Raw genomic sequence first — 141,459 nt, forward strand, 5'->3', positions numbered from 1 at the left:
AGAGAACAAGGCCCTCAACAGCCTCCAGCCCGAGAAAGCCCGGGGCACAGGCCGTGTCCTCACCCTTCGGGGGAGCATACAGGAGCCAGAACTGGATAGCGCTCAAGGAGTCTGTCTGCAGGATCTGACAAAGGAGCTCCAGGATCTGCGGGCAGGACCACAGGCCCCGGGTCAGTGTGTCCGGATGGCACGTCCCAGCCAGCAGCACAGGCCCCTCTCCCACAACGTGGGCTCCCAGAGCCACATGCTTGGCTAAACTGGTCCCCACCATGGCTCCTGCCTGTGACTTTGCACCTTACAGAGCACTTTCTCTGCCACCAGTCCCGGAGGAAGAGTCTTAACCTCCTCACAGGACAGAGGAAGAATCGGAGGCCTTGAAGGAGGAGGACACCCAGCAGGGAGACTGTGGCAGAACGAAGCTTCGGAGTCATGTCTATGGACCCCTCCTCCCTGAACCCCACGTGGGCTGATTGTACCCCAAAGTCCCTCACTGGGAAGGCAAAGTGAGAGTGGGTTGGTCGGCAGCTCAGAGACGCACCGAGTCCCAGATCCCTGGGTCCTTGGCGTGGGGATTTCAGGAACCCCACAGGCCTTCCCACCCTGGAGCTCCCAGGGTCTGGAGACGCTAGCATGGAGGTGGGGTGATCCCAGTGGGCAGGCTGAGGGTCAGGGCTGGCTGCTTCTGCAGACTGCCCAGCCTGGGGCTCCATCTTGCCGAGCAGCGTGCACACTTCTCTCTCGGCCACTTCCTTGGCCGCTTCCTCAGCCTGGGGCATCTCTGCCACTTCCGGGCCCTCTTCTACCTGTGTTCTCCAGTTAAGTGTCATCGGGGGGAGATCCAGCTCTGGGTCGGGTGGGATATGGGGGCTCCCTAGGCGGGGCTGCTGATGGCGGCTGTGGCTACAGTCGGCTGGAGTTGGGGCCCGCGGTATGAGGTGGAGCCCCTGGAGTCCTAGGAAAGTGGGGTCCCCTCAGTGCTTGGCAGTTGGTCTTCCCAGGACCTGATAGGGCCTCTCAGTCCCCAGTAGGTCTGCCTCATCCTTGGCAGAGTGGGAACCGGGCTGAGACTCTTCCCAGGCCTCTGCCTGCTAGGGTGCCCCCTCAGCCCCAGATACCCACCTGTTGCAGTGACCCCCCACCCTGGGTCTGCCCCTGGGCCCTTCTCCGTTCTCCGCGTCCAACTTACCTGCCCTGGGCCCCCTCCCCACAGGACCCGAGAACCTAATTCCAGGCAAGGTGAGGCCGCCCTATGGTGGAGAAAGTACTGTTCTAGTCCCGGCTATGCTGCTCCCTCGCTGGGGACCTGGGCCACAGATTGTCACCTGGCAGGGCCTTAGCCTCCCCGTCTATGGAATGGGGGTTCCAGGCCCTGTCTGATGTAGCCGCTTCACTGGGCTCTTATAAGTCTCCAAAGAGACTGCAGGCTTGAAAGTGCTGGTCACAGGGAGGACGTCAGGATGCTGGTGCAGGGTCTAACCTTTCCTGGAGAACATGTATGCATTTGAAAAGGGACCGTGAGATACAGCCTTAACCCTCTGGCGTTGGTCCCGGACTCATCTCAGGCCTTGACGGGGAAACTTGCACAGGAAAGAGGTGGGTCTGTGCGTCACCGTGGCAGAGACCAAACCCCTCCGAGCGTGGGGAGACCCAGCTGGGGCTGGCCTGGCTGGCTGTCATTCCCCCACTGTAGTTCCCTTAGCCCTTCGCGACAACACGTTCATGCTCTCAGCTTGGGTGGATCATGGAACTAAAGCCCGGAGGGGAGAAGGGTTTCAAAGAGAGGGAGAGCCTCCCGCAGAAACCTGGAAGCAACAGGGGATTGGATCCAGGGGCTTGACTCCCAGGCGGGGAGTTTCTGGGGCTGACAGTTTCAGGTACAAGTATCCCCTGGGAGAGGCCACACAGCCTTTTTTTTTTTTAAGAGAGAGAGAGAGGTGGGAGGAGGGGCAGAGGGAGAGGAAGAGAGGATCTTAAGCAGGCTCCACCTCAGCGTGGAGCCCGAAGCGGGGCTCCGTCTCATGACCCTGAGATCATGACCTGAGCCCAAATCAAGAGTCTGATGCTTAACCGATTGAGCCCCCAGGCGCCCCGAGAGGCCACACTTTAAAGCAGTTTGTAAGCACCCCATTTGGGATTGCTGTGAGCCTGGGAGCAGCACCACCATGTTTGCAGCCCTCAGACCAGGCGTCCATTGGGCCGCAGTTCCCAGCGTTCCCAGGGCCTCACCAGCAGCTCCTGATCCTGCGGAACGATGGTCTGGACTCCTCCATCTTTGCCAGAAGGATAAATCCGTGGGCCCTGGCGGGAGTGGCGGCGACCAACGGCTCGGGTGGAATTGGGGATGAGCCTCCCGGTCTCGGCCGAGTACTTTGCCCCTTGCTCCCGTTGAGGCTCCTCCTTCTGCTGGGATCAAAGTGGCCAGAGACTCCAGGCAGTGAGAGAGAGATTGAGAGAGAGAGAGAGAGAGAGAGGCTCAAGGAAGAAGGCAGAGGGGAAGAGAAGGAGGCCCCGTCACACCTCCAGGGCATCACCTCGCCTCCTGGAATCCTAGCATCACAACGTTGCAGGGAACTGGGAGGATGACCAGGCCGGCCCCACCCTGTTCTATACTCTGGGGCCTCTCTATAGCCAAAGTTCTTCCTTCTGAAACTTCTTGAATTCTGGAGCTCCTCTGAAGTCCTCATATTTCCTCCTAGGGAGACTCTCCTTCCCTCTCACCCCTGTGCCCATCAGAGATCTGAAAGCAGTATCCCAGGCTGAAGGCCCCCACTGCCTACCTTAACTCCCAGCTCAGCTGCCCCCAAGCCTGTCCCCAAGAGCTTGTCATTCTTTCTTTGCTCTGGGAAACCCTCCTGAGCCAGGCTTGCGGGTATGAGGCCTGGGACCTCCTACCCCTGCAACCCCAGTTGAGACTGGTAGTATATGTCTTCTGATTTTATTTATGTATGTATATATGTATGTATTTATTTATATTTTTTATTTTAGAGGGAGCAAGAGAACCCATGTGCATGAGCGGTGGCGGGGGAGGGGGGGCGGTGCGCAGAGGAAAAGGGAGAGAAGCAGACTCCCCGCAGAGCACAGAGCCCGACACCCAACATGGGGCTCTATCCCAGGACCCTGAGGTCAAGAGTTGGACGCTCAACTGACTGAGCCACACAGGAGCCCCTACACTTCTCCCCATTTTAAAGATAAGAAAACTGAGACCCAGAAAGCTTAGCTGAGTTGCCATGATCATTGCAGTGAGTTAGCCGCAAAGCAGGAAGGAGAACTCTGTTGCCCAAGACAAGGGCAGAACCAGACTCTGTCCCAAGGGCCACACCTGTCCTCAGTCCAATTCCAAATACCTCCAAGCTGCCTCCCAGTTGTCTTTACTGGATTACTAACAAACGGCACCCAGGAGGTGCCCCCATCTTGTTTGAAATCCTTCAGGGATTCTCCAGTCCTTATGAGATTCGACACTACAGGAAGTTCAGAAATTAAGAACAAGCTCCTCTTTTTGCCCACATCCAAAGTTGGCCCCTTCTCACCTTCCCTGCGCCGCCCCCCCACCAACATGGCTGCCCACTTATCCCTGCACTTCAGCCGCGGTCTCTAAGGATGTCCTGCATTTCCCAGCTTCTGAGCTTTTGTGCTGCAGGCCTCACTAGGAACGCCTCCCTTGCCCACTTCCAAACATCCCACCTGCGTTATGACCCCTTCTTGGATTTCTCCACCTAGCCACCTTCTCTTCTCCTTGGGGCCCTTGCTGCAACCCTTCTCCTTCAGGTTGGTGTTCTGCGGCCCCTCCTCCCCGTGCCAACAGCCCCCCACTCTTGTGGACACGGGCTCTACTGCCCGTGAGGTGGAACCCACTTGGGAGGGGTTTTGTTACAAAGGGCTAGACCCTTCGGATCTCTTCTCAGGCAGCTCCTTTGTTCTGCACCCACCTTTTTGCTCTTCAGCTCATTCTCCTTGGTGAAGATGGCCACCTGGGAGGCCAGGTCCCTCAACTCCTTCTTCCAGGCCTCTGGGAAGACATTGCCAGCTGATACCTGGGGTCCTCCTCCCTGCCCTCCCTGTGGTACCCGGCATTGGGAGGGCTGTAGGGGGAAGCGCCGAAGAGCCTGCTCACCTCCCCAGCCTTCCGCCTTATATCTTACAGGGAAAGGGGGAGGCGGTAACCTTGAGGGAAGGAGGAAGAATCCACCCCTTGGTGGGTGAGTGTGGTCACTACTGGAGGGGGCCGACGTTGATATCCTAGCCTGTGGCTTCACTGGGAGATGCTAGAGATGCTTGGCTACCTGGACCAAGATGAGTGCAGGTTAATCCAGCTTTGCCTCTCTTAGGCACCTGAGGCCAGCACTGAGACTCAGTTGCTGCGCTGTCCCAGTCACTCAGATATTGACCTGCCCCTGGCGAAGTTGGGGACATGGCACTGCGGTGAGCCTCCCTAGCCTCTCTGCCCTGCACGGCTGTCCTGGATCCTCCCCGGGGCCTCTCCCGGCCCCCATCCCACCAGTGGGCTTCCCCTTGGCCCTCAGGGAAGGGCAAGGAGCAGGGCAGGGCAGTGGCCGCCGGAAAACTGCTACTCCAGCTCCGTCTCCAGCTGACTGCTCCGAATGGCTGGTGCCTGAGCATCCAAGCGACTCAACATTTCCAATATCGTTCCTATCTGTGGCTGTAAGTCACGTGACTGTGGCCCAGATCTGCCTGTCGTCTGATTGTCATTACTCCTCAAACACCTCAAATCGGAGTAGGGGCCACGTTTCTGAGGACCTGGGGGATGCGGAAGTATGCAGATGCTGCTGTCTGAGGAAATGAGGAAAAATCTAGGGTACCCCACAGGACCCCACTGACCTAAGAGCTCTTTCCTTCCCAGGAACCTGGAGAGGGCCTGCTGCCCAAGTACCCACCAGAAGAAAGCCGGGGTTCCCGATTGGACTGCGGGTCTCCGATGGGGACAGAGATGGTGGGCATCCCCATCAGACAGCGGGATAAAAGTGTGGCTTGAGGCAAGGGGGCAAGAGAGAACTCGTCTCTGACGACACACACGGGCTTCCCGGTGAGATCTGTGAAGGGTGAAAGGCCACGGGAAGGAGGTGGGTGGACCCCAGGAACCCCAGGAGGCTGGGAGGAGGCTGGTGGGCAGGGAGAGCACTGAGCCCGCTTCTTCCATAACCACAAGCCCATAGATCGCTGGACCTGGGAGGCCCTTCGGCCACAGAGGCCTTACCCACGGGGACATTAGAGTGGACTGTGACAGGCTGTGCTCAGGGTCACCCAGTGAGTCAGGCGGAGGTGAGATAGGAACCCAGGCTTCCTGGGACCCTAGTCTTGGGGTCCTTCCGATTTTCTAGGACAGAGCAAAGAACTGCAGGTGTGAACACACAGAGGTAGGCAGCTTAAAGAGGAGGACATGGGGCTGGGGCATTAACCCACAGTCTGTGACCAGAGGGGCCTGGGCTCAAATCACAGGGAGTAAGATTTAGCCAGACCCCCTGGATAAAACTCCTTGCTATCTGTCAGCCGTGCAGGGCAGCCTGGAGGAGGTGGTGAGCAGCTTACACACGAGGACCCTTCTGGCTTACAGTCTGTGTGACCGTGTTTTGTCGTCCATCGTGAAGCTTCAAGGACCAGACTGGTTAGGATCTAGCATGGTGGCTCACTCTGTCCTTCCGGAAACACTCTCCTTTTGGTCGGGCGTCCCCTCATTCTCCTGGTCCCTCCTAACTCACAGGCCGCTCCTCACCTCCTCTGCTCCTTCCTTCTCACCTCCTTGCCCCTCGGCCTTGGGGTCCCTGGGCTCTCCTGCATCTACACAGGCTCCGGGCTCACCCATCCAAGCACGCCACTTTCAATGCCATCCCTCCTCGAATGGCCACATCGGCATCTCTCGCCTGAACCCTGGGCCCAGCTGCCTACTCTGCACTTCTACCCCCAAGCCTGAAAGGTATGTGGAGTCTCACATCTCCTGGGTCCCCACCAAATTCCCCATCCCTCCCCCACCCTGCGCTGGTCCTTGCTTCAGGCTTTTTTTGCCTCACAGCCAGTGTGACTCTGGTTTTCTAGTCACTCAGGCCCAGCACCTGGGAATCATCCCTGACTGCTCTCTGCCTTTCCTACTCATTTTTTTTTTTTTAAGATTTTATTTTTTATTTATTTATTTGAGACAGAGAGAATGAGAGAGAGAGCACATGAGAGGGGGGAGGGTCAGAGGGAGAAGCAGACTCCCTGCCGAGCAGGGAGCCCGATGCGGGACTCAATCCCGGGACTCCAGGATCATGACCTGAGCCGAAGGCAGTCGCTTAACCAACTGAGCCACCCAGGCGCCCATTTTCCTACTCATTTTTAACCACTCTGCAAATCCTATTGGCTTCCCCTCCGTGTATCTCCAGAACAGGGCCACTCACTCTTCCACTGCTACCTCCTTGGTCCATGCCACCCTCCAGACAGTGGCCAACACATCACTCCTGTCACTTCTTTGCCTTTACTTTCCAATGGTTCCCGTTGACTCAGTGAGATGGCTCAATGGCAAGTGGGGTGACCTCCAAGGCCCACATGATCAGGACCCTCACCACCTCTCTGGTGCATCTCCTTTCTACCCCTCCTTACTCTGCTCCAGCCACACTGGCTTCCTTGCTGATCCTCCAGCAGAGCCAGTATTCGTGCCTCAGGGCCTTTGCACTTGCTGTTCCCTCTGCCTGGGACATTCTTTCCCCCAATATCCACATGGTTCATGCCCTCTCTCCTTTAGTTCTTTGCTCAAATGCCATGCTATTGATGAGGTCTCCTCCCCTCTAGAGCCTTGGCACTTCCTACACTCTGACACCTTACCTATTTCCTATCATTTCCCACCAGAGTCAGCTCCATGAGGTCAGGGACTCTTACTCACTGTCATATCCCCAGCGCCTAAAATAGTGCCTGACTTCACACTCAATAGATATTTGATGGACAGATGGCTAAGTGAATGAATTGGCCTGAGTTCGAGAACAGAGTGCAGTTCTGGGGTAGAACATTCATCCCTTTCTCTGATTTGTAAAATGGGAAGATTGGCAATGAGGGGCATCGTCTACGGCTACACAGTCTGCCTTGGAGCCTGCCCCCCAGGTCAAGTCTTTGCTCGACTAAGTGCTTGCAAGTGGCCAAGCAGCTCTCTGACCCTGACCAAATCCCCATCCTCTCTGAGTCTCAGCTTGGAAACAGGGGCTGGGTCCTCCCTTTCCAGTTTTTTTTTTTTTTTTTTAAGATTTTATTTTTTTTGACAGAGAGAGACATAGCGAGAGCAGGAACACAAGCAGGGGGAGTGGGAGAGGGAGAAGCAGGCTTCCCGCAGAGCAGGGAGCCCGATGTGGGACTCGATCCCAAGACCCTGGGATCATGACCTGAGCCGAAGGCAGACGCTTAACGACCGAACCACCCAGGCGCCCCCCTCCCTTTCCAGTTTTTAAGACGGCCCTGCCACCTCCAGCCGGGCCCCTACCTACCCCAGGCCTACCTTGGATATGGGTCACGCGTTGTGGGTGGGGGTGGTGTCGTGAGAAGAAGGAGTGGTGGCTGAGGCGGCCAAAGCGGTAGGCACCAGGGGTTTGAGGCTTGGGGGTCTTCAGTGTCGTTTGGATCAGCTGGAAATCCACGATCCCTGGGATCATGAGTTCCTTCTGTGGCCTGCCGTCCCCGTGGCTCCTTGGCCTGTGCTCTGACTTCTTTTCAGGCTTCAGCTCAGCCCTTGGACTGGAAGAGAAGGTCAAGGAGAAGCTAATGGAACCTCCTAGCAGCAGTGCCCACCCGGCTCAGAGCTCGGTGCTTATCTGGAGTCTATTCCCGAGACACTCTGAAATCGGTTTCCAGGATTTCACTTCCACCCCCATGGCACCCAAAGCCGGGCCTCCCCCAGGGTCCTCTCCCAACTGGTACAATCCAGTCCCAGGGAGCCTTCTGTCTTCCTAAGATGCCTTAGCAGGGAGCTAGGATCTATTTGAGAGAACTCAGATGGAATCTCCCAAGACCTCAGTCTTCTCCCAGAAACCCTCTCTCAAGCCAGAAAAAAGAAGCCATAGACCCACCTACTCATCCAAATACCTGGGTTGGAACAAAGGTACCTTATATGCACAGACAGACACAGCAAGGGCCTCTCCCCAAGCTGACTGCTGGCAGCCCAGGAGAAGCCAGCTATAGGCGGTCCCCCTGGCCCCCGGGCCCCCCGGCAGTCTTGGCCCAGATTCAGCGTCCAGAGGCCAAAGCTGGAGCACCGAGACCAGACAGCGCCTTTTCCCGTGGGGGCCCCTCCCAGGAGACGCAGAGCTGATGGGGCTGCATTCAGAGTAGCAACGCTGCAGGGACGCGTCAAGCTCTTGCTCAGCTTCGCTGGAGATAAGCTTCTCGGGTTGTCTGTCCTCCACCCTGCACCCCTGCCCTCTGCTGAGGATGCCGGGCCCTGCCTCTGGAGGGTAGCTCGAAGTCAGTCCAGCAAGGATCCAAAGGTGGGGTCATCTCCGCCTGGGGCCTGGTGGGACCACCTGCCTGTGCGCTGTCTGCATTCCCTTCTCCCGCTGGCCCTGGCTGAAGGGAGGCCCTCTGGAGAAGAGATGGGCTCTGGATATGCTAAGCAAGGTGCTCTGCCCCGGGACCCTCTGAGGATTTCGCTGACCAGGCCCCTGAGTTTTCTGTGCCGTCCTCGACTGGCCTCTAAGGGATCTGGGACTTAAAGAAATAAAGCAAACCTTCTCTGAAAGTTGCAGTTACCTGGCCTCCCCTACCCCAACTGACGGAGGATGTCACCCCTTAAAAACCCCAGGAATTCTAGCACTAGGCACTTCTGCCCCCTGCCACCATGTCCTCTCCTTCCAGGGAAGGACCCAGTTTGTGACCTGTGCTAACTCAGGCCCGAGAACCCACCTGGGGCCTGGCTGAGGGCAGCAGAAGGTGAGACCTCTCCGTCTGTCGGGTTCCCCCCGGCCATCTTCGTCTCCCACCCCACCCTGCCCCCACCACCTCCTTGGTCAGCAGCGGGGGGGCCCACGGGGTGTCTTGCCTCATCCGTGGATGTTCAGCCAACTGGGTCTTCACCTCCGTAGCCATTGTAGACTTTCTAACAGAGTAAAGGCCGGTGAACCTAACACTAGTGTTGAAGATGGATAAGAGGACCTCTCATACACTGGCGGTGGGAGTGTAAACAGGAACAGACACTTGGGGGAGAAAAATTGGCAATGTCTTGTAAAATTGAACATTTGCATGGTGTAGCACTCAGTGGTTCCTCTCCCTAACATACACCCAACGGATGCTCTTGCTCTCGTACCACTGGGGCTGTTTGTGAGAATATTCAGACTAACGTTGTTCAAATTACCCAACACCTGGTGACATCCCAAATGTCCAATGGCGGAAAGAATGGGTAAATGAGCTGTGCTACATGTGGGCAATTGAACATCATATTGCAGTGGAAATGAACCACAGCTACGCAGACCAACATGAATGAATCTTACAAATACAATGTGAGGTCAAGGAAAGCAAATCCCAGAAGACCACATAGCCTGAGATTCCTTTTTAAAAGTTAAGCTCAAAGGCAAGCAAAATGATCATAAACGTGATAAAGTAAGGGGGGAAAATCAAGAAAATTCTAAACACAAAATTCAGCTAGTGGTTACTTCTGAGAGAAGTCAGGGAGGGGGAATAGGATGGGAGGGGAGCAGGTAAGATGTGTTAGTGGTGGTATTCTAGTTCTTGGTTTGAGAGGTGCATTTGCTGGTGCTCATTATAAAATGAAATAAACTAATTCAGTGATGTGGATGAAAGATGATAGGTGTCGAAGTCAAGAATTGTGATTGGTTTAAATCTTTGGACCTGAATATAGCTATAGATCTATAGATATGTATATACACATACATATACACATACACACATACATATACGTAAACACATACATATAAACATACAACACATACATGTACATATACATACACATACGTGTACACATACATGCACACACGTGCATATGCATACACATACATATACATATATAGATCTATGGATCTATCTGTCTATATCTCTCCAAAGTGCAGGGGTTGCAGGTCCTAGGGATAGGCTTGGGACGGGAAGTCAGTGCATTCTGAAAATGAACTCTCAGTCACAAAATCTGCAAAGGGCCCCAGAGATCCGCAGGGCCAGCCACTCAAGCACTGCTTGAGATTGGGGAAGGGGAGACTTGAGGTCACATAGCCAGGACTCCAGGCATCCTGACTCGAAGTCTCCTGATCTCTTCTCTAAAGAGAAAAACAGTTGGCGGAACTTCCTTTGAAGGAAGCTTTGGACATCCTTGATGACAGGGCCTGGGTCTAGAGCACTCACATGCTGCAGGCTTGAGGACAGGCCATTTGGAAGCCCCAACCCATCTGCCTATGGGAAAAAGTACTTGTTAGACCAAAGACTTTCAAATGCTTTTGACTATGATCATACTAAGAAACTCCTTCCTAGATCATGATTCCCACACAGGTGTGCACGCACTTGTGTGTGTGTGAAACCGAAGCAAGAACATCCTAAAGCAATCCTTACCCTTGCCACAAATGATGCACAGTGCGATTTTCATCCCGCTTTTTGTTTTCATTTTGTAAATGTTAGACGTGACCCATGAAATTGATTTTATAAGCTACGAATCGGTCACAACCCACAGCTGCGGTAGAGGTCAACGGGGACTGAGCCAGGCCTGTCTTTTCTGGAGTGGGACAGGTGGGCCCCACTGTGTCTGCCTCCATCCTCACTTCCCTCTCTGCCTGGCCCCCAACAGCTGGACACAAGGGGTCTGAACACTCACACCAATCCTGAGACAGAACTTCGCTTTCCCCATCTCGGCCTCTGGAGGCCCTCCCCTGGCCCCCTGTCTGGCTCTAGTGTCCATTTCCTCCCCAGGAGAGATCCATGGACTCACCGAGGCAAGTGCCTGCTACAGTCTGTGTATGAGAAGTTCCTGCTGCCTGAGCAGAAAGGAGCAAGAGGACACATCAACAGGCAGGCAGGCTCGCTGGATATGTGGGCAAGCCTGTCGGCTTTGTGACCACATGAGCCGGTGGTTGCTAGGTGACCCCTTCCCCACAACTCCAGAACTACTCCCCAGCACCCCTCTCCTCACCACTCCCCCCAGCTCCTCTGACCCACCCCTCCAGGTTCCCTCCAAGGTCCTTCTCCACCTGGCACTCAGCATTTTCAGTAGGGGCCAAGGGAGACAATGAGAGTCTGGGGCCAGTTTCGGCCAGCAAGCGGCAGGCAGAGAGAGAGAACAACTGGCAGGGAAAGAAGGTTGATGGAGCTGGGTCCCACCTTTGTCAGCCCGCCTGGGCCTGATGCCACCATAGAGGGCTCTGCCTCCACAAATCCTGTTCCTGGGGATTGATATCCAGACAGCTGTCTCTTAGCTGGAGAGAAGGAGGCGGCCCAAGTGACCCAGAGCCTCCCTCCAGCCCCACTCTGGGCAGGATAGCTGGGTGGGAAGACCCTGGTTTTCAGTTGGGCAGGGGTTTCCATCTGATTCGGACACTTCCTAGATGTGGCACCTTGGGTAAGTCCCCTGTGCTGCCAGAAACATGAAACAGTGGTAAGAAGGCTCGGTTTGAACACCAGTTCTGCTACTTCCGGGCCGTGCGGCCTTAGACAGATTACCTGATGTCTCTGACCTTCAGTTATCACATCTCGGAAACGGACATGTTACTTACACTTATTCTCCTGGGATTGTTGGGAAGATGGAGCGACCTAATGCACGTTGAAGTGTTTAGAACAGTGCCAGGCACTAAGTATGATCTCCTAACCATTATTGTCTTCTCTGAGCCTGTATGACAGGGCAGCCTCCTCTACCCCTGGTGTCCTTCTGAAGGACAAATGAGCTCAGGGAAGCCAGGTACCTAGTCTTTTACCCGGTACACACGAGATGCTCAAAAATGGTAACGGTAATGCTCATTAATATTGGTGTCTTGATGGAGGTAGGGTTTTATATTATATATAGGTATATAGGTGGGATGAGTCCTTAGTCTGAGAACTCCCTTGGGTAATTCACTTGATTGCCCTAAGGCTCAACTCGGACCCCCATAAAATGAAGTGAGGATATCCCTTAGTCCATGGGGTGAGATGAGATCAGGCACCGTGAGGGTTGAAAACTGGTTCTGTAAACTAAGGGAGAGTGCTTGATGCTGTGTGTTCTGCTAGGAAGGAAGAAAAAGAAGAAGGAAAGCTAGAGGCAAACCCAACTCCTTCACAAGTTCTGCCCATCCCAGCTGAGGGTGGGGATTCAAAGGGCGGTGGTGACCCATTGTGGGGTACTGCCTGATCTTGGCCTGGCCCCAAATGCTTCTCCATTCGGACAGTTCAGAATGGCCTCCACCTAAGTGTAGCTTTTCCTGGGCCTGTCTCTGCAGGAATGAGGTGACCCATCCTCCTTCCATGCTTCTGGGAATTCTGGCTACTATTAACAATACCGTGTTTGAAAGAAGAGAAAGCTTTCTTCCTTCCTGCCCAGTCCCTCCCTGTTGCTTCCAGCACACTTGGGGGGTTTCCCACCTGCGAGCTGATGCGTCTGAAACTAAAGCCCGTCTTTCCCTTCCGACTGTACCTCTTATGCTTCTATTATATTCTTCAGAACCCAACATGGGGTCTGCATGCAGATTGCAGTGGTGGGGTGAAGGGAGTACCTTAAGGAATGCCTTCAACACTGGTTTGTAAGGTTGATAACATAATTGCTAAGCAAACCCTTCTAACATCTTCTTTACGGAATGTCCAAGGCAGGAGGGTCTATATGCCTGGAAATGCTTTGAAGTTTGGTCCTCCTGCTCGGATGCCTCAGTTATAAGAGGAGGAACATAAAATGTTATGGAGCACTGGCTACGTGCCAGGCCCTGTGCTAATCCTTTTAGATATGTTATCTCAAATCCTGAGTCACAGGTGTTGCAATTATTTCTAAAATTTCTAAAATTTCCATTTTGTTCTTTATTGCTAAAACTTTCTATTTTTTTCCCTCACTTATTTCAAATGTGTTTCTAATTGCTCATTGGAACTTTTTTTTTTTTAATCATGGCTGCTATAAAATCTTCCTCAGATAATTCTAACATCATTGTCATTTTGGTATTGGCATCATTGTGTTTTTTGAGGAATTTCTCCAGAACATTGACATTTTCAAGTTTATAGCATAGATTGTATCTTTGTATTGTCTCCGGGAACTATAGTGATACCTGTTGTTTCATTACACATATTGGACTGGATTTGTTCTCTCTCTCTCTCTCTCTCTCTCTCTTCCTCTATCAATCCTGCCAAGGGTTATTTTTTTTTTTTTTTATCAGTTTTTTTCTCAAAGAACCAATGTTTAGGCTTTTGGTCTTCTCTACCTAATTTCTTCCACTCTCTTTGGGTCTAGTTTGTGTTCTTTTTATAATTTCTTTTAAAGACTTTTTTAAAAAAAGATTTTACTTATTTATTTGACAGATAGAGACACACTGAGAGAGGGAACACAAGCAGGGGGAGTGGCAGGCAGAAGGAGAAGCAGACTCCCCGCCGAGCAGGGAGCCCAATGCGGGGCTTGATCCCAGGACCCCGGGATCATGACCTGAGCCGAAGGCAGACGCTTAACGACTGAGCCACCCAGGTGGCCCTTTATAATTTTTTGATAGGGATACTTAAGTCATTGACTTCCCGCTTCCTTCTTTTCAAATGTGTTCTACATGTAAGTCCATCATAGCTGCATCCCACATGTTCTTCAGTTTGTAGGAGATCAGTGCTACCTTAATTTGGCTTTAATTTGCATTTCTTCAGTCAGTCAGATGAGCATCTTTTCCTATGCTTAAGAGCTAGTTGAGTATATTTCTTGCTATTTCTGTTCATACCTTTTATCCACTTTTTCTGTTTGTTTGTTAGTCCTTCTTACATGCATATACGCATTTATATGTTAGAGACGTTATCCCTTTGTAACATGAGTAAGAAGACATTTTTTTCTGGTTCATTATTTTTCTTTGATTTTGCGTATGCTATGAACACAGTTTTAGATCCCTCCCCTGCTCAACTACTACTCTGCTGAGGGCTTGCTCACCTACTTTTGGAGTTCACACAGGAGAGCTCATTTTGACCCATTCTGCATTGTTGGGCTTTCATTTATCCCCATGCAAGGTCAACAGAACAGAGGCCAGAAGCGTAGGCTCTGGAGACCCTAGGGCCTGCCATTCCCTAGCTATGTAATCTCAGATAAGTTTTGACAACTTCTAGGCCTCTTCTAGAGTTTCCTCTTCTGTAAAGTAAGGATAATAATTCTGCCCCTATGGGCCTGTTTGATGCTTAAGTAAGATAATGCATATATAATCACCCAGCACAGTGCCTGGCCCATAGCAAAGGCTTGAGGCATGGTAATTTTCTTTATTATTACTATCGTTTACCCAAAGCATGCAAACATTTCATGAATAGCTGCTGTGTTATCCTAGTGCTGTCCCCCATCAGGACAGGAGGAGGGCCTGTGATCACATGCCTCTTGGCTCACCTGCTATGTCTTTTCTGCTTTGGACACGGAGTTCTGGATTGTGGCCAGTACCACTGGGTACTGTGATGGCTGCTCTGAAAGTGGAGAGTCACCAGGCTCTGAGGGTTCACCCGCCATGGTATTGCCGTGCCTCTCTTGTCCCAAAGTCCATGTGACTAGCCTTCTGGTGGTCTTTTAGAGAAGAGGGAAGGAAAGAAAGGGCATGACTAAAGACCACACATGGCTCCCCTGGGATGATCAGAGTTACCTGGTTACCCGTCAGCTGAGCAGAACTCACAGCTCTGGAACTGACAGGTAGAGACTGGTCTAAGTCAGCCTTCAGGAAGGTCACCCAACTGGAAGAGCAGGTGTCACGGAAGAGAGAAGAAGCCTGAGCTCTCTAGAAAGATCTAAAGGTCATGGAACCACACAAGCTTTCTACATTCATCCTTGCTCAAGTTAAATATCTCTCGGACTCCCACCCCTAGTTGTCCCCTCACACTATCTTTGGATACCCCATAAATTCATACGATTGCATGTATCTCTTCTGCGAACCTATAAGCTCCAACAGGTCAGGAGGCCAAATCTGCCTTGTGCGTTAGCCAGCAGACGCTTTCGCTCTGCATGGTGGTTACGTGGGTGTGTCTGTTATGTGCTAATTCATGAGCTTCTGGGGCAATGCCTGGTGCCCAGTAAATATTCACTGAATGAATGAATGGATGAATCATAGAGTAGAAGGTAGTTATCCAGGCCATTCACCCACTACATGCCTGAATCCTTACCTCAAAATTCCTACCAAGTATATGCTAGTATTTGTCAACAAAACATCCCTAGTGGCAGGGAGCTCTCTACTGTTCAAAGCTGCCTATTGATTTTGTATAGTCCTGTTGGCTAGAAAGTTCTTCTTAATACTGAGCTGAAATATATCTTCTTGAGGCTTCCAGTTAGTATTGTTGTTCTTCCCTTATGGTCTCATAAGTCAAGTCTAGGTGTGATCACAGCTCTTTAGACAGTTGAAGTTAATGGACACCTATCTCTTCTCCAGGCTAATTATAAAATCATTGATTAGACACATGTTGAGTACCTACAAAATGGAATAGACTAGAGAACACAAAGATGAAAAGATATAATACCTGTCCTCAAGAGGTTACAGGTTTTGTGGGGAGCCAGGGAAATGAAGACAGAATGTGGTATGTGCTGGGGACAGTGAAGACACAGGGGAAGGAGAGCCCAAGCCCACCTAGGAGTCTTGGGGAAGGCCCCACAGAAGAGCGGGTTATAGAATGTTTTCCAAGTAGACCAGAAGAGGAGAGCATGTGCAAAAGTCTGGGGATTCAAGAGTCCATGGAATGTTATAGGAACTCTAAGTTGTTCCACATGGCTAAGGAGACTAGAAGTCCCAGATTGGATAAAACAGCCCAGTTTATACCTGTTGTCCCAGGAAACTGAATACATTGTCCATCTCAAAAGAATCTCACATTGGATGATAAACTATATGGTCACTCTATGCCCAGGAAATAAGGTCTCAGTGTGAGGTAGAAATGGGGGAGATGAAGGCAGAGAGAGGCAAAGGTTGATCATAAGGGGCCTTGTGGGCCAAGTTCAAGAAGAGCATTCTGTTAACTGAACTTTGTATGGCGTTTTCCCGTGGAGGTCATCTTTTCCAGATGAAATCTAATTCACAGATAGATCAGTACATCCATTGAAAGATGATTATTGCTATGGGTTACCATTTGTGGAAGACTTACCAGGTAAGTGCTTTCCACATAGCCTGGGGTTTGGCCCAGGCAACCTCTGCTGACCCTTGTTTGTGCATATCCTATAACTGATTCTCTGCCAGTAGGCCTCGGTGTTGACTTGTTTTTATGGTTGTACGGTTGTGTCCTGAGACAACATTGGGCAATCCCCTCAGGGCCTTCTGTTCCCAACTAGGAACTTTGTAAGGCTTCCCTGGAGGGGGATAGCTCAGGTGGGGAGTAGGCCTACTAGCTATAAACAACTTGCTTTAAATGAGGGAAATAATTTGTGTATTAGAGAGACTTACACGAATCTTCAAATGAAATGAGTTTAATTGGGTCTACAGTGATGCAATAACCAGGGAGCCTTGAGTTAGATATTTGAATGGGCAGCCAATGGAAAGAGTTTAAATATTGCAATTCTTGAAATATATGAGAAATGGATAGTAAGGGTGGGCATTTGAACTATGTCTGGATGAGTGGTTTCCTTTGCAGTGGTTGCTGCAATATTCCTAGGTGGCAGGTCTAAAACTAAATGCAGCGGTCACCTCAAGGATTAGCTTCAGGATTAGCCCTAGTCCCCTGGGCTACTGGGGTCTCCCCCACTCCAGTCATTGCTCTGACACCTGACTCAGAGGGAACACGAGGCTACTAGGAATGGACAGTTCACCCTGCACCTCCCATTCCTCCTCTGTCAACCTATTGAAGGTTGGAGTGAGTTTGGGAATCTCAGTTTATGAATTTGCCAGGGCTGCTGTAAGAAAGGACCATAAACTGGGTGGCGTGAACAACAGAGATGTATTGTCTCACAGTTCTGGAGACCAGAAACCTGAGATCAAGCTGTCCGCAGGACTGATTCCTTCCGAGTGCCATGAGGAAGAATCTGTCCCATGCCTCTCCCCTACACTGGTGGTTTGCTGGCCATCTTTGGTGTTCTTTGGCTTGGAAAAGCGTCATCTCAACCTCCGTCTTTTATCGTCTCAGGGCATTCTCCCTGTGTGCATGTCTGTGTGCAAATCTCCCCTCTTTGAAGGACCCCGGTTATATTGGCTTGGGGCCCACCCTACTCCAGAATGACCTCATCTGTCCAGGCACCCGTCTTCTCAGCTGATGCCATTGTTCTTCCCTAGAACCAGTTACCTCCACTCTTCACCTGGATGAATGCAAAAGCCTTGTAACTAGTCTGCTCATTTGGACCTGCATCTAGCCATTCTCCTTAGTAGCAAGGGGATTGTTTGAAGACCCAAATATGATACAATCAGCCCCCTGATTAAAATGACTTCAATGGCTGCTTGTTGATATTTAGATAAAGATCAAAATATTATATCCTATGGGGCCCTGTGGTCTCGGACAGAAAGCTGAACATTTGCAGCCAGCCTCAGTTCATTTTATTAAAAAAAAAAAAAAATTGAATTGGCAATGCTCTTCTTTCTTTCTTTCTTTCTTTCTTTCTTTCTTTCTTTCTTTCTTTCTTTCTTTTTTCCTTCCTTCCTTCCTTCCTTCCTTCCTTCCTTCCTTCCTTCCTTTCCTTTCTTTCTTTCAAAAGATTTTATTTTAAGTAATCTGTATACCCAACTTGGGGCTTCATCTAACAACCCCGAGATCAAGAGTCACATACTCCACCAACTGAGCCGGCCAAGCACCCAGCAATGCTCTGTGTTTTGATATGGGTGCTGAATAATGATGTTCACTCCCTGAAGATTCATCGAACAGTCTTTGATTTGTGGACTTATCTGTACATAGGGCATATTTCAATTAAGAGACAAAACTTCAAAACAATTGAATAAGTTGTCCAAAATTCTGGGAGTTCCTTGGTTATATTTCTCTTTATGACCTTTTCAATCTGTTGGCAATCACTATACAACTCCAGATTTTTTTTTTTTTTTCTCTCTCTCTGGAGGTGAGGCGGGGGAGATGGAATGAACAAACAGGGGCGATTCAGTAAGTTACATCATGGTCACAAGATGAATTATGGAAATTGCGACAAGAAAACAACATAGTCCTATAACATTTTTGAGCTCTTTTTGCCCAGAATTCACGCTGGCTTGCTGTTTCCTGTTGCTAAGAATAAAGAGCGATCTGTGTGTTGCATTTGTCTCCCGGCGCCCAGAGGAGATCCGGAGTGTGTTTGCGTGTCAGCATCACACATCATTCCCCGCTGGAGGGACCGTCTGCTCAACAGAGCTTGGGCAGGAGGTGGGCTGTGGGCAGCTTCTCTGTGTCTGCCCCAAGAAAAAGGGAGTTCAGAATAGCTTGGGCATCTGAAAAAAAGGAAAAGCTTTCCACACATGGCTGAAAGCATCACTGGTAGTCTCTGAATGTTGCGTCTTTGGGGCAGTGACCAGCCCTTTAAGTGGGCCCTGTCTCTTGGGGTGCTGAAACTATTTGCATTGTTTGACATAAAGCACTAAAATAGTCCTGGCAAAGAGAAGAAAGTAATCGCTGATTCTAGCAGGCTTCTAGGACATCACAAAGTTAACATTGAGAGATTTTACCAAAAAGTCTGGATTTATAACTTTCCTTGAAAATTTGAAATATTGGGCCTACTCTACCATTCTATTTGCAATTACAGCACCCATGACACACTGCCCCAAGCCCCACACTTTCTATTTCCCATACTCAGCTTTTTTTCCATAGTCCTTGGCACTTTCTAGACTACCATATAGTTTACTTACTGTGTTTATTTATCTGACTCCTTCCACTAGAGTGCAAGTTGTACTAGGGAAGGGATCTTTGTTTTGTTCAATGATCCATCCCCTGCCCAAGATAGTGCAACCTAGCATTGAACGAATGAATGAATGAATGAATGCATGAATGCATGAATGAAATAATGAACGAGCCTGAGTCAGGCACATCACCTGCTTGGGCCCCTGAAGGCATGTACATCTGTGCACTTGCCCTGTACAACTATCCCTACTGACCTGCACCCCTTTCTGCATCTGCCACTGGGTCTTGGCACATAGAGAGCCCTCAGCCAGAACACTCTGCCTGCCCCTCTCTGTCTGGTTAACTCCTGTTCATCTTCTGTACTCAGCTCAAGCTGTCCTTGATCCCTCAGCCAGGCCAACTCCCATGACTGTGGAGAATGACTGCCCTCAGCTTTTATAAAACCTACTAGAGAAAATTACTTTAACTCCATTTTTAAAGACCAAGGTTTTCAGTTGCTTATGGAGATGGATGCTCTCTCCTCCTCCCCTGACCCCTGAGCTCAGGATACATCTAAAGCTCCTCTGAGTGAGTCAGCCTGGGAACTGGTTCTGCAGGGCCAGGCAAGGAGTAACCATGGGCCAAGATCCATAATTACCCCCTTGGTACTCTGTTTACACAGGACTTATATTACCTGGGCCTCTTCATTGCATCCCATCTGTGTCCAGGCTGGTGGGGGAAGAGAAGAGGGGCCAGGCCTCCCCGGGCATTCTGGCCACACTGCTCACCCTCAGCGCAGGACTGGGACAAACACCCTCTCCAACCAAATAACTGCATGATTGAGGGCCTTTTCTGGGAACCTGGGGACAGAGAAGTGGAGTTTCCTATAATGCAAGTGAGGCATAGAAAGTTCTAGACTGACAGAGTTGGAGAGCTGCTTCCCCTCCCTATCCAATTTTGAGGTGAGAAAATTGAGACCCAGAGAGGGTAAATGGCTTACCCAAGGCCGCACAGCTAAAGCCGGCACAAGAACCCATAGATTTCACTACAATTCCTGAGCCTGGGCTTCTGGAACTGGAATGTCAAGAATTCTAGGTTTCGTCTCCACTAGCTGTGGGACCAAGGCATAGAAACTGATGAGAATGGATAGAACTTAGCAGCTCTTATCTGGGTGTGTCCAAAATACAGATGTCTGGGCCCCACCCCTCATTCACTGGGTCTGCAGGAAAGCCCTGAAATGCAGCTTTTGAAAAGGTCCTTGGAGATCCAGACATGCAATGCTACCTGGGAAGCCTGGGCCTGTTTGGTGCTCAAGTCCCTTCCAGCCTGACAGATACTCAGCTGTAGATCTAAAATGAGGCTCAGGCTCAAGTGCATTCCTGTTATCAATCTACAGTAGCAGGTCTCAGTGGGAGGGCTTGGTGCCCGAGGGGCATCCTGAAAATTTAAAAAGTTTTGGTTGTCACATGATGCGGTTAGTTCCCTGGCATTTGGTGATCTTGCCCTGCAGACATTGCAAGGGTAGCCCCTCACAGTGAAGAATTGTCCAAGTTCTGCACAGCTTTTTAATTAACATCTTGCCGGAACATTCATGTAGGTAAAAAACCAGATCACAGTCACATGAGCCAAAAATTTGACTTTCTTAAAAAAAAAAAAGATTATTTTAGAGGGGGGAGGGGTGGGGCAGAGAGAGCAAGAGAGAGAAAGGAGAGGGGTGGGGCCAAGGGAGAGGGAAAGGGAGAGAAAGTCTAAAGCAGACTCCACACTGAGCGTGGAGCCCACTACTTGGGGTTCGATCTCATGACACTAAGATCACGACCCTGGTCATGACCTGAACCGAAACCAAGAGTCGGATGTTTAACCCATTGTGCCACCCAGGCGCCCCCCAATTTGACTTTCATACAAGAAGTGCATTTCTTTAAAAACATTGTTTTATTACATACGCTTCCTGGAGCGCAACTACCATGTGGAAAGTTGCATGTAAGTTACCTTACCTTGTTTGAAACTTTACAACTCTTAATCCACCATTCTGGAAAAATCACATCACCCAAGACGCTGCTGCTTACGTAGTAACTGAGTCACCAAGACCACACATCCATACTGGTCTGCAGCTGTAACTTCCTAATTCATAACAATTGTACTTAATTACATCAAGATCCAAATTTAGCCTTTTTTCAAATGTCAATTATAAAGGAAAAAGTGACAACCATACTCAAATAATTATTGTTTTCTCTTAAAAACGTAGTCCACCCATTGTAAATTCATGCATTTGCCAACTTCATGTATGATTTTATTACCCTGGCTTTCACTTTTAAAGTTGGGACACTGTGCCGCTTTGTAAGAGAATTACATGTATAGGTAGGTACACCCCCTGTTTATAACAAATAGATTTTGTAACTCGCATAAACCGGCAGTGTTGGGTCTGGCTGGTCTGAAACGTACTAATCTATAAACAACAAAACCTGTAGGAGGACCATAGATCTGAGGCTCTTAGACAAGCCTTGAAAAGGCCTTGGGTTCCCTCTGGGGCAAGGATCATGTTAGAAAGACCGACCAACTGTCAGGATCAGGTCCTGATGGGGAATGAAGCCAGACCAAGAGCAACAAGGTCAGGGGGCGGGCTTGGTTTAGTTGGTCACAGAGCACAGACTGGAATCCTACCTGAACTCCTCCTAGACACGCGTGGAGCGGATTCGACTAATGCTCTGGAGTGTTCCCGTGGGCCTGGCCCACGTGTCCGTCTCCTGAGGTACCACCACCGCCCTCGGGTAGAGGCTATTAACCCTTGTTTTACAACCAAGGAAGCCCAGGCTCAGACCGGGAGACTGACTTGTCTGAGGCCACGCAGTGATCTCTGGGGAGAGGCCGGTGTGCCCACCTTCAAAGCTGTTCTGTCACCACAGGCCCCAGATGGTTGCCTTCTGCCCAAGGAAGGGTGTATTTACTTGGCTTCTGATAAGCAGTCACTCTGGTTTTGAGGCTTTGCGAGCAGTGATCCTGCAGCCCCGACAGCAATGGATGGCTTCCTCCGGAAAAGCGGACTTCCTTGGGAACGGACTTGTTTCTTGGGGTTTTGGGCACTCTGACTTTTGGCTGAATTGGCACCTGGGACATGGACCCCGGTGACCAGGTGCACCTTGTTGTCTATCCCAGGGTGGCAATCTCTGGGCACCTGCTCCCCGCGTCAGGTGCCACCATGTCTGGCTGGGCCTTAGCTCACCTTCTCAAGGCCAGTCCCGTTGTGTCATCCCAACCTGCTGCTGGTGGCTGGTTTCCCGCCTCTCCGCAGGGAGGGCATTTTAGGCTCCATGAACAGAGGTCCTGCAGGGGGCTTTCTTGTGGGCCATTCCTTCCCAGGAGGGGTTCAAAAGCTGCAAGAACATCTGCCCACAGCCCTGTCTTGAGGTGAGCTTCCACAGAAGGTCCCCAGTTGGGTGGGGAGGTGTCAGGGACAGGAATGGAGGTGTGGGCAGTATGTTCCTGCTTTTTAGAGTGGGGCGTGTGTGCTCCTGGATGGGGGGAGGGGTGTCACTAATGTGGCCATGGATGGCTGCCATTTTAAGCAGAACCACATTTGCTGGCATGAATTGTTTTATTTTTTATTTTTTAAAGATTTTATTTATTTATTTGACAGAGAGATAGCGAGAGCAGGAACACAAGCAGGGGGAGTGGGAGAGCGAGAAGCAGGCTTCCTGCCGAGCAGGGAGCCCGATGTGGGACTCGATCCCGGGACTCCAGGATCATGACCTGAGCCGAAGGCAGACGCTTAATGACTGAGCCACCCAGGCGCCCTGGCATGAATTGTTTTAAAAGAAGCCATGTAGGGAAAAAAAAAATCCCAGCCTATATTCCTTCTCATTGTGCCCCCTGCCACCCCAAGCCCTCTGTCATCAGCACAAATTTCAGTCCCTCACTGGTTCCCCGTAGGTATTTCCAATCCCTCCCAGTTTTTTTGTTATCCTGGAAGGCACCATGATGACACTGAAGGCCAACTTGGGGAGCATTAGATCTCCTCACCCCCCAAATAATCATCAATCTCCCTAAACCATCCTAAACAAACACTGTGCTCTCTCTGCAAGCAGGGTGCCCAGGGAAGTACCTCTCAAACTTCATGGTGCATGTATATCACCCGGGGATCTTGTTGAAATGTAGATTCAGAGTCATCACCTGGAGTGGGGCTCGAAGAACCTGCATTTCTAGCAAGCGTCCAGGTGATGCCAGTGGTGCTCCTGGGGAAACCACACTCTGGGTATGGAAGCCCCAGGCAGCCCCACCTCTGCCTCCCCTCAGCCAGCTCAGGCCCTCCTTCTGAAGCTCCTCTCATGGGAGTGTTTGATGGGGGAATAGGGGAAGGAGATTTGCTGTGCCCCTCCTTAGCCAATGCTTTTTGCTTTTTCATATTCCTCTTCCCTCTGCAGTATAATGCTCTCTTTTATCTCTATCTCCTTTGTTCTCCTCTCTAGCTTTCTCCCAAGGCCCACCAGTATAGCTAGGACATGTAAGACCAAGAGGCTGTGGGGATTTTGTTCCATTTTGGTATAATGTGATTCCCCTGTGAAGGCTGAAATTATCTCCCTTAATCCCCATGCATCCTTTATCTCTGGTCACTTTCTACTTGATGCTTCTCGTGTAATCCCTGATGTTATTCTGCAGTTAGGGGGAGAGGGAGTGTGGGGCAGAGGAGCTTCTAGGGGGCCTGAAGTGTCTCTCTGTCTCTGTCTCTCCCCGCCCCCAGCCTCTGGGCTCTGCCAGGAACTGCAGAGAAGAGTCATGTTCCTTTCTGGGCCTTGGTTTCTTCATGCATATACTATGGGATTGAGCTGGCAAATAGTGGAAGACTCCTCCACCTCTAACATTCTTTGAGCTTAATAAATCAACCAGCGTATTTTAGGTTCTCCCTACAAAATCTGAAGCCTTAACTCTCTATCCAAACTCTACCCCATTCTTCTGTGTGTCTTTGGAGTGATCATTCACCTTCTCTGGGCCTTGGTGCCCTGATTTACAAGTTGGGAGGTGATGAGAGTCAGCTGATCTGGGCAAGTTAGGACCTAAAGAGAGCCTTGGATGTAAAGGTACCTAGTGTAGTTCTTGGCAAAATAAGTTTCTTAGTCAGCTCGGGCTGTCATAACAAAATACAAGGTAAATGTGCTGGCAGGTTTGGGTCTTGGTGAGGATCCTCTTTCTGGCCTGCAAACTGGTGCCGCTTCATTGTGTGCTCACATGACTTCCTCTTAGTGTGTGAGTGGAGAGAGAGAGCAAGAGAGGGCTCTGGTCTCTTCCTTTTCTTGTAAGGACACTAATCCTATTATGGGAGCTCTGCGCTCATGATCTCATCAAAACCTAATGACTTTCCAGAGGCCATCACATTGGGGGGTAGGGCTTCAACATAATGAATTTTGGGGGAGGGAGACAAACATTTAGTTCACAACAGTAAGGACTAGTCAATATGGTTGAATTGGTTGGTTCATCTGGGAAGAATGAACGGACTGCCTGCTGCACGTAAGGAGCCCCGAAATTATACTGCAGGAGTAAAGGGAGGGTCAGAGATGCACCCTGTCCTCCAGTCAGCCGGCACAGAGATTTTAGATGAAAGGTTGGGAGGTAGTAGCTAAGAAGGAGATGAGGGAGAGTGGATCCTAGGATCTGAAGAAGAAATAAAGCAGAGTGGTGGAAGTGGGAAGTGGGGAGTGGGGAGATCGTGCCTGGAGTCCCAAAGTGACTCTTGATGAGTAGACATCGGCTGGAGGCCCCAGAACATTTTCTGGCCCTTCAACACTGAGAATGGATGTCTGCTGGGGGACAGCAGCAAGAGGGGTAAGGGTCTGGGGGTGCCAGTGACTGATTCAGGAGCTCTGAACGGCGGAGATGTCTGGGACTTCCGATGGGCTGGGGCTGAGGGCTGAGAAGCCCAGAGGTAACCTGCTTGACCCTTTCAGGGTCTTCACCACTCTGGCTGGGAGGCCGGGAAGTGCTGAGCGGGTGTGCAGAGGAGGGCAGCCGTGCTAACAGGGGATTCGGTCCCGAGAGCACTGCTTGAGGGTACGGATGGTGGTGATGACCCTGTAAGTTAGTGTCCTCACATTTGCAAGGGGATGGAATTGGCTACCCTCATTAGTGTCATTTTTGTTAAGATTTCAAGATTCCATCTAGGTGCCATTTTTAAATCTGTTGAAAAATATACCCCCTGCTGATCACTGGTCAGTTAAGTGTAACCATGCTACCTTCGCCCCTGCTGAATTAATAGTGTCCTGGGCAAAACATGACAAACATATTTGAGATTTAGCTGTTTCATCTGGAAATGAAGGGTGACATTTGTGGTCCCGGTGGGCACTTTCACTTGAGTATTAGATGCCTCCCAACATTGCTCATGAAAATAAAGTAATATTGGTAACATTTTTTGCCCAATACCTGGTCTCTGTTCTCCATATTTGTGGGCGGAGGGAACTATGGGGAGGGCAATTCCATTTAGGGGGTTTTCATGTAGCTTTTCTTCAGGCATTATTGACCTCGAGGAAATCTCCCGGAAAGAGAAGGGGGCAAATCTCTGAGTCACCCATTAAAATCCCAAAGGTCTCTTTGGAGACCCATCTTGAGTGGTTGCTTTGGATCAGTTTGTGCAGTGCTCGACAGGCTGACTCTCTCAAGGGCTCCAAGTGACCAAATGTGACCAGTAAGTTGGTTTTTGTAAAAGGCAGCCTGAAGGAGAAGCTGGTGATGGTTGGGCGCAGGCTGGTTCCACCTTCGCTCGAGGGCCCGCCGGGGTGCCGGTCCCTGCCTGGCCAGCAGGCGGCGCGCACGCGCCGTGGGGCCCGGAGGGGAGGTGGGTCTCGCCCCCCGCCCCGGAGCGTGCGCGCGCCCGATGCCGGGGCCGCGCACGCCGGGGCTGGGGAGCCATTTCCGGGCGGGGAGGGGCGGGTCCGCCGGCGGTCGGACCTCCAATCTCGGTGGCGGCGGCTGCAGGGGGAGCCCGCGCTCCGCCGCCCGCGAGTCGGTCGCGTGGTGAGGAGGAGCCTGGCCGGCGAGAGGGAGAGGCTCAGGGAAGGAGCGGGGAAGCGGACTCGGGGCAGGGGAGTGCAGGAGGGCCGCTGAGGCTCCGGAAAAGGGAGGGTCGGGCTGGGGCGGAGGGCTCCAGGGTGGGCAGGGCAGGGGGGTGGAGGGGAGGGGAGGAAGGAGGGCCCGGCGGACCGAGGGGCGCGGGATGAGTGTGGGCGCGCAGAGCCCCGAGGTTAGAGGGAGCGGGGGGGTACCCGAGAGGGAGCGGGCTCTGAGACCCCACTCCCTCGGAGGTGGGAGCGGAGTGGGGCAGCAGGGATCTGCTGATCCTTCCGAAGAGAGGAAGGGCTCCGGGGTGGAAGCGATGGAGTCGGAGCGAGGCCAGGAGGGCTCTGGAGGCTGGACGCTGGGCTGGGCTGCCCGCGGCGTCCGATCTTCCGCCCTGCTGCGTTGGCGGGCTGGGCTCCGGGGCTCCGGGGCTCCGGGGCTCCGGGGCTCCGGGCCGGGTCGGCGGCGCGCTGGGCGTTTCCGCGGGTGTATACCTGGGGGGCTTGCTTGGTGGGAGGCTGGGTCCGGATTCGTTTGGTCGGCTGTGGGAGGGAAGCACAGTGCCAGCAGGATTCTGATTCGCTGGCTTGGGTGCTGGGGGTGGAGTGTCATATCTGCGAGTGAAATCGGAGCTCTCAAAGGAGCGAGAGAACCATTTCTTGACTGCTCTAGCGACTCTAGGCGGGCCGAGGCGACAATTTAAAGCTTTAGAAGTAAACAGACCTGGTTCCCTCTTGCAGAGGGGAGGCCCCGGGAGGACGGCTGGGGAAGGAAGATGCCGAGTACGGACCTTCTGATGTTGGTGAGTCTTTCCCAAACATCCTCCTTGTTAGAAGGCACTTGTCCCTTAAGTTTTATTTTTAGTCTAAAGGATCTGAGTGTGTGGCTCTCACTTCTGATGCTTGCTTTTGGTAGCTGAGCATTTCTGCCACCTTTTATTTTGGGTTTACTGGTTGGGATGGATAAATGACTGGATTAAATATACGAATATATTTGTATTTAATGAATATGAAGACTCTTTTACAGAATTCTTGCAATTGATTTTAATCTCTCCCTTCCCATACTACCAGAACAGTTTTAAAATTTCTGTTAAATTTTGTCCGTGTCTGCCATGTATTCGTTTATAAGTGTTTGTCTCCCAGACTAGAGTTATGCTTCCTCAAGACAGATAATCATGTCTTACTTGTTTAGAGATGAATAAACAACTGTCATGGTGCTCTGTGTATAGTAAGTGCTTAACAAATGCTTGTTGAGTTAAACTAATTTGAATTTAAGTTCTTTTGTTGGGCTGAGGAATATGCCTGCTTTGGTAGAGTCTGTTTTTTCCTCTCGAGATCTTTCCCTGCCCTTTTTTTTTTTTTTTTTTTTTTTGCTGAGCAGGGAGAACAGCATTGCCAAATGAGTGTTTACCGAAATGAGGTTTTATTCTTGGGACATTTATGATTCCATAGAGGCTCTTTATTGTGAGTATTGTGGGGAGCCCATGGCTTTCCAATAGCTCTCTCGAAAAAGAGCATTTTGTTTTTAATAAGCTACTTCTCTGAGTCTGATGGCTCTTTGTGGGAAAACACAGATTTCAGAACAATTCATTTCCCTCTCTTTATCTCACTATCTCAGAGAGCTGGTAGCTGTCACTGGGAAACTGGCAAAAAAACCTAGCAGTGAAGGTTTTTTTTTTTTATACCCAGTCCTGACTTTCTGAAGTGGCAAAACCTGTAAGATCTGTGGGACGGATAAAGAAGAAAATTAAGTGGTGATTAGTTCCAGTTTGAGGCAGAGAGCAAGGATGGTTTTAGAGACGTGGGTAAATAGTTGGCTTATTCACAGATCCTGATAAGGAGTTCACCTAAAGTAGCTTCTTGCCTCAAATTTCATGATTGTCAGTAGATAATAAATAGCCTTATTTATTATGTGATTTTAAATTCTTATCGCAGGAGCCACATATTAGAAAAATTGGGAGCTATACATAAGCAAAAGGAAGCAATAACCAATAATTATACTACTCAGAAATAAGCACCTTAGAGGGTTAATGCAGAATGATTTGTAACGATTGGCAATTTGTTTTTCCTCTTACAGATCAGTATGTTTATATAAATTAAGATTTCTGGTGTAAGTAGGCTACACCTTCATGCCCAGAGATGCGCTTGTGACTTCTTGGGCCCGTGGGCTCTCTTGAACAGTGTGATCAGTCACTGCTTTTTTTATTCAGGATGTTAACTTGGGCATCGTTTTGTTTTGAAGTATTTCTCTGGCCACCACATTAGTTTTCATTTCCTCATTTGATAATCTAGAGTATTGAGGGTGTTGATTTGCTTGTTGGTGTAAGGAATTAACTCACACGGATAATGACTGGCTCTTGAGAATCCTCACTCTCTGAGGATTCTGTGTGTGTTCCTTGAGGTGCTTTCTCTGGAAGAGTTGTCATTCCTTCTTTGTGTGTGTTGTGCTCTTTGAGGCCAGATGGTAAAGAACCAGTGGCCAGGGCCGGGTTCTCAACGGGGGTAGTAAATGGTCATTATCTGCCTTCTTTAGCTACTTTGTATGAAGCAGAAGACATGTTCTGGGCCCTCTAACTGGCAAGAAAGGACCCCAGTTAATAAAAAATAACCTCCATGCAAGGCAGTGTATTGTAGCACCCCAGAAGTAGAAGCAATCTTGCAGGCCGTGTGATGCAACTTCTTACTTATATTGTATGTGAATCCTTTTTAGAGCATCTCTGATGAATGGATATCCCATCATCCATCCTTTCTGCTGGGGGAATAAGATGGGCGTAAGCTAGGACACAATCCAAGGTGGATCCAGGAATAATAACATAAATCTGGTAGCTAACATTTATTGAGCAGGTATTACATGTTAGGTGCAGAAATAGATACTCTACATATTCATTTAATTTTCGCAAAAACCCTTTGAAAAATATGCTGGCATCCTCCTTTTGTAGGTGAAAAACCAGGCTTAGGGAGGGTACTGCAGCGATGAGGTGGTGGAGCCCCGTTTTAACTACAGTTAGTCTGACTTCAAATCTCTCCTGTTCTGCTTTGTGATGCTGCCTCTGGGCCACATTGCTCATAAGGGACAGAGGTTGCTGAGCTTTGTGACTGATGGGACATGGTTTGTGTAGGGCGGGAGAGCTCTGCCCTCTGAGGGGGCACTTTGGAAGTGTGTGGGGGGGTGCTTTTGTTTTCTAGTATGGTCTTGTCTGAAAACATATATTTTATTATATACAGATCTTCTGATTTATTTTCTCGTACCTTGCAGTTAGGGCATTATATTGAAATTTTTAAAAGTTATGTTCGTAGAGGTCTTTGAATTCCGTTTCAGAACAATAAAAGGGCATATAAAATATTTGTTCGAAAAAGAGGGCATTGTGTTTGATAGGGTTGGAAACTACTTGTATGGACAGTATCATGTGGCACTAAAGCATGAAGATGAACCGGGGTCCGTCCATGATAAGCCTTGTACCCCACTCCACGGAGCTGGGGCTGTCAGTGTTCAGTGCCTTCCTGCCCTTCGCTTTGCCCTCGTTTGATAAGGGTGGTTTGCCTTTTTCCGTTTGCGCACTTATGTCATGAACTGTAATACTTTCCACCTGTGTCTCAGAGATAATAAAAGGGGTGAGAGTATTCATCTGAGACTTGCGGTGCTTTCAGGAGGATTTCAAGTCCGGGAATTTTTTTTAGCAGTTTCTCTCCACTTTGGCAACCATTCTTTTCACCTGTGTTCTCCTCCTTCCTAGTGCTGGGGAATGGTGTCACTTTTCAAGTTGTCAAATACTTAGCGCTTTTAAGAAAAGAGTACTTTATAAAGCTAAGTCTGCTCCTTTGGGTGGCTTTTCTCTTTTCTCATCCAGTGAATCATATGCGCTCTGATAGTGCTGGGCGGAGTTTGAGAGTTTATCTAGGGCCAAGGTTCACAGCTGTGATTTTGCTTCCCGGGAACATTTGGCAATGTCTGGAGACTTTTTTGGTTGCCATACTAAGTGCTAGAGGTCAGGAATGCAACTACAGGCTCTACTATGCACACAGCACTCCACCACCAAGAATGATGTGGCCTAAAATGTCAGTAGTGCTTGGGTTGAGAAACCCTGGTGTAGGGTTCCTGAACATAGGGAATAGCATCTGCGTAGCCCTTGCATTCATATTCTCGCATGAGAATGAGTCTTTTCTTAGAGTCTAGTGGGTCTGTTACAGTGCTACTTGGGGTTATTTTGTCCATGGACCAAGTCCTGCTGCTTTGGAATATATATATTGGACAGTATACAGCACAATCTTCTGTGATACAGTAAAATCTTAAGAAATGCTTTTCTTCGCAACATTTCTGAAGCACTCTTGATGTGGAAACAATAAGCCTGTCTCAGTTTTTTGGGGGGAGTTCAAAATGGAATCTTTCCAGATCTTAGAGCTTTCTCTTTGAAGCCTTGACTCTTTCTCAGGCATGCTTTCTTTCTGAATGTCAGGTAGGATTTGAGCACTAAACCAAAAGATGGGCACTAAAAGCTCATTTCTAGTATTTGAATCTGGTGTTTTATTTGTAGGACTGTCTAGAAGGAAGGGAAAATTTATTGGGACTGGTAGGACCTTTAAAATTTTGTTGACCATTTGAATGGCCCTTGTAAGATGAGCACTGTATTTGGCATTGTTCTAGTCTTACTGGTAAAGCAAAACTATAATAACAAGTCTGATAATTTCTCCAGCCATTGGTCTAAAGGAAGGAGGGATTATAAATAGATAAACCTCAAATCCCAGTATTTGGCTTGGCTTTGCAGTCTGTGTGTCAGGAATTTTTAGTAACATTTGCTTTCTAAGCTTTGCCCAAACATACAGTTTGTACACATTGGTGACAGAACTGGAAATCATTTTGGGATTAAGAATTTTCCATAGGGAATTGATTCAGAGTGAATCAGTCCGTATGTGGAAACATATAGAACACAATTACTGAGAGAAAAACCATGCTGGGGGGTAAGGGGAAATCAGCATCCGGGAAGGTGGAATGGTGCAGGCTGAAGAGTAGGTTGGGTATATCAGTTATCTCTTGGCACCCTCCAATAGTGTGATTGAGGAGAAAAAAGGACTATTTACAAAGCTGGGCAGAGTTAAGAAGACCCGTAGGAGTTGGTGAAACACCTCAGGGCTAAGAGCCATCATCATTCTTAGGCCTGAATGGGCAAAGAGAGAGTAGCTTCTGGAACTTAGAAAGTTTAGCTGGAGGAGAGGGTAACCTGTAGGAATGCTGCCACTGCCAATCGGTACCCTAGCAGGGAGGGAATCAAGGGGAATAAATACCTCAGACCCTTTCTTTTCCCACCCTCTGATCTCAGGCTGGAGCCTTTCATTGGCCAAACCCAGCTGGAAACCAGAGGATAAGTAAGGAGGCTGGGAGATTTAATTCATAGAGGGCAGCCCTGTGAGGCACAGAGAGGTGGAGAAGGTTGGATAGGGGATCTGGAGGAGCCAAGGGAAGATAGCCAGCATGCTAAAGTTGAGGTCAAGTTAGTTCTGAGAGGCACAGGCGAGAAGATAGCTTGTTAGCAGAGTCTTGAAGAACGATAAAACATGGAATGTTACAGAAAAGGAATGTTCTCACTGATAACAGAAGGATAGATTCAGCGCAAAATGTTGCCACAGCTTTGGCAAGGCCCGAGCTGCTTTTTTCCAGGAGTAGCCTTAGAATCTTAATTGCCTGAAGGGCATTGAGAAATCCTGCAGTCCAACTTCCCTTGCTGTGTGGAAATCCTTTCCACGGTGCCCTGCCAGGGGTGGGTGCAGAGTGCTTTCTCAGGGAGTTCTTTCCATTGTTGGACAGCTTTAAATGTAGGAAGTGTTCCATTTGTCCAGATCACTGATATATCTGGTAGGGTTAGGTTTGGCTGTGTATAAAAGAAAAACTAGGGTAACAGATTTTCAAAAGGTAGAAATGAATTTCTCTAAAGTAAGAGAAGGCCAGAGTAGACCCTTCTTGGCTGATATGGTCATTCCTAGGCCTTTGAGGAGGTTCCACCATACACGGTGCATCCCCTCCTGGTCCAGGATAGCTGCCCTGAGCTTGAGCTGTTATGTTCATGTTTTATTTGGTAGGAAGAGCAAAGGCAAGGAAAAGGGCTTGCTCTCCCTTTTTTTTTTTTTTTTTTAATTTTTTAATTTTTAAAGATTTTATTTATTTATTCATGAGAGACAGAGAGAGAGAGAGAGAGGCAGAGGGAGAAGCAGGCTCCCAAGGAGCAGGGAGCCCGATGTGGGACTCGATCCCAGGACCCTGGGATCATGACCTGAGCCGAAGGCAGACGCTCAACCATCTGAGCCACCCAGGTGCCCTTGCTCTCCTTTTTAATCAAAAATGTTATCATGTGAAATTTATTACACATAGAGAGTTATATAAAGCACATACCTACATTTTAAAGAATAACAATAAAACAGTCATACATCTATCCCCAGGTTAAGAAATAGACTATTTACCCCCAATCCCATGTGCCTCACCCTGATTATATCTCCTTTCCTCCCCTCTAGGGATGACTATCCTGATTTTTGGAATAATTATTCTCTTGCTGTGTTAAAAAAAAAAAAAAGTGTTACCACCTATGTATATGTCCCTTTAGTTTTGTTCATTTTTTTTTTTTTTTTAAGATTTTATTTGTCAGAGAGCGAGAGCACAAGCAGGGGGAGCTGCAGAGGCAGAGGGAGAGGGAGAAGCAGGCTTCCTGCTGAGCAAAGAGCCTGATGTGGGGATTCCATCCTAGGACCCTGGAATCATGACCTGAGCTGAAGGCAGACGATTACCGACTGAGCAACCCAGGCATCCCTAGTTTTGTTCATTTTTTAACTTGCTGTAAATCGATTTGTATGTATTTTTTTGTGATTTCCCTGTGTTGCTCCGTATTTGTGAGATTCATCCATGTTATTACCTGTAGTTTATGAGTTTTAGTTCATTCATTTTCATTGTTGCCCAGTACTTCACTGTATGACTACCACAGTTTATCCAATCCATGATGATGGACACTTCGGTGGCTTCCAGTTTGAGGCTTTTTTGAGCATTACTGTAGTGAACTTTCTTGTATATGAGAAGTAATCAAAAGTGTAAGTTTTTCTGGGATTTATTCCTGGAAGTAGAATCGCTGCATTTAACTTCGCTAGATGACAAACTTTGCGGAAGAAGTCAATACAGTTTATACTGCTAGCAATAGTTCTTGTTCCTACACAATTTGACAGACTTGGTACTTACAAGGGTTTTTATATTTTTTGCCATTCCAGGAGGGTAAAATCTAATTGATTCCCATATGCAATTCCCAGATTACTCCTGAGGTTAAGTGTCCTTTTCATTGAATATTAACTATTTGGATTTCATGTTTTGTGGGTACCTCTTCCAGTCTTATGCTTTTTCAATTATTTATTTCTCCTTGTGGTTCTATTAGATTTTGTTGTACGTATTTTGAGATTTTGTTACTAGGTGCATACAGATTTAAAATTGTTACATCTTGGGGCGCCTGGGTGGCTCAGTTGGTTAAGCGACTGCTTTCGGCTCAGGTCATGATCCTGGAGTCCCTGGATCGAGTCCCGCGTCGGGCTCCCTGCTCGGCAGGGAGTCTGCTTCTCCCTCTGACCCTCCCCCCTCTCATGTGCTCTCTCTCATTCTCTCTCTTTCAAATAAATAAATAAAATCTTTAAAAAAAAAAAAAAAAAATTGTTACATCTTACCTAGTAAGTTGCACTTTTAGCCTAATAGTGCATTTTGATTTAATATAATATAGCTAATTGAGCTCCTTGTCATGAAATGGGCAAACTGTAAAGGTTTGATGAGTGAATGAGTGACATGCCTATTGTATAGGCAGAAACTGCAGAACAGTCTTCCTCCTGGTTCGTTTTTCTGGCATACTGTTGCTTATGTGGCCTATTATCCCAGGCAGTGGATAAAATCACTTCTGAATTAAAAAAGAAAAAAGGTAGTTTTCTTTTTTGAGATAGAACTTGCATACAGTAAAGGGCACGAATCTTAATTATACAGGTCAGTACTATTTGCATGTGGGATACACTATACTCGCCGCCCAGATACTAAGAATGTCCAGCCTCCCAGCAAGTTCTTCCTTCCCTCCCATTTGGACCCCCAGAGGTTATCCTTCTCACTATAGATTCGTTTTGCTGATTTTTGAACCTCATATAAATGGAAACATACAGTATGTTTTATTTCGAGTGTCCTTTTTGCTGAATCTGTGAGATTCAGCCATGCTCTTATGTAGCAGTAGTTTTAAAAACCATAGCTGTGCGGTTTTACATGTATAAAACAGGGCAGTTTATTCCTTCTATAGTTGATGAACATTTGCGTTTCTAGTTGTTGGCTGTTTTGAATGAACATGTCTTTGGGTAAACATAGCATTGCCAGGTCTGAGGCCCACTGCCAGACAGGTTTCCCAAGTGGTTGTACTGATTTATACTCCCACAGGGTTTTCTTAATGTGTAAACTTGTGCTTTTAGCTTTTAGGCAGCAAATCCTAAATTTCTGTTACCTGCACACTAGACGTGGGAGATAGCATTGAGAACTCTGTCCTGAAGTAGGGTAGGCACTTGTAAAGTGTGAAATGTCCTTCCTTTTCTCTAATTTCCCCGGAGAGTAAAAGCCTACTGTGTTCTTATTTATCTCGTCTCTAACTTTTAATAAACATTTGATGGAAAAGAGCAGCCTTTGTTCTCTGTTAAGGGCAGAGTTTAGATTTGTAAAACACCATTTGTAACAGTGAATTCCAAGGTAAAATCATAGTCCTCTGGAACTCTTTGGAATCCAAACAGCTGTTGTGGTATATTTACTGGGGAGACCTTTTTTTCTGGAGGCTTTTCTGAAAGCATTTAAATGTATTCCTTTGAAATGCATTTTGGCAGGTAGGACTGATGTATTCCCTTTTAAAACCATCTTGAGTTCCAGTCTTACTGGTGCTGAGACAATTGAGGCAAATAGAAAATTCTGTTTTCATACTCTAGAACTTGAGGCCAAATATAAGAATGCCATGGGGGACCTGCTCCTTGTCTAGATGCACTGCAGCCAGGGCGGACAAAGGCCTAGGAGTATGCTCCGCAGCCCTTTTTGATAAACTTGTGATTTCAAACGCTTTCCCAAGAGTCATAACAATAGCAGTCAACAGCAATCTGTCCGGATGCCTGAAATCAGGCTTATGATCTGTAAACATGAGTAGGTAACCGATAAAATCCTGTTTTGTAGATAAGAGGGCACTTGGCAACCTTCTGATTGAATTAGATAGTTGAAAGCTGAGAGTTGACTTAAAATCTGTCTTATTAAATGGAGGTGCAGCTCACTATTAGCATGTATTTCATTATTGGTGTCTGTAAGAAAATACAACGGAGGCATGGGAAGCAAACCACTTAAAGCCTCTCCCAGCTCTGCCTGTGGGACTTCGCCTGGGACATCGCAAAGCTTACTTTTCCTTGCTGCTTACTGAAAAGGAAAGGAGAACGTTTATCATCAGAGACTCATTCAGGTTCATCAAATATTTAGTAAGCATTTATTATCTGCAGTCAACCTCTTACTACCTGACTGCATTGAATATTCACAACAACCTGTGAGTAGACAGATGAGTGTATCTTTTTTGTCTTGGAGACTTTTTGTTGAATTGTAACAATGGCATCTGTTTTTGCAGATGAGCAAAATCCAGCTGCATAGAGGCTCGGTCATGGGCCAGAGGTCACACAGAGCTAAAATTAGAGTAGAAGCCTCTGATCACTGGTCCAGACTTTGGAGGGCACCACAGCTGTCTCTGACTCTCAGTGAGTCCCCAGGAGTGGTGATGAGTGTCGGTTCAGAACAGCGCCCAGAGCTGGCTGTCCCTTTCCCACACCCTCGGCAGTGGCTGGAGTACGTGTTTATGAGCTGCCAAGGGAGAAAGTATTTTTTTAAGAATTCATCATTTTAGCAGTTAATAATTCTATTTACAGACTCTTAAAAATATATACTTTTAGGCAATAATGACCTGCTTTTTCTAGTTTATACATAATTGCTCTACAGATTTCTAAGTTATTTTTAGATACCTAGTTAGGATTGCTTTCCTTTGGATTCCAAAGCTTTACTCTCTTTTTCTGGAACTTCAGGGTTTCTGCTGTTTATAGCCCGTATGGGAACTTTTTTTCAGAAAGGCCTTTGGGTTTTGGGGGTTTGTTTTGTTTCGTTTTTTATTTTATTTTTATTTATTTATTTATTTTAAAGATTTTATTTATTTCAGACAGAGAGAGAGAGAGAGAGCATGAGCGGGAGAGGGGCAGAGAGAGAAGCAGGCTCCCAGCTGAGCAGGGAGCCCGATGCGGGGCTCGATCCCAGGACCCCGGGATCATGACCTAAGCCGAAGGCAGATGCTTATTAACCAACTGAGCCACCCAGGCGCCCTTCGTTTCGTTTTTTAAAGAAAGCCTGTGAATCTTAGGTGGTTCGTCTTAGCTGAGAGAACATTTGGTGAACATAAATGAGACTGCTGGGTCATAATGCCTTTTTTTTTTTTTAAGCATCCAGTTCATTGGTTTTCACTATGTTCACAGAGTTGTGCAACTATCACCACAATTTAGAATATTTTCAGAAGAGACTCCATGTCTCAGCAGTCACTTCCTTATGTCCTCCCAGTCCCCCAGCCGTAGGCGATCCCCAAACTACTTTTTGTCTGTAGATTTCCTTATTCAGAACACTTCATATAAATGGAATCCTATAGTGTCTGGTCTTTTGTGATTAGCTTTTTTCACTTAGCATGATGTTTTGAAGGTTCATGCATATTGTAGCTTGGATCAGAATTTCATTCCTTTTTATTATAGTCATAAGGCTTTTCCTGGAGGATTTTAAGTAATGGATAATAGTTCTCACCTACAGGCAACATAGGGGGCTTGGGTTTACTCTACATATAATAGGATACTTTGTCATATTAAAGCTACTTCTATGATTCATTTTGAAGAGGGGTTTATTAACCTGGGGAATATGGACCCCAATGACTGGCCTTCAGGATGTCCTGAACCCTTTGTAATTATTTGCAGTTTCATGTTCCCAGGCACTTTTTGGTGGGGGCGTTTGGGGACCTACAGGTGTTAGCCTTTGTTAAAAGATAATTTTCAAAAAAGGTAAAATCATGATGCTGATACAAATATAAAATGAACACACATTAAAATTTTTATTTTGCTTATAATGATGAAACCAGGCAGATGTTATAACCAGTTCAGAGGAAAGGTCCAAAGAACAGACACACTTATAGATCAGGAATATTAAAATGAATACATAAACAGCACCCAAACTGGTTTCTTCCCTAGTGGAGAGGGAAGTCAGTTGAACCATTACCAGACCTGGCAGATTTTACATGTTTATAGATGAAGGATAGTTTGAATTCCTGTAATATATACAACTTACAGAGTTGCACAATCATTTCCTTATAGTCAAAATCAGGTAACCAAGAGGGAGGCCTTAGATAATGTATAATTTTCCATTGGAAGCACATATCTTCTTCTGCACTTTCAACAGATTATCAAAAAAGTCAGAAACTTTTCTGAGTGTTAATGTTAAATTTAGACCCTTCTTCAGTTTTAGAAAAGTAGCTCCTCTGTGGCTAGATTTTGAAGGCAGATTTTCCAGAGGGTGTTTATATCAGTTGATGGCCCGTCAGAGACCCAGGGATGGGTCTTTGGTTTGTGCTTTTGAATAAGATTACATGTTAGAAATCTCCAGAGAAGTAGCCTTTGCAACTTAACTTAGGTTACACTTCCTGGCACATATTCAGTGTTTCTTATCTCTAATAGCAGTATGATGATTGAAATGGAGATTTCTATAAATATAAGTTGGAAAGTGTAGGCATTTGAACTCAGTGACAAAGGTAGAAATCCTATTAGTAAATAAGGATGGGAAGGGAGAAGCCCATATGACTTTTTCCCCAGCTGCGGTATGCGCCGGGCAGTCAAGACTTCCCCTTTGTGTGTGAAGAATACGGCATTATTTCTGCTGGTGCCTGCTTGTAATCTAGGGAGTTCCCGTTAATTGCCCAGAGGATAGTGAACTCCTTTTGTACTTTGAAAGGTAGCTTCTGTGTATGTGCACATTTAGCTACTTACCGTAAGAGGCTCTGGGAGTTCATAGCCGTCAAGTTGAGTAGACCTTCCCCACGCCGCCTCCTTGCCTTTGGGTGAGAATGTATTTAGCAAAGAAACCTGTAATTGCTCTTACCTCAGCATCCCACCAGCCTGTTCCTCTGCTCACTGAACTTGGTTTCCTGCATGTCAGCATTCTCTCCTGGTTGAAGTTCACAGGGTGCCTTTCTTGATGCGTCACAGCAGAGAAGGGCTCCGAGTCTTCAGTGACAGAATCCGCATCAGTCTTCACTCGGTGTCTTGCCCTGCCCACAAGTAAATAAATACAGAATTTACGCACTTGTTTGGCAGTGTTTAGGGCTGTCAGCGTTTATGAACTCAGAAGCTTTGATTTTCCATGGGTACACTTCTAACACTGTACATCTGTCCCCTTTCTGAGGCCAAGCTTATGTCTCAGTGATGGTCAGGTGCTTTGCCTGAATACTCTGGAGCTAAGCATAGAGCAATTAGACTTGGTAAATGTTTGTGGAGTAGTACTGAGCTATACCTCTTGACTCTTGAGGCGTGGCTAGAAGGGAAAACATGGACCGTTAAGCTCGTTGAGATGAACTTAATGCATGTAGTGGAATTTTGGAGGAAGTATATGGTTTGGTCTTTACCACCTAAGAAATGATGATTCATTCTCTTCTAACATTTCTGTAATGCAGTCAAATGACTGGTTTTGTTGCTCAGTTCTTACTTCTTTAATGACCCAAGGGAGTTTTTCCTTTGGGCTTGTGATCTGGTTTTGCTGATAAACTTTCATGCCTTTTAAGGTTCTAAAAACAATAGTGTTTTCTTACCTGTTTATTTTGCACTTTGAAGTTCTGTGGAATGTGATATGAAAGAGAACCAGATTTAATTTGCTTTGTTTTCTGTTTTTAGGGCAGAAGTGGAATAAGAGTGACTACATTAACTCTTTGGTGTCTTCTGTATTTTAACTCTTAGTTAACCTGAGTCCCAGGCTTTAAGTACCATCTGATCTTAAGACATTAAGGCAGTGGGTGAACTCGGTAAGACAGGTCTTCTTTTCCTCAGCAGCCCACTCCTGCTTTAAAGCTCGGATTTCTGGCTCTTCGGGAATATTGAGTGGTGAAGTGTGTAGTTGTATTAGATGTAAAGAAAGTGGAAGGAAGAGGAAAACAAATTGCTTTTTCTCTGCAGCATTGAAGGGTGGGAGATTTTGATTTTCATTAGTATTTGGCTTAAGAATAAATATTAGCCTGGAGCAATGAGTTGGTCTTGTGGACTGACGTGGCTGGGCCCTCACTAACACTTCCAGGAATGCTTGGAGATGTTTTACACTCATCTAAAAGACGGATAGCCACTAAGTTTGGTGATTGAGTCTCAGGAATATGTTAAGTCAATTATTCTACAAAGGAAACATATGGGGAAGCTGTGTGACCTTTGGGCTTCATTGTGTTCCTCTGTGAGGGACGGAGAGTGGTCATGTACTGGTCTTTAACCTCCCTGTTGGCTCTGGCGGCCGATGACATGATGTATCTTGTGAGTTCTTTGTGAGTTCTATCTGAACGGTGTCGATGTGTGCAGTCTGGTTACAAATACCAGCCATTGTCCTCTGCGGGTTCGAGCCACTGCCACCAGGAGAGATGTGGGAGAGGCGAGGGAGAATCTTCCCTAGGATCTTACAGAGCAGTCCTAAGTGTATGCAGTATTATAATGATTTCACTTTAGTTGAATAAATAAATGTTGCGTCCCTGCTGTGTTGAAGGTGTTGTAGGAGATATAAAAATTATGCCTTCGCTGTTGTTTGTATTCTTTTTTTTTTTTTTTTTTTAATTTATTTATTTGACAGCGAGAGGCACAGCGAGAGAGGGAACACAAGCAGGGGGAGTGGGAGAGGGAGAAGCAGGCTCTCTGCAGAGCAGGGAGCCTGATGTGGGACTCCACCCCAGGACCCTGGGACCATGACCTGAGCCGAAGGCAGACGCTTAACGCCTGAGCCACCGAGGTGCCCCTGTTGTTTGTATTCTTATCAGCACTTGGTACCATAAGGGAGGTCAAGTATGAAGACAATTACTTGGTTATTCTCCCCCACCAGGGTTGAGCGCTCTGCCTCTGGGACGGAGTTAACTCACAGTGCAATTGGTTAAAGCCGTTTGGCCCTGATTGACTCTTGAGAAATAACCTGAATTGAGGCATACCAGAAATGCAAAGAAGTCATTGTGCTGTGATAGGAAGGTAAACCTTTTGTAGAAAGGTAGCTTTCCAGAAGCCCAATTTCACAATGACTCCACAGTGATATTGTTAGGAATCACTGTTCTGAATTTTTCCTTCTGTGAGTGACAGACTTACACTTGAACCCAGGTCTGTGTTGTGGCCGGCAGTCCTCATTTGGACGAGCAAGCGAAGAAGAAAACTAGGGAAACTAGTTCGTGGGCACTTTAGTTTTGACCAGAAAACCTTAGTAGGCTTTGTGCTGGGTCATGATCAACTGAGCAAAATTGCTACATTTTCTTTGGCAAGGAATCCATGTCTCTATTCAGAAATTATTGGTAGAGTCAATCATTCTGACAGTGGGAATATTTTTCTTTGATCTTTAGCCTGATTCTCTTTGATGTGGGAGGATCAGGAAGGAGAACGTACATTGGAATAACTTGTTGGTTCCTCTGCTTGGCCTCACAGCGTTTTGGTTTTCTTGAGTACTCTTCTTTTAGGTCACACCCCTCCAGTTAATGTTTAGATATGTTAATGTTGTGGAGCCCTAAGAGATGGTTCAGGACGTCTTGGAATTCAACTCTGAGTGTGTGAAGTCCTGTGTTTTAGTCCTGACTTTGCTCCTTATTACTTTGCTGTAGAGCAAACTTAACCTTTCTTGATTTCAGTTTTTACCACCTATGAAGTGAAGAAACTGTTCGTTCTTTTTTTTTTTTAAACTGTTTATTCTTTTTTATTTATTTATTAGAGAGAGAGTGCGAGAGAGAGCACAAGCAGGGGGAGGGGCAGAGGGAGAGGGAGAAGCAGACTTCCAGTTGAGCAGGGAGCCTGACGTGGGGCTCGATCCCAGGACCCCGGGATCATGACCTGTGCCGAAGGCAGACACTTAACCAACTGAGCCACCCAGGCGCCCCGTGAAACCGTTCATTCTTAACCTGAGAACCTCATGAGGTTGTAAAGTACACATAAAATAACATGAAAGCCGGTTAAAATTTTAAGTTATATAAATATCACCATGTATTCTGAGTTGCTTCACCCTTGTGCATGTTTATCACAGCCCCTCTGGCCTTCTCCTTCTTCATTTTATTCCCTCTGTGATCAGGGCGTCACCCAATCTTTGAGTTTTGAAGGGAAGAGACAGTTTTAAGTGAAACAAACTGGTGATCTCGGATCCCTGTAAAATAGCGCCATGTGTGTAGTAGGTGCTCAGGAAATAATTGTCGTGTGGCAGGAAACGTGAAGAGCAGGAGGCAAGTGTGTGGCGGGGACAGCGTTGCCCTGAGATCTGCTCGGGGAGTGTGGGAGGCCGCGCTGGGGGCCGCCTGAGCTGGGACGCCCCGGCTCTTGAATAGAGTGAGTACAGATGGTTCGCCCTGCGAGGTGTTATTTGTGTTGTTGTTGTTGTTATTTGTATTAGCTCCGAGGAAGGAAGCACCATCCAGTGTGGCTCTGGAAACGTCTGCCAGATGGTTTTTCTCTTTTAGTCCTATTCATTCTTAGAGTGTTTCTTCTGGTATTCATTGTTCATTAAGAAAATCGCTGTGGAAGAAATATCACTGTCTAGTTGGCAGTTGGTCAAGTGCAGTCCTAGTTTTCAGAGAGGTTTTTTTTGGGAGGGAGGGTGTGGATAGCGCCACCGAGGGAAGTTTGTCTATGGAACCTTTTCTCATGGAGGGATTTGAGGACTGAAAGAGTTAGCAGTCATTGGGAGCAGCTGTGGGTTGGTACCAGTAGGGAAGGAACCCGTGACGGAAGGATTCTGCATCTCTTCGACCGTTCCCTCATGACATCACAGTCGCGGGCCTCACAAAAATGTTAAGAGAATAAATCTCAAGGGCAAAAAGCACTGAGATTGTGTAGAGTGCAAAATGCCTCCGTGTTAACACCCTTGGCTGCATTACATTCTGCATTTAAAGAAGCCAGGAGTAGATCACAGTGAGGCTTTTAAACCTGAAGGCCATGATCCATTCAGAGGGAGGCAGAATCAATTTAGTGGTCAGGACATTTAAAAAAAAGAAAGAGGAAACAGAGAAAAAAATGTACATGCATCACAAGTAATGAACTGCTAGGTTTTATTTTGGAAACCTTTGTTTTGGTTTCATATCTTTCTGTTGCAGTGTGTACTAGATGGCTGTAAAATACACTTCCACGGGTCTGGGTTGGACAAGTGTGAAACTGGCGGCGTGAAACCGGCGGCGCCTGGGTGGCTGTCAGCTAAGCGTCTGCCTTCGGCTCAGGTCATGGTCCCAGGGTCCTGGGATCAAGCCCCGCATCAGGCTCCCTGCTCAGCAGGGAGTCTGCTTCTCCCTCTCCCTCTGCCCCTCCCACTGCTCTTGTCCTCTCTCTCTCTCTCAAATAAATAAATAAAATCTTTAAAAAAAAAAAAAAGGAAAAGCATGAAACCCCATGGTCTAAAAAGTAACATGCCAGGGGCGCCTGGGTGGCTCAGTCGGTTAAGCATATGACTCTTGCTTTGGCTCACGTCATGATCTCAGGGTCGTGAGATTGAGGCCCACATCGGCCTCCAAGCTGGGCATGGAGCCTGCTTGAGGTTCTCTCTCTCGCTCTCCCTCTGCCCCTTCCCATCTCCTCCTCCCTCTCTAAAAAAATTAAAATAAAATAAAATAAAAAATAACATGTCCCAAATTTACAGAATTTGTAGACTTCCACTATTGTGTTACTTTTATGAAAGTGTCTTGGTCCCTTGAAGTGATTTGGGGATTCGAAGAGTGCAATATGATTGGGACTAAAAGGGCCACTGAATTCCCATAAATCCTAGCAGCGGCCTTTTGTCTAATAATGATTAGGATTATTATTTTGACGTCTTATAGGCATCAGCTAAAACTTAATTATTAGATGGGAAATGGAAATGAATAAGAAGAGAAAGGTGGGTTAGTTTACTCATCTGTTTTTGACAGTGGCTCCTTAAAGTAGTTACTGTTTCAGATCTTTATATTACTGAGGTTTTTCTTTTCTGTTTTAATATTGCACTTTAAAAAGATTTGTGGTATTCTTTGTCATCATTTTATATATATTCAGTGGGCAGAGTGTTTTGTTTTGGTTTTCCTCCAGAGGAATATATTCCCAGTTTGATACGGAGGAAGGAATGCTTTACTTGTGGAAATTTTATCAAAACTGCTCTGCTGAGGGTTGGAGATCCATGCCCACACGTACCCACACACACCCACAGGTACACATCTATACAGACACAATTTATTTCTTGTGTGACTGTTACCCTGTGTCCCTCTAGATGAAGCGTGGACACACACATTGGCGAAATATTTGCCTGGAGGGGCACAACAAGCTAGTGGCCTTCACAGATGACCATCCTTGGTTCTTGTGTTTCCAGAGACAGTATGTGGATTAGGTTGAAATAAATAAAAGCCTTAGTATTAACTATTAATATATATGTAGGTGTATATAGACCAAAAAAATGTATTTCTGTAAGCAGGAAGACATGGTGGGAAGTAGTCGTTACAATACTATTACGTTCTTGTGCTGTTTCTGTCTCTGTAGTCATGACACACCTCTCCAGTTTTAGTTTGTTCTGAACTGTATATATATCCAGGGTAGATTCCGCCTAAAACGTAAATTGTGAGAAGGAAACTCCTGGGATGGCACTGGATGGTAATGTGTTAAGTGACCCTCCACCCGTGCACACTTAGAATGAAGGATGGAAAGAACCCCGAACCCTGAGTCGGAGGCCTGGGCTTAGCGAGGCTGTCTCACCGGCGGGGCCTCTGTTTGTGAACTGCGAATATGGGCTTGATCTCTAGGGTTCCCTTCAGCACTGGGATTGTATGCTTCTCTAGGGCTGTGGTGTTGCATCAGGCCCCAGCCTGGGGCTTGTGCTGTGTGCAAGGCCCCAAGGAGCTGCCTCATCCTTTTTTCCAAGGAGATAGCATGCATTAGCCCATGGAGCCCTATAAAGCAGGGAGCTGTTAATGCTGTGAGGTGCTTATTCACTGGGGACGGAACCTAGGTTGTTTGTAGTAACCAGAAGGACCTTGGGCTGAGGCCAGGACATGTAATTTCTGTGACCATCTAGTTGTCTACACAGTTTACTAGGACCTATCCAAGGCCAGCGACATTCTGTCTTTGGAGAAGGAGAATATAGAAATAGATTTCTTCCTAAGGAGATAGATTTAAGGACTTGAAATTTAAGGACTCCCATTATCTTCTTAGAGCAATTACCAAGAAAATAAATTCTCGCTGAACGTAATTTTATAGATGTTATCAAGGAATGCCTTCGTATCTTAATAGGCTTTGTAGAAATTAACACAGTCTGTATTTGCTGATTCTTTGCTCTCTCCCTGATACTAGTGATATTACTTTTTGTTATGTGCTATGAAAAATTGATAATATCTACAGGCATCTTTTGACCTCAGTAAGCTCTATTTTCTGGGGGAATTAGGAACTAGTATCACTGGAGGAAAGCTAATCTGCATGATTATTTCTTCTGGCATCCCATTCGTATACATTATTCATTCATTCATTTATTATTATTATTATTTTTTTAAAGTAGGCTCCATGCCCAGTGTGGGGCTTGAACTCATGACCCTGAGACTGAGAGTTGCAGTGCTCTGCTGACTGAGCCAACCAGGCAGCCCATATACACTATTTTTTTTTTTTTTTTTTAAGATTTTATTTATTTGACAGAGAGAGGGAACACAAGCAGAGGGAGAGGCAGGCTTCCCTCCGAGTAGGGAGCCCGATGTGGGGCTCTATCCCAGGACCCTGGCATCATGACCTGAGCTGGAGGCAGATGCTTAACGACTGAGCCACCCAGGTGCCCCCCCCTCCCCCCCGTATACACTGTTTAACCATTTGGTTTGATCCTAGCCTTAACACTAGAAGATTCTTTATAATGATGGAAATCATGACACACCTCTGATGATGGGTAGACGCCTTTGGTCTTCCCCAGGTCCTGACCGGCACTGTGACTGCTGTGTAGGATTGAGGTTGTTGATAGCAACAGTGGGCTCTGGGGAATGGCTAAGAACTATGAGCGGGTTGCAGATAAGCTGTGTTTCCGTGGATAGCCCTCTAGGGAACGGAGCACTTGCCTGATGTTAATGACCTTATACTGCAGCCTAATTGCTAAGGATAGAAATGTTTTCAGTAGGGGCGCCTGGGTGGCTCAGTCGTTAAGCGTCTGCCTTCGGCTCGGGTCATGATCCCAGGCTCCTGGGATCAAGTCCCACGTTGGGCTCCCTGCTCGGCGGGAAGCCTGCTTCTCCCTCTCCCACTCCCCCTGCTTGTGTTCCCTCTCTCGCTGTGACTCTGTCAAATAAATAAATAAATAAAAGTTAAAAAAAAAAAAAGTTTTCAATAAACATTTGTTGAGTACCTGTCCGCCTAAGCTTTCATGCTTCTACTAGAACACTGCAGGTAGATATCCAACAGGAACATAACTCAAACCAGTATCTTTATCTCAGAATCTCCCTTTCTCTTCTCGTCTGCTGGGGTTGGTGGTGACACCACTCACCTGCTCTCTCAGACTTAAACTTGAACATTTGGAATTATTCTTCCCACATGTGCTTCCTGTATCTATGAAGTTAGCAAACCCTGTTTGTGCCACCTCCAAAAAGGTTTTTTTTTAATTAATTTTATTATGTTAGTCACCATACCTTACATCATTAGTTTTTGATGCAGTGTTCCATGATTCATTGTTTGCGTATAACACCCAGTGCTCCATTCAATACGTGCCCTCCTTAATACCCATCACCGGGCTAACCCATCCTCCCACACCCCTCCCCTCTAGAACCCTCAGTTTGTTTCTCAGAGTCCACAGTCTCTCATGGTTCGTCTCCCCCTCCGATTCCCCCCCTTCATTTTTCCCTTCCTACTATCTTTTTTTTTTTTTAACATAGAATGTGTTTTTTGTTTCAGAAATAGAGGTCTGTGATTCATCAGTCTTACACAATTCATAGCACTCACCATAGCACATACCCTCCCCAAAGTCCATCACCCACCCCCCCATCCTTCCTACCCCCCACCATTCCAGCAACCCTCAGTTTGTTTCCTGAGAGTCACTTACGGTTTGTCTCCCTCTCTGGTTTCATCTTGTTTCATTTTTTTCCTCCCTTCCCCTATGATCCTCTTGTCTTGTTTCTCAAATTCCTCATATCAGTGAGATCATATAATACTTGTCTTTCTCTAATTGACTTACTTTGCTTAGCATAATACCCTCTAGTTCCAACCACGTCGTTGCAAATGGCAAGATTTCGGGTTTTTTGATGGCTGCATAATATTCCATTGTATATATACATCACATCTTCTTTATCCATTTATCTGTCGATAGACATCTTGGCTCTTTCCATAGTTTGGCTATTGTGGACATTGCTGCTATAAACATTGGGGTGCACGTACCCCTTCGGATCACTACGTTTGTATCTTTGGGGTAAATACCCAGTAGTGCAGTTGCTGGGTTGTAGGGTAGCTCTGTTTTCAACTTTTTGAGGAACCTCCAAAAAGGGTTTTTAATCCATGCTGCTTTTCAGCCCCAGTGTCGTACTGCTTAAGGTCAAACCTAGTTTGTTTCTCCCCTGGACTGTTTCAGCAGTCCTCTTAACTGAGATTTATGTTTCTGACCTCTGTCCTCCTTTCCTTCATCTCCCATCAAGTTATCTTTAAAAAAAAAAAAATGTACTCTCCTGATGAACAACCTTTTGTTTGCTGTTGTTGTTCTGCAATTTGCTTTTTTTTTTTTTTTTTCACTCAACACTGTGTTCTGGAAATTTTTCTATGTAGTTCATTTAGATCTATCTTTTTAACAATGGTGCATAGTATGAATACATAAAGTGTGTGTATTATAGATTATTTAACCATTCATCCTTGAATGGACATTTGTGATATTTGTATTTCACTGTTACAAAGAAGACTGAAATGAATATCCTTGAACCTGTCTCTTTGTATGTATTGAAAAGCATGTAGATACCAAAAAGTGGAATATCTGGGTCAAAATGAATATACATTTAAAACGTCAGTAGACACTGACAAATTGCTCTACAAAAAATGCCTGTCAAATTATATTCCCACTCTCCATGGTTTTTTTTAAGACCATTTTTAATCTGGACCTAGTGCACTTCTGCCAGCCTCCATTCTCTGATTAATGTGTTCACGCACACGCTCGGTCGCCACCACCGTCCGGGTGTTCATGGAGCGTGCACTGTGTGCTGGGGGTCTAGCACAGATGACACGCATAGCTCCCTGTCCCCATCGCTGCTCTCACTACACCGAACTTTTTTGCCATTCCTAGACTTTTCTTATGCATTTACAGCTCCTCTCTTCCCGGTTATGACTTTTTTTTTTTTCTTTTAACTTTTCTGCCAAGAGCATTTTCTTCGATAGTTCTTTTACCCTTTTAATAATATCTTCCCCGTCTCCTGTCAGGTAGAGTTAGACGGGCCTTTCTTAGTGGTCTCTCTTAGCACTTTACTTAAATACTTTTTTAAAAAAAGATTTTATTTATTTATTTGAGAGAGAGAGAGCGAGCATGATGGGGGGGGGGCAGGCAGCGGGAGAGGGGGAAGCAGGCTTCCCGCTGAGTAGGGAGCTGGACGCGGGGCTCAATCCCAGGACCCTGGGATCACGACACAAGCCGAAGGCAGATGCCTAACTATTGAGCCACCCGGGCGCCCCCTTAAATACTTTTTATCCTGAAGAATTTGAATTATTTGTTCATGTATGTGTCTGCTAGTGTATGTTTTCATGTGTATGTTTGTGCATACACACACACACACACACACACACACACCTTTCCCATTAGATTGTAAGCTCAGTGAGGGCAAAAACTTGTGATGTTTACCTTAGGGCTCCCCCAACTTAATGCCTTAACCACAGGGGATGCTTAGTAAACACTGAATAAGTGAGTGAGGAACAAAGTATCAGATGAACCTGTTTTGTACCGCCACCGTAGGGGCTTGCAGCGATGATTCAGATCTGATCAGCATTCAAGGACTCAAGCATGGAGTGAGAGAGTAGGCTGAGTGCAGGCCACCTGCTGCTGGGCTCGGTGGGGAGGCGCAAGGGGAGACTTGAGGAGAGTTTAAGGGGAGAGATTCATTCTCATGAGTGGGCTAGTCTGGTAAATGATCAGGGGAGAGGACTTTTTTCTTGCTTGTGCTGGCTATTGCTAGGGATACCCAGAGTGATAAGATATGGTCTCCGGCTCTAAATGTTTGTTAGTCAAGCTGGGCGTGAGAACAGAGATTGGCAGACTGTGGCCCATGGGCTACCTCTAGCCTGCTGCCTGTTTCTGTACAGCCTGTGAGCTAAGCATGATATTTTACGTTGTTAAAATTGTTTTCACAAAAAGAATATTTTGTGATACGGGAAATTCTATGCAATATAGATTTGACATCTATAATTAACTTGTTGGAACATGGCCACAGTCATTGGTTTCCCACTGTCTGGGGCAGTGTTTGTGCTGCAGAAGCAGAGTTGATCCTTGTAACAGAGACCAGCTGGTCTGTGATGCCTGAGACATTTCCTCTCTGGACTTTTACAGAAACAATCTGCTGACCCTGGGTTTGAGGATGGGAAAGATTTAAATGGAGTAGAGAAGGAGGGTAAGACGGGCTCTTTGGAGTTAAGAGAGTGGGATGATGAATACTGTAGGCACAGAAAAGCTTCAGGGCTGAAATGATGATCCAGCTGAACCTTCTATTTTATAGACTGGGCAGAAGATCAGAAACCTTGTCAAAGTCCACCTGACTCTAAGGGGCAGTGTACCACTGGAGCAGAAGCTTTGAGGACTGTGGAGGAAGATAAGATTATTGCTGGGGTGGGGCCAGATCATGAGTGGCCTTGCCCTTGAAAAATGAGAGCAGAGGAACAAACGAAGAACAGACTTTTCTCTCTCTGAATGTCACGTTTCTCTTTTTCTCTTGTATTTCTAGAAGGCTTTTGAGCCCTACTTTGAGATTTTGGAAGTATATTGCACAAAGGCCAAGAATTATGTAAATGGACATTGCACCAAGTATGAGCCCTGGCAGCTCATTGCCTGGAGTGTCCTGTGCACCCTGCTGATAGTCTGGGCATATGATTTTGTCTTCCAGCCAGAGAGTAAGTATACTGCCCCCTCTCCTCTGGAAAGGTACAGTGGAATCTCACTAGCTTTAGAACTCATGGCTGATGGATTGGACTAATTGCTTGCCTTCTGGTTTGGTTCTGATTTTTAAAATCTTATTTAAATGGGAAGTGGGACATTGTCTTCTTCTGACCATGAAGTTATAGTAGGACTCTATACGTAAAGTTACAGTAGCTGCTGTGATGTATCTATAGCTGCTTTTGTTGATTTTTCTGGAGTTGCAGCTTGCATAAAAACTTCCTGAGAAATTAGTCATTGTAAGGATCCACAGGTATCTCAGAGCATGGCTTAAACCTTTCTCAGGTTTAGTTTCTTGCCTAGGACATAATTGTATACCCTGGAGTTCCCCAAGCAGGAATTCATTGCGTTCATTTTAGGCCATCTTTTCAATACAGATTATGTGAAATTGGAACAGCACTCATGCAGTGACCCTGTGAGTATGTGCTGTGTGCCAGGCACTGTGCTGGGCTCTGGGGATGTCTACAGAAGTCATACAGGGTCCCTGTCCTCCTGGAGTTAAACTTCTGATGTCAGGGGACAGCGCACTATGAACTCCCTGGGTAGTGACTCAGGGAGCCAAACTGACGTGGGGAAGAGGAGGCCACTTCTCAGGGAGTGCAGAAGAAGGTGAGAAGTCTATTAGTGAGGAGTCTGTAAGTCCTCCATCCTTCCTAAGGTCCTGGGCACCCTTCCTCCCCTGCCAGACCGGCTTGCATGTTCCCTCCTTGTGAATTGTTTCCCCTGCAGGTTGTGCTTCGTAAGTAAAGTAGGAGTGGTGGTGGGTGTTTGATGACTCTCCTCTGCACCCCTTCCCCACCCTTAGTGTAGGGTACCAGAGTTAACTTGCCGGGGATAAAAAACCATTAACATTGAAGAGAATCACTTGTCATGTCTCATTTGTTCTTAAACAAATTTTAATGGCCATGACTGTTTGCTTCCCTGATAACATCTGTTTGAAGGGGCTCTTTAACTGTACTTTTTCTGCTTTTCTGCCCCCCCCCGCCCAACCCCGGAAGGTTAACTTAGAAGCCAGATTCTGTTTCATCTGTTTACCCTGCAGATAGCCGCTGAGCCGTTCTAGTAACCGTTGCGGTTAAGGCATAGTAAACATTGCATTTAATGTAGGTGGGAATGAGACCTGATTGCCCGGTCTACATTTTAGTCCATTCCAGCTGTAAAAACCCTGTCCTCAGTTCCTCCTCCTAGTCCTTGCAAGGTTTCCTCATAAACTCTGATAACTAACCCTTCTGCTGCATCTGCTTTGTGGTTTGGAAAGGGGCACAACCCGTATCTTTCTGCTCTGGGAAGCCCTCCATCTTGTCCTTCCAGGTGAAGTAACTTATTCCAGAGGATTCTAAGGAGTAGCAATAAATAGACTTTTCTTCCTTTCTTTCTTACTGTGATAAAATATATGTACATAAAATTTACTGTCTTACTCATTTTTAAGTACATTCTCGTTGTTGCAAAACCATTCCTACCATCCATCTCTAGAACTTTCTCAGCATCCCACACTGAAACTCTGTACCCATGGAACGATAACTCCCCATGATCCCCTCCCCCCCAGCTCCTGCTGGCCACCATTCTGTGTACTTTTCCTTTTAAGGTGGTGCATTTGTTAAAACCAACGTAAGGTTACAGACCTTGAGATTTATGTTTCTTTGCTATGATTAGTATTCACTTTAGGTATTGACTTCCGTCTTTAGTTCTGCAGGCCACGGTGCCTGTGTGCATTTTGCCCACTCGGTAGTAGAAGCACAGCCACCTGAGGCCCTGGTACTTATGTAGCTGCCTTGTTCCAAACAGAATATGCTGGTCTCCATGCATTTCATGAGAAAAGTACCAGTAGCGATGTGTTGATGGTATGCACCATGGAAATCTTTGTAAGCCCAACTCTGAGCTGTTTAAGTCCTTTTTAATATGTTTTTTCTTATTACAAAAGTAGGACATGTTCATTGCAGAGCATTAAGCAATACCAATAATCCATAAGAACGAAATGAAAAGCTTGCTCTCTAGAGCGAACCACTATTTTACACATATGTGTCTTTTTTCTATATCTGAGTCCAGTCGAACCAGACATACAAAATGTCATTTCTGTAGGTCAACATTTTTGAATATCAGCAATTTCCTATAGTTTAACACATGTACACACAATACACTTTTTTATTTTATAACTTCTAACTTGAATTTTAGACACCGATCAAAATGTCTTCCCTCTAGAGCAGGGTCGGGCCTGATTAGTACTTGGATGGGAGATAACTTTGATAGCATTGCCATTTTTTCAGTACCTTGCTCATGGAGAGGCTCATCACTGAACAGTCGAGTTATTTTTAGCACATTGCCCCAGAGGAGTCTTAAAGTCTGGACTAGTGATAAATTTTGCTGATCTTCAAACTCTGAATACGCTTCTAAGATGAGAGATAATTCTGGAACACAGGCTGGACACTGGGGCAGTTAAGAACTGGAAGCGGCAGGAGGATGGGGGTGAGAGCATGGGCAGGGGTCAGCAGCTCTCTGCCGTGTTATCTCGCCCCTAATTCTCTGCGATATCAGCGCATATCGTTACTCCTTGATGTTCATTTAACTGTGGGATTGTCCATAGTTCATGAACAGGAATTGGAGTTATATGGTGGGAGGAGGTGATACACTCTCCCAGTTTCTAGCCGTGAAACCTTGAGCAACACCCTTAAACTCTCTTAGCCTGTTTCCTCATAGTAAAATAGGCCTAAGTGTCACCCGCCTTACTTTCTCATAGGGTAATGCGAGTTTTGAGAGGCATCGTTTGTGTGAAAGGAATCTGTCAACTGTAAAGAGCCATGCTTTGGTGTCCTCACACTGCATTTCCTATTTTATTACCTTAAAACACTACAATAGACACTGATTACTTTTCTTTCTGTGCCTCAGGGGACTTTTACTTTTGAGATCATCTTTTTAGGTCATGACCACGTGATCTCTTCATTTCTAATTTCTCCATCTCTGATCTTGTATTCTCTTCTTTTTAGCGGTCCTGTTTAATCTCACAGCTTGCACACTGTCTATTCTGTCCTCCTCCTCCTAGCCATATGACTGTACTTCTGGACAAGTGACTCCCATTTACTGAGTTTTCAACCTTATTCTTCCTCATTAGTTAATTACTTCATCTGTTAAATAAGGATGTTTTCTGAATCTTTACAGCTTTAACATTATTAGAAATGGTCAAATAATAAGCAGCTTAAATATCCAACGCTACGTTATACGCATTTGATGGCCTATTATGGTAATACTTAAAAAACCTCTTGTTTAGGAAGGATCTTTAATGTAGCAAATGCTGTGACAAGAGGGCACAGCGTTGTACATACTATAAGATCGCAGCTATGTGTTTCATGTGCAGAACGTAGGGCTGAAAGGAAATACTCGAAAAAAAATTTTTTTTTTTTAAGATTTTATTTAATTATTTGAGACAGAGAGAATGAGAGACAGCATGAGAGGGAGGAGGGTCAGAGGGAGAAGCAGACTCCCCGCCGAGCAGGGAGCCCGATGCGGGACTCGATCCCGGGACTCCAGGATCATGACCTGAGCCGAAGGCAGTCGCTTAACCAACTGAGCCACCCAGGCGCCCCAATACTCGAAAATTTAAATAAAAAGTAACTACAAACAAGTGATTTCAATCCCTTTGTCTTCTTTTTTTTTTTTTAAAGATTTTATTTTTTTTATTTATCTGAGAGAGAGAATGAGAGAGAGAGAGAGCATGAGGGGGGGAGGGTCAGAGAAAGAAGCAGGCTCCCTGCCGAGCAGGGAGCCCAATGCGGGACTCGATCCCGGGACTCCAGGATCATGACCTGAGCCGAAGGCAGTCGCTTAACCAACTGAGCCACCCAGGCGCCCAATCCCTTTGTCTTCTTATTCAGTGTGGGTATCGGTTCCCTGGTTTTGTCCCAGACATTACAGAGCATTGACTCTAGCGCTAGGCACTGTGGGCGAGGGGGAAAGGCAGGGCTGCAGCCAGTAAAGATGCAAGGCATCATGTAATCGGTACTAACGGGGCACAGTCTGTGCTTGTTGGAGAGTGCTCCACTGGCCAGGGAAGTTGGAATGTCTCCATCTCCTAGAATGTTTTGTGAAACGTCATACTCATTTCCTGCCTGCACAGAAGCCAGGTCTAGATTCCTTATAGGCTCATTTGGGATAACTGAGAATTTCTGTTCTGGGTTTAAAGCAGCATAGAGTCCTGGGGGTGTAGGGCCAGGAAAATTAAGACCTCAGTTAAATCCCTGCTCCGTTGCTGATGTGATCTGTGGCCTTCAGCAAGTTATTAATGCTTGATCCTTAGTTGCCTTTGGACTGTAGGTGGTGCCTTCTATATGGAATGCAAATTCATTAAAAGTTATGATGGTCGATTTAGATGCCATGTCTTTATAATTATTGCAGTGGAGAGGATTAGAATTCCATATTTGTCCGTGCACTGCCTGACAGAAGGGAGTCTGATTGGTGTCCATGATACTGAAGGCCTTTTAAGCCCAAAAAATGTTGAAATGTTGTCAGGGTGTGTGTTGACTGAGAGACTAGAGCATAGATCCTGAAGAAAAGCATGGCTTGGTCATTTGTTTTCGGGGAGGGAAGAGAGGTGTTAGGCATCTAAAACCTTGGGAAGGTCAGCAGCTCTGAAATACATATGTCATTTAACCCAGCATTCTGTTTCCGGGAATTCATGCTGTAGGCACGCCATCAGGTATGTGGTATGTGCTGCAAGGTTATTGTTTCACTGTTGTTGGTAATAGGACATACTAGAAATAACCCAAGTGTCCCATCAGGAAGGGGCAGGTTAAATTAGTTATGATACATCCATATCATGGACTACTTTAGAGCTATAAAGATGAATGAGGGGGCGCCTGGGTGACTCAGTCGGTTAAATGTCTGCCTTCTGATCAGGTCATGATCCCAGGGTCCTGGGATCAAGCCCTGTGTCAGGCTCCCTGCTCAGCAGGGAGTCTGCTTCTCCCTCTCCCTCTGTCTTCCCCCCCCCCGTCTCATGCACTGTCTCTCAAATAAATAAAATCTTTAAAAAATAAATAAATAAAGATGAATGAGGAAGCACTGAGCTTTAAGAGAATATGCCTAAGTAGAAAATCAAGGTCTAGTATAGTACTAGAGTATGCTATCTTTTGTTTAAGAGGTGGGTGGGACAAATAAGATTTTATCTTTATTATTGCTTGTATAAGCATAAAGAAATTCTAGATAGCTCTTCTAGAAGTGAATAGTAGTAGTGTTTACCTGAGGGTGGATGAAAGTCTGGGGAATAGATGAGAGAGAAACTTTTAACTCTGTGTGTTATTTATTAATTTAAAAAAATTTTTTAAAAGATTTTATTTATTTGAGAGAGAAAGAAAAAGAGAGCGCGTGCACACATGAGCAGGGGGAGAAGCAGAGGAGGAGGGAGAGAGAATCTGAAGCAGATTCTGTGCTGAGTGTGGAGTCCGACTCGGGGCTTGATCCCAGGACCCTGAGATCATGACCTGAGCAGAGAAACCAGGCATCGGACGCTTAACTGACTGAGCTACCTAGGCTTCCCAATTTTTTTAAATTTTTGAACCATGTAAATATATTACTTGGCAATTTAAATTTCAAGGTTTTTTAAAATAGAAAGAAACTACCTTTGTGATCAGAAGGCAGGTGAGATTGCAGGAGGCACATTGAGTAGTTCACACATTATCCGTGGGAATTTATTTGAATAGATAACAAAACCCTTTGTTTCTTTTAGGCTTATGGTCAAGGTTTAAAAAGAGATGTTTTAAGCTCATCAGGAAGATGCCTATTATTGGTCGCAAGGTAAGTGGAATCTGTGTATAACTTCCAGCCCTCCCATCACCCCCGTGGTCATGACCTCTTTCTTTCTATTTACTGAACCTAGTGCGAATTCCCAAGGACGAGGGGTGATTTTTGTACCCCCCCGCCAAGGAACATCTGACAGTGTTTGAGGACACCTTTGGTTGTCGTAACTAGAGGGGGGTGCTGTTGGCATTTAGTGGATTGCGGCCAGGGTGCTGCTAAGCATCCTGCAGGGCCCAGTAGAGAATTATCTGGCTCAAGATGTTGGAAGTGTCAAGATTGAGAAACCTCAGTTAACCCTTTCTCCAACATATTTGCCCAAAGGAGACAGGTGACATCTGTTAAAGGCAGAATTTGCGATTAGAAAAGCTGGCCGAAGTGGAATGATGCTTTACAGCAATATTTGGCTGCTCTGACTTGAGATAAGTGTCTGGGGGTCGGGTGCTTACATGGTTAGGTCAGGGTTGACAGACTTTCTCTGTGAAGGGCCAGATAGGAAACATTCTAGGCTTTGCAGGCCATACCATGTCTGTCAGGGTGATAGAGAGGTAGAAGGATGAGCCTGGCTGTGTTGCACTGAAACTTGCTTTACAGAACGGCCAGGGGCCAGATCTCGGCCGGCTGTAGTTGGCGGATCCCAGGTTTAGAAACTTAAGAGAGCCCTGATCTCTTGCTCTTTGTACCTGTCTGCACCATAGTATGTTCCCTTCACTGTGTCCTCTGTCCCCTCACCCACGCTGAGGATAGGACAGTCACCTCTGTACCCTTCCCACCGGCTCTTTATCACAGAAGGAGATAAATGGGGCAGGCCCCATGCAAGCTGCAAGGAAGGCACACTGGCCCTGATGTCTCCGGCTCCCCCCGTGCCCTGCCTGCCCCTCAGCTTTCCTTCAAGCTTTCTTTCACTTTTGGCTTTCAATTCCCTTTCCCTTTTCCCCTTTCCTGGCCAAACCAGAAGAGATGTTAGTCATCCTTAGCCTTTGACCCAAATCCATTCAGACCCCTGGGCTAACTCTCCCATAACTGTGTATTTATTTTCAGGTTCATTTCCTATAAGGAAGCAGAAGTAGTTACTGGGGTGGAAAAGGGGAATGGGAATAGATAGGTTTTTATTTGACCCTAGTTCATCTTAAGCCCTAAAATGAAATCTCCCTGAGTCGATCTAGAGTTAAGGGGTAGGGAGAGGGCGGCTATAGAGGGTGGACTGGATCTCAAAGGATACTAGCATTTCTCCTTTTCATTCCCTGTATTTTTCTGCTCTTTTTCTTCACACATTTCTCCTTCAGTGTCAGATTTTGGGACAAATAAATGCTAGGGTTCCAGAACCCTGAAATTTATAAATTTACTGAAATTTATAAAAGAACAGAATTGGAAGGCACTTAGAAACTATGTAATCACCTGTCATTTTTTAGAAGCAGATTTTGAGGCTCAGAGACAAGAGTTCTTTATTTCGAGCGAGTGCGTGTGTGTCTCTGTCTCATTCGTTCCCTTACGTTCACTCACTCCGCACACGGTTTGTGGGCACGTGCTCCGCGTCAGGTACCGCTCTGGGTGCTGGGGACCGAATCCCCGTTCTGCGCAGCTTACGTTTTCCTAGGAACAACAGAAAATAGATTCGCGAACAAATACGTAAGAATTTCATTTTGAAATAAACGCTGTGAAGAAATTAAGATTGATAGAGGCCCTGAGGCAGGCACTGGGGGGAAAAGGTACTTGTGTGCCTTCTGATGCGACTCACCATCGTTTTGTGGCTCTTCTGTCTTATTACAGCAGCAGTCTAGGCGCGGAAGCTTGGCTTCCATGGTTTGTTCCTGTTGCGTGCTCACCATTTTGGCAGCATAGTCCACGTACAACTTTTAAAAATACTTTCCTGCCCATCACTGCCTCCCACTGCCGCGGGGCGGGCCTCTGCTGCCTGCCGGAGCCTGCCTGCGACACCTGCAGGCGTGGTTCGCGGGCGCAGCTTGCCCTGCGGATTCCCTGGGGGCCGCATCTAGCAGGCTCCTCTCATGTTCTCATCCTCCAGGGCTAGAGATGGGAAAGTCGAAATGTTTGGGGTCAGATCGTGGGCCTCAGACCTTCACAGATGGGTCGCTGAAACCGTCTCGCTTTAACGCCACTCTTCCAGGCTACCCCCCAACAATCCCTTAGTGCAGATAGCGGTCCCTGCTGGGTTTTGTTGTGTTTTTAAACTCTGTTCTGTTCCCCCCAGTACTTTCCACTACCTGACTGTCTTTTTTTTTTTTTTTAAGATTTTATTTATTTATTTGAGACAGAGAGAATGAGAGAGACAGAGAGCACATGAGAAGGAGGAGGGTCAGAGGGAGAAGCAGGCTCCCTGCTAAGCAGGGAGCCCGATGCGGGACTCGATCCTGGGACTCCAGGATCATGACCTGAGCCGAAGGCAGTCACCTAACCGACTGAGCCACCCAGGCCCCGTTTTGTTGTGTTTTTAAACTCTGTTCTGTTCCCCCCAGTACTTTCCACTACCTGACTTTCTTTCTTTTTTTTTTTTTAAGATTTTATTTATTTATTTGAGAGAGAGAGAATGAGAGAGCACATGAGAGGGGGGAGGGTCAGAGGGAGAAGCAGAGTCCCCGCCGAGCAGGGAGCCTGACGTGGGACTCGATCCCGGGACTCCAGGATCATGACCTGAGCCGAAGGCAGTCGCCTAACCGACTGAGCCACCCAGGCGCCCACACTACCTGACTTTCATTTTCTGTGTCTGCTGCTACAAGGAAGCGTCGTGAGAACAGAAGTTGTTCTCACTCGTACTGCCTAGTGTGTTCTGTTCGCGGTGTCTTGCTGGCCCACAGGGGTAGTTCGGCACCCAGGGAGGGAGGGAAAGCATAGGCTGTTGCGGTGAGAAGGACGACGGAGAAACAGCCATCATTGGTAAACTGTACAGAAGGGGCCATCGCTCCCCCCTAGCACTTGAGGGTCAAAGAGTACAGGTGGCGGACAGCCCGAGGGGATCGAATGCAGTCTCCCCGGTACCCCCGGGGTGTCTGGCACACGCACGTGGCGACTCGCGCAGGCTGTCCGCGTTCTGGGCGTGCTCCATGCAGGTCTGGTGACGGAGCTCATCACCTGCACGAGCACCAGAATGCTTCTGCTGCTGCTTGGCCTGTTTTCTGGCCACCATTGGTGGCTCCACCTTTGTTTCTTTAGCACACACACTGGCTGCTTGCCAGGACACGGATAACGTCCACATACGGCGCTCAGACAGTGGCGCGTGCAAGCCCAGTAAAGCAGGGGCGATGTTGACATGGCAGAGGAAAGGGGGGGGGGGGCTTGAATGTATCTTTGACTTTGGGACAGGAAGTTGACTTTTCAGACTTCTTAGAGCCTGCCGCAAATGCCAGAAAATAGCTGAGCAGCCAGAATGTCCCCATATCTGTTTACAAAAACAATACCATCCCCGTTCTGTAGCACTGGTGTGGCAACCAGCGCTGAACTGTTGACTTGGAGTAGTAACTGGTTCTTCTGCTCCCTGGCCTGTATTTTTCCATCTCCTTGTTAACTTTGTCTTTCTTACCTTTGGAGATCCAAGAGAAGGTGAACAAGACCAAGGATGATATAAGCAAGAACATGTCGTTCCTGAAAGTGGACAAAGACTATGTGAAAGCTTTGCCCTCTCAAGGCCTGAGCGCGTCGGCAGTTCTGGAGAAGCTCAAGGACTACAGCTCTATGGGTAGGATTCCGGGTGCGCTCAAGCCGCTTGCTTTCCCAGCGTGGCCGGTTTGGTCATTGTTTACTGTCGATAGGTTACGAGTGTTTCATCCCTGGAACTTATATATCCATCCTGTCTCAGAGGCTCAATTTCTTATCATAAAAATTATATTTAAATTCATCCTCCATCCATAAAGCAAACAAATCTGAGACAGTGGAACTGGAACTTGGTCCCATTTCCTTTTGTAAGCCTGAATAAAACAGATAAGTTTGTTTCTTGAGAGAATATATGTAATAAGAATGAAATACAGATTCATTACAGAATTTGTGAAATCTGCACAAAGGCACAAAAGAAAATCCCATCATCACAAGATAAACACATGATATATATATGTAAGAATCTTAGTAGTGTTTTTGTGTAATAAACATACATACACATACAGATATGTATGTATGCATGAGCACATAAGGGAAGGATAAATATACCAAATAGCTTAATGTTTAAGAGTGTAGCCCTGGCTGAGAGGAGTGCGTGACTCTTGATCTCAGGGTTGTGAAGTTGAGCCCCACGTTGAGTATGGAGATTACTTAAAAATAAAAAAATAAAAAAATCTTTAAAAAAGAGTGTAGCCCATGGATCAGCGTGGATTCACATGCTAGTTGGGCCACTTAAAGTGTGACCTTGGGTGAATTACTTAAGCTATGTCTTGGTCTCTGTCTTTCTATGATGGGGATAATACAACTTACTTGAAAAGATGATTACAGGGCGCCTGGGTGGCTCAGTTGGTTAAGCGACTGCCTTCGGCTCAGGTCGTGATCCTGGAGTCCCGGGATCGAGTCCCACATCGGGCTCCCTGCTCAGCGGGGGGTCTGCTTCTCCCTCTGACCCTCTTCCCTCTCGTGCTCTCTCTCATTCTCTCTCTCTCAAATAAATAAATAAAATCTTTAAAAAAAGAAAAAAAAAGGAAAAGATGATTACAGGGGCACCTGGGTGGCTCAGTTGTTAAGTGTCTGCCTTTGGCTCAGGTCATGGGGGATAGAGCCCCACATTAGGCTCCCTGCTCAGCGGGAAGCCTGCTTCTCCCTCTCCCACTCCCCTTGCTTGTGTTCCCTCTCTCACTGTGTCTCTCTGTCAAATAAATAAATAAAATCTTTAAAAAAATAAAAAATAAAAAAAATAAAGAAAAGATGATTACAGAGATTAAATAAGATCGTACATATGAATGTATAATACCTGGCATATAGTAAGGGCTCAATAAGTGTTGGCTGTTTTTTTTAAATTAAATTTTATTTATTTATTTGAGAGAGAGAGAGATAGTGAGAGATAGAGCACTAGCAGAGGGGAGAGGGAGAAGCAGGCTCCCCACTGTGCAGGGAGCTCGATGTGGGGCTTGATCCCAAGACCCTGGGATCATGACCTGAGCCGAAGGCAGATGCTTAACTGGCTAAGCCACCCGGGCGCCCCATAAATGTTGGCTGTTAACACAAACACAGGTTTTTGTTACAGGTTTATTACAAATTAGACCATATTGCAAATACTTTTCGAAAATAGGCTTTTTAGTTTGTCATAATTTAAGATTTGTTTTACTCTTTTTTTTTTTTTAAAGATTTTATTTATTTATATGACAGAGAGAGACAGCGAGAACAGAACACAAGCAGGGGGAGTGGGAGAGGGAGAAGCAGGCTTCCCGCGGAGCAGGGAGCCCGATGTGGGACTCGATCCCAGGACCCTGAGATCATGACCTGAGCTGAAGGCAGACGCTTAACAACTGAGCCACCCAGGCGCCCATAATTTAAGATTTGTAGAGAATTTGCAAATTCATATATACAGAGATTTCCCATACACCCCTTACCTGGCTTCTCCTGATGTTAACATCTAAAGTGACTGTGATGCATTTGTCGAAACAGTAGTTGACTAAACCGCAAATTCTATTCCTATTTCACCAGTTTTTCCACTAATGTCCTTTTTTCTGTTCTAGGCTCCAATCCAGGATACCACATTGCATTTCAACAAATACACTTAAAAATTTCTAATTGACGTGTGTTGAGATTTTGACATTGGATGGTACAAAATTAGCTGCAGTCCAGGATTTATAGATGATGCAAAGCAGGGATCAGCCCTCTGAGACCTGGATGTTAAAGATTTCTATGATCGTGAGGGCACGTTGCTGCCGCCATATTGCCTCCCCTTCCTTTCCAAGTCATTGTCAGTAGCACCAGTAAAATAACAGGAAATGAAACCATGTAGTCTATTTTTGAAAGGCTGGTGGCCTCTGGTCTGAAGACGTGCATGGTATAGTCCAGTGTCCTGTAAGGAAAGAGGGAAAGTCCTACTGGAATCAAGCCAGAGCTTGGCAGATTGCCTGAGATGAGGGGTCTGTCTGGATGTTTGCTACTCAATCTTCTGCTCTCTTGTTGGAGCTGAAGATAATGGCTTTGTAGAGCCTGCGGCGACAGTTTTCAGTTAGTGTGTCTCTGGAGTGGCTTGTCACTGCGCACTCTCAGTAGGGCACAGCCATGTTGTATCTGAGATACCCACGTCAGCAGATTCGTTGATACAACGTAGACTGTCTTGGGAGAAGCACCTCAGACAGAAAGTGGAATTGTGGGTAGGTTTCGGGCTCGTGGAGGGGCGCCCTTGAAGCCAGGGTGCTGACAGTCTATCATCGTGGTTTGTCTGTCAGGGATTCAGTTCCCTGGCTCCAACTCTGACAGTAGTGTACTGAAATTCCACACTTTGCCGTGCTCTTCCCTGCCAGCTCTGCTCATGACAGTTCTCACACTTCCTTTGACTGGACAGGAAGGGGCGAAAAAAGTCGTTAGCCATACAGAGACCAGGAAATGAGTATAGATCAAGGAACAATTTTCTACTGGTAGAAGGCCGTTGGGGATGATGACAGCATCATTATTGCACTAGATTATACCTGGCTTCTGTTAATATCTTTTTCACACTGCTGTTGATAGTAATGGAAGATCTTTCTTCTTTATTTTGCTGTGATAGGTCTTTATTGGAATTCTTTTTCTTGACTTAATATAAGATCATCTGTGGGTTTCCACTCAAAGTTTTTTTTTCTTTTGTACCCAGAGGTGTTGCTTCGTATTTTGGGCAAGTTCCTGCTTACTGACCCAGTGGTCTTAACTTTCTCCTCAGACGTCTTCTGGCAGGAGGGGAAAGCCTCTGGAGCAGTGTACAGCGGGGCGGAAGAGCTCACCCAGCTCCTGGTGAAGGTGAATGCCAGCACCCCAAGGCAGTGTGTGTGGTCTGTGCCCTTCATACCACCTCAGTTTTTCTCCTTACTTTTGCAATTAAAAAAGGAAAAAAAATTACCTAACGAAAGTTTATTGTTAAAAATAAGTTTCTCTTTACCCACATATAGGTGAATATAGATAATATTGTCCGAGATGTCTTCAGTCCATAAAAAAGTACGATATTACTTATATTTCCAGGCTTTATAGGTGCCCCGTGTGGAAGGCAGATTACTAGGGAAGGTAGTCAGTGCCCCATCATTTGAAGTTATTAATGACAAGACATACTTTGATGAGAAGAGAGGAGGAATAGACACTTGCTCATCATTTCCTGTACCACCCGAATCTCAGATCAAAGGATCTGAGAATGAGCAGTAGGTTCACTTATAATTGAAATAATTCTCATTTTTTGTTGACTTTAGAGTTGCCTATAGCTAATGAGATTTATTTCCTAAACCCCACTTTGTCATATAAAATTGGCACTGGACTGGGGCGCCTGGGTGGCTCAGTTGGTTAAGCGACTGACTGCCTTTGGCTCAGGTCATGATCCTGGAGTCCCGGGATTGAGTCCCGCATTGGGCTCCCTGCTCAGCAGGGAGTCTGCTTCTCCCTCTCCCACTCCCCCCTCTTGTGCTCTTTCTCTCTCTCACTCTCTGTCTCAAATAAATAAATAAAATCTTTAAAAAAAAAAATAAAATTGGCACTGGACTTAACAATCCCTAAAGTCTTTGTGTTTGATTATGATAACTAAGAAACTGCTCCTACCTTACTAAATACTACAGGTTTGACTTAGCTATATCTTGACATAATGCTCTGATCTTACTTCGCTGAGTTAAAAATCTTTCAGTGGCTTCCCACTATCTACGGGATAAAACCCAAGCTGCTTACGTAGCAGAAAATGCAAGCCCATGGGCGCCTGGGTGGCTCAGTTGGTTAAGCGACTGCCTTTGGCTCAGGTCATGATCCCGGGGTCCTGGGATCAAGCCCCACATCGGGCTGCAGGGAGCCTGCTTCTCCCTCTGACCCTCTCCCCTCTCATGCTGTTTCTCTCTCTCTCTCTCAAATAAATAAATAAATAAATAAATAAATAAATAAATAAATAAATAAAATCTTAAAAAAAAAAGAAAATGCAAGCCCTGTGGTGAGCCGGCTCCCACCTGTGTTTTTCAACCACCCATGTAAACATGAACTTCCATCTTTCCTCTTCACCGAATGTACCTCACTCTTACCATGTTTTCCTCCCCTCCTTCATTCCACCTGTTCTAAATGTCGAATTCCTATTGATCTCTCAGGGTTCTGCCTGTACAGACATCAGACCTGTCGGGCTGTTTGTTATTCCCTCCTTAGGGCTCCTTCCATCACTTGCATACTTCTGGTATCACACTCAGAACAATAGCTCCTTTGTGCCGGATGCTCTCCTAAGGACTTGGCATGCCTTATGTTATTTACTTAGCGCTAGAACCCTATCAGGTAGGTACCATGATTATCCCCTTGAGCACATGAGGACACTGAACCTCAGAGAGTTTTTTGACCTAAGATTACACAGCGAGAAGTAATAGGCAAAGCTAAGATTGCAAACTGGGTCTGTTTGTTGTTTTAGTATGTGCTTTTTAACCACATTTATACTTCCTCTCTCACCACACTGTAAAATAATTTATTTGCATGTCTCTCTCTTCCACTGTATTTTGATCTTTTTTAGAGGGGAACACATATCTTACCATTTTTCCAGTTTCTAGTGTTGTGCCTGGTACCTAGAAACTTCTGTCTAGTGCATGATTCTTTGTCCCATACAGTGTATTTATTCGTTCTACTTCATATCTGCGTGCATTTCTTTGCAGGCTTATGGAGATTTTGCATGGAGTAACCCACTGCATCCAGACATCTTCCCGGGACTGCGAAAGATCGAGGCGGAGATTGTGAGGATAGCTTGTTCCCTGTTCAGTGGGGGGCCAGATTCCTGTGGATGTGTAAGTAGATGCAGGTGGCCTATGTGTTTCGCTTAAAATAGAAGAGTTTCTTGAAAACATTTTGTTACACAAGTAATATGTGATTATTGGTAGGAAGATCCAGATTAACAGCAATGTAAAAGTGTTAACTTTTGGAATTTTTAGAGCATCAACATTTTATTGTATATTTTTTAAGATATTTTTTTCTTCCGTTTTGTATTTTAAAACATTTTTTTTACACTTTTTAAAAATGTTTTATTTATTTATTCATGAGAATCAGAGAGAGAGAGAGAGAGGCAGAGGCAGAGGGAGAAGCAGGCTCCCCACTGAGCAGGGAGCCCGATGCGGGGCTCGATCCCAGGACCCTGGGATCACGACCTGAGCTGAAGGCAGACGCTTAACCATCTGAGCCACTCAGGCGCCCCATGTATTTTAAAACATGAAGTTGCTAGAATAGACAAAACCCTGCATTCAGTAACTAAATATTTTGCACATCTGCTGTGTCTGCTGCTTTCTTTCTCCCCCTCCCTCTTTGATCCATCCAGTATACTTACAGTACGTAGGTATTCTCCTGCGCTATAGACTCTGTGAACTTTTTTTTTTTTAAGATTTTATTTATTTATTTGCGAGAGAGAGAATGAGAGACAGAGAGCACGAGAGGGAGGAGGGTCAGAGGGAGAAGCAGACTCCCCGCTGAGCAGGGAGCCCGATGCGGGACTCGATCCCGGGACTCCAGGATCATGACCTGAGCCGAAGGCAGTCGCTTAACCGACTGAGCCACCCAGGCGCCCATAGACTCTGTGAACTTTTAAGAGACCATCAGTTAAGCAGCCCCAAAACAATTTGGCCTCATCTAGGTAAGTTGAAGAAACAGGTATCTCATGACCCTGAAATTTCACTACTCAGGGTATACCCTAGAAAAACTGGCACGTGTGTATCAGGATAGATGGATATTCATAGCAGCATTGTCCGTGGTATTGAAAACTGGAAGTAATTCAAATGTCAGTCAACAGTGGGGTGGAAAATTACAGACTACTCCAAGTGCTTCAACCCACTGCAGCTGCTACTCTGATTAATGCTCACATTAGCCCGTTTGACCAGTGGAAGCCTCTTAATTTGGGCCTCTGGGTTCTTTTGTATGACTCGAGTGGTCTTTGAAAGCTTCCTTCCTTTCCTTTTTTTTTTTTGACAAAATAATTTTTATCTGATGAAATAAATATTCCAGGTTTACCTTATGCATTTCCAGACCCCAACTCAGCCATTTGTCCAAAGAGCCCTGTTTCATTTAGAATGATGTAAAATACTTACGTGGCTCCGAAGTCCAATTTATAGAACAAGACTTACACAAAATTAACCGGAATAACATCCAGAGAGATAGCACAGAAGAGGTTGAGAGACCTGAGGGCTGGAATGGGAAGGGCTACCACGCATCTGGTTGGTATGTAATTAGCTGTGAAAACAGCTGGTGTTCTCAGCAGCAGTGGCAGCCGGGGTGTGTGCAGGTGGAGGAAAGACGGGCTGTGAGGTGCTCATTGTTGGAGCCGGGAGATGAGTAGAGGGGTTTCGTGGGTTCCCTCTCCAGCCATGTCTCTTCTGCACTTGAGTTCCTCCATTGGTTTTTTTTTTTTTTTAAGATTTTATTTATTTATTTATTTTATTTATTTGGCAGACAGAGAGCAGGAGAGCGGCAGAGGGAGAAGGAGAAACAGGCCCCCTGTGGAGCAGGGAGCCCGATGCGGGGCTCAACCCAGGACCCTGGGATCATGACCTGAGCCAAAGGCAGTTGCTTAACCAACTGAGCCACCCAGGCGGCCCCCATTGGCTTTTTTTTTTTTAACTTCATTTACTGTAGTCTTCATTCTTGAGAATTTTGTCTTAATCTGCCAGATGGTTTTTTTTTTTTTTAGGTTTTTGCTCAAGTTGTTTGTTTATTATTATTATTATTTAAGTAAGTGTTACGCCTAAAGTGGGGCTCGAACTCAAGACCCAGAGGTCGAGCGTTGCATGCTCTGCCGACTGAGCCAGCCAGGCGCCCCTGCGTGGTGGTTCTTTAGCGTTCCTTTCCTTGGCTTATGTTTTGTTTACTGAAATATATTGCCCGTAGTTATGTTATATTCTGTGTCTGATAATGCTGTTACTCGTGAGCCTTACCTATCTGTTTCTGCTGGTTTCATTCATATTGGCTTGTATCCTTGTATTTGTGACTTTTTTGTGTGTGTGTGTGTCTTCCTGGGAACTTCTCTGTGAGGCCTAGATTGAAGTGAAGTTCTTTTTTTTTTTTTAAAGATTTTATTTATTTATTTGAGACAGAATGAGAGAGAGAGAGAGCTCATGAGAGGGGGGAGGGTCAGAGGGAGAAGCAGGCTCCCCGCCGAGTAGGGAGCCCGATGTGGGACTCGATCCAGGGACTCCAGGATCATGACCTGAGCCGAAGGCAGTCGCTGAACCGACTGAGCCACCCAGGCGCCCCAGAAGTGAAGTTCTTGCAGGGAAGCTATGTAATGATTTCTGCCAGTTGCCGGGGCCTTGCTGGGAGGTGCTGTCACACGGGAACCCATCTGAGTCTCATCCTGCAGAGGGCGCATGAGTTCACACTGCAGACCCACGTCAAAGCTGTCTTGTGAGCCATTCTTGAGAGATCCTTATTTTTCTTTACCAGAGCATCAGGTCATGGTTGAGAAAGCCATTTTTCTTGCTGTCTTCTGCTGCACCAGTGGGGTTTAATTTCTTGGTCCCCTGAGATGTGGGTGTAAGTCCCAGGTTCTCCAGCTGTCTCCTGTTAGACTCTTCACCTTAGGCAGGCCCTCAGTTTACCTCCTGTTCATTTGTCACGGTGGGGGTTGGTGGTCTCTGGGGGCGGCAGCAACCGTCAAAGTTGAAACCAGCTTTGGCACTCACTTATCTGCTAGGATTCTTGGTTTTGCTCTGTTTGGGTTCAGTATATTAGTATATTCCTTTATGTTATATAAGCTCAGTGGTGGATGTAAAATAAATTTCAATGTTTTACGAGGCATTTTTAGTTGTTTCCCAGGGGAGGGTGGGCTGCCCAAGCTGTCTAATCTATATTGCCAGAAATAGGAGTTCCATGATTGTTGTTGTTTTTTCTCCATGTGAACTTTGTACACTTTACAGCTTCTCTCCCTCTGGATCTGCTCTTCCCCACTTTCTTCCAAGGCTACTCAGCTAGTCTTAGAGAATACGGTTTCACAGATTGGCGACCATGCCCATGTTTCTTCTCCGAACACCTTTTGGTTATCTGTGTCTAGCCAGAGGGACACAGGTGTGAAGAGGCAGTGATCTTTCAGTCTCTGTTTTTTTTAAATCTGGGTTCACTAAACTTGCCTTAAACCTTTCCTCTAAGTCCTGATCTTTATTCTCGGCCGTGTTTGTTCTGCCCCTCGTGTCCTTACTAATCCTTTATCAGGGTCATTTGGTACTCTGTTTTAGGTCTGCAGTCTCATTCTCTTGTTTTGGTGTCCAGTCTTTCAGCTCTTGTTTTCTTCAATTCGTGTTCTTGTCATGTTGTCCTCTAGTGATGACAGTCCCCCTTAGACTGTTACCTTTTGAGTTAGGCTTTTATTATGCATGCTGCTTTTTTTCTTTCTGTGTGTTTGCGTAGTTACCGTGCCATTTTTTTTCACTGTGGCTCATGCTCATCAGAACATTCTATTTTGTTCTGACGCATGCTGGCTGATTTCTCATTTGGGAGCATTTGCTTGAGGGCCTCTTGGTTCCACCTGTATTAGGATATCTGGGTCTCTTCTTCTGAGATTTGTTAAAAGTTACCTATTAGAGTTTACTCTGCCTAGTTGGAAGACAGTAAGACCCTCTGGGCTTTGATTATTTCTTTAACCCATCCTGGATCCCTGAAGCCTTGACTTTGAGGGGTCGGTCCCAATGTTCTCTCTCCCCATTTTCCTGTTTCTCCCTCGCTGCCATGTCTACCACTCACTGAGCAGAAGATAAGGAGCCCCCCTCCATTTGCTTCTCTGAAGATTTGGCGGGTATTAATGAGAATCCTCAGGATTTTGCTGGCTCGCTGGACAATTTTCAGGACTTGGAGGAGGGATTAGGGACTGTGTGTTGCTTTTCTCTGTGCTTTAGTAACTTGTCTCTTTTTTTCATTGCCAGTATTTGAAGTTTATTGCATTGGATTCTCTCTGTTTCCTTGTTTGATGGTTGTTATTGCAGCTTTCTGCAATTGTGTTTCTTCCTTCTTTTAGGTACCAGGGGAGAGAAAGTAGCTGTGAGGTAGGTTCAGTGTTTCATCTGAATGCCAAAGTCTAACCCCAGGGGTATTTTTGCATTGCTACAGTGTTGGGGAGCGGGAGAAGGATGGAGTCTGAGATCCCTAGTCTTTTCTAATACTTAAGACTTTTACAAGAGAACTAGTGATGACCTCTGGGGTAATTTGAGTTTCTCTGTTTCTCTTACTCTTCTCAGTCTGTCTCTCTCCATCTCTCTCTCTCTCTCTCGATGAGCTGCTTTTGGTGAAAAAAGTTCGGAGTTCAGAGGTTGGAAATGAGAAGACAGAGCTGCATAGCTGGGCAGTCTGTAGCATATTCCCAGCCAAGGTCTTAAGCTCTTCTCGTTCTTTGTTCTTCAGTCTAAACTATTGTTCCTGTTACTAACTTCATTTGCCTCAGTTAGAATGGATAAGAAGTGATTTCATATACTGAAAGAACTTCTGTTGCCCTGGGGAACAGTCTTGGCTTGTGCAAAGGGCTTTGGGTCTGAAAGAAAATTCTCGCAGCAGGCCATGTTCTCCTCTTATTCTCTGACATACTTCTCATATATTACAGCGAGAGTTTTTATAAATGTCGGAAGAAGCTAACATTACAAGTAGTTATTGAAGCTTTCATCTTCTGATTTCACAATCCATTTTTCTTTGGGCGCAGAGGGTAGAAGGAAGTGGGAGGTTAGTAGCATGTTTAGACACAGAATTTGGGGATCAGAAATAAAAATTAGAAGTAGAATTTAGGTATTCCTGCTTTTACAGTCAAAAGTACACTGCTGTTTGCCCAACAAATAATGATGTTGATTTGATAAGTTATTGGACTAAAAATAGAGCGTGTGTGCTGGGTGACTAGGGGTTTGGAAATCCGTTTGTGTAGGTCATTACTGGACCTTAGTAAGAGGCTGACACACTGGAGACTTGGACATTGCTGGTCGTTTCCTGACTTGCTTCACAGCTTGTTTGGCTCCTCATGTGACAGTCTGAGGTTTTGTGCTAGACCACAGGGCGAGCCGCTGATTCGCAGAGCTGACCTCCACTATAAGCGCTTTCATCTTTGGCAGAAAAGTGCAGAGGCTACAAACAGGCAGGCGTCCTGTGCCCAAGTCAGCGCATTACTTCGTGGGTGATGGGCACGTGTTTCTTGAAGACTTCCTGAATCACAGTATGACTAACTTCTCTCAGCTAATCTTCCATGTAACTCCTGACCAGTGGGGTTTTGTAGCCAATGGTGTTTTTGTCCTCTACGTGGGTATTACAGGAAATTCCAGAAATCCCTCTCTCTCAATTCCATTTTATGTTAACTCCACCAAATGCACAAATGTAGAAAGTTTTCCTTTTTTTTCTCTTTTCTCTTTTTTAGTTTAAATTCAGTTAATTAACATACAATGTATTATTTGTTTCAGGGGTACAGGTCTGTGGTTCATCTGTCTTATATAGTACCCAGTGCTCATTACGACACATAATCTCCCCAATGTCCATCACCCAGTTACCCCATCCCCCCACCACCCTCCCCTCCAACAACCCTCAGTTTGTTTCGGATGATTAAGAGTCTCTTATGGGGGCCCCTGGGTGGCTCAGTCGTTAAGCGTCTGCCTTCGGCTCAGGTCATGATCCCGGGGTCCTGGGATTGAGCCCAGCATCGGGCTCCCTGCTCCATGGGGAGCCTGCTTCTCCCTCTCCCACTCCCCCTGCTTGTGTTCCCTCTCTTGCTGTGTCTCTCTCTGTCAAATAAATAAATAAAAAATCTTTAAAAAAAAGAGTCTCTTATGGTTTGTCTCCCTCTCTGGTTTCATCTTGTTTCATTTTTTCCTCTCTTCCCCTGTGATCCTCTGCCTTGTTTATTAAATTGCACATATTAATGAGATCATATGATAATTGTCTTTCTCTGATTGACTTATTTTGCTTAGCATAATACCCTCTAGTTCCATCTATGTCGTTGCATATGGCAAGATTTCAATTTTTGATGGCTGCGTAATATTCCATTGTATTTATATATACCACATCTTCTTTATTCATTTATCTGTTGATGGATATCTGGGCTCTTTCCATAGTTTGGCTATTGTGGACATTGCTGCTATAAACATTGGGGTTCAGGTGCCCCTTTGGATCACTACATTTGTATCTTTGGGGTAAATACCCAGTAGTGCAATTGTTGGATCATAGGGTAGCTCTATTTTCAACTTTTTGAGGAATGTCCATACTGTTTTCCAGAGTGGACGCACCAGCTTGCATTCCCACCAACAGTGTAGGAGGGTTTTTTCCTTTTTCCTCATCCTTGCCAACATCTGTCGTTTCCTGACTAGTTAATTTTAGCCATTGTAACCCGTGTGAGGTGGTATCTCATTGTGGTTTTGATTTGTATTTCCCTGATGCCAAGTGATGTTGAGCATTTTTTCATGTGTCTGTTGGTCATTTGGATGTCGTCTTTGGAGAAATGGCTGTTCATGTTGTCTGCTCATTTCTTGATTGGATTATTTGTTCTTTGGGTGTTGAGTTTGATAAGTTCTTTATAGATTTTGGGTACTAGCCCTTTATCCGGTATGTCATTTACAAATATCTTCTCCCATTCTGTTGGTTGCCTTTTGGTTTTATTGACCATGTCTTTGCTGTGCAAAAGCTGTTTATCTTGATGAAGTCCCAACAGTTCATTTTTGCCCTTGCTTCCCTTGCCTTTGGCGATGTGTCTAGCAAGAAGCTGCTGCTGCAAAGTTTTACTTTTTATCAGCTGATACTAATGGATGGCATTGGGTGAATTATTTTAGTCTTCTTAGGGGCTCAGTTTTCTCACCTGTACAATGAAAAAAGGTATCTAAGCTTCTAGGAATCTTTGGAGATGAGAAATCTAAGAAAATAACCACGTAGCTCAGTGCTGTGGCTTTTTTGGTTTGTTTTGAAATGATACTTTTTTTGTTCTTTTAAAATTTATTTATTCATTTCAGAGAGAAAGAGGTGGGGGAGAAGGGCAGAGGGCGAGAGAGAATCTCAAGCGGACTTCCACTGAGCTCAGAGCCTGATGTGGGGCTTGATCTTAAAACCCTGAGATCATGACCTGAGCTGAAATCAAGAGTTGGATGCTTAACCAACTGAGCCACCCAGACGCACCTGAAATGATTCATTCTTAGATGTCATCAAAAGATAGCCTAACGGGTATGATGTGCCCATGTTGGTCATGGTTTACTGAGAGTCAGATCAGGCTTTGAGAAATGTTAGTTGAGGTTCTCTTAAGTGTCAGCCTTCAGGCTGGGCGCTTGGAATATTGTCATGAACGGATTGGTCCCCACCGTCATGAGTTTATAGTCTCATGAGGGAAATTGGATGCGTGACATGACCTTTGAGTATTTAGGTTTCAACTCTGATAAAGAAGTTCCCCTAGGGGTGCCTGGGTGGCTCAGTCCGTTAAGCGGCTGCCTTTGGCTCGGGTCATGATCCCGGGGTCCTGGGATCGAGCCCCACGTCTGGCTCCCTGCTCGGTGGAGATCCTGCTTCTCCCTCTCCCTCTGCCTGCCTCTCTGCCTACTTGTGCTCTCTGTCAAATGAATAAATAAAATCTTAAGAAAAAAAAAGACGTTCACCTATAACCGAGGAGGGCTAGGCCTAGCTTCAGGAAAACGTTTTACTTCGTTTAAAAACGCAACGATCTTTGTTTTGATTTCAGATAAGTGAGATAACCAACTTGTAAGTAGAGGCCTCTGCTTTTCTTTTTCAAACTTGTCAAAACCACAGTTCACTTTGGAATGTCTAAACTTCTTGATCTGCTGAGGTATCGCGTAGTTTACTAGACTTATAACTGCAGTTCATTCTGCAGCGGGCATTGGAAACTTAAATCCAAGTCTATGGTCCTGATGCTCTTGAGCAGTGTAAAATGCTCTGTCCTCTCTGCAACTGGACCAGCAGCAGAAGTGTGAACGGGCGGCGCGCTGGTGACATCTGGGCAGGTGGTGCGTTTTTCCATACGGTGTAGAGATTCTGCGCCTTCTTATTTGGTAGTTTTTACTCTTCTGAACCAAGAATGCGCTTAGCCGATGAAGCCCCATTTCCATCCGGAAGACATGGCCATGTGTGCTCTGCCGAGTGCCTCGCAGACGTTACCTGCTGCTGCGTCAGGCACCACCGAGATAAGGTGGGCCGTGCATGCTGACAGCGGGCCTCACTGCACTGCATGGGTCACATCGCTTCTTTATTACAGGTGACCTCGGGGGGAACAGAAAGCATACTGATGGCCTGCAAGGCTTACCGGGACCTGGCCTTTGAGAATGGGATCAAAACTCCAGAAATGTATGTATGTGTTTCTTTTGGATTTATCTGTTTGGAGTACTGCGGTTGGAAACAACCTGACCATCTGTTTTCTACTTCTCTTCCCTCTTCCTCTGGCAGTTCAGTCCTCATTCTTCCTGTCCTGCGCCCTGGACCCTTATCCCTTCACATTCCACAGAATCCTAAGTGGATCAGCCAGTTAATTTTAAAGGTCATTCCCTTTCCCAACCCCCAAGTTTATACGTGGTATATACTGAAAGCAAGAATGAGATCCTTTTCCTAAAAGTGACAGGTTGAACAGGACTACATCTTTGAATTTTGTGATATTTATTATAAATAATCTGGAGCCTAAGGAAAACTCTCTAATAATCCCTTAAATTCAGGGAAAGTTACTTAAATATAATAGGCTGCCTCAAAGTGCTTCCTAAGAAAATTTCAGCCTGAGGGCTGTTTTCTGGGAGGAGAAAAAAAAATTTTTCTTTAAAGATTTTATTTATTCATTTGACAGAGAGACCGTGAGAGAGGGAACACAAGCAGGGGGAGTGGGAGAGGGAGAAGTAGGTTTCCCACGGAGCAGGGCACCCTGGAATTATGACCTGAGCCGAAGGCAGACGCCTAATGACTAAGCCACCCAGGCGCCCCTGGGAGGAGAAATTTTTAAAATCTTTCTGAGATTTATCCATAATGTCACCCCATAGACATAACTTTGATATTTGGCTGCATTTTTTTTTTTTCTAGACCCTCTCTTTGCCCAGAGTGTTTATACTACATCCTCTGGGTTACTGTTTTCCCACAAGTATCAGTGACTAAGGGTTGCATGTGATCTCATGCTGTGCAGCCGAAGAGAATAAATCAGGCTGCCATCTTTCTCCATACATGAATCTTAGTGCTTCGTACTCAGTAATAGTCTTTCCTTCCTTAAAGGGAACACATTGATTTTGAGAGTGCAGTAATTGAGCGAAGTCTGAAAGCAAATACTTAACCATGACTTAGTCTCCTTTTCAGTGCTATTTGTCTTTTTTTTGTTTTTTTAAGTAAGCTCTACGCCCAGCGTGGGCCTTGCACTCATAACACCAAGATCAAGAGTCACAGGCTCTACTGACTGAGCCGAGCCAGCCAGGCGCCCCCATTTCAGTACTGTTTGAAGTGCTGCTTCTCAGTATGTAGGAACAATGGGAATTAGTTTCTCACAGGCTTGTGGGCTTTCAGAGCTGGAAGGAACCACTGACCCTGATACAAGCAGACTTAGGTTCCTGCTTGGCCATGTGTCATGTCAGCGTACCCCCACCAACGGCTCCCTGGCTTTGGATGGCCAACATGAGAAGGCTCTGCCTGATGCCAATCTGATCCAAATTCCCAGTCCCTCGTCTCCTGCCTGTCAGCCCTGCTTTATGCTTTGGATTTCCTAAACCAGAGGGAGAAGATTTCTATAGAAAATCAGTTGACCTCTTTTTCTTTCTGCTTAAAAAGAAAAGTAAAACAATATAAACACTTGTAAAAACGTGAGGAAAAACATTGAGACGTTTACTCCTGGTGACGTAGATGAGCTGCTAACTAGGCTCTCTCTTGAGCCCTGCTTTTATCGGAATTTCATTACTCTCTTCTCTGTCATTTAGTGTGGCCCCCCAAAGTGCCCATGCTGCATTTGACAAAGCAGCCAATTATTTTGGGATGAAGATTATACGGGTTCCGCTGAACAAAATGATGGAGGTGGATGTTCGGGTGAGTTCCCCTGAAGGGCCATTTCGTGCCATGGACCGTGAGGAGCAGGGACGCACCTGACTGACTGGTGTTTTCCAGCATTGCGTGCAGAGAGGCTCCAAAGGCCTTGGGCTCCAGGCGCCGGCGCTGCCGAGCTGCCGAGCTGCCACCGGCCGTGGTGATGGAGTGCGGCTCAGCGTTTTCATAGATTCATGAGCTCTGATAGCAGAGACGATCCAGCCCCTGACTTGAGGCTTCGCTGACCTGGGTTTTGCTGCAGCAACGTGGCTTTCTCCTCTCTGTAAAAAGAGCACGGGCTGACTTGCCCCAGGACTCTCCCTGCGGTTTTCATGAGCCCGCATCCATATCCTCGCCAGTATAACAGTAACTGTATCTTTTCAGAACTAAACTGCCCAGTTTCTTAGCACTAGCGTTATTGCTGCCTGCCGTCTTTATTGATACACTGACAGTTGACAAAAAAAATTGTACATATCTGTGGTCCCAGCTTGATATTCCGATGACACTTGTACACAGTGATAGACGAATACGCAGACGAATCACCACAGTCACACTATTGAGTGTATTCCATCCCCTCAAATAGTTACCATCTTCTGTCATTTTCCTTTTTTCTGGGTTAGAATACATAGGGCTCCTCTCTGGACCGCTGGCTGATTTCAGGCACACGGTGCGGTATCGTTATGCATGGTCACACGGCCGTCCGCGAGCGGTCCAGAACTTCCTGTCAGGCGTCACCGAAACTTGGTGCCCCTCATCCTCCGGCCCCCGGCAACCGCCACTCTACTCTCTGCTTCTGAGTGTGACTGTCGTGGGTGCCGTGTATGTGAGGTCATGCAGCATTTGTGTCTCTGGCCCTGGCTTACGGCACTCAGCAGAGTGTCCTCCAGGTTCATCCATGCTGTCACACATGGCAGGCTCTCTTTTTTGAAGACCTAGTAGTAGTCCTTTAGTCGTTATTTTTATGCCATGCCTGTGTGGAGAACTCTCCAGCGTCGGGATGCTGTAAGAATTGCATCTGAGCCTTGTGACAGCCCAGGGAGGCTGGAGAAACTGTCAGTCCTTTTGCAGTGCACGGGTGAGGAAACAGTCCGGGTGGAGTTAAATCGTTTGCCCCAGGTTTCCACACTCGTGAGTGGGACTGGGACTCGCACAGGCTCATCTGCCTCTTGGCCCGATGCCGTTTTTCCTCCCACAGTGATTTGCCGTGTTGTGGCCGCAGACTGTCCCCCGGCTGGAGCCCTCTGGCCGTGTCTGTGCGGCCGCCGTGGCGGGGGGCTGTCTTCTCCTGGGTCGGAGAGACAGAGGAGGTGGGCTAGAGGAGCGCAGACCCTGAGCTGGGGGCCCGGAGTGCTCTTGGCATTCTGACGTGGCTTCTCATTTTCCTTTCACCTTTAAACCCCTAGGCAATGAGGAGAGCCATCTCCAGGAACACGGCCATGCTCGTCTGTTCTACCCCCCAGTTTCCTCATGGTGTCATCGATCCTGTCCCTGAAGTGGCCAAGGTACACGGGAGAAGTGGGCTGCCAGGCACTTAAGTTGAGATTTGAAAATCGAACCTAATGGTGCGGTACTCGGCAAGGAGATGCAAGTCTGAGTTCAGATTTGTGCACAAATTTCCTGAGCCCCATAGGAAGCCCTGCGGCTCTGTTTGGAGCCTGAGAAAGTTACTGGCTTCTGCTGTGGGAAGAAGACTTTGTGGAAACTGGGTATTCTGAAAGAGTACTGGCATTTGGACTCAGCCGGGGAAATGAGCTGCATGTAGGAGCCTGCCTACCAGAGGGTGGCATCCAACAGCGCCACCCGCCCAGCGCCCCCTCCTCCCCACCCTGCATTACTAAGTAAAGCAGGACTCTCCCCCTGCATCAGAGGGCTGCTCGGTTCCTGCTTGATTTTATAGTCAGGTTGAGGCCCTGCGTATTTAAAGATAAAATACCACATTTCAGAGGAATTATTTTGAAGCCTAAATACATTTGACAGATGAGCTTTACTAGGCATGTGGAAACTAGCCCGTTTTTTAAAGCCTGAAAGATGCATTACAGAGTGGCCTCGTGGTTGCAGCGCACCTTTCCACCTGTGTCTTGCAGAGTCTTTGTTACATGGCTATAAATGAAATTCTCTTGTGGTCTTTGTTTTTTGAACTAGCTGGCTGTCAAGTACAAAATACCTCTTCATGTAGATGCTTGTCTGGGGGGCTTCCTCATCGTCTTTATGGAGAAAGCAGGATACCCACTGGAGCAACCATTTGATTTCCGGGTGAAAGGTGTGACCAGCATTTCAGCTGATACCCACAAGGTGAGACAGGCAAGGGACCAAATGTTAATCAAAGGAGGCACCTGATTATTTCGACTACTATCAAGAAAGTAAATTGGTTAAAGCATTAACTTCCGCCCAGAATGTAAAATTAAATCTGGCTCTTTGCTCTCACCCGCGTAGCTGGTTCAGGTGACAAAGTAGGGTGCTAGAGGTGACACATAATCGTGCAAAGGGACCTATTTGTGGCATGTGGCTCAGAAAATTTCTGCATCCACTGACTGTATGTAGCTGGGATGTGCCAGGACAGGGGCCCCTAGAAAATTGTTCCCTGAAGCTCTGAGATTCTCTGGGGTGGAGGGTAGCGATGAAGTTGATAGTGGGATTCCTGGGAGGAGGAGGTATGCTGGTGCTGAGCTCTCACACCACGGGGGTGCTGCCCCACATGACAGGAGCCAGCTAAGGGAAGAGTCCTTTGGAGAGAGGGCAGAACTGCGTGCTCAGGAATGTTCGGATGCCCCCACCCCTGGTGGCCGGGATGGCTTTGCAGCTACATGCAGATGTGGGAGAAGCAGCAGCCTCAGGAATATGTGCTCTGTGCTGAAGACACTCGCAGAGCTTGTCTTCATCTCAAGCATAGTGGAGACCTGTTTTTCAGACTCTTACGTGATGCCCGCGAATCTTCCATCGGGATCTGATTTGGTTTCGCCTTGCACCCAGGCGACCCCCGTGCCCTCCTCCTTACCATCTCTCCCGCTGTGGGTCAGGGAGTGAGGCTGGCTCCATGTTTGCGGCAGCGGGAGTTCACTAGGAGGGCACATTTCTGTAAGGAAACCAAGTACGCAGGTTGTTTTTAGGCTGGATTCAGTAGCTTCTAGATGCTGAACACTGTGATGTTCTTAAAAAAGGAAGTATAAAAGAGATGGGAAGGGAGTCAGCTCGTGATTTCAGTTGCTCCAGGTGACATGACTTCTACCCTTTTCCCCGGTTGCCAGTGGAAATTTATCTTTGCTTCCACCGTGCCGCACCACCCTGGGGTGCTGTTTACATAGAGAAGCCACGTGCTGGGTGAGGGGCCCCCAGACGCCTCGGCCCTCCCAGAGGGCATTTCAGCCCCGTCCCCGCAGCGCCCTCCACCCGTAACGCTCTGAGTGTGGGTTGTTGGTGCGAGTGGGACGCGGTGGGAAACGGGCCCGTGGAGGAGACGTGTGCGCGAGGAGCTTGCGGCGCTCACCTGTGCGCTTCTCCCCTCAGTACGGCTACGCCCCCAAAGGCTCCTCCGTGCTGCTCTACAGTGAGAAGAAGTACAGGAGCCATCAGTTCTTCGTGGCGACAGACTGGCAGGGCGGCATCTACGCCTCCCCGACCATCGCGGGCTCCCGGCCCGGAGGCATCAGCGCGGCCTGTTGGGCTGCCCTGATGCACTTTGGTGAGAGCGGCTATGTTGAGGCCACGAAACAGATCATCAAAACCACTCGCTTCCTCAAGTCAGAGTATGTGTGGAGGATTGGGGATCCGCCTCGTCTCTTGCTTTGTCTGCTCATAGGCCCGAGGCATCTGCCTGGCCAGCACCCATAGCTCCCAGCCCATCCCGCATCCCCTAGCGACCAGGGGCTTAGGACAGCAGCTTAGGAGTGTGGCGCCGGCCTGGGAGGAGTAGCTCCCTGGCTCTGCTGGGACTTGGAGGGTCAGACCCAGGCTTCACCTGTGGGCCATCGTGTCTCAAAGCATGTCTTCACGACTGGCAGCTCTTACCAAGTGCCCATACACTGCAGTGTCATGCTTTAGACTGCGGTTCTCACACTTGAGCACGCATCTTAATCATCGGGAGGACCTGTCAAGACACAGGTTGCTGGGCCCCACTCCCAGGATTCTCATTCCGTCCATCTGGAGTGGGAGTCTGAGGACTTGCGTTTCTGGGAAGCTCCCAGTGGATACTGAAGCTGCGGGTCTAGGGCTCACACTCGGGGAGTCGCTGGTGGAACAGTATCGGAGATGAGGCAGAGGGAACGGGGGATGGGAGGGGGGAGACCGAGGGTGAGATGAGGCTAGAACGAGGCTGCACGTTTGTCTGACCCACCTATTCATGTGCCCCCTGCCTATCTCTATGGCTCATCCACACTGGGGAGGCTTTTTCAGAATCTGGAGGGTGAGTGAAAGCTTTCGGCCAGTAGGCATGTCTCATTCGAAAAAAGCCTGCATAAACCCAGCCGATAGACCCATCTGTTGTGAACTGTTCTACCATTTCTTGCTTTAGGGATTATATATATGACTTTTTAAATTGAAGAGATGGAGGGGTTATTTTGCCAGGATTTTTTTTAAGTGCATCTTTATGCCTCAGATGCCCCTGGGGCACATCACAATTTGGGAGTTGGGCATACAGCGTAGGAGCCAGTGGTTCTCTCATTGGAGCTCAGTGGGGTTTGGGCGTTTGAGTATTTGTAATGTTTGGGAACCACTGATCTCAGTCTTGCTGCCTGATTTTAGAAGGTGAGCGAGTTGAAGCCCTAAAAGATTAGATTGTGTTACAGGGGAGACGTTTGCATGATGAAAGAGATGATGGCCCGAGGAGTATATGTGGCTGAAATTTCCTTTCTATTCTCTTCTTTGTTTGTTTTAAGACTGGAAAATATCAAAGGCATCTTTGTTTTTGGGAATCCCCAGTTGTCAGTCATTGCTCTGGGCTCCCGAGATTTTGACATCTACCGACTGTTTAACCTGATGACTGCCAAGGGCTGGAACCTGAACCAGCTGCAGTTCCCACCCAGGTAAGCCCGAGGAGCCTCCTGCCCTCACTGTGCTCTGTGACTTCGCAACAACTCGGGTAGCAGGGTGACCCGAAGCCTAGAGACTGACAGTGAGGCCAGCGCTCCAGGGCCGACAGAGTATCCGTGCGATTTTGTCTCGCCACCTGGCATTACTCAGTATCAAGGACGAGACGATGAGCTTTACAACTCTGGAGACCAGTGGTCGGTCACGAGCCCCTCCACTGCTGCCCCTGCCCACTTCCTGGGCTGTGTACTCCCCGCCCTATCTCGCACACCGCCATCAGATTGCTCTTGCCGACGGACTCGTGACCTGAGTCATACTTAGCTCAGAACCCTCCACAGGGCCTCTCATCATTCAGGCCCGCTGCCCTGTCCTGTCATATGCTTCTTTCATCTCATCTCCCACGATGTCTGTAAATAAACACCACACCCTGATGGCAGAGGTCCCCCCGGTGCCCTCCGTGCACCCCAATCCTTTCACTTCCTGGTGCTCTTGCCAGTCCCACCTGGGCTCAGCTTCTTCCTCTGCACGATCCCTCTGTACCTCAGTCTCCCTCTAGGGGGCGTGAGAGTTTCTTCTGTGCCTTGAAGTCCTTCAAGACCCCTGGGGCCCTGTGCCCATGAGGGTTTATTGTCTACAAGGAGAGCATCCCCTTGGTGGTCCCGTGACTGAAGGCATAGCATTTGACAGTTTTTGAGGGGAGGGGTGGGACAGAACAGGCAGCCGTACTCCCTTCAGTCAGGATGTTGCTCGCGCGGAGGCATGAAACCCACATGCCGGCCCATGCTTGACAGCCGTGTATTTGAGAGCCCCGATTCCCAGGACTGGGAACACTTGTCACAAATAACACGAAGAAGCGAGCGGTAAATTCCAGTATGTGACATGGGGCTTCTTTATTTTAGCACTTTGTTTTCTTTCCCCAAGGTTCATCTCTGCCTGTCTCTCTTCTCCCACAGTATTCATTTCTGCATCACGCTAGTACACACCCGGAAGCGAATAGCCGTGCAGTTCCTGAAGGACATCCGGGAGTCTGTCACTCAAATCATGAAGAATCCTAAAGCAAAGACCACAGGAATGGTAGGGACACTTGGGATTTTTTTCTTCTTGTGGAAGTTCAGGTGTTGGGGGGGGTTTGGAAGAACCAGGTGACCTCGAGTCTGGTCCTGCCTCTGTCCCGTCTCCACAGACCTTATTCCCTGGAGCTGAGGACCTCTGCCTCCCCCGTTCGCAGGCTCTTTGGTGTCAAGTGAGGTGTGCTGTATATAAAGCACCTTGTAAATTTGAATGTGTCATACAAAGGCACGGGGTGGTCCTGTCCCTTTGAACAGAAAATGCTGACATAGGAAAGACAATAAGCCTGTTTTCTCTGGAATTTTCTATGGCAAATCCCATAGGCCAGTTCCTTTGGGCTGAAAGGCAGACTGGCAAGTACCTGTGAAGAGCTGTCTGGTGTGGGCATGCAGCCGGGGAGGGGAGCGGACATGGAGGGGAGCAGACATGGAAGGCGGGGGCGGGGGGATGGGCGGGATCGGAGCCGCAGCTTCATCTCCACCCCCATACGCCTCATTGCCAGTAATGCTCTCTGACTGGATTTGTAGGGTGCGATCTACGGCATGGCCCAGACGACCGTCGACAGGAACCTGGTCGCAGAATTGTCCTCAGTCTTCTTGGACAGCCTTTTCAGCACTGACACTGTAACTCAGAGCAGCCAGATGAATGGTTCTCCAAAACCCCGCTGAGCCTGGACCCTCTGTGGCCCCGAGGGGCTCCTGGCCTTCAGAGGGTTCTCGGGGAGTGGAACAGGCCACGCACAGTTTCAGCATCTGGTCTTGCTCCATGGAGCACGACGAGACAGACCATGAGACGGCTTGATCCTCAGGATTCTTGTTCCTCCTCTTGTCATCCTTCTGTGGTCTTTAATGTGGAGACCCTGAAGGAGTTCATTACCTAATTATTTTGCCCTTGTTCTCAAATGTTACCCTAGGGATTGTTTTAGCCATTTCCTTCTCTAACCTTCTAGCTTTCAACTTCACTTAATCATTGTGTGGCAGCTCTGACCGGTCCCGAGTCCTTACGGAGCCTGGGGGTGATTTCTCTGATAAAGAAGGTTTTCTTCGTTCTCTCAGGCAGATTGGCAAGGCAGATCGGAAGATGTTTCCCCGGGTGGGAGTTAGGTACCCTCTAAGCACGACGCCTTCTCAGCCTCCTCTTTGAGTAGGTGAGTTGTCTCGCAGAGTCACATAGTGCAGCTCAGTTTCTTTTTCCAGGAGACAGATGGACAGGCCGTTGTTCCTCTTTTTCGGGATTAGAATGGCTGAGCGTATCTGCTCAGTCTATCAAGGCAGGCTTTGGAGTGGCCCTCTGCTGTCCCCACTTGATACTTGGTGGCCACCATCTTTGGAGATTTGTGTTTGAACTCGTGCTCCCATTGGTTTGTTGCTGTTCCCCTGGATTAGGAAGAGAACGTGGTTTCCAGAGAGCCTAGGCCTTTCTGGCCCTGGTGCTTCCTGTCTGCATCGGCAGCATTGGGAGCACAGCCGAACCCTCTTCCTGGGCTGCTGAGGATCGGAAACCAGAGCCTTTTCTCAAGTTCTCTGAGGGTCGCATTGGAATACATGTCCCCAGAGTTGGTGGTGGTCCTCCTCTCACCCACTGCTGTAAGCCATCTCGTCTGAGAATATGTTTGCTTGAAGGAACAGCTCAGAGCACCTTCACAAGTTGCCTTGACTTACCCTAGGTGGGTGCATGGAGCACGTGAGAGAGCCTCCAAGGCAAGGAAACTTCTCCCCGTTCGTGTGTCCCTCCTGCCTCTTTCCGTCTGTTCAGCTCCCAAAGGTACTATGGCAATTTAGCCTCAGGTACTGGATACTTCTCAGGCCCGGCTAACTTTGGACTAGGAAAGCATGATGGCAACTGTTGGGGCCTGGGGCCTGGGATTCCTTCCTAAGACTAGTTGCTCAGGGTGGTGCAGGGACAGGACCAAACCCTGTGCCCACTCCCCACCCTCCTCACCCTTGCACAGGGCCCTGATCTAGGTGGAGCCACTGTCTTCCTCTGAAGACGACATACCGTGCCTTTTTTCCTCAGCAGAGAGCGGTGGAGGGCTACTCCTGACCCAGGCCCTCGGGGAAGTGGGTCAGTCTTTGAGCTTTTATTTGGGTGGGGGAGGACTTTAGGAGAAGTCAGGAGAAAATAGCCTCTGTTCCAATCCCCTTCTCAGGGACTCCTGAACCATTCAGCCTCTTCAGGCTGCTGTCCTCTGGCCTCCCTCACTGGGAATGACGGCCGGGAGAGCCAGGACCACCAGACTCTCCCCCGGGCTCCGTGGCACGTTTGTCTGAAGTGGCCTCTGGCACTGTACTTCCTCCACGATAACTGTGACGAGCTGGCCGTGTCATCGCAGGGCTGGAGTGTGTGTGTGTGTGTGTGTGTGTGTGCACGTGCACGCGAGCATGTTAGAGGGAGACGCTAAGATCCTTTGGACACGGGAGCCGAGTTCCTTCCCGTCGCTGAACTGGGGGCACCTCCCGAGAGAGTTGCTGCGGCCAGAGCTGTGCGCCGGGGCTCCTGGGTCTCCGGCGCGTTCGTGGTGCTGGAGGAAGACCCGGGACCCGAACCACCCCGCCGGCACCACTGTGGTTTGTCAGCTGCGAAAATGGAGAAGCCTGTGCCTGACAGAGCATGCTGTTGCTCCCAGCGTCTGCGGGCCCTTCCTCTGCTGCCCCAGGGGCAGTGGTGTTTTTCAAAGGGACCTCCTGTAGCCACTTCATAGCACGAGCCTTAGTTTGCCTGACACTTGTGGGCTTTCCAGTCTATGCGCCTAGGAACACCTAGTCTGGCAGAGGCGGGCACAGTGTCTTCAGGTGTCATGTTGCTAGCGGATGTCACATGGGCCTCTGCAGAAACTGTAGCTTCTGGTTTCTACACGGAGTAAGCAGCCGCGTGACCCTCCTGCCATGTCACTTTTAATATTACCGGTTTTATACTTGGAAAATGGTACTTGCCTCTTTTAAATCTTTTCTGTATTTAACCTCTTTCTTCCCAGCTCAGTGCTCCCTTCCTAATTGCAGCAATAATATCTTAAAAAGCAACTCAGTAATTAAATGACCGAAATCTTAACCGACGTGGCTGGTTGCATTCATTTGCTTCTGTAGGGGTAGCCCGAGATCCCGGGTGGGGTGGTGGCCGCTGGAGAACTGGCGGCCGGTGGGAGATCGCCCCCTTGTGGTGAAAGGGTTGTGTGTGGTCACGGAGATTCAGGGCGCTAGCTGTCTGTGGGCGAGAGCACCTCCACGGGAGGTTTCCCCAGGAGTGCTGGTCATGTCTGCTTTAAGGAGGCTGGAACTCAGGTCTTTAGTTCCCCAGGGCCCGGGCCCAGCTTGTGTTTTCTGTCCTCTTCACCATCTATTTCTGCCTATACGTTAATGATGGATTGAGCCCTCCACGGTGGGCTCCAGCCAGCTGGGCACTGGCTTCAGTGGTTTGGGAGTGGATGGAACCCCTTAGAATAGCTCTGCACATATAACCGCTGGGCATCTTATTCCATTACAAGTAAGAAGTGAGAAGTCCTTCCAGAGGGCCTGGAGCCTGTCACTCAGGTAACCCAGCTTTTCAACCCGTTTGGACTTTGCCGGAATCAAGCCAAGGAATGCCGTCTTTGCTGCTTTTCTGCTAAATGACTTGGTTTCCTGAGCACCTACTTGCTTTGGGGTTAACCCTAGAGGATGAGGCCAGGATATGCTTGGTTAGGAGGCCTGGCCCCCTCCATCCAAGAATTGGTGTTTGGATGCTTGCACCTGCTGCGTAACCACGGTGAACCCCTTTGCCTTCTCTGAGGGTTCTTGGTAGCAGCGAGCCACCTGCAGCCAGACGCGGCAGTGGAGAGGTAGTGACAGGCCTGACTGGACAGCCACCAACTACAGCCTGGGTCAGCAGAAGTCAGCGTTTGCGAGCCTTTTCTCAAGTTGGAGTCCTAATTGCCATCCTTTTTCTTGGGCTTTCTTTTTCATAATCTGTCCTTAACATCTTCCCCTGTGACGTCAGTTATTTGCACAAATTGTAGAATAAACATTTGTTTCTGAAAAAGTATCACTTATGTCTTTGTCCCACATCAGTCTTTCATAGAACTGGAGCGTCCTCTAGGTTGGCGCCTTTCAACCCCTGATCCATGGGTAAGCAGAGGTGGGACGGTGACCTAACACATGCTCCGTACCTCCTTGTCTGGTGGCTTCTGTCCCCTAATCCACAGTTGTCAGATCAAAGCACACTTAGGAAAAGGGAACTCAGAAGTGGAGCAGATGGGGGACCACCATCAGAATCTCATTGGTTTTGATTATTAAGTTTTCTGAGAACCTGCCATTGACATTGGTACTGTTAAGTCTCAGATCCTACTGGTACCTCTACCAACAATGGGCTTATTTCTCGGATGCCGACCTCTGCCTCTTTTCTGGCCCTTGTAGGACGAACTCATCCAGGGTGACTGGGTTGTGACATTGCTAAATGTCTGCTCCAAGGAACCCTGGCATTTGCAAGTCAGCTTAGAACGCAGGCAGCTTCAGGCTAGGGGTTCTTGGATGAGAACCCATCAGGAGAAGGGCTTCCCACAATCCTGCATCATGGCATTTGCGGACTGCCATCCACGTGGCTTGCACTGGGGAGAGAGGAGACTGTGCTCTGTGCACCCCCCGCCCCACTTCTCCCAATCACAGCACATTAGTGGGAACAGTCTATCCTAGAGTTACTAGGTTGGCGGACTGAGTTGTAGGAATCCACTCCATAACTGCTCAGATGGGAAGTAGCCTGTCCCTTCCTAAGCTAGGATTTTTGTCCTCTCCCTTACACAGTAAAAGCGGGCAAGGCTTGAGACTCTGGCTAAGTCTCTAAGAAACCACAAGACACTATCAGGATTAGAAATCTCCCCTGGGATGTTGTAGACCAGGAAGAACATAACCCAGCTGCAGACTGCCTTCCCAGTCGTAGATCCCACCATGCATAAGTACAAGTGTCCTGCAAACCTTTTCTTTTAGTCATGGTGCCACTTCGGCCACCCCTGCCTCAAGAATCCCATTCAGGGGGTGCCTGGGTGGCTCAGATGGTTAAGCGTCTGCCTTCGGCTCAGGTCATGATCCCAGGGTCCTGGGATCGAGTCCCACATCGGGCTCCCTGTCCTTGGGAGCCTGCTTCTCCCTCTGCCTCTCTCTCTCTGTCTCTCATGAATAAATAAATAAAATCTTTAAAAAAAAAAAAAAAAAGAATCCCATTCAGGTCTTCGAGGCACAAGTCAGTGGAGCGTCCAGACTTACCCTTGTCAATCACTTCATGTTCCCGTAGCTCATTTCTTACCCTTGCCTCTAGCATTGACTTCATTCATCCTGCCTACTGGTAGTTACTGCTTCCTGCTTAATTCCCTTACATGAAGACAGGGTGGTCTGGTCCCACTCCGTCCCCCCCGCCCCCCCGCAGTGCCTTGAACAGTGCCTCCCACAGAGTAAGTGCTTTAAATGCCTGTAGACTCCAATTTGGACTGACCTGTGGAAAGGAAGGTTCTAGAGCCTGAGACCAAGTGAAACACGAGTTTTATTTGAGGCGTCAAAGCGCGGGTGCTTCTGTCACATATGGTGGGTTTGACTTCAGGGTCCCGGTTTCTAAGATAAGACTTGGTGCATCTTAGACACAGCTTCCTGGGAAAAGAATTAGAAAGGGAGCAGGACACAGCCTGGGAAGAAGAAGAGGAAAGGTCGGCGGTGATGCGGACATCTTCCACAGCAAGGACTCCCCCTAGCCGGAGGCGGCAGGGTCCACTTGGCCGTTCTGGCTGCAGTAACATCTCAGGGCTCCCCGGTTCCCTCCCTGGATTTCCGATTCAGTCACCCCCTTCCCCTGAAGAATTCACAGAGGAAGGGTAGGGCCTAGGTCATGGACACTGCTACTTGTTCGATGAAGCTGGCCAGGTTTATGTCCCGTTCCGAAAGGCCGGCACACTCGTGGGTGCTCAGGGTGATGTGGACCTGGAACAAAATCAGAGATTCGGGCCCCGAGCAGGAGAGGGTCACCGCTGTGCGGATCGGCCACACCGAGCGCTCCAGGGTAGCAGCCGGTCTCCACGCTCTGGCCTGGGGGGCAGCCTTCCCGCGTCTCTAGCAACACTGCACCCCCTCCCGTGGTGGCCCTGGCCTGGGGTCCGAGCTGTTCGCTGTGCGTGCTATTCTCAGCTCAGGTGACGACTTTTTCACTCCTCCACGCCGCACCTCCAGGAGGGGTTACGCCATTTAGAGCCATGGGCCATGAATATGGCCCATCCCACAGCCTTGCCTTCCGTGGTTCGGCCTTCTTGATGCCTACTCACTGTCCACCTTACCCGCCTGTTCTCTCACCAGTGTTTTCATTTGCACTTCTTTAATTGGTAGTGAGCCTGACTATTTCGCAGGGCTGTTCATGTTGATTCTAGGTGGGGAGGTCCCTAGGGAAGGCCAGCGAAGGGCCTTCAGGACTGGGCCAGGCACGCATCGCTCACCTTGTTGTACACGTTAAACCATTCAGGATGGTGGTCCAGTTTCTCAGCCTGCAGGGCCACCCTCGTCATGAAGCCAAAAGCCTATGTAGTGAAGTGAGACCCAGGTCAGCGCTCTGAGAGACAGAGGGCTGCTCTAAGAGTTCCGGGTATGGAGAACCCAACACCCATCTCCCCACTCTCCAGTCCCCAAGGGTGACACTCCAACCCGACTAGGGTAGCGTCTGAAGGGGCTTGGGTGGCAGGGCTTTAAGGGAGAGAACAAGTTCTGGAGTGTAACCCCATCCGCCCCAGTCTCAGAAACTCTGTCCCACCCGGCAACATACCCGGTTGAAGTCTTTGAAATGGAACTGCTTGAAGATGGCGTCTCGGCCTTCCAGCTCGTTCCACCCCACAGCCCTCAGGTTTGGCAGCAACTGCTCCCGCTCCTCAGCACTTAGCCTGTGCGCTTTGCCAGCCTAGGAGAGGAAATCAACAGATTCCTTCCAGTCACCAGCGGAAGTCAGCCAGCCTCCCCGGGGGCTCGGGTGGCCGGGTCTAACGCAATGGACAGGGAGGCGTTGAGGGTGGCACCCTGCCCTGGGGGTGGGGCCCTGGCTCGCGCGCCGATGCGTTCTTGGATTTGGACACTCTGCTCAGAGAACAGAAAATCCTGAGGTGTGATGCAAGTCCCTGGGGCTGAGCAACATCCCCCCCCCTCAGGCGACAGAGCCCCCCCCCCACCACCACCATAGGTCTCTTATGATAATGAGGGAGTAAAAGCAAAATCAAGCCCAGATGCGAATGTGTTACTACACAACTTTTCAGAGAAAGAGTATCCATGACTGTCCAACCTTCCTTTTTCTGTTATGGACTGTATCCAGTTCACCCCCATGCCCGCACTGTGACTCAAGGAAACTGAGGCCTAGAAAGGGAAAGTGACCACAGTTCTCCTCCCCCCAGGCCCCCCCCCCCCCCCATCCTTGAGAGCATAAGCATTGTTCTCAAAGGGAGTCTGAGTCTGCTTCCTGGGCCCGGGGCAAAGGAGCCAGCACTTAAAACACCTTCCAGGTGGTTCTTCACCACACCACAGTGGACACCCAATGGTACTACCTCCCAGTGGGTGTTCCTCATGCCCCCAGGCAGCCTCTGAGTACCAGCTGCCAGGCCTGGGGGCTTCGGGTTCCCACCTTCTTGTCTACTCCATCAGCCTGGGGAGCCTGAGCCAAGACAGCTCAGGCCCAAAGTGGAAGTAACTTGGCCCAGGGCGACTGGACAAGCCTAATGCCTCAGGCTATTTACCTATTGTGCAAAGTGCCCTCCAGGCAGCCCAAGCTGGTACAGTTCAGGCCCTGAGTGGAACCCTCAGAGACAGAAGGAAGCAAAGGCCGGGTCCATTCTCTGGGGGGATGGACCCAGGCCTAGGCACTGAAGGGATCCAGAATTGAGACTTCTGCAACAGAAACTCTAATAGAGTGTTGAAGGAAAAATGAACCAGTAAGGTCTGGGAAGAGAATGTGAGGGAGGCTAATTTAGCTTCATGAGGCAGCGCGCAGCCTGGCAGCCGTGGGGGGCCGTTGGCAGGACTGGTTCAAGCCCCAGTTCTGCCACTGTCCAGTAGGGTGGCCCTGTGGCACTCACCTCCCTTGGCTTGAAAGGTAGAAGGGGCCCAGAACTTCCATTTCAGATCAGCAAGAGGAGCCAATGGGACATATCAATAAAGTCCATCCTCGTTAAGGGCCTACCATCTGCATTTGTAAAAGGAGACTTTCTGGGGCTAGCAGGCTTGTTAGGCCCTGCCGGTGTGGTGCTGAACTAGAAAAGCAGTACAGCCTCCTCTAAGTCAATCTTTCTCTCTCTCTTGAAAAACACTTTGTTTTCTCTGGACTGATCCGGCTTGGTCCAGCTCAGCTCCTTTCCTCAGCTCTGCGAGATCGGCCTGCTTCGCCCAACCCCTGCTCCATTCCAGATCCGGCCCCTTCTCAGTGGCTGATAAGCCTGGTCATGTATCCAGGCAACCAGATGAATGTCAGCCCAGGCATCAGAACCCACTGCTTAGGTCTCTGGCCCAGAAAGAAGTAGGTGGGTACTAGTGAGCTCTTAGGAGGCACCCCTTGGCCTTTAGAGTCTTCGGGGATCCCCCAAGTTTCACAGCCTGGGGCTGAAATGACAAGCGCCTCTGAGAGCTGGGATCAGAGCGGGGGAAGGGGCAGTGTTTACTTAGTAAATCGCAGGCCAGGCCTGGCCTGGCCTGGTCATCTGGGGGAGTGTGCGCTCCGGTTACTGATTACCCACCCCGCCTGCATCTTTGGGGCCCCAGAGCACCACACAACCAGCCTCACTCTCCCCCTGCCCTCCCTCCAAGCCACAGCTTTCCAAGTGCCTTCTCAGCTGTCACCACAGTCCCTACTGCTCCTCAGGCTTTGGGACCAGAAAGGGGCTGTTTAGTAAAGCTTCCCAGGTCTACACACCACCCTCCTCCCCTGCCAGGGCTCCCATTCACCCCGCGGAGGGCGGGGGTATTGAAGTAGGGCTGAGCACAGCGCCAAGGCCCTCCTGGGGGAAATCCTAGCCTGCAGGGGGGCTGATCCTGAGCAATCGGGTCCCCATGGCTGGGCACAGGCCTCACGCGAGGCACCAGGGGCTGGTTCTGAGGCCAGGGGCCAGTGCGGGGGGGCAGAGAAACAGAACCGGCCTCCCTCCTACTCACACTCAGACACACGGTCGCCCCCCTCCCCTCAATGTTGACGAGAACCTGCCACCGAGTGGGGGCGATGTCTACGGGGCTCACCAGCGGCCTCTCACCGCCCCCGGCCCTGGGCCCACCGCTATGCGTCGCCTGCAGCCGCGAGGCGCCCCGGGGACACGGGCCTGGGAGCAGGGCCCTGCAGGGGCTGCGCCTCGCTGTCACCCGGCCGCGCCAGCGCCCCTCTCCCGGCCTCAGCTCGCCCTGGGGCACCACCGAGGGTGCGGGTGGCAGCGGGGCGGAGACCCCGGCTCTCCGAGCCTGGCGAGCGGCCGGCGGGCGAGGCGCTCGCAGGGACCGTCCCCCGCCCTCGCCGCCCCCGCGATCGGCCCCTTCCTCTCCTCCGCTCCCCTCCCCGCGCGCTCGGGCCCCGCGGGCGGCGGCGCGCGACCCCCTCACCATGGCGGGCGCGGCGCAGGGGCGGACGCGGTCGAGCAGCAGGTGGCCGCGGGGCGGCGGGACGGCGCCGGGCGCTCGGGGCCGCGGGCGGGGAGGGGCCGAGAGGACCCGCCCACCGGTAATCGTTAACTCGGCCGCGACCCGCGCGCTCGGCCTCTGCCCCCTTCCAGCACTTTCTTCCGGGCTCCTGTTCCCCGGAGCTCCGGGGCTGAGAACGCGGGCTCCAGGTGCGGACTTCTGCGTTTGAATCGCGCTCTGCCAGTTACCAGCGTGTCACCCTGGACGCGAGATTACCTTTTTCGTTTTTAAAGGCAACCGATTGAGGTATTGGCCTACAAAAAACTGCACATAACTTAAGTGCACAATTTGATGCGTTTTGACATATGTGAGCTCTCGTGCAAGCACCACCACGATCATGCTCATAAACATATCATATATCCATCGGCCCTGCAGGTTTCCTTCTTTCTCTGACAACCATTCATCTGCTTCCGGGCACAGTATGTTAGGTTGCATTTCCTAGAATTTTATGTAAATGCAGATCATACAGTGTATACTCTTGTGTCTAGCTTCTTATGACTCAGCATAATTACTTTGCGGTTCACCCCTGTGGTTGCATGTATCAATAGTTTCTTTCTTTCTATGGCTAAGTAAAATTTATTTTATAGTGTTACATTGTATGGATACACCACAATTTGTTGATCTGTTCACTTGTTGATGGACATTTGGGTTGTTTGCAGTTTTTCACTATTACAAATAAAGCTGCTATGCACTTTCCCATCCAAGTCTGTTTAGACTTTCATTTCTCTTGGGTAAACGTCTCGGAGTGAAATGGCTACGTCATATGGCAGACGTGTGTTTATAACTTGTTAGGAAACTGCTAGACTGCTTCCCAAAGTGGTTGTACTATTTTATGTGCCCTCCAGCAGTGTATGAGAGTTCCAGTTTCCCTACACCCTCAATGATGCACCGATATTTGTTATGGTCAATCTTTTTCATTTCAGTCATTCTATTTGCTGTGTAGTGGTATCTCATTGTGGTTTTCCTTTGAGTTTCCTTGATGGCTAATGATATTGAACAGTCTTTCAGGTGTTTATTTTCATTGGTAAATCTGATGAATTGCCTTCAAATTTCCTGCCCCCCCCCCCCCCCCCCCGTTTTGTGTTCTTACTGGGTTTTGAGAGTTCTTTATTCTGGATATGAGCACTTTATCAGAGATGTGGTTTGCCAGTTTCTTCTTTGTGTTTCACACTGTCTTTCAAAGAGCAAGCGCCCTTAATTTTGATGAAATCCAATTTATCCAATGCTACTTTTATGGATTAGTATTTTGGTGTTGCAACTAAGAAATCTTTGCCTAACCCAATGTCATGAAGATTTTTCTGTTATGTTTTCTTTTTGTGATGTTTTCTCCTGTGTTTTATAGTTTTTGGGTTTGCATTTAGGTCTATGATCCATTTTGAGTTCAATTTTCCTATGCTTTGAGTTATGGATCCCAATTCACTTTTTGCATATGAATATTCAGTTCTTCCTTTCTCCACGGAATTGCTTTTACACCTTTGTAAAAACTCAGTTGAAGCTATATGTGTGGTTTACTTATAACTGACCTATATGTGCGGACTCTATCCTGTTCATTGATCGGTTTGTCCATCTTGATTACTGTAGCTGTGTAAGTCTTGGAGTCAGGTAGTACAAGTCCTCTCACATTCAAAAACATTTTTCTTTCCCATTAACCTTCATCCCCATACTCCACTTTTATTCCTCTCCTCCCAGTGTGTTACTCTGTGAACTCTAATGTGTTATATATGTATTTTTGGTTGTATATGTTTTGCAACAGGTGCTCTTGTTTCATCTGTATGTCTTTTTGTTTTTTGTAAATGGATCTGTGTGCTGTGTCTCATTTTGTTTCTTTCACCTATTTTTGCCATATAGATATAGATATATACTTAATAGCTTCCATAGTGTCCATCTGCTTGTTAGCATCTGCTTGTAGCTTCTAACTGCTGCGCAGTATTCCGTGGTGACCACCCCACATAGGTTATCATTCTTCCAGTGGTGGACACTCAGGTAGCTTCCAACAACCTGCCACCACCACCACTACCCCGCCCCCAAGCATGTGCGTGTGCAACACACACAGAACAGAACAACAACAGTGATGCTGCAGTGAGCATCTCTTCCAACTCAGTAGCTCTCTGGCCTATGGACAGTTTCTTATCAGCTTAAATATAAATATATAAAAATGTATAAATATGTAAATATAAACATATATATCTCCTATAAATCCAACAATTCCCTCATGGGTACATGTCCCAAAATAGTTTCAGATGCTGTGCATCGTGTGAGGGAGGGTTTCTATTCTCCTATATGGCTCGCACATGATGTTCACACTTGGCATTATCTAGCTTTTTAATTTTTGCCAAGTTAATAGGTATAAAATGATAGCTCACTGTTTTACTTTGTTTTTCTGATTACTAGTGATTCTGAGCACCTCTTCATCTGCTTGTTAGCACTTGAGGCTTATTGCTTATAAATTGCCTTTTAATAGTCTTTTCATTATTTATTTTTTTATTTTTTTAGAGTTTACAGTGTTCTCTTTTTTAAGTTGATTTGCAGGAGTTTATATCTAGACACTAATTGCTTGTCCATTTTCAATATTGCAAATATCTCCTCCCATTGGCCATCGGTATACTAACTTCTTCCATAGTGTCCTTCGTTGGTGGAAATTTTATATACTGGTGTACTGGGCTTCTCTCTTTTTTTTCTCTGACTTATAACTTTGTGCTTTGGAGGATTTATCTGATAGTTTTCCTGCCACGATAATATTCTTCCTTTCCTCCTGTTAACTTTATGGCTAGATAAACGTAAGATCTAAATGTGAAAGGTCCCCTTTTATGCGTAGTGTTCTTAGGATGTTAGCTAGTCTCCAAAGATGGCCCTCCACTGGGCCTTGACTGTCGGTGCTCATGCCTGTGGCTTCTGCTAGTCATCTGCTGGCATGGGGCTGAGGCTCCTTGGCTGTCCAGACCTTCAGATGACTTAGGCCCCCGCTGTCCCATGTGAGACCCAAGCGAGAACATCGCTCAACAGAAACCAGTCAACCCATGGAACCATGAGAACTAGTAGTACAGTTTAATTGTAAGCCACCAGATTTTGGGGGTGGCTTCTCATACAGCAACAGAGAATAGGACACATAGATTCCTGAACAAAACTTGGTTCCTAGAAGTGGAATGCTGAAAACAAGCTGCCTGGAAATAGTGGTGGGAAGAGCGTAGACAGAAGGCTGCAAAGACAGGAAGGAAGGTTTGCTTCCACCCAGGATATATAGAAGCTGCAAAGAGTGTTGCTCCCACACTGACACGGGGAGGCCTGGATATACTACAAAATCAGCACTTTTCTTCTGTTCGCCAGGAAGCTGAGCTCACAGGGCAACCAAGGAGCCTGAATTCCAAGGGAGGAATGCAGACCGCTCATCTGTGCTGGCCCTTGGGGAGAAGGGGGACACACACAGCCTCCCTATATGTGGGAAGAAGAAGTCAGTGAAAATCTTTTTTTTTTTTTTAAGATTTTATTTATTTATTTGAGAGAGAGAAAGAGAGAGAGCACATGAGTGGGGGTGAGGGAGGGTGGAGGGAGAGGATGAAGCAGACTCCCTGCTAAGCAGGGAGCCCAGCCCCCCGCTTGATCCCAGGACCACCAAGATCATGACCTGAGCTGAAGGCCAGCGCTTAACCGACTGAGCCACCCAGGCGCCCCAGAAATCAGCTAAAATCTTAACAAATAGTTGGGAGCCGGGTGTGTGTGGGCATGCCAGCATGAATAGCTGGGGCCCGAGACACCGGGACAGTTGGCACAGAGGAACTCCAGCGGGTGCTGGGGTGGAAGATGGAAGGAAGACCCCGCAGCTGAGCAGGGGCCGGAGGGGATTGACAGCTTATGGGGAAAGTACCAAACCCCGCCCTCCTCTTGCACATCCTGTTACACAGGAGCAAAAGCCTAAGTCACTAGGAGAAGGGCCACAGACCAAGCCACTCCCAGGGCGCAGATAAAGATCCACCGTGGCTTCATTTCCAGTAGGTGAGACAATCCCTCTGCCGCTCCGGTTTGGTGCTGGAAACCGTTCTGGGCCTGGGATCCTGGGCCAATACCATCCTGCTGATGAGGATGCGGGGCCACTGCAACTCTCATGCATTGCTGCTGGAAATACAAAATCATTCAGCCACTTTGGAAAACAGTTTGGCAGTTTTCTTATGAAGTTAAACATCCATTTACCTTATAAGTCAGCGATCCTACTCCAAGAGAAATGAAAACATGTCCATGCAAAAACCTACTTGCAAATGTGTAGAGCAGCTGTATTTGGAAATAATCCAAATGTCCATCAACAGATGAATGAATAAACACGCGTGGTCAATTCAGACAGTGGAATACTACTCAGCAATGGAAAGGAGTGGACCGTGGGTGCATTCAGTGTAGTGGATGAATCCCAAACACATTATGCTAAGTGACAGCATTTCAGATGTCTACATACTATATTATTTCATTTATATAACATTCTGAAAATCACACGACTAGAGGCAAAGTTTCCTGATTGACTGTTAGGGGCTGGAGGGGTGGGACCTGACTACCGAGTGCACAAGGGAATTTTTTTTGGGGGGGGGGGGTAATTATAATATTTTATATATTTTTTTTTAATTGTTTTTGCAATACTTTCATTTGAAGGCTTTGTCAAAAATACAGCCTTTCATGAAGTATTTTGAGAAAGGAGAGGCAGAAAGGAGCATGGAAAAAAGCTAACTTTGCTTCATTAGCTCACATTCAAGTAGGACCATTGTTTTTTGTTTGTTTGTTTTTTACATTCATTTAAATGATATATTTGAAGCTGAAAGTACTGTCACAGGACAGGCGTTTGCCTTTGCGTCTCCCACACAAATCTTGACGATGGGGCCTTTTAGGGTCAACGTGGTGGAGTTTTACAGTGCAGGAGCATCTAGTCTGTTTACAGCTTTGACAGGTGATATCCTCCACTTGGTAAGGGCTGTCAGACTTCTGACAAGTTCTGCAAAAGTGCTTGAAGTAAACCTTGGTGTTGGTGCCCTGCACACACCACATGTAGGCACTTTCCCATCAGATGTCACAGTGACTGTGGTGTGGTCAAATGATTGGATGCCTGTGCCAACAAATATGAATGTGTAAATGATAGCTCAATAAACTTGAATTTTAAAAAAATGCATCTAGAGTGTGAAATCTCAGGCCCATCATTTCCCAATGACAGTTAGCATTGGAAAGATGGTGAGTGAGCTCCTGGTAACATTTTGTTCCTGAATCTGTGTGGTGGGTATGTGGGTATGTCAGTTAGTGAAAATTCTTCAAGCTATACCTCTATGAGTTATGAACTGTTTTATATGTATATTTCAGTAAAATTAAAAAAAAAAAAGACAGTGAAGAAATTATTGGGGAAAAGAGGACTCAAGAGCAGTTAGGAAGATTGTCTCTTCAAGTCACCTGGAAGAGAGAGGGGCTACCTAATGAGCTTGTGCTGAGCTTTCTAACTGCCTGTGATAATACTGAGAAAAGGGAATATGAGCTGATTGGTGGTGGTGTTTTTTTAAAGTAGTTGCTATACCCACGGTGGGACTTGAACTCACGACCCCAAGATCAAGAGTTGCATGCTGTGCATACTCAGCCAGCCAGGCACTCTGACCTGTTTTGGTTTTGAGCAAAATTTAGAGGAAACAGAGAGGGCCCAGGACAGTCTTCCCAGCTTGCAAAAGATTCTCAAAGTAAGAAATGGCTTCACAGTAAAGATCAAGTCAGGGATGCAGCTGTAAGACTCTTTGTTATGACCTTAGAGAGATTTAAGGCTGTGCGTCATACTTTCAGGTAGACTTCTAGAAGAATCTTGAGGATGTGACTCTTAGACCAACTTTGCCAGACGGGAGGGCTGTTAAAAATCCTAAGGACATGGCTCTGCAGTGCCCTGACTTACAGCCCAAGGTAGAGAGGGGCTTCTCTTGAGGAGATTTGTGGCTGGAATTTTTGTCTAATAGAATAAACCTCCATAAGATTCATAGGAACTTCACCAAATTTTTAAGAGAATTGTATTGGTAATAGCACTACCAACTTGGACTGAAAAAGACAGAAACAATTGAAAAGGCAAAGAGTCCACTGTACTTCCTACCTTCTAGGAGTAGGATTCAGACTGAAAAAGTTACTGCACTTCAAACAGGAGCATTTCTTATCAAGAAGAAAAGGTAAGCCACATTTCAGAGACAAGAATTCGGTGTTCTAAGCAAGAGCTATGAAGATTCACTCCCAGGGACAGGACTGAGCTATGATCCAGGATCTTACGATGAGCATGCCCTGCTGGATTTCAGACTTGCTAAGGCCCACTGACTGCCACGTGCCTCCTTCTCCTTCCCCTTTTTGAGCAGGAATGCTTTTCTAGCCATCCTATCCCTGTTATTGCATGTTGGGTGTGGGAGGGTTAAGACGGAAACTTTGAAGTAGGGCAATGTTCTGGCGAAAGTGAAAATGCCTTGTCATCTTCCTGTAGGAAGGGTCATGTCCCTTGTAGTCCCTTCCGCCCCAGCAGGGTATGCTTTGACTCATGAGCTATGTTCTCTGGGGGTAGAATATGAACAGATGAACTAACAAGTAGTCTGGGGGCCTCACGTTGGGCTAAGCAACCTCAACTCCTCTGTTTCATGCCTCTGTCAGGATGGGCTGAGTTTTGCTGTAGTAACAAATAACCCCCCAAATCTCTGTGGCTCAACAGAACGAAAGCTTCTTTCTCTCACAACACGCCTAATTGCAGGGTGACAGGTGGATTCTATCCACTGTAGTCACATGGGAACCTAGGCCAATGGAGGTCTCTTGTCTTCTGTATTTCCAGGACCACTAATCACTGCAAGGGTGGGATGGGGGTGTGGTGGATTAGCATTGAATCTTCAGTTTCAGCTCACATGGCTGTGCCTAGTTTCAGAGGGAGTGAGGAAGTGCAATTCTACCATATGCCTGGGAAGTGAAGCTGGAAATAACTGGTGACTTGCATGAAGGACCATAGTGTCCACTACCCCCATGATGGAGCACCTAGAGAGGTTGGATGCTGGCCTAGGTGGAAAGGCAGGCTGTCCTTTAGGCCACATAGTGTGGGACAGTGGGTCAGGCATGTGTGAGGCTCCAGGGGCATGGTCCGACCCAAGGAAACTTCTGAGGCTCCCTAGTTGAGTCCAGAGGCTCATAATGTCTGGATTTGTTTAGGCCATCTTCTGATCTTCCCATTCTACCCGTAGAATTTCACCCCTCCATTAAAATGACTTAAGAGGGACGCCTGGGTGGCTCAGTCAGTTAAGTGTCTGCCTTTGGCTCAGGTCACAATCCCAGAGTCCTGGGATGGAACCCGCATCAGGCTTCCTGCTCAGTGGAGAGTCTGCTTCTCCTTCTACCCCTCCCCCTGCTAGTGTCTCTCAAATAAATAAATAAAAATCTTAAAAAATAAAATAAAATGACTTAATAATGACCTCTTCCAAGAAGTAGGGGCAGATCCAGAATTTTTGTATAACTTTAATGTGTATGCAGTTGTGGAGGTGCTCTTTAAACAAAATAACATAAATTACAGAAAAAAAATCTCCCCACACAAATTTAAGCTCCAATTTCAATATTTATTTGGAAGGACAAAGACAGTCACAACAAATTTCAAATTTAAAAGAACTACCATAAACTTCACAGAGTTCGTAGAAATATCATAATATTTTAATTAGGTGCCTGACACACACCTAAAGTAGTTTTTATTTCCTACAATTTCTTCTACATTTTGATTGCTTCATATGATGATAGTTTCATTAGCATTTTTAGAGAGAGAATAGGAAGATAAATTTTGATAATTATGCTAGAAGAAAGAGTAATTATTTTGTTGATAATTTAGATGCATAAACCGACCTCACACATATACAGACTTCCTAGCTGAATGTGACCAACAATGAAATTCTGATACATTCTATCTGTGCAATACAAAAAGAAAAAAGTAACCATGTATTTATAATTGAATATGTTACATTATTGAGAATTTTGCTAACAACGGAGAAGATGTCTTTTTTTTTTTCTAAAGATTTATTTATTTATTAGAAAGAGAGGAGGGGCAGAGGGAGAGAGAGAACCTCAAGCAGACTCCATGCCCAGTGTGGAGCCCGATGTGGGGCTCGATCTCAGGACCCTGAGAGCATGACCTGAGCCAAAACCCAGAGTCAGACACTTAACCAACTGAGCATCCAGGCACTCCAAGAAGATACCTTTTTTACCAGGTGTTGATGAAAATGAAAATGCCTGCTTACAAATATTATACAACTGACAACTGGAAGAGTGTTTTAGAGGTCAGATGCTGGCTCTGTACATAAGGAGCCTTTTTTCTCCTGCATTACCCACATACCCTTTGCCAGGGTCCAAGGGACAAATTCATGTCACTTACAGTGTCTGACCCTGCACCTTTTTGTCGCTCACCTGGTGAGTCCGCACAGCAGCAGGCGGGAATATTTCTGGAAGGTGTTCCTACAACCAGAATGGCCAGCAATGGCTCATCTAGACATGGAAGTGACTGAGAATCACATACATGTATCTGTCCCTCTGAACCCAAATTAAGTGTATCCCCAACTCAGCTTGCCCTTAGCCAGATCCCCAAACCCACCCAGCATCTAGTCTAACACAACCCAACCTGAGGTGAGCAACACCAGGAAAGCGGCGGAGACAGAAGACGAGGGGCTTGCGCATTGTGTTTAAAATATCAAAATGTGTTTCTTTTGCAAATTTCGCAAAAATATATGACCAGGTTGCTTCCTGGAAGGGTCCCATTCAGGTGAAGGGCCCTGAGGCTCAGAATCTGTTTGCTCCAGTCAATGCACCCCTGGCAGGGGCCTTTCCCGCGGGCCCCACCCACTTGCTGACCAAGCTTTATGGGGTCTGTTTCCTCAGTACATTTCCTTTCCTTCCCTTGCTCTGCGGGATGAAACATGGCATCTCTGAATTCCCCACGGTGTCTGGCACGCTGCCCTGTACTTAGAACGCTCTCAACAAATGCTTCCCAAATCCGTGTTCATGCACTGTTTATTTGCTGGGTGGGATGGCTACTGAGCAACCTAGAAACCGTATTCAAGAAGTACTTTCCACAAGGGACACCGCTCAGACTCACATTTCCCTACCGCTAATTTTTATTTGCCAGATCCTAGGCTAAGGATCTAAAAAGTTAAAGCAAAAAACACACAACTTTGGAAAAAAATATTTTTAAATTTTATTGAAGTATAATTGACGTACATTAATTTCAGGTTTACACATTGTGACTGGACAAGTCACACAACCTTTTTTTTTTTTTTAATTATGGAAGGAACACATGCTTATAGTAAAAAAAACAACACAACAAAAAATAACAAGAAGGGCGTTGGTAATATGGCTGGGCATAAAGAGAAAGGTAAATACCACCTTTCCACGCCACTTCGTGCCCACCGAGGGTCACCACGTGGAGGCCATGGCAGGAACTGGAGCAGCAACTGCTGAGGTCCCGCTCCTCCACTGGCCTAACGGTGGGATTTGGGCAAGTTACTGAACCTCTCGGAGCCTCAGTTTACTCAACTGTACAATGGGAGTAATAATAATAATAATGATAATAGTTGCCTTGTAGGGTTTTTGCAACGACTAAATGAGATGGTCTGTGGCAAGTGCCTGGCACCATGCCTGTGCCCTCTCAACCCCAGGTGAAGGTCACGTGCACGGTCTGTCCATCGTCCACTGCTGCTCTGGCCTCCCTCCCCCAGAGGACATTCTCCACCCCTAGAACAATCTCTGTCTAGACATTTAGAGTGGGAGGGTAATGCCCCACTCTTCACCAATGGGGACCAGGGCCTAGGGGGTAAAATCCGCTTCCTTGCTCCTTGGGGGAGCAATCCTCATGTGTTCTACACGGTCTCTCAGAGGTCCCCAGCAGATTCAGCCTGTTGCCCTCAGGGACCTCCTATTCTTCAAAGCACATGCCCTGGACTTTCATCCCTCCACCACCAACCCACCTGCAGTCTTTTTTGTTTGTTTTTCTTAATTCAAGATGGTCTTTTTCTTATTGATTTGTAGGATAATAGCCCCTCATTTATTACGTGTTGTAAATATTTCTCTGCATCTCATTTGTTTTTTGCTTAGTGACATAGTGAAATGTTAATTTCTTTTTTTTTAGGGAGGAGGGTAGAGAGAGGGGGTGGGGAAGAGGCAGAGAGGGAGAGAGAGAGAGAATCTTCAGCAGGCTCCATGCCCAGTGCAGACCCTGAGGCGGGGCTCGATCTCATAACCCCGAGATCATGACCTGAGCCGAAATCAAGTCAGACGCTTAACTGACTAAGCCGCCCAGGCGCCCTGAAATGTTAAATTTTTAGACAGGCAGATTTGCCTGACTTTTCCTTTGTGGTTTCTGGATTTCATGTCTAGCTTAGAAAGGACTTCCTCACATCAAGATCAACAAATATTGGACAGCTGGTAAAAAGTGCTCAGATTATTAATCTCTCTGGAATTTTCTTTTGGGCGTCATGTGAGATATAATAATACTAACAACAACAACAACAACAAAAACCCCGAGAGCAATACTTACTATTTTGTTTTCCAAGTGGATAAGGAAAAATCCCACACTATTTGTTCATATCTCAACTAGTCTATCTTGTTCCCCCACCCCCGATCTGAATGCTGCTCTTGCATTTTGCCCAGTTCCCATGATCCCCGTAGCATGGTTCCTGGAGTCTTTGTTCTGTTCCTTTGATGCATCCACTCTGCCCTGTTGTAATTACTCTGGCTTTACAATGTGTTTTGGTATCTGGTAGGTCAAGTCTTATCTCATTTTTCTTCTTTTTTCAAAATGTTCTTGGTGATTCTTACTTGTTTACTCTTTCAGATGAGCCTTAAAACCAGCCTGTCAAGTTCTATAAAAATCCCTTTAGGGTTCTGATTGGAAATGCATTGAATTTATAGATTTAATTTGTGAAGAATTGACATCTTCATATTATTGAGTCTTCCCATCTGGAGCATGATATATCACTCCATTTATTCAGGCCTTCTTTATGTCCTTCAGTAAAGTTTTATTGTGTTCCTTGTATAGGACTTGGACATTTCTCATTAAGTTTGCTCTTAGGTATTTTATAGTCTTGGTAGGCCATTGTGCATAGGATATTTGTCCCATTACATTTCTAATTGGCTACTGTTGGGTGTGCAGATGGGGTGTGAATTTTGATCGTACCTTGTCTGCAGTCACACCGATGCTCTATTTAGTTCTAATGTTTTTCTGTGGGTTAGCTGAACTCTAAACCAGCCATGCCTGTCCCACACGGGACAGGCCTCCCTCAAGAGCGGAGGGCTCTGTTGTACCTGGCTGGCAGCAGCTGAATGCACCGACCCCGTCAGGGCTGCTGTAGGGACGGCTGCATGGGACAGAGCTCTCCACCTACGGCCCTAGATCCCTTCCAGTTCTAAGCTTCTCTGCGTTCATAATTCTGGTCGCCATGTCTGTTTTCAGGCACCATGTTCCCAAGCGCATGGTAATCAAGGGTGAGTTCCCTCCCCTCCCTCCTTCCTTTCCTTCTTCATCAGTTACTGTTTGATTTCTACATGCTGAGTACTGTGACAAGTGGCAGGAAGGAGGGGAGAGGGATATTGAGATGATAGTTACAGGTATAAATGCTTCACACCCTTGGGACGCAAGTGGTGTCACTTAAAATATTGTCAAAATAGAGCATGGTAGGACCCACACCCCAAAGTGGCTGGAAGTTCAATATATATTCTGGGGGCTCCTCCTCCAAGCCATGTCCCTAGGCAGACATGAACCCCAGGGCCTTGTACCATCCCAAAGGAAAGCTTCCATTCTCCATGAGCGAAGAGTCTGGCTTTTCCAGGCTGCCCGCCTCAACGTTTGCCACAGAGGGTGTGCTGTCTGGGCCTGGGCCCCTGCTCTGTAGCCCATGCTTCTGTTCCAGCAACTGGCCTTCTCTGAGGCCAAAGTGGGGGTGTCCTTCCCCCCAGACAGCTGAGGCTGGACCCTCCCAGCAGTTCCTGAGGGGCACACAGCCTCAGAGCTGGTGGGCAAGGACAGCAGGCTCTGCCTGGTGGAAATCCTGAAACCGGCCACCTTTGCCCTCCTTCTAGGCCCATGGAGCCACCCGCAGGGGGGGCTGCTCCCCTCCATCACCCCCAACACAAATGGCTCTTTCCCACCCATGTCTCACAGGGACCATGCTTGCCTACCAGGAGGGTCTGGGACAATGGTTCTCGATCAGGGTGGTGGTGACGGTGACGATTTTGTCCCCCAGAGATCATGTGGTCTCTCCCCATTATATTGCTGGGGCTCAGCTTAGCCCCTGGCTCAGCCAGGCATTCACTAAATGTTGTTGAATGAAATGAGATCTGAAAGACAGCTTAGGAGCAGTCCAAGAGTCCTAAGCACACTTGGAGGTGGCCACTGGTTTTTAGGATGAGGTGTCCCCAGGGTGCCCTGAATGTCCCCGGTTACGGGGCTCTCACTCCCTTAAGTGCACTCTCCATTCTGGGATGGCTCCGGCCGTCTGAGCCGAAGTTCTTGCTGATGAGGGAAGGGTAGGTCAGCTACCTCCAACTGAGGGCCACGTGGGACTGGGGGCTGCCATACTGGACAGGACCGTTCGAGATATTAGAGATAGAAAGTCTTCGTTTCTTCCGAGGGAGACAAAAACTGCTACCTGCTCCTGTCTGATGCCTCAGCCTCCCCTCCCAAAGACAGCGGGGAGCTTCAGCAAGAGTGCTAGAAACTCTTAGTGGGTCTCTCCCATGCTGAGACCAAGTGGCCTGTCTTAAGGACCCTCTGGTCTGGGCAAGGAGTCGGTTACCCCAGTAATACAGGCGACAGGTGCCATCCTAGAGGACTGTGGTTGGGCAAAAATAGAGTGACACAGAGTAACTCTACACGTGGGGGACAGGGCAGTGTCTGCATGGAGGGATGTTCACTGTACGCCTTGAAGATTCACCAGGAGCTGGCCCGGCAGGGACAAGGTATGTGTTGGGGGTGGTGCTTAGCCAAAGTCAGGTGTCCAGAGGGAGGGTGTGGCCAGTTCCTAAGGAGAGTCTTCAGTGGGCTGAGAATATGGGAGCCCCAAGGGGTGGGAGGAGGCTGACGGTGATGGGCTCTGCATGCTTCTGTGGCGGGGGCTCCCCCATCTCCCAGCCTCGTTCAGAGTTCTGCTATAGGCTCTGGGGGTGCAAGGAATCCAGTTTTGCTTCCACCCAACCCTGCAAAGCTACTTTCCACCAACAGGGGGCAGGGCGACCTCAGGAAATGATCCCGGTTCTCTGGGATTTGCGCGGCCAGACTATGTCCCGTGTTACCGGAGACCTCTGGATTCTTAGTGGACTGAGAATTCAGGCTTGGTGCTAGGCTTTGGGCGCTCGAAGACAAAGGCAAACCCAGCCCCTTGCAGCCCGTGTCCCTGGCCACATGGATTGTAGGGGCTGCAAGGAAGCGGTGATCTCTTCCAGCAGGGTGGAGACCAGAGAAGAAGCAGGACCTGCTTCCTAGAGAAGGCCATTTGGGGGATCAACCAAGACCTCTTGGCTGACGGGATTTCGAGATGTGCCACTGAGGGGACAGAGCAGGGACACGGACTGGAGTGTCTGGCAGCTGACTGCAGTCCCTGATCCCGGAGCGTGAGGTGCAGGCAAGTCCGGGGGGCTGGGGCTGGCACAGTGACAAGTGAGCTGGGGCTGTAGGTGCAGTTTCTGGAGGACCTGTGCTAAGGAGTGCCACCCTGGGGCAGCAAGGAGGAGCAGACAGACTTGCTTTTAGGAACACAATATCAGAACAACTTTTCATTGTGAAAACGTACAAATATACACTAAAGCATGCAGTATAGTGACTCCCCTGTGCCCACCAACGGTGATCACGTTCTCCCACGTTCTCATCCATTCTCCCTCCACGTTTGAAAAACTTCTTACTATAGGAAGTTTCAAACACGCACAAAAGCAGGAAGCTGGTATAACGATCCTCATAGACCGACCACCTGCCTGGCTCAACAATGGACAATTTGCCCAGCTCATTCCAGCTGTACCCCACCCTCAGATTATTTTGAGGCAAATCACGTATCATTTCATATATAAATATTTTTGTATCTCTAAAACTTGGCGACTCTTTAAAAACAAAACATAACCGTACTACCATGACCACCCCTGAACGAAGTTAACAACCATTCTTTAACTTCATCCCATATCCAGGACCGACAGATTTTTGAGCCCAGAAGTGGTGGGACTCGGGTTAGCATTTCAGGAAGCTCACCGTGGCAGGCTGTGCAGAGGAGATGGAGGGGCAGGGGCTGCTGTCAGGGCATCAGCCAGGAGTCCCTTATGAGAGGCTGGGGTAAAGCAATGAGGATGTGCACTTGGCTAAGGCACGGCCGGAAAGGGAGGAGCGGTGGAGAGCTTACTGGGTGCACGTGTTGTCTTAATCTCACAAAGCCCACGAGGGAGGTCTTGTTATGTCTCATTCACAGGTCAGGAGACCACGGCTCCGCAGCCTGAATTGCAGAGCACCATTCCCCAAGCCCTGCCTCCCTGCAGCCCTCCCAGCAGCCGAGGGCCACAGAAGGTGGCGGGGGAGAGTGGGGGGGCTCAAAAGCAGGCATATAAGGGGAGCCTCTGGCATGTGAGGGGTGGGGGAGGGAGCTCTTTCTCAATTCCCAATTCCCATGGGTGCCCACGGAGGGTGGAGGTGCTGGTCGTGGGCGAGGTGTTCTCTTTGCTCACCTGTACCAACAACACTGCAAGTGTTCCAACCAGCTCTGCCCTTTCCCTGCTTTCCCTGTCCTGGTGCCCCAGGTGGGCTGTCTGTCCCCATTCTCCATGTGAATGAGGCAGGGGGCCACCGCGCTGCCGGCAGAATCCCGGCAGAATCCCACTGACTGCGCTGACTTGGTCAACCGGGGCTGACATGGTCCCTTTCGGTTGGCCTTGTAATACATCCTCAGGAGAAGATCATGCTTGCCCCCATTCCTCACCTTCCTCCCCACCCCACGGAATGCCCCGTCTGTTGACATGCGTGATGGAGGGCTGGCCAGTTCTCTTGGGCCTTGATGCCTTGGTGGAGCATCCCTCCGCGCAGACCTCCTGCTTGCTCGGGTTGCAGACTGGGAGCCAGGGGTGGTGGGAGCAAGCAAGTCCACGGCCAAGCTCAGCCTCGTACTGGGTGATGTGGTAAGCGTCTCCAGCCCTTTCTGGGCCTCAGTTTCTCTGGCTATGAAATGAGGTGGGAGGACTTACGTCATGGCGACTCCTGGGAGATTGTGCCGAGAAATCCTGACCAACTGAAGCGCTGTGCCTGGTGATGAGAGGGTCATGGCTAGCTTCGTTCCCCCATCGCTTCTGGACCTTTGGGCTGAGATCTCATCTGCTGTTCCTTCCCTGCCCAAAGTCAGAAAGGTACAGGGGATGAGACCACACCCACCCCGAGAGCCTACAAAGCAGGAGCCCTGTGGGCCCTGGGGGCAGTTTCTCGGGAGGAGGCCCCGGGGACTGTCCCCCTCCTCATCTTTCTTGATTAGGAATCTCTTCTCCCCTCCAGCCCTGCCCCTCTGACAGCTCCCCCAGTCCCAGCCCTGCTCACTTCCTACCTCCCGTGCAGCCCAGGCGAGCCCATCTGTCTTCATTAACCAGGGACTTGGGCTGCTAGTGCTGTTCGGAGCCGGCCACCCTGGGCCAGAGCTCTGGGGCCTGTGGTTTTAAAGGAAGATGAACAGGGCCTCCTTGGGGTGTCTCTGTAGCCCCTGGTGGCCCGGGGAGGCTGGGTGACCGATGTTTATCCATGTCTGAATCAGACTCCTGTGTGCCCAAACCAGCCAGCTGTGAGCCGCTCCCGCAGCTCACTCATGGCTGCCCCGGGGCCAGAAGGGACCTCAGGGTAGTCCCTTACTCGACAGACGAGGAGACAGATGCCCGGAGGGTGAGGGACCAGCTCAAGGTCCCTGTCAGCTGCGATACAAGCCAGGGCTCCTGCCTTACTGGCTGGGTTCTCCCCCCCACCCCAACATGCTGGAGGGGCTCTGGCAGGCTGGACTCGGGGGCCGGACCCCAGGCTCTTCGAGACCTCAGCAGCCTCCGAACCAGAGGGAATCTAAGGGCTCCCCTTGCCCAGCCCCATCCTCATATGGCAGCTGTGGACATGGAGGCACAAACAAGGGAGTTAGCTGCCTTCAGTCAGCCACTGGGGTCTCCTCTCCGTCTGGGCTACCTTCTTCCTCCTCATTTTCCTCCCTCACGACCACCTGTGGGCCACGGAAGGGAGATGGCCACGGGCTGCCCTGGCTCGGCCCCCTCCCCCGCACCCTGCAGGAAGGACTAACAGGACAAGGTCTTCCTACCTGTCATAGAACCCACCTCACTGTTCCCCTGGAGACTCCCCAGCTCAGCTGCCAGCCTGGTTAGAGCACTGGAGGGGGAGTCCAGACACCTGCCTATTGCTGTGTGATCTTTAGTAAGTCACTTCACTTCTCTGAGCCTCACCTGCCCCATGGTAACAACAATTCCACCAGCCCTGCCTTGATCACAGGGGATCCAATCTGATAGAAAACACGAGACAAGTGTGAGGGGTGGGCTTGTCCTGAGATGGCTAGAGAGAGACCGAGAGAATCAGTGAGTCTACAGAAGATGGGTTCTTCCTGGGCCCCTGAAGACCATGACCACTGGTTCCAGCTCTGTCTCTGACTCGCTGTGTGACCCTGGTCGAGTGGCCTAACCCCTCTGTGTCTCATAAAAGCACGGAGATCTGTGCTTCCCCGTGCTGCGGTATTGACCTGCTGGCAACAGGGGAAGCTAAATGTGGAAGAGCCCTAAGATCCTTGGAAGAAGGGCTGTTTATAAACCTAAGAGATTATTAACAACATCCAATAATCACGCTGTCTGCTAACAAAAGTAATGACGCCCTCCAGTTGGGCAGAGAAACTAGCCCCATCAGCACGGCAGCTCCTAGCTGGCCTTCCTCTCGGGCTCGGAGGGCTAATAACCCTCTGTGTGCATGTGGGCCTTCGCCTCCGCAAACCAACCACTAATTAGTTCCTCCACAGGCGTGCCCAGGAGGTAGGCAGGAAGGGCACGGGGTTATGAGGGAGCTCAAGCTCCGGGAAGGGGGGGTCTAACCCTGCCACCCAGCTGCTTAGGGGCAGGGCCGGGCTGGGAACAGAAAGATCTCCCGGTTCTCAGCGCCTACCTCTGCCGCTGTGGTGAGCACCAGGGCAGACAGCTCGCCCTCGCCGGGCCTCAGCCTCCCGCAGAGCTGCCAACGCAAGAAGGTGGTGGGGCATCGTGGTGTGTGCGGCCAGATCTCCTGGGACTTCGTCCCTCACCCTTTCCTCTCTGCCCTCCTTGATGTTGGGTGTCAGCCCGGGGCGGGGGGGTGGGGGGCACTCGGAGGTGAAGGTGGGGGTGCTGCATCTTTAATTCTGAGCCCAGGGAATCCCACAGGGTGTCTGTCCCCTCTGTGGCCAACTCCTCGTGGTGGTGCCCAGGAGTCAGGCCTGTCATGTGCCTCTCTGAGCCTCAGTTTCTCCATCTGTACAGTGGGGTTGTAACGGCCAACCTGCCAGGTCTGGGTGCCCAGAGCCTGGCTCTGAGCCGGCCGAACGCTGCATGGGTGGGTTATTCCTGGGTGGGAGGATGTCCTCAGGCCCAGGTCGGAGCCGGGGCAGGCGGGGCAGACGCGGCCACCACCTCGTCCGTGGCTGAGGCCTGCGGGGACACTCCTCCTGGTCCAGCCCCCATACCTCTTGCTTCAGACGCCTGCTCTCATTCTGTCTCTCTTTCACCACACAGCCTATTTTTAACTTTCGGCTTTGGGGGAGGGGAGGAAGGGCTCTGTGGTTTTTCCTGTCTCCTTCCCTTTGTCTTTTCCTCCTGGGTCCTCCTGCTTTGCCCTCCCCCCCCTTCCTTCCCTGCTGCGCTCATCCCCTCCCTGCCTCCTGCTCTCCCACCGGGGTCCCCCATCTCCCTCTCCCCGATGCTTCCTTCCAGGACCCCCCCAGCCCCACCCCTGTCCTAGATGGTATCCCCTTGGTGGCAGGGACACCCCTCCGTGAGCATCTCCTGGCTCTGACGGAACTAGTCCCTGTGCGCCTGCAGGGCTGGAGGTTCGAGTCCTGGCTGTACCATTAGCCCAGCTGTCTGGGCTCCCCGACGTGGAGATAAGAAAGCCCCTGGGCTTTGGAGTCCGGCAGACCTGGGTTTAAACCGCAGCTTGGCTGGGGTGGTCTCTTCATGTCTCTGTGCTTCCATTTGCTTGTATGTAAAACCCACCTTGGCTATCTGAGGGAAGTGCCTGGGCCTCTCCCCTCCCCTGCCTGCCTTGGGGCCTGGCACAGGGCAGGGTCCCCAGGAGATGGCCAGAGGACAGGGAGTAGCAGGAGGAGGCTGCCTGGGGGGCTGCGCTGGGGAGAAGGGAGAGTTGCCCTCAGCTCCGAAGGGCTCAGAAACGCTGATTCAGCATTGGCTTGGGTGTGCAGCCCCGCAGGGCTGGGGTCCATGGAGATGGGGAGAGCAGGAGGTGGGGAATGAGGGGCAGAAGGCACAGAGGCAAAGAGCACTAGGGCTGGACTGGGAGGAAATGGGACCCACAGGAGGAGAGCCAGAGGGGAGGGAGAGACTGGCAGAGCAGGAGGCAAAGGCTCGGAGCAGGAGAGCCATGCGGAGCCAAGAGGTAGGAGGACTGCAGGCCGGTCTCCGCGCCCCCACCTGGGTGCCTGCCCACAGGCACGTGGGAGACTATGAGCGAGTGAGTGAGGGCCTTTGGAGACTGTCATTTTCTGGGTCGGATGCCAAGGCTCCTTGTGCCCCCATGAGTGCTAACGAAGGGTCCTGTAGCCTGGGACCAGCAACCGAGGGGTGGGCTGTGGCCTGATTGGTGGGGGGCTCTGGGGGCCCTGGAGCCTCGTGACAAGGGGGCTACCAGCCCCTGCGAGGGGCCACCTGGCACTGGCTACTCAGAGAACACCCTCAAATGCCAGGGCCCCAGTAGCAGGGCAGAGGATGGGCAGGACATTCATGGACTTGCATTCAGGCTGGCAGAACTGGGGGGCTCATGGAGGAGGAGGGGGAGGACAGGGAGTGGCAAAGTGTCCTCGAGTCTCTCTGGGATGGAAAGCCCCTCGTCATTCCACTCCCTTGGCTTGGATGCCTCCAGGATCAGGCAGCTCCCCACCCCTGAGAAAGCCCTCTCTGACACTGAGAAGGTCTTTGCTAGGCTGATGCTTTCACTCTGGTCTTGGCAGTGCGGTGTGTGCGTGTGCATGTGTTTGTGTGTGTGTGTGTGCGCGCGCGCGCGCACGTGCTGGGACAAGCTGTAAACCAGCATATGAGGCCAGAGGGCTGCCCATGGGGAGAGAATTCTAGGAACTTTTGTCTGCACCCCAGAAGAAGCAGGGGTCTTTCTCTTTGGATCCTTTATTTGATCTTGGGCCCCTGTTGCCTCAGAGAAGGACTTCTGACAAATTCATTTATACTGAGATGCTAGGAAATGACTTTGGAACTTCCTCTATAAAGAGGGCAGTTTTTACCCCAAAACGACACTTCACTTACGATGGAATGACAGGCAGCAGGGAGCTGATGGGGGAGCTTTAGGTGGGACAGTGCACTCTCTGGTTCCTGTTTCCCACGAGAATCTCTTCCTCTTGTCTCAATTGTGGGTTCTTGGCAGGTGGGGGAGATTTCTTCTGTTTGCCCTGTTGACCCCACCCATCAGGGTCCAGTGACCCTCCCTTACCCCAGGGGACTCCCTGTGAGTGGCAGGAATGGGACAGTTAGCACAGCCTTTGTACCCATGAGTCACATCACCAAGATCTCAACTAAGGTACAGATCCTGGCTGTGGAGGGCTTGCTGTGCAGCCTTGGGCAAGTCATTGCCCTCTCTGGGCCTCCATGGCCCATCTGGGAAAAGCAGAGTTTGGACCATAGGGTCTTTGAAGGCCCCTCCAGCTATGGCAGTCCAAGGTTCTGGGCCTTTGAACCCCTCAGGTTGCTGGTCAGCACCTGGGCTAGGCTCTGAGGGCAGCAGATGAGTGCCTAGACTCCAGATGATCCTGTAGGGCCAGCCAGGCAACTGGCCTCCTCTGGACAGAAATGACGAGAGAGTATTGCTGGAGGCCCGAGGGCTCTCTTGTCTGACTCCCTTGGTGACAGATGGAGACACTGAGTCCTGGGTAGAGGGATGGCTTGCCCAAGTCCCTTAGAATATTAGCATTGGGTCAGACCTATAAACAGGTTTCCTGCCATTCTGTGCAGTTGGTTAGGTCTTGCAGATAAATCCTGGTGGGCTCCCTGTTAGGGGTGAAAACTAAGAGAGGTTCTAAAGGAAAGTGTGGGTGGAGACTTGTCTTCTAAGGAGGGGCCCAGGGGAAGGGAAAGGGGTTGCATTGTGCACCTGTCCTTGGCCTGTGTGCCCCTTGCATCCTAGAGCCCTAGAGGCCCTGGTGTCTGAGTTGGCCATTCTGCACTTGGCCCCCGGTGCAGTGATGGAGGACAGCTCTCCCTGTGGTGTGGGCTGCCCTTGGACGGGTGGCTGGACTGGGCTGGATGCGGCTGTAAATCACCCACGGAGCAGAGCTGCCGGTGATGGTTTATGCATCTCAGGCACCTACCCTGCAACTCAGAATAGGCAGTGACATGTCATTCTAATGAGGCTGCAAATTTCCTTGTGACCCAGTGCCACTCGCTCACCCCACGCTCCTCCAGGGCCTCTCTCCAGGCTAGGGAGTGGGTACAGAAGGCAGTGGGGCTTCAGGTTCAATCAACCAGACTGGGAAAAGGGGTGGGACTGGCCTGACTTTGGGCACCCCCCCACCTCCCATTCTGCCTCCTTCTACTCTCCTGGGCTTCTCTCCCCTCTGGCACCTGATCTCACTGCCCTTGAATATACCGTGCAGATTTCTCTCTCCAGATCTCCACTTACACTGCTCCTGCCACCTGGAACATCTCTCTGTTCCCTCCAACTATCCAGATTCTTCTTTCAAGGCCTAGGTGAAGACTTCTCCCTCCAAGAAGTCTCCTGCAGCCGGCTCAGCTATAATTCTTAGACCTCTGGGGACAGGTGAGCCCCGCTTTGCTTGCTAACCCCAGCGATCAGGCCGGGGGCTGCGCGGAGCACCGTTCACAGAAAGACCAGGGAGGCTGCATCCGGGCTCAGCTGGAAAGAGTTGTGGGATCTATTGGAGATGTCTGCCAGGGTCAGGAACTAGAAGACTGCAGGGCTTTATGCTTCCTTTCCCTGCTGAGGCATCTGGGCCGTGAGGCCATTTATTCTAACATTTTCACACGTGGTGACATTCAGCCTCTCTCATTGCTTTGCCTTCTGTCTACCCAGGGGAGACATAGCCTCCTGATGGCTGGCACCTTCCCATGTATCCCCTGTGTCCCTCAGAGTGGTAGGGATGTGTGAAGACTTGACAAACCCCAGTCGGAGAGAGGGACATGAGGAAAATGCTGTCACTTTCTCTAGAGTTGGGAACCTGGGTCACAGGGCTTCCGAACCATCTACAGAGGAGGGCTGTAGGGGACATGACGTGTGGAAGATTTTCCTTGAGGTCCCAGAGGTAGTGAATGCCAGGAAAACCTCTCTAGTAGACTAGAGGTTGCTGGATTGCTGGTGTTTCCTAGACCAGCGGGGCAGGGCCCAGTGACCAGCCTGGCATCAGGGACCCCTAGGCTGCAGCCTTATGTCCCCTGGTCCCCACAGAGGCTCCCCTTTTTCTCTTCTGAGGCTCAGAAAGCATTCATTAGTGCATAGCCTCCCACCCGTGAGACCCCATTTTATAGATGGGGAAATGAAGGGTGCTTGGAATTCATGGCTGAACCTCAGGGCCCATCCGGCAGTTTGGGGGTGGCTAGAGGGGCTCTAGCTCCAAACATAAGCTCTCTGTTCAGGCCAGACCCCAGGCTTGTCAAAGAGGCAGTCCTCCCCTTACAGACCCTGATGAAGAGTCACTTACAGATGGTTAGTTCTGAGTCCCTTGTGATCAGACAGAGAAAATGAGGCCCAGAAAAGACCAGGGCTGGCCCCAGGCCACACAGCTTCTCCTAATGGACAAACTTCCTGACAACCAGGTCCCCTGAGAATCCAGAATAGAGGGTGAGCAGGGCTGCTTGCCTGGGCCTTTGCCAGGGTCCCACACTGCCCAGACCCAAAGACACTGAAGAAAGGGCCCCTGCAGGACTCCTACTGTGGTAGCCAGCCTTGGCCCACACTAGTATATGCCTATATTTTCCACCAAGTTAGACATTTTGACTCTCCACCAAAGAAAGACCTTGGCATGGGGAGGTTGTGCATCACAAAGACCAATGGTGTAGGCCTAGTGCTCAGAAGCTTTCAGCTTGGCCACTGGCGCCCAGGGGCATTTAGCCCTCCTAGCTTCAGTTGCCTTATCCCCCAAATGACGTGGGATCAGGGCATCTCTGCACTCTTGTCCAGCTTCAAATTCTTACTATAGTGTGAATGACTGATAGAGGACTTTCCTTGAAGCCATGTTGACAGGAGGTGGGAAGGAGAGCACAAAGGTGAGAACAGGACCCCAGGGGATGCTACAGATATGAGTCATGATGTGGTCCAGAGAGGAGGTCTGGGGGCCAGGACCCTCAGCCTGCTTCTGAGCCCCCTCCCTGGCTGGCCTTTCTCTTCCTTCTTTTCTTCCTCTGTCTCTCCTCCCTACTTCCTGTTCTGCTGCAGTGGTTCATGCAGTCCTCCCCTCAGCATGGAGCACTGTGAAGAGCTGGTCCTTGGCCAGATTTGCATTGGTGGTTTATTGGTTTAATTAATCAGGGGCTGTACACAGTGTCCCCCTCCTCCGTGTGAGGTTGGGCAGGGGCTGGGCTGAGCATCCACAGGGCAGCTGGCTGGCATTAAAGACCCAAGGAAGCCGCTGACATCAGGTTCAGCCTGTTTCAGGGACCTGTGGTTCCTGTTCCCTTTGTCCCCTTTGGACTCTATCGGAAGTGACACTGCAGACAACAGACAGCTTCATCAAGCCTGGAGCCTCTGCCAGGGAAAAGGGGGCCCAGCAGACAGCAGGCAGAGGGAGCGCGGCCTCAGTAGCCTGGATCCCACCCTGGCCTCGCCTTCTCGGGCAGATGCCCCACTCGGGCCCCCCCCCCAAGAACTGCCTGGCCTCAAACCAAGTGGTTCTTTCGTCCTCGACAACGGAGCGGGGGTTCCCAAGGCCCGCGGTGTGCTTTCCCGTGCCCACTCTTGCCTGGCATCTCTGGATGCCATCATGGAGAAGGCATTTGTCGCATCTGCAGCAGGGGCAGGAGTGACTTCAGGTGACCAGGGAGAACTGGCCTGGGAGCCAGAAACTTGGGCTCTGTGCCCTCTGAGCCCTAAGGGCTGTGTGGCCCGTTTTCCAGCTGCCCTCTGTGGACGTCAAGTGAGGCCTGGGGTCAGCATTGGCTGAAGTCCCTTCAAGCTCCACGGTTGTCTTTTCTCTCATGCCTGGGAGCTGTCCTTATACCGCGGAGCGCTGGGCACTGGCTGGGCGGCTCCCACTGCGGCCGTGGCAGCCAGTTCTCACTCCAGCTCTGTCAAGGGGGCCAGCGCATCGACACCTTATCGATGAGCCACTCAGAGAGGTTGAGTTACCTGCCTCAGGTCACACAGCTGGTTTGGCAAAGCTTCGTTTGAGGCCAGGCAGTTTTGGGGGGGGGGTGACAATGGGGTTAATGGAGTCCCCCGGATCCCTCCCACCCTACTGTCACATTGGCCCCTCCCAGGTCAGCTACAAGGCACCTCCCGCCCTGCAGAGCCTGCAGCAAGGGTCTGCCTGGGGGTCATGGGGAGAACAGAGATGCTGCAGGCAGTCTTTGGCCTCATCTTTTGTTTTTACGTTTTTAAACATGGAACACTTCAAGATTCTGTGTGTCATCCTTATGCAGGGGCCACGCTCCTCTTCCCCGCCCTGTTTCAGTGTTGGTGTGTGTGCGGCCGAAGCGAGCACACCCCGTCCTTCGGAGACGAGGCTGGAGGCCCCAGGATGGTGGCGCCGAGTGGGCTGCACTTCCCATAGGGAGCCAGGAGCCTGGGTGAGGGGGTGGAGGGCTGCAAGGTGTCCTCTTGGCAGGAGTGAGGCTGGGTGCGGGGGAAATGCCTTGGTGGCTCAGAGCCTGACGGTAGCGGTAGCGTCTTCGAGGCCCATTGTCCAGATGAGAACACTGAGGCCCAGGGTCACACAGTCTCCTGGGGGGCTCCCTGAGAGAGTCTGGCCTGGCCTTCTGCTGATCCTCCCCTGACTTACACCCCTTGCCGCCTGGACCAGGGTGGCCGCCGAGGGGGTTCAGGGGACAGGCAAGAGCGGGGACCGGCCCTGCCAGCTGGTGTCAGCAGCGTCTGTCTCATGAGTTCACAGCTGCTGGGATCATCTGCTCAGTCTCCCACCTCGGCACCAGCTGCTTCCCTGCCCCGCCCGCTCACTCCACGGCTTTTCTCCGTTCCTTGGCGTCTCTGTTCTTCCTCCCTCCCCTCTCATTCTTTGGGTCTCTCAGAATTGGTCATCTCTGCCCCATCCACTGGGGGTGCCAGCCCTCCAGTGCCCAGGACCCGGGGGAGGTTTGACAGGCAAGCGGGACAGGCTGGGCTGGGGGACCGCACCCCAGGGGGAATGGGGGTTCCCCGGTTGATCACTCTGAGCTTCCAACTCCTCATCTATAAGATGGGGATAACAGCGCTCGCCTCGGAGGGCCATCGTGAGGGGCTTGCTTCTGCCCCGCTGCCCCACCGATGAGGCAGCCCTGCCAAGCTGTCCCTGCAGAGCGCCATCCACCTCTGGTGTGTCACGGTCGTTAACAAGGAGGGCTAACGGGTGGGGGTTCTGGTGCCACTGCTCAGCCCTCGGAGCCTCAGTGTGCACATCTGTGAAATAGGAAGAATAAGGCCTCCTTCCTGGGCTTGATGAGAGGGCTCCCATAAAGCTCTCACTGCGGGGCCCCACAGACATCAGAAGGGCCCAACGAATGGGGCTGACTATTCTCATTGAGCCCGCCAGTGTTGGGGGGCTCACCCCCTCCAAGACGGGTAGCCAGGGTGCCTGTTCTAGATGACACCTGAGCATGTGGACCAGGAGTCATTGCCTCTGCCTGCTGGTCGAGTCCCTCTTTCTCCTTCCAGAACCCTCCCCCAGCTGCCCACACTGTTGACATCTTCCTCAAGCCTCCTGTGGCATGATCGGCTGGGCCCACGCCTGGCACCTGTTTCCTGCTGGTTTACTCATTCTCTCGCACCTGGGGTGTTGAAAAAGCCTCCCAAGTGCTTGTCCTGCCCTCCCTGGCCCTCTCCACTCCACTCGTGAACTTTTTATCTAGAGGGATTAAAAAAAACCTCTTTATTGGGGGTATTTCTTAGTATAAAGCTCTCAAATCTTAAGTGTGCATGGCTCGATGGATTTCTCCATGTGTAGACTGTGTAAATGCCTCATCGATCAAGATACAGCACACTCCAACAGCCCAGGCCCTTTTCCAGTCAATAATCTCCCAGAGGTAACCGCTCTTCAGACCTTAATCCCCCAAATTAGTTGCATCTACCCCTGAGCTTATTCAAATGCACCCACACAGCACACAGGCATTTCTGTCTGCCTCCTTCCATTCCACCTTATGGCTGTGAGGTCCATCCCACACTTACAGGCCTTGCAATTTGTTCTTTTTCATCGCCGTATAGTATTTCACTGACGGGATGGGCCCTCACTTACATATGCACCCCACAATCCCTGGGCTGTAGAGTGGTTCTCAGTTCCTGGCTCGCATGGAAAAAGCTATGATGAAAGTTTCTGTTCACATCTTTGGCGGTCATTTTGTTTTCGTTTCTCTTGGGCAAATTCTTGTGACTGGCATTTGCCAGATCACAACCCAGGCATGTGTTTAGTTTCCGTAAATCCTGCCAAGCCATTTCCCAAGCGGTTAATTAACACTCCCACTAGCAGCGTGTGTGAGTTCTGGTAGCTCCGCATTCTTGTCGACTCGGGGAGCGAGCATTCTTTTTTAATTTTAGCCATCGTGGTGGGAGTATGATGGGATCCCATTGTGGTTGTAATTTGCATTTCCCCCCGCGAGTGGTGGCGTTGGGGACTTTTCATATGCTCACTGGACAGCTGGACTCGGGCTCACTGAATAGCACCTGTTCCAGGCCTTGGCCAGTGCTTTTTTTTTTTTTATTAGGCTGGAATTTTTTCTTGATTTGGAGATTTTTTTTTCTTTTTTCTTTCTTTCTTCTTTTTTTTTTTTAAAAGATTTTATTTATTTATTTGACAGAGAGAGACACAGCGAGAGAAGGAACACAAGCAGGGGGAGTGGGAGAGGGAGAAGCAGGCTTCCTGCTGAGCCGGGAGCCCGACGCAGGGCTCGATCCCAGGACCCTGGGATCATGACCTGAGCCGAAGACAGACGCTTAACCACTGAGCCAAACAGGCGCCCCATCTTTTTTTTTTTAAACATATTCTGGATTTGATTCGTCTGTGGATACGTGTATAGGCAGGCATATGCTTCTCTCTTGTCATCATTCACTTTCCCATCCTCTCACAAAACCCTCTCTTTGGCTCCTTGGGCGGTGCGGGTTCCTACCACTGAGGTTGGAATGTGGGGGGGCCCTCTGCCAGGTGGGATCGCCCTCCTCCCCACCTCGCCGGCCTTGCTGTCCAAGACCTAAATCAAACCACTTCCTCTAGAAAGCCAGCCCTTCCTGCTTCCTGCTCCACGGCTGGCAGCTCTGTGTTTGGCATGCTCAGCATGCACAGCCCGATGGCTACCATAAATGTGTGCATCTGGGCATCCGTGTGCACCTCTGGGGCGGGACGGTGTCCTGTACCTCACACAATGCTGGCTCTCGACCACCTCTTGGGGTAGGTTTTCAAAGGTAGTGTTGAGGTATGGCCCAGTGTGCCTGGGACAGTCCCCACTGAACCCATGGACGCAGCATGCTTATTAGCAACCCGTCTGGAGGCCCTGAGGGGAGGGGAGCGGGCGAGGCCACCCAGGGGCTGATGGGGAAGAGAACCCTCGTCTTAGGGACAGACCCGGGTCTAGTGCTGACCTGCCACCATGTACCGTGTGCTCTCAGGTAACTCCCTCACCCTCTATGCCTCAGTTTCTTCTTCTGTGAAATGGAGAGAATAAGTCTTTCTTTGCCCATGCCTCACCAGGGGGTTATGAGATGTCAGGGGAGCGTGCGTGTGACAGAACACAGGGCCGATGCACAGAGAAGCCAGTCTTGCCCCGGGCGAGCCCCTGCTTGGGAGGGAGGCGTCGGGCACCCCTGGCCCATTGTGCCTGTGTGAGAATGGAGGGGGCCCCGGGAGGGGCACTGAGCGCGCTCTGAGCGGGGGAGAAGCATGTCCCAGTCCGAGAAGCCCGGCTGAATACTCGCATCTCAGTCCGGGTGGTGGCTAAATGTCCTTTTCTGAGTGTTCAAACTATTTCATAATTTACCTTATTTTTCAAATTGAAAAAGAAAAGCCAGATTGGGCTCTCCCGATGCTCTGGGCTGCTTGCGAGGAGCCACCCTCCCGCTGCTCCTTCAGGCACCGCACGTGGATCAGGCCGGCCTGCATGGGCTGTCGTGGGCACGTATGGGACTCGCCTCTGACAAAGGAGGACACACGCCCTGTGTCCAGCTCCTCACACTCCGTCGGATGGCAGCCGGCTGAGGACAGGTGTTTGAGGGGTGGAGGGAGAGTGACCCAGGGCCTGGGGCTCTGCCGGGACGGGGTGCCAGGCCTGCAAAGGGGGCAGAGGCAGGAAGTGACAAAGGCAAGCTCAACTGACTTCCCGAGGCCAGAGTGGGGCCCCACGGCCCTCATTTGTACAGGTGGGGAGACTGAGACCCAGAGGCCAGAGGGGACTTGGTCAAAGTCATGCGGGCGATTCTTGGGGCTGGGTCCCTCCCGCTGACATCACTTCTGACTTGCCCCCCACCAAGCTTGCCGGGGATCAGGATACATTTTTCTGGCTTCCCCTCAGACTTTGAAATCCTGAAACTGCCTCGTCAACCCCCAGGCTTGGGCCGACCTCTGTGTCTTGGACCTGGGCTCCCCAGGACTGAGATCCTCTGAGTCCTGGGATGACCCCAGAAGAGCTCAGGTCCAGTGGGTAGCTCTGGGAGCTGGCGCGGGCTCACAGGCTCGTGGAGGTAATTCTGGACACCTCTTCCCATCTCTGAGTCAGTAACCAGGGCTGCTGGCCTGCAGAGGCCTTGGTGGGAGTGTTTGTATCACGGAAATTGGTTAATGCCCGAGGCAGGGTTTTCCCTGGCCACTGAGGGAGGCACGTTTCCCAGCACGCCACTGCACCCCGGCCCCCCGCTCCCGCCCCCTTCATCCCCAACCACGGCAGCTCCACTTCATCGGTTTTATACTTTGGACTCTGGATGAGATTTCATTTGAAGGAGAACTCTACTGCTTTATAAATTTTTGAAAAATTCTTCTTTTTATTTTATTTTTATTTTTTTAAAGATTATTTATTTACTTATTTATTTGAGACAGAGAGAATGAGAGAGAGAGAGAGCACATGAGAGGGGGGAGGGTCAGAGGGAGAAGCAGGCTCCCTGCTGAGCAGGGAGCCCGATGCGGGACTCGATCCAAGGACTCCAGGATCATGACCTGAGCCGAAGGCAGTCGCTTAACCAACTGAGCCACCCAGGCGCCCGAAAAATTCTTCTTTTTAAAAAAGATTTTATTTATTTATTTGAGAGAGAGAGAGCAAGCGCTAGAGCACAAGCGGGGGCGGGGGGAGGGACAGAGGGAGAAGCAGGCTCTCCGTTGAGCAGGGAGCCGGACTCGGGGCTCGATCCCAGGACTCTGGGATCATGACCTGAACCAAAGGCAGCCGCTTAACTGACTGAGCCACCCAGGAACCCTGAAAAATTATTCTTTTGGACCAATTTATTTGTTGTCATCTATCCTGGGTGTGCCAAGGAAACCTATGTGTCAGGGACTAACCTGGCCTAACTTGTGTGCTCTGAACTGACCTCTGAGTCCTGGGCTATCCTGGGCTAACAGGTGTTCCAAACCAATGCAAGTGTTTGGGGATATCGTGTGTCCCTGGATTAGTGTGTGGGCCTGGGCTGACCTGTGAGCTAGTTCTAGGCTAGCCTGGGCTAAGCTACATGTTCAGAGATAAGTTGTAGACCCTGGGCTACCCTCAGCACCTGTTCCAAGCTAATCTGCAAGACCTGGGGGAGTGCTCCCTCTTCCTCTCCTAGAGACAAGGACCAGCAACAGAGCTCCAGTCCTGGTGCTCTTGTAGATCTTCAATGGTGGGAAATTTGTCCTCAGTTTTCCTTCTGCTGGACACAACCAGTGCCCAAAAGCTTGGAGTTCCTTCAGGAGCAGGTGCCTGGGACGGCCTTAGGAGTCCAGAGCCAGCCTCCTCCTGAGCCTGTGGGAGTGGAGGAAGACGCAACCGGCTCTTGCCCGGGTCGGGCGGGGCTGGGCTGGGCAGGTGAGGGACAATGGGGTCATTGTGGGCTCTGGGGAGGAGGTCAGACATTAGGAGGACTCCCTGTCCTTCCTGATTCTTCCTGTTGAAGGAAGACAGGGAGCTCAAGTAAGTCTTGGCTTCACCCCCGGCCTCATCAAGAACCCCCCTCAAGAAAGCCTGGCATTCGTGCACAGCTCTGCGTCTGCCAACGTCACCCCCGTCCACCCATGGTTTGGCGGAAGGAGGATCATCCACCCAGTTGGCGGGTGGGGCCGCTGAGGCTCACAGGATCCCCGAGACTCCGAGTCCCCTGTCAGAATCCCTGTCCGAGAGCCTCCCCTCTGCCCTCGGTCCATCCCCTGCTCCCCCTGCCGGAGGCGTTGCAGCAAGAGCATCTCCCCCACTGCTCCCGGCCCCTGGTAACCCCAATCTGCCCCAGACCAAGAGCCTGGGTTCTTGGGATCCGCTCGGCCTGCTGGGGAGAGTTTTCCCTGTCCCGTGTGCCCCGTGGGTGCAGCCATGCCATGCTAGACGGATACAGTGACAAGGACGTCACTGCCCCCATCCCCACGGGGGAAGGCCACTGCTACCCACACTCCGAATTAGGTACGCTCCTCAGCTCTCTTCCCCGTCCGGCCACATGTGTCCCTCCCACCTCCCTCCACCCCTGCCAGTCAAACCCGACTCACTCCATCCATCTTTCTACCCCTATTTCCTGAGCCCGTCTTGAAGATGGGTGCTGCCCAGCCCTGCTCTGCTCTTGCCACTCCCTCTACGTACAGGACTCTCTCCTGTCCCCTCCTCCAGGGAGCCTTCCCTGACTCCCCACTCCCAGACCCCTTGAAAAGAGCTCCCTTTCTCCCTGGGCACTCTTGTGGCAACCCCAGGTCCTTCCTCTGTGTGGGTGGGCCTGGGAGCACCCCCAGGCAGCAGGACAGCTGAGGTCCTTCGGTCCAGCCCCTGGGAAGGCCATCAAGGCCACAGCAGAGGCCCTTCCCCTGGGTTGTCTGGGCTGCTTGGGGCTGGCACAGGGGCTCCACACTCACCAAGTGTGCGGGACAGGGAGGCACCTGGGGACTCTCGGAGGCAGGCTTTCTGAGCCTTGGTGTTGCAGGTGGACTTCCAGACCTTTGTCACCAGCCTGACATAATGTTCCTGTGTCTGGTGTCTCACTAACCCCTCACTGCCCTGTTCGGCCTGAATCAGGGGTGGGTGGGCAATCATGTATGGAGGGGTCCATGAATAAAACCCTGAGTGCCTCCAAGGCCCACAAGGCCAGGACGGTCTCATCCCTGCTGGGCCCCCGGTCTCAGCACACACCACCCGCCCCCACCTCTGGGCCTCCTTCCTCCCACCTCTGCCTCCCTCCCAGTGCATCGCTCTCCCTGAGGCTGTTCCCCACCTCCACATGGCCCTAACTTTCTAAAGCCCATGGGCCCCTCATGCCCTTAATAAGCTCATCTAATTCCACACCTTCAAGTTCCATCCACTAACAACTCCAAAATGCCTCTCGCCTGAACTCCAGACTCACACTGTGCACCATCCACCTCCTGGGAGCCCTCCCCTAGGAGCCCAACAGGCCTCCCTCCGAAAGCCGCTCACCCTCAGCCTTTCCCGTCCCAGTGGCACCTCCACCTCTCCAGTTAGGCCAGATTTCTCTTGCATACACCCCACATCCACTCTGCCCACAAAGCCTGTTGGTGCTGCTTCCAATATCAGCCTGAAGTCTGACCACTTCTCACCCCCCTCCACCCAAGGAGGCCAGCCGCGCATGCCCACCGCACAGGGCACTCGGCCAAGGACAGCCTCCTGGGCGCACCAGGACCACTGCACAGGCCCCCTGGCTGGCCTCCTCACTTCCTTGTCCCCTGCAGTCTTGGCTCCCATTCACTCATTCATTCATTCAAGGACGGGCAAGGCCCCCGCTGTCGTGAAGCTTCCACAGGGCGAGGGCAGGGGATAGGATGGTGGTGCTGGAGGCAGATAGTTAGCAGCCAGTGAGACACGCTATTATTTCGCTGCAATCAAGATCATTGCTCCAAAGCAGAAGTGGGCGGGGCGGGGGGGGGGCACAAGGCAAAGAGCAGGTGGAACCCACGTGGTCTGAGGCACAGAAAAGGCTTCCCTGAGGAGGGGCATTAAATCTGTGTTCTCAAAGATGGGTCTGTGTTACGTGGGCGAAGAGAAAGGAGGGTGGGGAGGTGGAGGGAAATGATGCAGGGAGAGCGATGCACTGGGCAGCCTCAGAGATGAGGGGCCCGGAGAGAAGGAGGCAGAGGAGGGCTGGGGAAGTTTCCAGGAGGCGGAACACAGGAGGATTTAGAAGGCAGAGAAAAAGTCAGGGAAGCGAAGTTTGGGTTGGTTGAAGAGGCTCTGAACATCAGCGCAGAGAAGCGTTATTTTATTGCATCGAAAACAGGGAGCTACTGAGGAAGGCTGGTGAGCTGGAGATGCCTATGGTAGGGCGGGCCTTGGGGACCCACTTAGTGGCTGTGAATAGGAGAGGGGTGCCTGGAGGTGGAGACCAGGCTACACCCATGGTAGGGTCTGGATATGAGTTGAGGTTCTGGGTGACCTTCAGTTTCCTTTCCTGTCAAGTGCATAACAATCCTAACCTTGCATAAGGAGGCTGTTTTGTGAGGGCGTTTGTTCTAACCCTAACCCATTCTCCCCGGGGCGCGGCAGCCTGCCGTTCTGACACTGGCCGCTAGGTGGCAGCCTCCCCCAGCAGCCCCACCTGTAGCCTGGCCTGGGCCCGGAGGCTTGCCTGGGGAGGGTACCAGGCGTGGCACTGCCACCTCTCAGCCTGCAGTTTCTCGGCGGAATCTTCTCTCCTTACCCGCTCACCAGCCAGAGGCTTCCGGGGCCTTGGGGCCCAGGGGGGAGGCCATGAATGAGAAATTCACCACGCACACCGCCTGGGTGGGGGCCTCTCTCCAGAGCAGCCCTTTGCCAGGCCCGGGGCCCGGGGGACACTCTGTGTAGGGCTGCCATATGGAGCAACTTCATACAGTATTGGGGACAAAATTTTGCTAAAAAGTATTCATAATTAATCTAAAATTCACATTTATCTGGCAATCCTGAGCCCGTGGCCTTGGCCCTCATGGGTGACATGGCCCGTGGTCACGCACGCATGTGCGCTGAGCAGAGCCTGCCAGGGCTGAGAGCTTCAGGGAGGGAGCTGTGGCACCAGGAGACCAAACCCAGCTTCAGCTCACAGTCCCCTCCCCTGCATGCTGCTCATCTCTGTGTCCACCTGTCCATCCAGCCATTCACACATCCATCCACCTACCTGTCTATCCATCCATCCATCCATCCATGCACGCACCCAGCCACCCAGCCAGCTGTCTTTCTCACTCCCTGTGGACCGGCTAGTCTCAGAGGGTGTACAGACCACTGGCCCTGTCGTCATGTTCTCCTGGGCTCTATTTCTGTCCTGCTAGGTCCAGTCCACTCAGCTTCTCTCTGGAGCTTCGGCAGAGCCTGGTGGCAGAGCAGAAAAGAGTCCACGGCTCCTGCCTGCTTTGAAGGCCCTGCTTTCCATGGTGCATTCGGGCTGGACACGTACACCCCACCGTCCCCTCCCTGGACCAGGAGTGTGTCCCCAAGAGTGTCGGCAATTGCACTTTACCAGGTAGTCGTGTGTGTGAGTGGGACCGGGAAGGGCAGGGAAGGGGAAGCGGGGTGGGGGTGGGGGGGCTGGCACTGTGGGCAGGATCCAGAGAGAAGGGCCTTCCCAGTGGAGATACTACCCATTTCTCCTCACCTCCTTGGGGAACGTAGGGCTTAGGACCCTGAAGGCCAGCTCGGGGATGCCTCTCAGAGACCAGCTGGACCCATCTCTTGCTCCCCGGATGTGAGATTAGAAACTGAGTCCCAGAGAGGTCCAGCGAGTGACCTAAGGACACACAGTGTCCCACTCCCTGTCTGAACGGATCCTCCTGCATCCTCCAGGTTCTGATCTATGTTAGCTCTTGGGCTCCGTGAGCCACCTTCTATCCCCCAGGGGTCCCTCGCAGCCCTACATGGGGCCCTCTGCAGGGACACGGCCCCTTCGTCTGTCCCCTCCACCTGGAAGAAGATTCATGAGACAGGTGAGTTAGTTTAAAGTAACCTGCAGTCTTTTTATCACCTTGATGGCTACAATGGATTTTGTTTCAGGGAGTATCCATGAGACTTTAATTAAATCAGGAACTCGGGCCCCTCCAGCTTCCCTGCTGCTTATCAGCTTCTTAAGGCCGTGATTCATTACCCAGGATTATTTTTTTTCCTCCCTGAAATAATCTTTAAAGGCCTTCTATCAGGGAGATTAAAGCCATAAGTCATACACGCCCACGTGGATGCTTTGTTTGCTCTGCACATGGGTGCTGTCGAGCCACCTAGAGGACGGGGCCCCCGGCCTGGCTCCCCGGCTGGACTTGTGGGTGCTAGGGTAGCCTGGGTGGCTGGGGAGGGATGATCAGGAGCTCAGCGTCAGGCTTCGCTTTCACCATTGCCCCTCGAGGTCCTGGGTAGAAGAGCTGGTCCCGTAGTCAGCCTCTGCTCTCACCAAAAATATACAAACATAACAGGACAGAAAGAGGGACCCAGCAACTCTCTCAGCCTGCTACCCCATTCCTCGCCTTTTCCTCTCGTTCTGCTTTCTTTGCTTTATGATCTTTCTCCTTGCTTCATTTAATAAACATTCATTGGCCCCTGCTCTGGGTCTCTCTGTTCCGGGTGCCGGGCAGAGCAAGACAGACAGGATGCCCATTAAGGGACACAGAGTGTAAGTATAGTGAGGGATGATACCACATTTGTCTCTCACCCTCCTCCAAGTCTCTATCTCTTTGTCCCCACTGCCACCCCACCCCCTGTCTTTCTATGTCTCTGTCTCTCAAATAGAGAAGCAAGAGGCTAGAGCACTCCCTGGAGGTAAATGGCCTTTGGGCTCATTTTGAATTGTTCAGTGTGACTCTCCCCTGGACCAGTTTCCTAGGGGGTGGGGAGGGGCAGGCTCTGTCCAGGTCCCCAGACCCTTGAGGATTAGTGAAGTTCATGCTTCAGCGCTTCATGGGGACAAAGGCCACCAGGGTCATGGAGGGAGGAGGGCAGCCTACCTGGAGGAGGCGGTGATGGAGACTCAGGTAGGGCTGCAGAGAGCTTGGGCCTGGAGCACAGCCTGCCCTGCTCTGGTTTCAGAAGGAGCCGGAGTGGATCCTAAGCCACAGGTCTCCAGTGCCTGCCTCATCTCTTTGCTGGGGTGAAATGCGAGGTGCTAAGGTTTAGCTCTTGACGCCTTCCCCCAACCTGGTCTTTGTCCACTGCCAAGTTCAGTAAGTTGCTAGTGACCCATGCGTCCGTGGCTCTGGAGATGTCCGTGTATTTGTGCTGTGTTGCTCTGAGTCTCAGATGCTGGCTCCTGAGTGTGGCTTCTGTGTGTCCTGGAGGCAGGCAGTGGGTGTAGCCGGGACGGTCGCATGGGGCGGCCCAGGTAAGTCTAAAGGGGGACTCCCAGTCCCACGGCACCGGCTGGATGGTGAGGCCAGGAGCAGCAGCTGGCGCCCGTGACCTGATTTGCCTAAACTGGTCTGCAAGGGGAATGCGTCTGTGGTTGTGGGTGGTCAGAGATGGGCCCAGGGGGTCCGGGAGCCAGAAACCTGGGATGACACTCGGCCCCTGCCCCCCGCACGGGGCCTGCAGCTGACTCTGCACCCCAGCACATGACTTCCTTTCCTTTTCTTGAATGTGTCTGTTCTCTTCCACGTCCTGGCCACTTCCTGCACAGGTGGTTCCTCTGCCTCCATCCATATCCGTGTCACCCGGACTCCTCTGGCTCAGCTGTGCCACGCCCCCAATGAGGCCAGGTCCCCGTTCAACGCCCTTCTAGTACCAGGCACTCCTCTAGAGCCCTGGGCACGACTGCAGCCCACTGGTGTGGGGACGAGTCCCCACAGGGCAGGACTGCCGGCATGGCTGGGCCCCTCTGCCTGGCACAGAGCCGGTGGTGGGCCACACTGAAGGGACTCTGCGGACATGGAGCTCCCACGGGGAGTATGGCCCAGACCTGGAGAGAGAGACATCCCCGAGCCCACTTCTGCCCAGAACACAGAGGGTCTCTGTGATGCAGCAGACCAGCCTGTGGGGTCTGGGCAGGGATCCTGTCTCACGAGGCCGCAGGAGGGGACTGGGCCCGAGCGCACGGGAGAGCCCCTCTTCCTCGCCGGCTTCCCGGACCTTCCCGGGGCGGGACGGTGGCTGCAGTTAGGCAGGAGGCTTACACCACTGTCACCTCCTTTACACCTTAGCCTGGCCAGCCCAGCGGACACTGATGTTTATATTGATCTGTGTCACACACGATGACTTCATCTTCTGAGACAAACTCAGAACTACATGCAGAGCCTTTCAAATCCAGGCCACCTTGATTTTCTCTAACATCTGCTCCCGATGTGTGTGGGTGGGGGGCACCCGGCTGCCCCGAAGCCCAGGACTTCAGCAGAAGTGATTGAGTTTCAGGGGCTCTGGGACGACCTGTGGTTCATCCAGGAGTAGGGGGGTGAAGGCCGATGAGGGAGAGGCGATTAGCTTGTGATCTCTGAGAGGGTAAAAATCTTCCCTTAAAATAATAGCTCCTGTTGATGGAGAGCTCAGCGGGAAGTGCTTGGACGGGGCTCCCGAGCCTTCGAACAGCCTTAGGGGGGAGCTGTCACTGTCCCCTTTCCAGATGAGGGAGCAGAGGACCAGGAGCTGCGTTCCTTCCTTGGGTCATTCATTCGCTGGATCCCGCACTCATCAGACTCTCTCCCGTGGGCCCACTGGGTGTTGCGCACTGTGCTCACTCCACAGCAGGATGACAAAAGGATGCTGCTGTTGATCCGTGTCGGGCTCACCTTCCTGCCTGCGGCCTGACTTTACTCAGCGACCCCAGAAGGGAAATGTTTTATCTTTACCCCCTTTTGGCTGCTCACGGTCTCTGCCCCGCGAGTGTTCCTGGGCCAGGAGTTGGGCCCCGGCAGAAGCTTCCTTGGCTTGGGACGGGCGGCAGGACGGCTGAAGACAACAGGCTTCCAGCCGAGAGGGCAAAGTATTTTTTCTTTTGGAAGCGTGGACCGCGGCAGGCGTGGTGTGCCATCCTCGTGCAGGCCGTGCCAGCTTCTCTGCCTGCCCCACGTCAGCGTGCGTGCTGCCCAAGCGGGCGCTGAGAGTGCCGAGCTTCGGAGTCACCATGTTGACCTTGGCACCTCAACTGCTCTGAGCCTCAGTCTCCTCATCTGTGCGATGGGGTTGATGAGAGCTCCCCCTGCATGTGGCTTTTGTAAAGGTTAGAGATGGCGTGTGTCAAGCCCTGGACACAGGGCCTTCACAGGTAAGAGGGACGGGGAGGAGGAGGAAGAGTGGGGGGACATGACACCCTTTCTCCAGAAGACAAGCTAAGCAGTGCGGGAACATGTCCCTGACGCTGCGGCACCACCAGTTAGGGGTGTCCATCACCTCACCTCCTTGAGCCTCACTTCCTCCTCAATGAGCCAGGCCGGGCCGAGCCACCAACTATTCACCTTTGCAGGGTCTCTCCGCGCCTCCAACAACATCACACGGATGCGGAAGCTCCCTGCAAAGTTCTCGGAATTGCCCAAACTGGAGGATGCTTGGCTTTTCCAGCCCTACTACCAATTTACTCTGTTTTACCTCTCCAGTGATAAATAAGAAACTCTGGCCGGGGAAAGCGTCCCCCCTGCAATGATTCATCCCCTCTCTGGGAGGTCCCTGTGGCCTCCAGCTGCGCCATTCCATCTGCACACCTCATGTCTGGCCCCCTCTGCTCCAAGGACCGGGTCTTTGGCTGTCCTGTGTTCTTTGGGACCCCGGAATCCAGTAGGTTGTCCCCTGGAAGGCACAGCTCAACCAGCTGGCTGAGTGACTGCTCTAACCTCAGAGCTTTTGTCAAATGGTGGGGGTTGTCGGGAGGGTCCGATGGGAGGGTCCGATGGGAAGGTGTCTGTACGTGGTGGCTGGCATGTAACACACAGTGGTGCTTAGGGAATATCACCCCCCTTCTTCATTGCTCAGGCCCTTCTTGAATATCAGCTGCCTCATCCACAGGAAAAGGGGGTTGGAACTTGAAAGGATGGCAAGCATGGGGCCATATTTGGGACTACCTCACACGGTCTAAGGCCAATGGCATACATCACTAATCAACTGGAAGCAGCCTCAGAATCCTTCTTAACCCAGGATCCAGGGAACCTCAACCAATCAGTTCATGGATTGCTTGAACTTCTAAGATAAGGAACTTCTAAGGGCTAGAATAGTCTTGATGTGGGAAGGCTCAAAGAGTCTAGATGGGGAGAGGATCTAAAGCTTGCTATATGAGAAGAAGAGGAAGAGGAAGAGGAAGAGAATCCTTCCACGTGCATAAGCCTGGTTGTTTCCAGTGCATCCTCACCCAGAGAGTGCCCAGTGATGCAGGAGGGCCTGCCTGGCAGAGAGATGCAAGTCAGGGGCTAGAAACCCCAGGCCTTGGGTTCTGCCCCCATGACCTTTCCCCAAACCTTGGCCTCAGACAGGCTTCAATATGCATCATCACCACCATCCTTTACTAGGGGCCTAACTCTGGGCCAGCCCCCAAGTCAGGCACATGCGTCTGTGATATTGATCCTCACAGCCACCTGTTCCCCCATTCTACAGACAGGAAGGCAGAGGCTGAGACGCCATGACTCGGTGCCCAAGGTTGCACAGCCAGACAGGAGCCCACCTGGGAGGGGCCCCATTGGCTCCTGCTGGATTTACCCAGGCCATTAGCCAGGTCCTTGACATCAAATGAATTCTGTAATTTGTAAACGCAGCTGAGTGGCTTTTTACAGAGGAATGTCGGGAAGTGAGAGAAACTAGCTTTGATAGATTTACGGAGCAGTTGAATGCCAGCCTCCTGGCCCCTCCTGCTTTCTCCAGGAGCCACACGCGACCAGAGAGAAGGCCCGAGAAGGCTTTTGTGGCTGACGGCCAGGCCTTTCATCGGCTTTTACAAGACAGGTTTACGATGTGGAGGAGATGGGGATGCAGGGCAGGAGGGAGAGGGCTGCCTCTGTCTAGATCTCAGGCAGGAGTGTGACAGACTAACAGGTGAAGCCTGGGGGAGGACAGCCCTGTCCCCTCCCCTGGGGGCTGCATGCCCACCCTGCCCATGCGTGGGCCCCCAGGGCTGGGGGCCTGTGAGGGCAGAGCCAGACGGATGACCATACTGGTCCCCACTATCCTGCCTCCATCCCTGCCTCCCAATATTGTCTGTTTTCCGTACGGTGGCCAGAGCGAGCATTTTCCCACAGACCAGGTCCCACGGCTCCCAAAGGCTCCCGTTGCACTTGGGGTGCCCTCCCCACCCAGCCCTGCTCTCCAAGCTGCGGATTTGCTTCCCTCTTTGGAACCCTCTTTTCCCCCTTCACCTGGTTCAGGATGACACGGCGCCCGGACACAGCTCAGGTGCCCATTCCTGTGAAAGCCTCACAGCCCCCCCAGGCCTCCCCTCATTTCCTAAACCCCGATTTGTGGTGCTGTGTTCTGTGTGCAGGACACTGGCAACCCTGGTGAGGTCAGGAACGGTATTTGTCCCATTGGGTGGCATGTCCCCAGCATCCAGGACAGGGCTGGCATGCAGTAGGTGCTCAATTAATGTGTGAGATTGCAGGGGGGAGCAGCTGGAAGTGAGGGCCCTGAGAGGGCGTGAGCTGGGCAGGGGCATGAGGACAGCATGGTGGGAGTGGGGTGATGAGGTAGACCCCACCGTCTGCTGTCTGCTCATCATCAGCACATCAAGGCCGGATGAAGCAAGAGGGCCTAGAAATCTCTCACCAGAGAAGATGTGCCCAAGATGCCCCAGGGGGTGTGATCACAGCTTTCAAGTGTCTGAAGGGCAAGGACCTAGAAGAAGGCACGTGTCTTCTGGGTGTTCTCAGGAGTGGAAGGAAGGCGGGGGGAAAGGGGATGGAGAGGGGGAGAAGCCACAGGAAGGCAGCCATCAGCCTGCTGGAAGAAGAACTTTCTGGCACTTGGAGATGTTCCATAACAAATGAAGGTACCTAATGTGGTGGTGAGCTCCTGGGAGCTGGGGGCATTCAAGCAGAGGTGGGTGAGGATGAGCTGAGAGGCAGGGCGGTTAAGCTGATGGCCTCTACAACTCTTCCCCGCCCTCCAGCCTGGCCCCACAATCCATGGACGCACTGGGAGATGTCCCCTGTTGGTCAGAGTAGGGGGACCAACTGTCCGATTTGCCTGGGACTACAGGGTTTCCAGGGATGTGGGACTTTCAGTGCTAAAACCTAGAAAGTCCTGGGCACACTGGGACAGGAGTGTCTTGGGGATCCCCCCTCCCAAGCTAACGTGGCTCTGGTCCTCACAGTGAACACCAAGGCTGGAAAAAATGGTCTGGACCACCTCCTTCCCTGGCATTGTAAGCCCAACTAGCTGGGAAGGGCAGACGTGGAACCCTCTCCACCAGGAATTCTCCATGATGTTAGGCCAGGCCAGCTAGAGGCCCTGGCCACTTGTTCCCTTCTCTGGGCCTCTCTTCCTCTTTCTGTAAGATGGACATGGGGGTAGATGGGTGACTGGAGACATTGCACCCATGGTTATCCATCATCCCCTGACCTAGAAGCATCAGCCTCCGCTTTCTCCCCCTGGCCGGAGATTAACTTCTGGACTTCTAGCTTCCTTCTTGCTGCACATGGGGATAGTGGGGGAGAGGGGTGACGCCGAGGGGGCAGGGAACGAGAGCCTCCCTCTTTCTCTGGTGGGCGCGGGGCGGAAGGCCCAGGGGCCTGCCCTCGGCCAGCTTCCTGCATGTGGCCTGCCCCAGCTGCCTATCAGGCTGTCCCCTGCCAGGTCCCTGGCAGTGCTCGGCCACCCCCTGCTTCCTCGGGCCCTGGCTTCAAGCCTTGGAAGGAGGAGGTGGAGAGGGCTGGTGCGGGGGGAGGCCCAGCTGTGAGCCTGTCAGTGCAAGGCTGCTCTTCACGGCGAGAGGGCAGACCGAGCGTGAAGCCCAGAGCGGCCCTTTCAGGCATCAGGCCTCAGGGCGGCAGGCCTGGGGTCCCAGGGCGCACCGTAGCTGGGCCCAGGGTGCTGCTGTCACTCCGCAGGGCTGGGGGACGTGGGGCAGATGGTCCGAGGAAGGGGCCGCACCAACCTAGGAGCCAGGCAGCTCAGGCCCCGTGCTGACCTCGGCACGGACCTTGGGCCAACCACTGCCCCTCTCGGGGCCTTGGTGTCCTCCCCGGCCACTCTTCCTTCCTGTCATCTGCTGTGCGGCTCAAACACCTCGGGTGAACACGAAAACTCTTCTGCAGGACTAGTTCTTGCTCAGCTCACCGGGGGCTGAATCCCCAGTTTGCTCTTTGCAGGGCACAGCCTGAGCAATAGACCCATTCCCTCACGGTTTCCACGCCCAAATGTGCACACGCGCACCCACGTTCAGACACCCACACCTACCTTCACCCCCCCATACGCACAGCCTCAGGCACGCACACACAGCTTCACACACCCATACTCGCCTCCATTTACACACACACACAGCTTCACACATGCCCACACCCGCCTTCATGCCCCCCATGCTTTCACACCATCATGCACACACACAAATACCCCTGCCCCCTGAGACCTTGGGGAGCAGGCGGCCGGGGAGGCAGATCAGCCGGGCACACGTGCCCTGTAGGAGAGGAGTCTGAGCGGACCCCTCCAGCCCAGGCCCCCGGCACCATCTCATCCCAGCAGCCCTGCATGGCTCTGGAAGGTCGCTGGGCCCCGCTCCCCCTTACAGCCTGGTTCCAGGTAGCGGCTGGGCGCTCCAGCTCCACATCCTTGACACTGAGCTTCAGGCCTCTTTAAGATGCAGGAGGAAACCAGGCGGGGAGGGAGTGGGGGTGACTGGCCCAAGGTCGTGCAGAAACCAGGAAGGAAACCAGATCTCCCCAGAGAGGCTGTGAGATGTGCTCAAAACATCGAGCCTCCATCGGGAGCCGGCGTCTGTGCCTGCCCTGTCCGGCCATCTCCACCCCTGGCCTCAGCCACCCTCCCTGGGCCTTGGTTTCCTCCTTAGTCTGCAATGGAGGCCAGTCAGGCTATGCTTCTCAGTCTTTTTCCTGCCTTGACACCCCCAAGAGATCCTCAGCCTCACCCCCAGCTGTGACAGGGCCCCTGGGGACAGAGAACCTGAATTCAGAGCCATAGCAAGTAATCCTGATGTGTCCCCCGAGAGGGGACGTGACCTTGTAACAGTCCTTGTACTGAATGGTCCTCCCCGCCCCCATGCCCCTGTCTGGTGTTCTCAGGTTGTCTGTCTCCTCCGCTCTCTTTCCCCAAAAAGGGGCCCCAGGACTATTCAGACGGCCCTCGGTCAGTAGAAGGAATCAGCCCCCTGGGAGCTCAGATGCCCTGAGCCTCCCCGTGTTAAGGACCCTGACACAAAAACGTTGCCTAGGAGCCTGCAGGGGGAAGGGCTTCCATCCGCCTGGGGCTGCAGAACATTTAGTCATGAAGGCCAGAAGTTCATCCAAGCGGTTCCCTGGCAGGAAAGTCGGGTGGAGCCAGGGGCCAGCAGCTCTGGGCTGCTTCTCTCAGTGGTCTCTCCATCCTCCTCCCCTCCCGCATTTCCCAGGACAGCCTCTCCCTCTGCTTGCCTGTTTATCCTCCTTGTTCTGGGTGCTAGCTCCAGTTCACCATATCCTCAGCCCAAATCCCAAGGAGCCCTAACTGATGGTCTCTGCCCCGCTGGGCCAACCCCAGGTGCCAGGTCACATGAGCTGCTCCAGGCTGCCCACGGAGGGCCATGTTTTACCCTGTAGCTACAAGGGGACATGGGTATGGCAGGCACCCTGAGTGACATGGGGATATTGCACCACGCTTTCTGGAAGACAGGAGTCGGGGCTTGATCTTGAAGGAGAAGGAGGGCTTCAGAAAGTGGTGAAAGCCCTGTTCACAGCTCAGCGGGTGCTATAAGGTAGACTGGGGACCGCCCGCCCGGAGGGTCTTTGAAAGCAGGCATGAGTCAGGGCCAGTGTGGGGTGAGGAGGGGTGGGCTGAGGGTGCAAATCCACTGAAGGTCTGCACGGCAGGGGTGGAATGGGAGACTGAGCAGCCTACTGGGACAAGAGTCCCTCGAGAGTTGGAGGACTGGAATAGGATGTGCATCATAAACGCGAAGAGAGATGGCCTGCAGCATCAGCCGCTGTACGGGGGGGCCCAGGGTAACAGTCGGGAGGCTGAAGAGCCTGCTCAGAGCAGGTGTATGTGGGCATGGCCTGATAGCAGGGGTGAGGAGCGAGAGAAAAGTCAGCTGTGGAGATTCCAGGCATAGACCTCTTGGGAGCCCCGTCCCTGAGTGCTTTGTCCACTTGAGATGCAGAGTGGGTGAGGTTGCTCCCTGCCTGGCTCTCCTGGGGAGACAGGAGCAGGAACCAGCGGTGAGAGCAGGACTGCCAGAGCGGCAGGGCAAGCTCACGCTGCTGTGACAGGTGACATCTGTCAGCTCTGCTCACACCATGGCCAGAGGGACTACACCCAGGCACAGACATCGGTAAACTGCCGTGTGTCCCCCTGGGAGGAGTGCGGGTGCCTGGGCCACAAAACCCAGGCCAGAGGCAGGATGACTGAAGGAATTCTGACCTTGAACTTGGAGGGAAAGTGATGGCTGTTCTTAAACATCTGAGGGTCTGTCCCACAGAAGAGGAATTCTGCTTGCTCTGGGTGACTCCTGAAGGCAGAGTTAGCTCCAGAAAAGGGGATTTTCAACTGAAATGGAGAAGAAGTTTCTAGGTCAGCACTTTCCTGTGCTGGAGGCACGCGGACAGGTTCGAGAGTCCCATCACTGACAGGACTGCAAGCAAAGGACATGTCCTGCTCATCCAAAGTACCATGCTTGTACGTGGTCCGAGGGACGCCCAAGACAGGCATGCCATGAGCCCTGCTCTTGGAGGCTGATGGTAGTGTGCGGGGAACTTGACTCAGACAGAACACACAGAGGGAACCATGGCAAAGGAGTCTCACTCATGTCTTTTCCACCTTTCTGGAAGCACTTGGGCCCGGGGAAGGCTGCCCAGCAGCAGTGAGGCTGTCTTGTGGACCGTACGCAGCCTGTCCTTGGAGGAATGCAGCTGGGACCAGATAACCTTGGGCAGGGATGCTGGAAAAGGGATTCCAGTTTCGGGCATGAGGAGGGGGTTGGATGTGAACAGATGACCTCTGCGGTCCCTTCGAGTCCAGAGTTCCTTGGCAGGGAAAAACAGCCGCAGAACTCTGAGCAGTGCACAAGGTTACTGAGGACGGAACAGAGATCCCAATATAGCTGGCGGGAGGAAGGCGGCAGCGGGCGAGGGGAAAATAGGTCCCCCGAACAAATGAGGTGGGGCACGAAATTAACGAGGCTGGAAAGGGCTGAGCTCAGGGACTCATTTTTAAAAACTGTCTCTTAGCAAGAAAAATTAGGGAAAGAAATGTGGGCAATGGAGATGTAATGGGGGTTGTGACTGTGTCTGTCGACCGCCAGCCAACTGGCCTGAGAGAGGGGCCTCCTGGACAGAGAGGAAGAGATGCAGAGCAGTAGGTCTGGGGTGACCCCTGCATGTGTGCAGGCCAGAGAGGAGCTGGTGATGGAATGTGGGTGATAACATCCTGTCCACCCTGCCAGTCGCCCTGCATGCCAGCTCTTCAGCTGGGCCATTCTGTCCCCCATTCTGCCCTCAGGCACTGTACTCGGACTTGCTTATCTAACTACTCCTCACCTCCACTCACACTGTTCTCTTCACTTGGCATAATGCTTTCCTCCTGTCCAATGGGGTGTTTGTCCTAGATGACATCCGAGTGTTCCTCTTCTCGGCCACTCTATAACCCCTTGAGTGGTGGGTATTGGGGCTGCCGGAGTCACCCTTGGTGACTGGTTGACTTTATCCTTGTCTCTTTGGGAAGAATAGATGCTGGTGCCTGGGTGCCTTGGGGCCTTGCCCACCCTGCTCTGCCCCAGGGCAGTTGGCCTGGAGTTTCCTGGGGATAGAGGCTGTTGGATTCCTTTTTGGTCTCCCTGGCCCCTGGTCTGACACTACAGGCAGAGGGCATGCTGGGTGGTTGGATGGATAGATGGATGGATGGGTGGATGGATGGATGGGCGGATGGATGGATGGGTGGGTAGGCAGGTGGGCATGTGAGTGGGTGGATGGATGTGTGTGTAGATGGATGGATGGATGGATGAGTAGATGGAGGGATGGTGGATGGGTGGATGGGTGGATGGGTGGATGGGTGGGTGGATGGGTGGATGGATAGGTGGATGGATGAATGGGTAGGTGGATGGATGGGTGGGTGAATGGATGGGTGGATGGGAGGATGGCTGGCTGGCTGGCTGGCTAGCTGGATGGATGGATGGGCGGATGGATGGGTGATGTGTGGTTGGGTGGGTGGAGGGATCTCTTCTCTCTGACCACCTGTGTGCCATCTGACAAAGGGCATAGTTAGCTGCATTAGAATGATTCTATCTTTCACTGGGTACGGAGGGAGGAGGAAGAGTTCGAGGAGGAGACAGGGAAGATTATAAGGGACCAGAGAGGAACAATCAGATACTTCCTGCTAACACCTGAGCTACTAGGTCCTTAAAGAAGAAGAAGGCACCCTTCCTGCCTCCTCCCAGAGCACGACCCCTTGGCTCTCACCACTGGGCCTCTTCTAGGAGGTAACAGCTCTAGGAGCAGGGGTCAGGAAGGGGAATCAGCAGGTGAGGCTCTCAGCCAGGGCTTCCTCAAATCATGCGTTGGGGGGTGGCTCAGAGAGTCCATCCGGGGTCAGGAGAGGCAGTGGGGGCCTGTGATTTGAATTTATTGGCTCCTGGGCTCCTGCTTATGGGTGGAGACTGCTGCCACCAGCCCTGAGGAGTGGCCCATGAAGCCCTTGGGAAATAAAATACTCTCAAGGTCCCACTACCCTGCTCTGGAGGCTCCAGCAGCCCACAAAGCCCCAAAGCTCCATCACCCCTCACTGTGGTGGCCCTGGGTCCTGGTGTGCAACAGCTCAGGGTTGAGCTGAGCCCCTCCAGGTACTAGCCTCCCACCCCAGCCCAGGCTCTGGAGGGAGGGGAGAGAGCTGGAGCTCAGGATCTGGGGTGTAAGACCTCAAATGAATCCTCAACCATGGGGGACCTGGCTGCAACCAGCCTACATTTCCTGGGGCCTCTGGGATGCTGAATTTGGGAAAGCTCATGCCTGCTGCCCACTCTGGAAAACCTTAGGGTCGTGGTCTGAGCCCTGAGAGTCCCGGACTCTGTCCCTGCCCCCCCAAGCCAGATCCTCTGGTCCTTCCCTCCTGGTATAGGTGGGGTCTGGAGGCTCAGAGAGGAGAGGGGAATCATCCAAGTTCACACAGCACAGGAAGGGGGCAGAAAGGGAAAACAGAGCCCCCATTAACCTGAGCTTTTTCAAGGCAGTGCTGTCTTTCCTGGGACAGCCCCCAGTTCTCTGAAACCTCATCGCTCCCCCCTTTAGGCAATCCTGACAAGCCACTTGCTTCTCCAGGTGTAGGAGGGCTGGAGTGGGGCTTGGTTAGGGGGATGCGGAGCTGAACTGTTTCAATGGCCAGCAGCCCCCGGGCTTGGTCAGCTGGGCAGGTGGCGAATGTAGGACAGACAGCTCTCTGCTCCCCTGGATCGGGCCTCTGAAAATTCAGTCCCTGGAAACCCCTGCTATATCCTCCTACATACCTCGGATGTGGATGTGGAGGGGTTGGAAAAGGCCCCTAGAGGCTGCCCGGATCTGACCAGGGTGATGCCCAGGAGCCCAGACCGCCCCAATCTCTGTGCTGTGGGCCTGGGCGGGGGTGTCCCCCTGCTCCCTTACTGAGCCCTGCCAGCTGGGCCCCCTCCTCCCAGCCCGCCCTATGACCCAGCCCAGGTGACAGCGTCCGGAAAGAGGTACAACCAGCTGGACTCCTCAGCAGCTGTGTCCGGGAAGCAGGGAGGCAGGGAGGCAGGAAGGCAGGAGGCAGGGAGGCAGGGAGGCAGGGAGGCAGGAGGCAGGGAGGCAGGGAGGCAGGGAGGCAGGGAGACAGGAGGCAGGGAGGCAGGAGGCAGGGAGGCAGGGAGGCAGGAGGCAGGGAAGCAGGGAGGCAGGAGACAGGGGAGCAGGGAGGCAGGAGGCACCACAGGGAGCAGCAGAGCCCCTCCTTCAGAAAAGGAGAGGAACCCGGGGGCGGGGGATGGGGGAGCCTGGAATCCAGCGGCCACTTCACACCTGGCCTAATAATTGCCAGATTGATTGCAGATCCCAGTCTCCAAGAGGACTCAAAAATCAATCCCCCCCACTCCTGCCTTCTGCGGGCTCAGAAGTTATTCCTAAAGCCGCGGCTGTCCCAGCTGCTTTGGCTAAGCCCTCCTGCCGAGGAGCAGGCTTCAGGTTCCAAAGCATGCCCAAGGCTCTGTGTAGGAAAAATCTTACCAGGAAGGGGAGCCTGGCAGCCCATAGGGTGGTATGATTCGAGGGGCATTAAGAAGGCTCTTACCAGGGCGCCTGGGTGGCTCAGTTGGTTAAGCATCTGACTCTTGGTTTCAGCTCCAGTTATGATCTCAGGGTCGTGAGATCGAGCTCTGTGTCAGGCTCCGTGCTCAGTGCAAAGTCTGCTTGAGATTCTCTCCCTCTGCTGCTCCCCCCACTCACGCTCTTTCTCTCTAAAACAAAATAAATAAATAAAATCTTAAACAAAAAGAAGGCTCTTACCTCCAAATCTCCCTTCCACCAAGACGCCCTGACATCCATAATTCCACCATTAGGAAATCATTCCTTTGGGTGAATTAGGTCAACAGTCCCAGCTTCCAAAATGGAATCACAAGAGAAGGAACACTTGTTAATGCTACAATGCGCCAGTTCCACGTGAGTGGAGGCACTGGAGACCCTGGGGCATCGGGAGAGCTCGGCGTGATGGCTGGGGACCAGGAGGAAAGATATCAGGGTGAGGGGAAGGCGAGTGACACCCTAGGTTGTCTTGGTCCTCGGTTGCCTTTCTCCAAGGCACCCTGAATGAAAGACCAGAGAAGCTGAACTCAGGCATGGACTCTGGTGATGGCCGCACGTGGAGGGCTAGCCAGGAGCGGGGCAGGTGCAGGTTACTGGGGACCTATGGATGTTCCAAGGGGTCACATTCCAACTTAGTAGGAGAACCCTCCCTCACGCTGAGCTCCCTCCCAATGTCTGCCTTGGGTAGTGAGTACTCCATCCCTTGGGGCATACGAGCTGAAGCCAAGGACCACCTGAAGGGAAGCTGTGGAGGACCTTTGGGCAAAGGAACATCAGGCACCCCGAGGGCCCTTCCCACTCTGGGGGGTTGGTCCCTGGGGCTCTGGGGCTGGAAGGCCGGCTTTGCGGCAGGGAAGGGGTAGAAAGATGCGGTAACTCCCAATGGCGAGGCGCTCACTGTGTCCCCAGGCCTCCACCAAGAACAGTGACCTCTGTAATGCCACCACAGCCTTGCGTGAAGGGCACTATTAGCCCATTTCTTAGACGGGGACACTGAAGTCCGTGAAGTTGGTGACCTGACCGATGTCACACAGCTGCTCACATGCAAGTGGACTCCAGCTGGGGCTCTGCCGCTTCCCACGTGGGTCTGGGCTCTGATCACTTCAGGTTCCATCTCCCCCAGGACGAGGCTGAGGTGGGTTAGAGCACAGTATGGTCCTGAGGGGCTGGGGCGGAGAGTGTCCCGGACCTGGCATCCAGCCAGGGCACGGGCTGGCCCTGGGACTGAGGGGTGTCAGGGTGGGCTGGATGGGGGGTTCGGCTAGGGGTTGAAGTCAGGGGCTCGCTCCAGCAACAGCGGGATCCCAGATGAAGAATCTGGCCAGGGCCGGGGCAGAGCAGGGCCTGAGCTGTCTGGGTCGGGGTTGAAGTCAGAGCCTGGGGCTGGTTTCTGGTCTTCCGACCCAGGGCTGGATGAGAGGCTCCTGCAGGTGGGGCAGGGTCAGCCCGGGGCACGGGCAGATTTCCTCTCTGATGGGAGCCAGTGGGACGAATGCCACAGTCCTGGCCTCATTGGCTCTAAGCACTCAGCTGAGTCGGGGGGGACACAGGGGGCTTTCTTTTTTTTTTTTTTAAAGATTTTATTTATTCATTTGAGACACAGAGATACAGAGAGAGAGAGCATGAGCAGTGGGAGAGGCAGAGGGAGAGGAAGAAGCAGACTCCCCGCTGAGTCAGGAGCCCGATGTGGGACTCGATCCCAGGACCCTGGGATCATGACCTGAGCCAAAGGCAGACGCTTAACCATCTGAGCCACCCAGGCGCCCCTCACCGGGGGCTTTCTGAGGGCGTTGTGCTCGGAGGTGTTCTCCCTGTCCCAGGGTGTCCTCCGGGAGGCTCAGGGCTGCCTGGGGAGCGTTTCTTCCTGTGTGTCCAGTGAGGGAAGCACAGGAGAACTGCCCTGCTAGCCCTAACTGTCCAGCAGTGGAAGGGGGTGCTATCATTTCTCACACGTGCACAGCGCTTTATGGTTTATAAAACCCCTTCTCTCCAGCATCTTTTAGTCTTCTCCATGGTCCCGAGAAAGAGGCACGGCAAGAGATGACACCCATTTTACAGATGAGGAGAACAGAGACCCCGAGAAGCTAAGCAGCTTGCCAGGGCCACTAGGACGAGGGAGACCCATCGGCTGCACCACCCCTGGCTCCCCTGTCGCTGCCCGGTCCCGGGTTCCCCGCCCGCGTGTCCGCCCCTCACCCCATGGTCCCGCTGCCCTCCGAGGCCCGCAGAGGTTAACAAGCCGCTCCTGCCCTGCAGCCCCTGCCAAGTCTCTCCAAGTCGCCTCTGTCATCAGCAAGTCACATTGCTGACATCATGACCGCATAAAATTAATTTATTTAGTTAAGGAAGGTGTTAATTAAGAGTTCTCATTTATTGTGTCTTTGCAGACAGCTCTCGGGGGCTTCTGAGTTGTTGGTGCTGGTGACAGCAAAAGCTAATGGTATCACAAGTTATTAATAGGACTCTTTGAGTGGGGGAGGGGCAGGAACGGGGGCTGCGGGGGAGGGGATGGGGAGAAGGATGGGGGAAGGGAGGGAAGGAGAAGGCTGGGGAAGGGAAGCAGACAATCCCCCCAACTTCCTTCTCCATGAGTGGGCCCCTCTCTGCAAGTCGGGCCAATCGCAGACATTCCGTGGGGGACCCAGAGTTTGTTGCATTCGGATCTGTTAGTGGGGTTAAGACACCCAGGTGACGAGTGGACTGAGCCCTGGAGGGAGTCACACTGCTACTACCCTCACTCCCACGTGCCTGGGGTTCGCCTTGAGGGGTGTTTGCTCTCACACGAGCAGGTCCTTCTTTGCCTGCTGGCTCCTCTTCCCTGACCCTGAGCATCGTGGGGTACACATAGCTCTAGATCCCCCAAAGCCTCACCCGGAGCCTAGGGCATCCTGGGAGGTCAGCAGACATCCACAAGAATGAATGTGGGGTCACTCTGTCCCCCAGCCAGTCTCATGTCTGGACTTCTGGCTGAGAAAGCTTGCAGTCTGGGGAGAAAATCATGGGAGAGAGACTTCCCAGCCCCCAGCCCCCTGCCCCCAGCCCGTCAGCCCCCTCCGCCTTGCAGCCCTAGGAGACGATAAGTCTTTGCTGATGAAGGTGGGGGCATATGAGCAGTTGTGGGCAGCCAGGTGTGGGGAACACTTGCCAGGGAGGGGTAGTAGATGAGGAGCCTCTGGGAAACTCTGCACCGGGACCCACTGTGGGGACAGGTGGGAAAAGAAGACATTTTAAGCTATTTTAGCTCAACAAGGATGGTTGCAAAGAAGCCATCTAGGGCGAAGGAAAGAGCACAGCCAAGGAGCTCAGAACTCCAGTTCTATCCCTGATAGGCTCTGTGACCTTGGGGGGATGACGGTTCTATGGGCCTTTGTTGGCCCATCTGTGAAATGGAGCGACTAGACGAAACTTGGCAAAAGTCTCCCATGTCCTGTGCAGTGGCTTATGGAGAGCACCCCCACATTCCAGGAGACGTGCTGGGCCCTTTCGTGGTTATCGTTGTGAATGCTTATGGCGCCCCTGGAAGGAAGACTGTTGTATTATTCCCCTTGTTACAGCTGGGGAAACTGAGGCTCAGATGGGTAAACAGAAGCCAAATAACTTGCTGAAGGTCCCATGTGGGCTTAAAGCCAGGTCGGTGCTCCTTCCAGAATATCAGGCCCTCTCCATTGATCATTGGGTTGTGGTGGGTACAGAGGAGACCCCAGTTTAGAAGTTGGCTGACTGACCAGGGCAAGCAAGGGACAGAGCCATGGGGCCATGGGACTAACTGGGCCCAGCTGTCAGGCTGCTGGAGCAGGGGCAGGTTCTGAGACCATCACAGAAGCAAACAAGCCTGTGCGGGGAGGTCCAGCTCCCTGAGTTGCCTCCCCCCTGCTCCTCCTCTCTCCTCAGACACACTACCATTCACTTAATGTACATTTATCAAGGGGCTGGACTGACAACAAAAGGTGGATAAGACTGACCCCTGCCCTCAAGGAGCTCAGCATCTGGGGAGACAGTCGGCCTCATACACAGATGCGTCCCTCGATGGGTCACGGAGGCTGTGATAGAAGCAGGCTCAGGACGGCCGGGGGCTCCCTGGCAGGAGGGATCACTTCCCTGGGACATGAGTGACTTCCCCTAGAGGAAGCGACCCTTGAGCGGAGTCTTGAAAGATGAGCAGGTGTTCACCAGGTGGAAAGGGGGTCTCTGAGGAGGCCAGCTCGGGGGAGCTGTGTGGGCAGAGCCCTGCAGGCATGAAACTATGTTATGGCGGAAGCCTCTTGGAGAGAGGGCTATCCAAAGGTGAGGTGGGCAGGAGCCAGAGCATGCCGGCTTAGAGACCCTAGACCCCATCTGGAGGCACTGGGGAGCCATCCGGGGATTTGGGAAGGAAGATGGTACCTACATCCTAGTCAGATCCCCTCACCACTTTCCTGCTCTGGGCGCTGAGGACACTGCTGAGAGTGGGGAGGAAGGGGGTTAGTTTGGGTCCCTCCAGAAGCCCACCCTGAGACACCTATCTCAGTGCAGGGACATCAGTAGGGAAAGAAAGGGGGCCATTACCAAGCCAGTTACCACGGTGGGTGAGTGGGGCCCAGCCCTGCTGGGGAGCTCGGGGACGTGCAACGGCCCAAGCCCCACTGTTGGACCACCCAAGGAGCGAGGGAGATGGAGTCCTCGGTTGAAGGCTGCTCCCAGGGGCTGTTAATTCCCTGACATTTCTTCCCTACACAGTCAGCAAAAAGAAAATCCTC

The 141,459-nt window shown here is 50.2% G+C and overlaps 2 protein-coding genes and 1 non-coding gene across 7 annotated transcripts; 1 reads left to right on the top strand and 2 right to left on the bottom strand.

Annotated features, from left to right (window-relative positions):
* Nucleotides 1-25,741: 25,741 nt before the first annotated feature.
* Nucleotides 25,742-84,198, top strand: SGPL1 (sphingosine-1-phosphate lyase 1). Of its 5 annotated transcripts, none has more exons than XM_045878011.3 (15): nucleotides 25,742-25,871; nucleotides 26,616-26,680; nucleotides 49,043-49,208; nucleotides 54,968-55,035; nucleotides 58,582-58,729; nucleotides 61,859-61,935; nucleotides 63,792-63,920; nucleotides 72,323-72,411; nucleotides 74,007-74,112; nucleotides 75,513-75,611; nucleotides 76,252-76,401; nucleotides 77,614-77,852; nucleotides 78,981-79,127; nucleotides 80,085-80,205; nucleotides 80,727-84,198. In XM_045878011.3, the coding sequence occupies exons 2-15, from the start codon at nucleotides 26,654-26,656 to the stop codon at nucleotides 80,865-80,867; spliced, it is 1,707 nt and encodes a 568-aa protein (XP_045733967.1). In that variant the 5' UTR covers nucleotides 25,742-25,871; nucleotides 26,616-26,653; the 3' UTR covers nucleotides 80,868-84,198. The 5 variants fall into 5 exon arrangements, with proteins under 5 accessions (XP_045733967.1, XP_064450841.1, XP_064450844.1 ...); XM_064594771.1 differs by having other exon boundaries at nucleotides 25,747-25,871; nucleotides 58,582-58,741; XM_064594774.1 differs by having other exon boundaries at nucleotides 25,759-25,900; nucleotides 26,615-26,680; nucleotides 58,582-58,741.
* Nucleotides 84,199-85,686: 1,488 nt separating this feature from the next.
* Nucleotides 85,687-89,919, bottom strand: PCBD1 (pterin-4 alpha-carbinolamine dehydratase 1). The gene is made up of 4 exons (XM_045878014.3): nucleotides 89,763-89,919; nucleotides 86,965-87,096; nucleotides 86,642-86,722; nucleotides 85,687-86,135 (listed from the first exon to the last, which is right to left on the bottom strand). The coding sequence occupies exons 1-4, from the start codon at nucleotides 89,763-89,765 to the stop codon at nucleotides 86,037-86,039; spliced, it is 315 nt and encodes a 104-aa protein (XP_045733970.1). The 5' UTR covers nucleotides 89,766-89,919; the 3' UTR covers nucleotides 85,687-86,036.
* Nucleotides 89,920-113,645: 23,726 nt separating this feature from the next.
* Nucleotides 113,646-113,754, bottom strand: LOC123847231 (U6 spliceosomal RNA). The gene has a single exon (XR_006791476.1). It is a non-coding gene; the product is annotated as a U6 spliceosomal RNA (small nuclear RNA).
* Between the last annotated feature and the right edge of the window lie 27,705 nt (nucleotides 113,755-141,459).

This window comes from Mirounga angustirostris, unplaced genomic scaffold (genome assembly GCF_029215605.1).
Source record: "Mirounga angustirostris isolate CCGP_5_RB_7025 unplaced genomic scaffold, mMirAng1.0.hap1 SCAF_6, whole genome shotgun sequence".
Taxonomy (NCBI): Eukaryota; Metazoa; Chordata; class Mammalia; order Carnivora; family Phocidae; genus Mirounga; species Mirounga angustirostris.

Excerpts from the sequence above, each read along its gene's own strand:
- PCBD1 (XM_045878014.3), bottom strand. Across the intron at positions 86,723-86,964 it reads ATTTCAAAGACTTCAACCGG|GCTTTTGGCTTCATGACGAG; the intron begins GTATGTTGCCGG and ends TTCACTACATAG. Across the intron at positions 86,136-86,641 it reads GGTTTAACGTGTACAACAAG|GTCCACATCACCCTGAGCAC; the intron begins GTGAGCGATGCG and ends ATTTTGTTCCAG.
- SGPL1 (XM_064594771.1), top strand. The coding sequence starts at position 26,654 with ATGCCGAGTACGGACCTTCTGATGTTG. Across the intron at positions 61,936-63,791 it reads TCACCCAGCTCCTGGTGAAG|GCTTATGGAGATTTTGCATG; the intron begins GTGAATGCCAGC and ends ATTTCTTTGCAG. Across the intron at positions 75,612-76,251 it reads CTGTCCCTGAAGTGGCCAAG|CTGGCTGTCAAGTACAAAAT; the intron begins GTACACGGGAGA and ends TTTTTGAACTAG.